This window comes from Thalassophryne amazonica, chromosome 3, assembly GCF_902500255.1.
Source record: "Thalassophryne amazonica chromosome 3, fThaAma1.1, whole genome shotgun sequence".
NCBI lineage: Eukaryota > Metazoa > Chordata > Actinopteri > Batrachoidiformes > Batrachoididae > Thalassophryne > Thalassophryne amazonica.
The window spans coordinates 94,399,874-94,512,935 of NC_047105.1; the positions used below are offsets into that span (position 1 = coordinate 94,399,874).

General features: G+C 41.5%; 2 protein-coding genes across 4 annotated transcripts; both read right to left on the bottom strand.

The window, feature by feature from the left end:
* Positions 1-5,337: 5,337 nt before the first annotated feature.
* On the bottom strand, positions 5,338-60,160 carry ell2 (elongation factor for RNA polymerase II 2). 2 transcript variants are annotated; one of them, XM_034167118.1, is made up of 13 exons: positions 59,916-60,160; positions 39,258-39,305; positions 38,069-38,187; positions 36,405-36,568; positions 25,899-26,158; positions 25,105-25,229; positions 21,913-21,985; positions 21,755-21,836; positions 21,173-21,664; positions 17,617-17,683; positions 16,678-16,849; positions 13,376-13,420; positions 5,338-7,705 (listed from the first exon to the last, which is right to left on the bottom strand). In XM_034167118.1, the coding sequence occupies exons 1-13, from the start codon at positions 60,045-60,047 to the stop codon at positions 7,589-7,591; spliced, it is 1,896 nt and encodes a 631-aa protein (XP_034023009.1). In that variant the 5' UTR covers positions 60,048-60,160; the 3' UTR covers positions 5,338-7,588. The 2 variants fall into 2 exon arrangements, with proteins under 2 accessions (XP_034023009.1, XP_034023008.1); XM_034167117.1 differs by having other exon boundaries at positions 21,173-21,836; positions 59,916-60,158.
* Positions 60,161-92,506: 32,346 nt separating this feature from the next.
* Positions 92,507-105,181, bottom strand: LOC117507284 (globoside alpha-1,3-N-acetylgalactosaminyltransferase 1-like). Of its 2 annotated transcripts, XM_034167121.1 has the most exons (4): positions 104,947-105,181; positions 100,507-100,526; positions 98,266-98,330; positions 92,507-93,624 (listed from the first exon to the last, which is right to left on the bottom strand). In XM_034167121.1, the coding sequence occupies exon 4, from the start codon at positions 93,590-93,592 to the stop codon at positions 92,672-92,674; it is 921 nt and encodes a 306-aa protein (XP_034023012.1). In that variant the 5' UTR covers positions 93,593-93,624; positions 98,266-98,330; positions 100,507-100,526; positions 104,947-105,181; the 3' UTR covers positions 92,507-92,671. The 2 variants fall into 2 exon arrangements, with proteins under 2 accessions (XP_034023012.1, XP_034023011.1); XM_034167120.1 differs by lacking the exon at positions 100,507-100,526 and having other exon boundaries at positions 98,266-98,328.
* Positions 105,182-113,062: the final 7,881 nt, after the last annotated feature.

Consider the following 113,062-nt stretch of genomic DNA (forward strand, 5'->3'; position numbering starts at 1 on the left):
TCCCACTCCGTGGGAAGTCCTTAAAGCGACAGTATCACCTCAAAATCTCTCATCAGCTGTTAAAATTTTCACCGAAAACCAGCTTAATTTTTCGAACCGTGTCCACTTCGATGTGCCTCACAGGTTTAGAAAAAATTTTGATCAAACAAAGCGCCAGTCTCTCAGCAACTTCTCAGACAAAGGAATTCCGACGAGGGGCTGGACGACTCCTCCCACAAGGAGTGCTCACAGGCGGATGACGTCACCGACAGGCGTGGAAAAACTCACGCATGCGCACGAGGGTTCAAGCATGTCTGACGTAAAAACATATGAATGAAATCCATATAGTTTTTGGAAAAAAATAAAAAGGACCTATACTTTATTGACAGCCCTCGTACACACACACACACACACACACACATATATATATATATATATATATATATATATATATATATATATATATATATATATATATATATATATATATATATATATATATATATATATACGTAAATATGCCAGTTTTAGCATAATACTAATTTCCATCTGTAGTCTCCAGACATAAAATATAAAACACAGAGCATTTAACAAGCATAAAAACATTGATAATTTACAATATAATACACTGTCATATTTTAATATAACCCAGAGCCATATAAAGGAGGAGTTAATCTGTTCCTGTCAAGATGGAGGTTAAAATGCTGTTGTCTCAATATAAAGTGCAGGAAAGTACTGAGGTAGAATTCAGTTGTAGGTGTGTACAGGTACAGTCAGTTTTATTATAAGATGCTGAATTAAAGTGCTTTGTCGCGATAGTAAAGTGCTCGATACAGCTGCAGTATCTCTTTAAAGTGCTGGTGTGCATAAGCTCACCTATGTGTTGTTGTGTGCGTGTATATGAAAGTATATTGCTTTCGCATGTCTTTAACTCGTAATGATTACAGGTTTGGTTATCTTTCAGCCATGTTTTAAGCTGTGTCTTGAATAAAGCAAATGTGGGGCTGAACCTAATTGTCGTTGGCAGAGTATTCCATGTGCTGTTGCCCCTAATAGAGAGTACATTTTGAGCAAAGACAGGTTTTCAGAATTTGATCTCGCAAGATATTTGAATTGGTTCATAAGCACAGTTCTTCCCCTTCCAAGAAAACATGGGATCTGGCTAACTTAATTGGTCTTTTGGTGAACATCATACATACAGTTTTTTGGTGTTCAGCAGAAGACAATTTTTATGTACTCATTTGTGTATTTTACATAGTGCATTTGTGAGGTCTACAGATATTTTGTCACTCTTTCCCTGGGTCAAGATTACTGCGTCATCTGCATGCATTTGCATATTTAGTTCAGAGCACACATCGGGGAGATCATTTCTATACAGAAAGAATCATAGAGGGGCTAATATTGAGCCTTGTGGAAGACCAACATAACTAGGGAGATACGAGGATGTGGCACCATCCACAACAACACGCTGCTTTCTGTTCGAAAGATAGGATTGAAACCATTGAATAGTATCCTCTGAAAAATTAAAATATGAATTGTAAAAATTGAGATATTGAATTAAGGATTCTGCATATTAATACATGGACTGGTTGAGCGCCCTTGAACTTCACTGTGTTGAGGGGACTGGCACTATAGAAGTTATTGTATAGTATTTTTATGAATGGTTTTCTTTGTTTTTTAGGCAAAGGAGGATGAAAGAATTGGTACTGGTGTTAATGCTGACTCAGATGCTGGGGTGGATGAAGCCCTGGGCGACGATGTGGATGCCGATGCCATGGACCATTGTGTAGTGAATGATGACGCCATGGACGGCAGTGCCATGAGTGATGATGCCACAATTAGTCATGGGTCAGATGAGAAGTGATTCATTTTATACTGAGAACTTATGCCTCCCCCTCTGTAAGGTGCGGGGGAGACATGAAATAAGTGCCCAATTTTCCTTGCACAACTTTTTTCCTGGATGCCATGATCATCAACTCGACTGGACTGACGCTATGTTCGTTTTGATCCACCTTTGTGATCCACCCACCATTGTGGGAACAAATCAAAAGCTGTGTTCAGCACGGGGACACGTTCGGCACTATTCAGGATTATTTTAGTTTTTTTGTTTGTTTTTTTTTACCGATGACGAACAATGCGTAAAAAAATCTGACCGATGCAACTACATCGGTCCAAACCGGTCTGGATCTGGGACTGATGTTGCTGCTTTAAAGGGTGGGCGGTGGAGACATCTTCAGTTTTTGTTTAACGTTGACCCTTCTAGTTCATTTTATACTGAGAACTTATCCATGGCTTAATGCTATTGTAACTGTAATAATACTGGATGATGTCACCTGGCTTAGTACCTGAGAGATTGGAGTGTATTTTACCTGTTTCTATGACTGTATTATTTTATGTGTTTATTTATTTATGTAAGGTAAATTATTCTATTGAAGTTTTATTGCACTGAAGTCACTGAGAAAAGAAATTTCATTTTCTAGTATATACAATTGCACAGTGAAAATAATCTTTGAACCTTAGTCATGGGTCACATCACGGATGAGAACTGATCCCTGGCTTAATGCTATTGTAATTGTAATAATACTGGAGGGCGGATGAGAACTAATCAAGTTACTGAGAACTTGTCCATGGCTTAATGCATTGCTATTGTAATAATACTTCTAAAGTAATAAACTTGCAATTTACAGACTCATGCAATGTTCACAGTGTTCCTAAGTGTTGGGGGACATTGCAACAACGTTGCAGCAGTGTTGTGTCACAACCTCCTGAGAACGTTCTAGGTTGGTTGGTTGGCAACGTTCTTGGCAACATCCCTGGAACGTTCTGGAGAGTCTACAACTGAACGTTCCTACAACGTTGTGATGCAACGTTACTGCCACTTTGATGCAACGTTCAGGCAACGTTCCATTGTTAGCTGGGATGCCACTGCTTGAAGCCCCCCTCTTTAACGTAGATACCCTTGTCTGATTATCAGTGATGCCGGTCTAATCTGACCACTTTTTTTTAGTAACGAGTAGTCTAACGCGTTAATCTTTCCAAATCAGTAATCAGATTAATGTTACTTCTCCAAGTCACTGTGCGTTACTATTATTTTTGCATTGTGGGTGCACCGCTGGACTGATAGTATTGCACACCGGGCATTTGCCCGCTGGCCTGATGGCCTACTGGCCTGCGGATTTTTTTTTTTTTTTTTTTAACGAAATAAAGCGAGCTGAGCTTTTCATCCGCGTTTTTTTTCTTTTTTTTTGTAGCAGCTACGACTCGTCACCTCTTAAAGCGCGGTGATAACAGCACACCTGCACTGAGTTTACAAATACATTTTTATGCTTTTTTTTTCCTCCTTTATTTAGAGCTGAGCCGCTCCATATCTGCACGTTAAAACAGCTGATCCTCCGCGACGCGTCAACAATTAACACTATTTTCCACTCAAATGCACCTAAACTCTGGGAAGCGCATGATGTGAAAACGCAATAGAACTTTCTGACCTGTAAATCTGCTCATGTTTTCTGCATAAATAAATGTTATCCATTCTTTGTGCTCAAACGCCAAAGCAGGGGCGAATCCAGATGGAATGGGGGCGTGGGGCAGGGATGTCCCCCCCCCCCCCTCCACAACACCCCTAGATTAAAGGTCCAGTTTTGAAGCCTTTTTTTTTTTTTTTTTTTTTACAACTACTAGTTAAAATAATTTCGACAAGTAAAATGTTTAGAGAAAATTGAAATGTTAGAAAAATGTTAGAATTTAATAGTTACATTTATTAACAATGTAGGTTAGAAATTAGAAGTTTTACTGTTACAGTGCTGTCAACAGTTAAATATGAGGTCAAGAAAGAGGTCTTTATTTTACTTTTTATAAAACAAGTATATATTTTCATTGAAGTCAAGAAAGGGTAACTATAAAGTGAGACGGGGACCACTACGGCCATGATGGTAAATGAAGGTTAACTTAAGCTATTAATTGATGAACAGCAACCTAACTTGTTCATAAATCAGACATCTGTGTGTGAGAGAGACATTCTGATGTTCTGGTCCGAAGTAAAGTGCTGTCTAACTTGGTCACTCAGATATGAATTAAGGTTGGATATTATTTTTGTTCGCGCTAACTCTCCCAGTCACGTAACCTAGCCTAGCAATGTAACCTGTGCAAATAGTGTGCATGGCTAGCTACCATGCTGTCGCCACCAGGTTGTTTCTTTATTCTATTTGTGTGACGGTCGTGCGTTGGTCATACGAAGTATGCCGTTTTGCAGTCTGCAGTGCGGTGGCGTGGTATAACGGCGTCCCTGTCTAAAATGTATTTTCCCAAGTCCTGGCATAATTTCACATACCTAACATTTTACTTTGAGTCATTCTCTAAGTTGATTAGCAACACAAATTGGTAATAAAAGAAATCCTTGATGTTACTTGTAGCTTGTAGTGAGACAACTGTCTCCATCTTGTGGCCTTTTTGTGTATTGCAGTTTCAAAAGTTCAACCTTTGTATCGTCATTGGTCCAGTCATCCAGCCATTTCTTGCTTTATATGATGAATTGCATCACACAAGTAATATTATTTATAGTATAGCCTACAGTATTTCTATAACAAATGTTTTTATATAATTTCTATTTCTAAATTTAAGTAAGAAGGCTGAATGAAATGACGGCTTATGTCTAAAAAGTAATGTGACCTGTCAATAGATCGTACTTTTGATAAGCCTATGATAACTGTATTTCGGGAGAACTTTTCATAATGCTTCTTATAGTGTTAAAATGTATGTGTCTGATCGGTTGATTGATGTGATTGATTGTTGATTGATTGATCGGTTAAGGGACCAAAAAAACAAAACCAAAAAAAAAAAAAAAAGAAACTGTCACAGCAGGTGGCCTGGTCTTGGATAAAATGCCCGGCCTGAAAAATTTCCCCAGTCCAGCCCTACTTGACTGCTACCAAAGCTTTCATGACTTTCCAAAAAGATCTTGCCACAGCTCATTCTGGCAGACATTGATGAAGCTTTGGACAACAATGTCCAAGTTGACTGAATCCTATTGGACTTCTCCAAAGCACATGACAAAGTGCCACAACGCTCACTTGCACTGACATTAGACCACAATGAGATCCGAGGCAACGCAGATGGATCGAGTCCGTCCAAACTGGCAGAACACAATGCTGTTTTCAAAGGGTAAGTTTGAAATCATCCCAGTCACCTCTGGAGTGCCACAAGGCACAGTCCTAAGACCAACCAGTTCCCCAATGCAACTCAAACTGTAATTTTAGCTTTAAATTCATTTTTTTTAATAAATGATATGGTTTGTTCTGTCTCCACAAACTGCAAAACATTTTCTGTATTTTCAAAAATCTGAGGAAAAACATAACAGCAACATTTTCCAGATAAAACCTTTTATTGAAATGACATTTTCATCTGGGCAGGATTAGATTTCACTAGTTTCACATTTCAAAACTGACATTGGGCCAATTTTAAATGTCATCTCTTCACAAAGAGTAATTCAAATGCCGCCTCATGTCACTTTACCATCTAATCTGTGTTGACACACCCTTGAAGAAATGACCATTGCAGTAGAAACAAAGAAAACTAAACTAAAATATGAAGCCTACATTGTCTGCAATGGTAATCCAGATTAAGCCTGACCTCTTGTGGATGTGTTGTGACCTTAGGACACAAAGGCACAAGTGCTGATTTTGTCTATACAATAACTTAAAGTAACTCAGAACAGAGCTTCTCGCTGACTAAAGCAGTATGATGACTGAATGGAGAAGCTTGTGCAAGTATGTTGATTTTGACAGACAAACAAAACAGCCAGTCCACTGCAGAGACGGGCTGTTTGAGAGAACGACAACTGCTCAATCATCACTAAAAAAAGAAATGTTTCAATACAGAACACACTTTTGTGTGTGCACAAAAATGAAGGTCAGGCTGCTGACAAAGTGCTGACTAGGTTCATTTTCCAGGGACACAGTAGATCTTCCCAAAATATTTTATTAAATCTTAAGGAATTAAACATATTCCAGTCTCAATGTTTCATACTCACTGGGCTAGCAATAAATTTTATTGGAAAACTTTCAACATTTCGCTTGTTGAAAATATAGACTCAATTCTCAATTTTCATATAACCAATTCATCCATCAACATGATTTGTTGATAACGAGAGAAAAAAAACAAAAAAACAAACAAAGAGGCTCTACTGAAATCTTCAACTCAAAACAGAAAAAAATTAAAATGACATCGTAATACAGTCATCCTCTTATGCATGATTTTTTTTTTTCCTCCTACTTTTGTGCCTCTTCCAAAAGCAAGGTGTGTGGGGGGGGGGGGGGGGGGGGGTGTCCATTGGATAAAGCTAAAGGGGAAGGTGCACTCTGTTCCAGAGCCTAGAGATGAATTCTGGAAACTAAACACCCACTCCCCCTTTTAAGATCATGTTCCGTTACTCCAGCCAGCAGCATTCTTGCATACTGTCACTGGTCAAACACAGTAGCAGCTTTTTTGTTTTTTCTTAAGTTTTTCACATTTATCACTTTTTTTTTTTAATAAACACTTTACTGTTTTATTCCTCCTCTTACTCTCATTAACCATACGTGTGCACATACATTTTTGTTTAGCACTTAGATCACACACAACATTCCCATCCTATTGCGCTACCACGCACACACGCGCACACACAGCCTGTTTCCAGGCAGTTATAGTTCTTTGTGTAGTCTGTAGACTGGCCTAGCTCATCTTTTTTCGTGTGTAAGCACCTTAAGGCACCTATAATGCACCGTAGCCCTGAAACACTGTTTGTGTAGGAATACTGGCCCCATGACAGGGGCCACGATAAAGGACTATTCTCCTCAGCTCATGGAACAAACAAATTTTACAATCTGAGCACACATACTGTTGCTGCATCACAGTTGATTTTTACTGTGCATTTTTTTTCCCTTTGTTTCAGTATCAGCATCAGCGTGACCGCAATGTGTCCATGCAAAGTTATCTTCTAGTTTTGCAGCAAATGTGGAAAAATAAAGGAACTGAGACAAAAGAGCCACTGGTGCTGATGACACAATGCCTGCCAGTCGCACACATAAGGCCCACGGTACTTTGTTTTTGCATGAACAGGAGTTGAACCATAAATCATCTGTGGACTCTTCTTTTTTGCACTATGAGCCCTAAAATAAATAGATTTCCCTCTTTTTTTCTTAAATACATGTTAATATTTCCTCTGGTGCTCAAATATACTTTTGTTCTGTTTTTGCCTCAAGATAAAAGTTTTTCAAAAGTTAACTCAGAAGAATAAGTTTTTCCCTAAATCCATGCATGTTGCACTTTCCGCTGGTCCAGTGGAATGGAAATCTGCTGGAGCTCATTCAGGGGGAAAAAAAAAGGGGTGGAAGAAAAAACAAAAAAAAAAAACACGAGGTTAAAGTAAGTGTGAGGCTTTAAAGAGTGCAGGCAAGAACAGAGCCTGTGGAATCAAAGGTTAGAAAAGAAGCTACGAAGAAGGATGCCTGAGAAAAGGAAAGCAGGAGTGGGGTTGCTGTGGAGAAGAAGCAACAACAAATGAGATCCAGTTAGGCATCTCCTCCTGGTTTGAGACTTCTCAATACTGATTTGTGAGGTGGGCGGCACTGCACCCTCAGGACCAAGCCTTTGCTCTGCGCAGGTCAAAATCAGCTATCAGCCGCTTGATGTGGGCCAACTTGTTGTGCAGGTACTCGCAGCGCTGCTTGGCCTCATGGTAGTTGGGGGTATGCTGCAAAACACACACAGATGGTATCAGGCTCCACGTTTACACAGACTGTCACAATAAATGACAACCCCAAAAAATGTACACCACTTTCAAGCATTTGACCATTTTAGTCTTCAAAATGCATCAGTATCCATGAAACAGCATCTCATCTTAATGGAAAAACATATTTTTGGGACAAATAGAAAAGCTGTTCCAATAACAGAGGTGCTCTCATCACCTTCTCTGCAACAAAACACAAATTTGTAGTTTAACATGGTCACTTTCTTTTCTCTGTATAATTAGCAAGAAACTCAGTTCTATACACAACACTACTTTAGTTTTCAAGTTTATGCCAGTCTAACCAGTTTGGGTATTCATGCAATATCTGAAATTATGCAAATTAGCATATTCCTGTAATTTTGCTTTAAAAACACCTAAATAAATAAAAATAATAAGCATTTTCCTGAAAATAATTCCCAGTATCAAAATTCGCTGCACTTTTAGCAGCACCGGGGCTTGGAGAGCAAAAATGTAGACATGTGAGGAAGTAGGTTTGTCAATCCCAGCCAGATTTGTGTCATTAATAACAGAAACATATTCTGTCATCCTGTAACTCATCAGATGAAAAAGAGATAATCATGAGGGTTAAACTGTTCAATTTGTGATGCACTAGAGCAATCAAAAAAGCAACTTTTCTTTGCCTATGTAATATTCTATAGGTGTATCTGCCACCTGCTGGATGATTAATGGATGGACAATAGAAAACTATGAACACTGTGGGTCAACTTATGATTGGCTGCCACCTGGTGAAACACTGTGTATGTCATGTTGTCATTGGTGCACGCCGCCAACTGATGTTTACAGTCACGTCCGTGACACCTAGCAACGGTGGAGAACAGCAGAGCCCTGCACACACCCAAATTAATGGCGATCCTCCCCAAAATTTAAATTTACACACACACACACACGCACACGTATATATTTTGTGTGTGTACACAAAAAAAGATACACATTCTGTTTGGGGTATCCCAAAAAAATGATAGTTTTAATTAGCTATGATTCCTATTCTTAGTTCTGAGTATGTTAACTGTGGAAACCTTAGAGCAGGGAAAATCTCAGGACCCCTATGATCTTTGGTACCCCCCAAAGGGGATCTCTGACCCAAAGCTGGGAACTAGGGGTCCAAGATAAATACTGACTCGTTTGGGTTTAATGTGCATGGTGAAATGCTACTCCGAAATATCACTCAACCACAAATGCAAGTGCACAAATGCTAGACTGCACGAAATCCCAGAATACCACAAATTTTAAAACGCTTTTAAATTCGATACCTTGAGCATACATTTCAAAACAACTGCGTTCAGCTTTTTTGTTGGGACAGTCTTCCATTAACTAAGGAGAAAACAAAACTCAGTGGTGCACTTACATCACCGATTGAGCAAGTACTCATGGCATCTGTCAGAAGATTGAATTTGGGCCAAATATTTCATACTGAACATTATGTGATGAAAAATAGAGAGTACCAATTCCACAATTCAATAAACCTCTCAAACAATCACATCAGAAAATTCTTTACTTGCAGCTTAATTAAACAGCTCATGAGAGACTGCTGACATCTGCTGGTCAAATCATGTATAACACTATAGTACAAGCCGGAAGGCCACGCAACCGCAAGAGATGTCAGTCATTATTGACTGGGTGGATGGGTAGCTAGACAAAACAAGCATTTATTTTTGTATATTAAAATTAGAATTTTTTTATTTTTCTGTAAACAAGATGGTAGTAATGCTGTCCCATTTGTCAATCAACAAAGTCGTAAAGACAAAACTTCATCTGAATTGTACACTGTGGTCGCAGGAATGCTGAGGCATTATAATTGCATGAAAACTGGCACAAGTAGTTTAAAAAGAGTGCTCTAAAAGCAGGGCTTAATTTGAGGGGGAGCAAGCCGGAGCGCGCTCCAGAACCTCTGACGTTGGCTCCGCCAGCTATTTATACTGGATCCGTGATCCGCTACCTCTCTTGACTAACAAAATATATAGATAGATATCTATATATAGATATCTATATATAGATATTAAAAAAAAAAAAAAAAATCACCGCGATTGCTCTCACTGCCACTCATACCGCCCCCCTGTCTGCTGTGCGGAATTGCGCCAAATCTGGCAACAGGTCCAGAGGCTACGCTCGCTGTTTTGATCCGGATGTTGACCGTAGCCGCAGAGCTCCGTGGCCACCGAGAGAGGACTTGGATTCTTTGCGGGTCCCGCATCCGTACCCCCGGAGGCAGTGAGTGAAGGGAGAGCCGCACATTGTGTTCTGCGTGTGTCTGTTTATAATCTTCTCGCACAGAAGAAAAAAAAAAAAAAAAAAAGTGTTTACACAAGAGAGAAAAGTGAGAAAACGTTAATGCCTGTTTGAGAAAAGTGTGTAGTGAGGGGTTTTACAGCCTTAAAACATCTATAATAAGTGTAAAAAATAGCGCTGACTACGTCGCGGATTTCGTTTATCGCGGGTTATTTTTAGAACGTAATTCCCGCGATAAACGAGGGACGACTGTACGTCATTAAACAGGAATTTGTACTCTATCCGGATTTGGTGTGATTAGTGTTATTAGGCCTACAATACATGCCCAGTTTATTTTCGGTGTGGCGCACAGCGTTGTTCGCAAGCCCCCCCGCCCTTCTTTTTTTTTCTGCACCGGAGCCACCCATCCTCTGCGCTCCGGGACCTCCCACTTTACAAATTAAGCACTGTCTAAAAGCACAATATCCCCTGCTGGCAAATGCTGCTTTAGTACATTCTGATAACATTTCAAGGTAATGGATAACATTTGTTTTGTCAACATACTTCAGCTATTTGTACTTCTAGCAAAAACTGTAAAATTAGCTAGTTTTAGTGAAGAATTTCTTTCTTAATTCAAGAGAAACAGCTAAAGAATCACAGGATAGAATAATAAATATCAATTGATAGCATAATATGCTTATAATCAACATATGTATATGTTGTATAAACATGTACGAGGTCTATTAGAAAAGTATCCGACATTATTTTTTTCAAAAACCATATGGATTTGAATCACGTGTGATTACATCAGACATACTTGAACCCTCGTGGGCATGCGAGAGTTTTTTCACGCCTGTCGGTTACGTCATTCGCCTGTGGGCAGTCTTTGAGTGAGGAGTCGCCCACCCTCTCGTCGATTTTTTCATTGTTTAGGAATGGCTCAGAGACTGCTGCTTTGTTTGATCAAAATTTTTTCAAAACTGTAAGGCACAACTGAGTGGACACCATTCGATAAATTCAGCTGGTTTTCGGTAAAAATTTTAACGGCTGATGAGAGATTTTGGTCTGGTAGTGTCGCCGTAAGGATGGCCCACGGTGCCTGACAGCAATCTGCGCTTCAAGGCGGCAGCGTCTCGCTGTTTCAAGTTGAAAACTTCCACATTTCAGGCTCTGTTGACCCAGTAAGTCGTCAGAGAACAGAGAACTTTCAGAAGAAGTCGGCATGAGGAGTTTATTCGGACATTCCATTGTTAACGGACATTTTGTAATGAAAGAACGTGCGGGCAGTCGCATGTCGGGCCGGACCCGACCGCGGGGGGTCGCGACAGGAAAAACACCTCCGTTGGAAACCTTAACGGGCAAGTTGGAACATGCCCAAGCTGTTAAACAAGTTCTCAGTTACTCACTTGTTGAAAGCCATCAAAAGCCGCCTGAATTTTACAAATGGTTTTCAACACGGAGGTGTTTTTCCTGTCGCGGCGCAAACAGATTCGCCAAGTCGTCACAGAAACGACTCGGCGAATTTGCGCGCACGTCTTTCATTGAAAAATGTCAAACAGTGGAATGTCCGCATAAAGTCCTCATGCCAGCCTCTTCTGAATCTTCTCTGTTCTCTCACGACGTCCTGGGTGAATTAAGCCTTAAATTAGGATGTTTTCAGCTCGAAACAGCCAGACGACGGCGCCTGGAAGCGCTGCGCGACATCCCTCTCTGTGGGAAGTCCTTACACCGACAAACACCCCATAATCTCTCATCAGCCGTTAAACTTTTCACCGAAAACCAGCTTAATTTCTCGAATAGTGTCCACTTGGATATTCCTCACAGGTCCACAAAAAATTTTGATAAAGCAACGCGCGCCATCTCGAGCAGCGTGTGAAACAAAGGAATTCAGCCGAGAGGGCGGGACCACATCTCACTCAAGGCCTGCCCACAGGGAAATGACGTCACCGACACGCGTGAAAAAACTCACGCATGCGCACGAGGGTTCAAGCATGTGGAAGTGAGATTTCTCCCGAATTAAAAAGTAAAAGCCCCCACATTCATGTCCATTCGTGATGTTGAGATGACCCCCAAAGTCCACATGACTCAAGTACAGACATGAGGCTGCTGCTTCAGTGATCCGCAACCGGCAAATTTTCGCGTCAGAGATAAATGCGCGCAGCAATTAAACAGCAAGACATAACACACTGACATTTTCTACCCAAGTAAGTATTTTCCCCCTCTAGAACCAAAAACACCGAACGGCTAACTCACCTTTGCTACGTTTTAGAGATCATTACTTTAAAACTTGCAAGAATGAGTGGGTCAGAAAAAGTGAGCACACCGGATGTTTTGATTCCTCTGCTGGTCACAAGGATGGCTGGATCCGGTCGAGCTTGTGGTCGTTTGTAGACAAAACATCAATCTTTCCATTGGTACCAAGTATTAGCTTATTCGTGCTGATTACGAGAAACGGCGGCACAAAAACTACAGCAGTGATCTGGAACTGGGCAAGTGACTGTACCTAGTTTGAGGTTTCCATTTGATAGCATATAAGTTATACATTTTATCGTCCTATAGTAAGCTAGCAGGGTTCCATTTGATAGCATATAAGTTATACATTTTATCGTCCTATAGTAAGCTAGCAGGGTTTACTTTAGATAGATACCAATACATATTACATCATAGCTTCTGTTTCTATCATATAATAACCATAAGCTAGCTATAATTTAATTGTACTACTTTGTCTACAAACTAAGTATACATGTACTACAATCTTCTCCTATATTAATATTTAGGTTTTGGAAGCTAACTCCTATAATATTATATATAAACCACATTTTTTGTATATACTGTTTATTTCCCTTATTTAAATATCACTTATATACATGATGTCTATTTTCTTATGATATGTCCATTTTCTTGAGCCGCTTGGGTGGGTAGGGAGAGTTCCCATGGGATAAAAAAAGCTTTTCAACCGACATCCCTGGTTCTCAAGACCAGGCACTTAAGTGACTCTACTCTTCCTTTTTTTTTTTAGATATACACTAGAACTGGAATATATTATAGATGACATACCTTGCTGAATTTTCAAATAACAAGGGGTTGTACCAAGTTTTGCAAAAATCCTCCTAAAAATATGAGAGGAGTTGATTTCAAAATGCAGGCACCCACTCATGAAACTGATGGAGTCTAAATTTGTTAATCAAGGGCCATAACGCTGGTAAAATGGCCCCAACTCGAATAATACAATATCCATACAACCAACCTATAACAAGAACTTGTACCAAGTTTCTTGAAATTCCTCATACAAATGTGAGAGGAGTTGACTGAGACAGACAGATGGAAATCGCTACGACAAACCCCTTCAGGCCTTTGGCCAGCAGGGGATAAAAATGTAGTTGCACAAAAACCTGTGTATATACTCACTTGATTCATCATGTTGTACTCTTTCAAGACTTCCTCTTGTGCTTTCTGAAAAATAAAAATATAACTAAAAACAGAGCACTCATAATAAAAATGTGTTTCATTAAAATAAAAATTCAGATATGATAGTCACTAAATTGTGTAAGAGGGGTTGGTTAACATACATAGTTTAGAGCACAGTGTATTAATTTAGTACAAAAACAGCACACTGGACAGAAGCTTTGATAGTATGAGATTCAGGCCCACTTCACAGAATGTAGAACACAGAAATGTCATTGGGAAATTTTAAAATAAGCAAATCTTCCAAAGTGAGGGAGCAAACTGACTGGGGTGGGGGTGCAGCTCCTCACCAAATATTTTTTTTTCCTATACATCTAGTCAATAATGAGTGTAATATTTCTTGCATAAGTAAAAAAAAGACTTAACATTACAATATTGTGCTACAATTTATTTGGGCTGTAGGCGTCAATATGACAATGAGCTGCTGTGGTGACAGAAAACGAAGAGCTAAGAAGAACTTAGTATGACCCTTCCAAACAATGATCTTACATCGCAGTGAGCCATCCCTGCTTCAGCAGTAACAAAGTGATGCTTGATAAACAGACTCCACGTCAACTAATGCATGCTTCAAACATTATTGTACAGATTTCGGGTTGCAAGCCTGTTCTTGCTGCAGACGTTTTACATTCTTAAAACTGCATCTGGAGTACTGAAGAAAAAGAAACCTACAAAAAGGGTAAGAAAAACTAGTGGGTGAGGAGCACAATTTACAAAGGGTGTGAAAACAGATTAAACATGAAATTTCTCAGAAATGGGGCTGAATGACATGCCTGAGAACCAGTATGTGGTGCTTCACAAACAAAAGCTGTATTGTTATTTCAGGATTTTCCCCCTCATCCATAAGTACAACCCCTGGCAAAAATTATGGAATCACCGGCCTCAGAGGATGTTCATTCAGTTGTTTAATTTTGTAGAAAAAAAAAAAAGCAGATCACAGACATGACACAAAACTAAAGTCATTTCAAATGGCAACTTTCTGGCTTTAAGAAACACTATAAGAAATCAAGAAAAAAAGATTGTGGCAGTCAGTAACGGTTACTTTTTTAGACCAAGCAGAGGAAAAAAAAAATATGGAATCACTCAATTCTGAGGAAAAAATTATGGAATCACCCTGTAAATTTTCATCCCCCAAATTAACACCTGCATCAAATCAGATCTGCTCATTGACACTGACCCTATGCCATGACATTGACTCTATGTGTCTTTTTGCAAGGAATGTTTTTGCAGTTTTTGCTCTATGGCAAGATGCATTATCATCTTGAAAAATGATATCCCCAAACATCCTTTCAATTGTCCAAAATATCAACATAAACTTGTGCATTTATTGATGATGTAATGACAGCCATCTCCCCAGTGCCTTTACCTGACATGCAGCCCCATATCATCAATGACTGTGGAAATTTACATGTTCTCTTCAGGCAGTCATCTTTATAAATCTCATTGGAAAGGCACCAAACAAAAGTTCCAGCATCATCACCTTGTCCAATGCGGATTCGAGATTCATCACTGAATATGACTTTCATCCAGTCATCCACAGTCCACAATTGCTTTTCCTTAGCCCACTGTAACCTTGTTTTTTTCTGTTTAGGTGTTAATGATGCCTTTCGTTTAGCTTTTCTGTATGTAAATCCCATTTCCTTTAGCCGGTTTCTTACAGTTCGGTCACAGACATTGACTCCAGTTTCCTCCCATTCGTTCCTCATTTGTTTTGTTGTACATTTTTCGATTTTTGAGACATATTGCTTTAAGTTTTCTGTCTTGACGCTTTGATGTCTTCCTTGGTCTACCAGTATGTTTGCCTTTAACAACCTTCCCATGTTGTTTGTATTTGGTCCAGAGTTTAGACACAGCTGACTGTGAACAACCAACATCTTTTGCAACATTGCGTGATGATTTACTCTCTTTTAAGAATTTGATAATCCTCTCCTTTGTTTCAATTGACATCTCTCATGTTGGAGCCATGATTCACATCAGTCCACTTGGTGCAACAGCTCTCCAAGGTGTGTTCACTCCTTTTTAGATGCAGACTAACGAGCAGATCTGATATGATGCAGGTGTTAGTTTTGGGGATGAAAATTTACAGGGTGATTCCATAATCTTTCCTCAGAATTGAGTGATTCCATATTTATTTCCTCTGCTTGGACTAAAAAAGTAACCGTTACTGACTGCCACAATCTTTTTTTCTTGATTTCTTATAGTGTTTCTTAAAGCCAGAAAGTTGCCATTTGAAATGACTTTAGTTTTGTGTCATGTCTGTGATCTGCTTTTTTTTCTACAAAATTAAACAACTGAATGAACATCCTCCGAGGCCGGTGATTCCATAATTTTTGTCAGGGGTTGTAGTCAATTTTGACCTGATCAGTACCATTTAAGGGGACTAAACCACACTTACAAACCAGACTAAGTATACCATGACCTACACAACTGTCTGCCGGCCATACCAGGGTGGTAGCTATAGCCAGGTAGGGGTCAATGAAGGATTACAGAGGTCAAAAAAAAAAAAAAAATGCTCCAATCGTTTTGAAATGTGAAACATTATTTGTTGGATCCTGTTAATGCAACCAAAAAATCTGCATCACTTTTTACCAAAATTGGAGCAACTTTAACTTTTTACAACTGTACAAACTGAAACTGACGTGTCGTCACAATTTTTGCTGTATTTACCCCATAAATCCATAACATTCATTCATAGATAGTCCACACTATACCTTTTTGGAATCTTTATAGTCAGACAAATAATGTGGTATACCTTTCAGCATGACTGGAGCATTTCAAAATTTGGACCCCTGTGTAATCCTTCACTGCCCCCTACCTGATGTTAGCTACCACCCTGGGATGGCCAGCATACATGTTTGTGTAGGTCATGGTATACTGAAGCTGGACTGTTGTTTAGTCCCTTTAAGTGGTACCAAAAACCATCTTGGGCCATGGACTATTGTCGGTCAGGAAGCATGTGCTGGTGCTGTGTACATTGGGTTCTGAATGGCAGCCATCTATCTGGGTTCACTAGGCTTCACTAGCTGCTCAACACGGAGGCACCTGTGTGTCAGACTATGCCTCGAGTGTGCCACAATTCCCTATGAAGTCAAAGTGCAACTATTCAGCTCTCACAGTTCTTGACCTATGAATTTTAAAAAAGTTAAAGTTTTCAAACAAGAACACAGTGGGTTTAGTGAAAACTGGCAATGACTATTCAAAACAGAAATATATCTTGAGTATATTCAAGCAATCTACTAAGATTCAACCTGGTGCTCTTTTGTGCCAGGTGTCAGTTTGCGGCACTGTGCATCAAGCTGGGTAAAGCGGCGGGTGATGCTCTCTATGCGGGCATGCAGCTGGCGGTATTCCTCATACTCTGCATTGAAGTCATTCTTGTAGCATTGTCGCTGGTCCATGGACACCAAAGGCGTGTACTTCCTGATAAAGAGGGAAGGGGAACAGAAAGAGAAAATTAAACTGAATAATGACTTTCTTCAGTTGAAATATGCCTCCCTAAAAGGTCAAGACCAGGGGCCACAAGCTCTGAAGCGTGCTGGTTTTGGCCTTCAGTTTAAAGCCCACTGCCTAAATGCATCATTTACAATTAAATATGGTCCGCATAAATAACAAAAACCCTTAAGTTGTTTAATTTCAAAGCTTTTAGAGTATCAGAAACAGTTATTCACAGTATTGCTTTCTAAAGATGGTCAGAGGCTGATTGTTGTGACTCTTTTCTAGAAAGAGAAAATATCAGTTTTTTTAATAAGCTGAAGCAGCATTACTGCACGAAAACATACTGAGCAGTTTGTACAGTGTTACAGTGAAAACAGACAAACTGAACTTCAGCACAGCCTCGCTGCACAACAAGATCTCAACTCGGGCTGCGTACCGCCTCTCAACTCCCAATTTACTTTGAAGCGTCACCTATGCATGAATACTTACTACAAATTTACACTGGTGCATTAATTTTAAAATTACACAAAAAATATCTTTTTGAACCTAAAATTTTCTCAAGTGCAAAACATTAACTATGAATACATTTAACCTGTTGTACACCTGTTGCCAAACTTAGACACTAGAAGAAACTGACCCCTTTTTGCCAAACTATGGAAATAATGAAAGAAAATTTAAACTACCTCAAATAAGCAAAGGTTCAGAACACAGGACTTGTTTTTGGAAATCTTTCAGACATTAAAGTTACTCACGATACATAGTCAGGCAAGTCCATGGTGATAGGTAAGTCTGAAGACTGGACTGGTTTGTCTGAAGAGTCTATGACCAAAAAGCAAAGTTTTAGAACATTTAAATTTAAAATATAAAGAATCAGCAACTACTGTGAAGTCATGTCTTTAGAACTGACAGAATCTTCTACAAACAGTGAATCAATTTCTATGACATTTTAAAAGCCATAAAAGTGAACTCATATCAGTACAACTATATTTTCTTCGAAGTGTTTCAAGAGTTAGCTAAAAAAGCAACAGCTGCGCACATATACACACACACACACTACACAGCTGCAGTCAGACATTTACATCCATATCACAGGCTTTTTAAAAGTAATTTCCTTAAACTTCTTTTTCTGAGGCAAAATGACTATATAACATGCATCTTTAATACAGCAAAATATTTTCCAGAGTAAGTTTTCTTTTTTTTTTCTTTTTACTATTCTGGGAGGTCCTGTGACTTAGTGCAAAGCAGGGCTCTGTATTGTTTCTTGAAACCGATACGATACACTGGACATTGAATACTCAATAGAATCACAATATCAATACATCTATGTGCTCAAGACTGCCTACATAAGTTTTTTTTTCAAATGCATTCATAAATAAGTGTGATGTTTGTGTGTAACCCAGCTTCCTAATTCTTCAGTTATACTGCTTAATGTGTGGTATATTAGCATTTTCTTTTGCACACTTACATTTTCCTTGCCTTTACCCTATCCCAAATTTACATCACACCCTGCATGTTTGTTTGATAAGCTTACCAACCCCAAGTGCCTTAACCATTTTTATATTTATGGCTTTCCTCACCTTAACTGACCAGAGTTGAAAGCTGGAACCCCAAACAGACCCACTCTATCTTAAACATTGCTTTGAAAAGAAAACAAAAAGGCTACTGCATCACATACCACTTTTGGTATGCAGAAAAGTTAAATTAAGCAAACATATACTTATATGAATGAAATATAAAGCAGTTGTGGTTACTTCTTGGTTGGGCTCAAAACTTTTCAATCACTCACCATATGAAAAAATATTTTCAAAAGTGGACTTTTACTCTAATGGTGGTGTCTTTCAGTCTGGATAAGACCCTGGTGTACAGTCTGTGAGCATGAAGAATAGAGAACTTGTGTATTTAACCTGATTGACAACTAAGAGTGTTTTATCCATACTTTTATCTCACACTGCCACTGCTCTATGAGACACAGCAAGATGGCACAAACTGTTTTTTTTTGTTCATTTGTTTGGTTGTTTTTTTTTTTTTTTTTTGGAAAATCTGAACTGCTGCAAAAACAGAGGACTAACTGCTCACCACGTTCAGTGCTGATATAGCAAAAATATGGGGATAGGATTATCAGTACATGTACCAAAAGTCTTATACCACTACTTTGATAATACTGTGATTCAGTATAGACCCGCCTAAACCAAAGTGACTTATATATATGGGGGGAGGAGGGAATACTGCATTATCATCCATAGCCACAAGTTGGCACAGTGTACTGACTGAATGAGGTACTGCGATTCACACTCTGGAGCAGAAGGTTGTAGTAATGCACTATTAAGCCAGATGCCAATAACTGCAAAACAAGCAGCAACAGCAGCTCTGAATGAAAAAAATGTTCTTTGTCTGAAAGAACAATTGAGAGTTTAATAATCATGCTCTCAAACTGCATGCTCTTTAATAAATGACATGAATATAACCTTCATACTACTTGGAACAAGATGTGCTTGGGCTGTGTGAGACAACAAGAACAGTGACAGCAGGTCAGCTAGGCTAATCTATGGTAAGGTTTAGCAAAATTGTTTGTGCCACTTACAATAACAGCCCATTAGCTTCTGCTCACTAACACAGTGTAACGCAAAAGTTAATTACATAACTTCCATATGACTGGCATAGTGTTTGTGCTATAAATAAATAATGCACCAATTAAATTAAATTTGCTTCTTGTTGCACGAAGCGATAGCACCATGTTTAAGAAATAAATGTGACTTGTCAACCGGTGTGACATATGTGGTTTTTTTTTTTTTCCCCCTTTCTTCATGATGCGTTTTTTGAAAGGTCCGTCTCATACTCCAGGGCAACTTATTCTGGAAAATACAGTAATTTATTTTGGGTTGTCTGATGTCAACATGGGGTCACAATTTTAGAAACACTGCCAAAAATACACATTTACTTTCTTGTAAAATTCAGTGGTGCTGAAATTTCCAACATGTCTTTGCTTGTCAAGCCCTATTAGTGATCATTATGGACTGCAGCCGGTAGCTGGTATGCACTAAACGTAACACTCATTATGTTACGCTGTTTGACAGGACTCACTGGATTGATGCAAACATAATAAATGGACTGCATTTATATAGCGCTTTTCCATCTGCATCAGATGCTCAAAGAGTTTTACAATTATGCCTCACATTCACCCAGTCACTCAAACAAACTCATACACTGATGTCAGGGTGCTGCCATTCAAGGCGCTCACTACACTCCAGGAGCAACTATGGGATTAAGGACCTTGCCCAAGGGCCCCAAGTGATTTTCCGGTCAGGCTGGGGTTTGAACCGAGCATCCTCTAGTCTCAAACCCAATGCTTAACCACTAGACCGATCACCTCCCAAATACCCATAATACAATCGTAAGGATCTCAGAGCTCCATGTAGATAGGGGATAGATATGGTTATGGTTAGAGGAGTCAAGCTGAAGTATTCAACCCAAGAATACAGTACCACCACACTGTTGCCCACAGAGGCTGGCACTCTGGATACACTAAATAATTCTTACTAAATCAATGAACTGGCATTTACTGTTCATTTTTCCCCCCAACTCTATCCTGGTATGTGCTGATACTTTATAGCACTAACCCTGATCAAACATTTTTGGTATACCAAGAAGGCGGCTTCACAACACAATTTAATTAAATAAATAATTCACTACATATCTAGTCATGCCAAACAAAGAATTGGTAGTAGTCAATTTGAACTTAAAAAAAAAAAAAAAAACTGCATTAGATGACCTTCCACACAATCTCTGCTGTTTTATTCGCTGTTCCTTTCATATGAATCTAATAATTTTATTCATTGACCAGAAGGTCAGAAGCACGGGTTTATCATAACACAATCAAACCAGATTCTATGATAAATACAAAGTGTAAAAATAATAAATCCTTATTGCTGTCACCCTGTCAGAAGAGTCATTTTAGCAGAAGGCTGATTTTTGAGGATGGAGTCTTTTGTTGTGATTTTTTGTAATCAACAATCTGTCACAATACATTCAGTTTTGTTCCCCAAAATGTACACGAGTCATTAGTCATTGGGATTCCTCAAAACAAAATAGATATTTTGGGTGCATCTGAAAGTAAGCTGAATTATGGAGACTTTTAATGTAAGAGCTAAAGCTGACCTGCATCCACAATCATTGCCCACAGACCTGCTAATAAATAATTAGTTTAGGTCAACTGATAAAATGGACAGGAGCTAACAGTGAATGAAAGTAAGCATGCAGATGAGGGCTGTTTAAGATTAGCACTAGAACCAGTTAGGAAAACAAACGCACCTTGATCTGTGTGAGCGTTCTTGCCAGTATCCTCTGCATGGTCTTCCACAGCACAGCTTTTTTTTTGGTGAATGTGACTCTTTCCTTCCTGCTTTGCTACACTGGAAGAAGTACTGCAGCCATCCTTAGTCTCTTTCTCTCTATCCTTTTCTTTATGCTTCTTGGTTTTCTTCTTGAACTTCTTGTTAGTAGAGCTAGTTACGGAAGAACTGGTTCTTTTGACAGTTGAAGTAACAATGACTGAGGCGTTCGGTGGAGGGCTGTTACAAGTGACTGGCCTGGGAACTGAATGGCGAACATGGCTCTGCAAGGACCCGTTGGACCTGAAAGGGCTGGGTGAAGGATCCATGCAAGAGGATCCCTGGTCCATGGGCAGGTCCTGGGTGCCACAGCCCTCTGGGGTGCTGGGTGAATTGGAGCTGGAGGCTGGGCTGGGCTGCTGGTGAGAAGGTGCTGGAGCGTGGGAAGAGACAGGGGGGTGAGAGAGAGGACCTGAAGTGATGGAGGGTAAGGATGAACGTTTATCACTGGTACTGCCTTCATCATCACGGCGATCAGATGAGGACGATGACAAAGATGCACCTGGCCCTCGGCTGCTAAGATGGGAGATGCGGGTTTTCTTGGGTGCCAAAGGGTCAATAAAGTCAAACTCCAGCTGGTGCTTCTACGAGGGCACAGATATTAACATTTAAAGTGAACACTTTCACTGCATGCTTGTGAGATTATACTTTAGTAGATACCTGAGGAGAAGCAGGGACACTGTCTTTGGGAGAGCTGCTGGATGAGACAGACCCTGCAGAGGGACCTAATTTCCTGGTGAAGATAGCAAAAAGTAGCATCAGTGGATAATTATGTGGCAACAACTAGCTGCTAATCATTATTACTTTATAGTCTGCTCCTGGAGTATACACAGTTATTATTTTGACTATTATTTACCGTTAAAAAACACTAAATGGTAGATGGACTGCATTTATATAGCACTTTTCCATCTGAACATACATAACTACATAAATGGTATGATATTATGGTAGTCTCCAGAAACTAAATGAACTCCTGGTGTCATGTAAGGTAACAGAATCTGAAAGTCGAATCTGTTAGAGCAAACTGATCAGTTTCAACACTTGTCAGTTACCACACATGCATATAAATCTTTCCTGTGGCATATGGCACAAAGTTCAAGTTATTGCTCAAATATATAAACAACCAAAGGGGAAGACACTGCCTGCCAAGAATTGGTCATATTTTTATTTCAATATTCAACTTCGAAAGAGTAGATTTCTGTCAGACAAAGCTGCAAACAAAAAATACGCATTTATCCCCATTATTCAAACAAACATCACTGAGTGATGACAGGGTGATGAGGATGAAACCAAATTGATGGGGTGATAGTGAATGTCATCAGTGCATATGCTCCACAAGTGGGTTTTGAGATGTAGAGAAACAAGACTTTTGGAGTGATTAAGGTTGTCAAGAGTGTAGCCAAAGAAGAGAGCAATGTCTGGAGTTGTCTTCAATGGGTGTGTTAATGAAAGGAACAGTGGTGATGAGGTGGTGATAAGAAGATACTCTATGAACCAGAGGAATGTGGAAGGGCACAGTGTTGGATTTTGCAAAAACAATGGAAATAGCTATGGTGAACACTCATTTTAAGAAGAAGGAGCAGCACAGGGTGACGCATACGAGTGGAAAAAGGTGCACACAGATGGTTTATGTACAGTGCAACAGTTGCAACATGACAGAAATTGGGAGACTATAGACTAGTGGCAGGGGAAGTGTAGCTAGACAGCACCAGACAGTGGTTTGTTGGATGACTTTGGAAGTAAAAAACAGGAAGCGTGAGATATAAAAACAAAGGTTAGCTGTTGGAAGCTGAAGAAAGAAGACTGCCATGTCTAATTTACAGAGAAGGTGAGGCAGGAACTGGATGGTGGTGAGGTGAAGCTGGACAACTACTGCTGAAGTAGTTAATGAGACAGATAAGGAGGTAGGTGTTGTTGCCTCTGGACAGGGGAAGAAAGTCGAGGACACTTTTTCACAGAATGGGAACATATAGGTAAAGTCGGAAGGTGATGGCAAAAACCAAATGGGATAATCGTAAAGATGAAGTAGAGGAGGTGTGGCATATCATGAGGAGAAAGGTGGCAAAAGGCCAAGGAAAAGATGTATAGTCAGCAGTACATGAAGTTTAACACTAATGAAGGAGATAAGGACTTGTACTGATTGGCCAGACAAAGGGACTGAGCTGGAAAGGTTGTGCAACAGGTTCAGGTGATAATAGATGCAGAAGGAAATGTGCTGACAAGCAAGAAAAGTGTGTTAAGAAGGTGGAGAGAGTACAATAGGAATGACAGATTCTTTCAAGAAGGGATTTCATAAAGTATTAGCTCTAAGCCCATTCCTTTTTCAATGGTGATGGTCATATTGACATATGCAAAGCACAAGGTGAGATGGAGATGGCTTATCTCCCCAACAGGAGTAGCCAAAAGAAGAATGTAAAACTTGTATGATTCCAAGTTATCTTTCTGAGAAGTAAGACTTTGGGCATGGTTTACTTAACTAGGTTTGTATCTGGGCTATCACGTGACTATACACTGGGCTGGCCATCGTTAATTGGAGATGTGTTTCCTCTAGTGCACAATAGAAGAATGTTCACAGAAGACTTTCAGCAAGCATAACAAACTTGTGAGAAATGCTTCTTTAGAATCTTTTTTTTTTTTCCTTAACTTACTCTCTCCACAGTAGGCATCAAAAGGCATGGGCATCACCAATCCTAACAAGATCATGACTCCATAAAGAATTCCAAGCCACCTCTCTACCTCAAAGGCTGAAGATCCAGTCTCTATAGGTATGACACTTTCCGGCATGCATACCCTTCAAGGTTATAATTAATCTTATAACAGTCTAACCATAAAACTTACAAACCCTATAACTAAAACTAACTATATAACGGACTAACCATAAAACCATTTCTAACCCTCAAATTAAATGAGCAGAGTAGGTGGCTCAATGGGAGAGTTGGACTCACAATGTTTATCTGGGTTTGTTTCCCAGTCATACTACTACCTCTTTGTATCCTTTGACAAGACATCATCTGCATTGTCCCAGTCTACCCAGCTATAAATGGGTACCAGCCTTGGCTGGGCAATTAACCTGCAATGGACTGACATCACATCCAAGGGGAGCCATAGACTCATCTGCTTCATGCCACAGAATCCAAGAATAGAACCAAGGGTCTCAGGGCCTATATGGGCTGTTTTACAATCAGGGTACATAAGTTGATTTTAAAGGTTTGGTTTAATAACAAGGTGGAAATGACTAACAAAGTTTAGTTTACCATACATGGATAACTACTACTGGTCTATCAGCAATAATGGTTATTTGATTTGACATCCCTAATTGCTTACCAGCAGAACTCCAATTATATCAGTTTTTACAAATTATCTGTGTCATTTCCATGATGTCTTATTTGGGCTGATGGGCTGCCAGAGCTATAATTTACTAAATAGGTAATGGGCTGCCAGAACTATTATTTATTTAGTTAGGTAACCACTAAATGGACAAATTCCCCTACCAAAACCTACTGTATAACAATCTAACTCCCAGGATCATTGCCCAGTGGGGAAATGACTTGAAACAGGCATTCAAAAATAAAATGTTGTGTCTGTCAAAAATGTCTGGAAATAGAGTGCATTGCAAACTCAAGCATCAGTGTTATGTGAATTGTTTTTTTTTTTTGTTTGAAAGAGGTAATCACTATCTGTGACGCCACAAAAGGATGTGCACCTAATTCACTCAAATCTCTTTAATATAAGTGTAAAAACATTCTTAATACATAGTACATGTGACAGTCTGCAGAGAATATTTCATGTTGATTTTGTGTTTCACTAGTTTATGCAAGTATGCCTTTGAAGTCATATTAATCAATTCTGTACCGAATGAGGATCCGATCAACTTGGACCTTCTCATCTTCAGAGTAGCCAGGCCAGTCTCGCTGTACATCACGGTAAATGAAGTCCTTCAACATAAATGTGTTATCTTTGGGGTTCAGATTTGCCACCTGTCATATGCACACACACAGTTTCAAAGTTAAGACAACAGCATGAGAAACACAGCGAATGTACAGAAATCTCCCTTTTGCTTAGCTGACAGAACATCTGTGTATGCAAATTGTCTTTAGCTACCAAGTCTGTTTCTTGGCAGAGCCAAACTAAACAGAAACCTTTACAGTGTGAACAGGATTTCCTCAGGCATGTTTGTAATCATTCCTCTAATATATTTACAAAGGGCAAGAAGGAGTGCTTGATCAGGTTAAAAACAGACTTAACACCACTAAAGCACAAGACTAATTCATCTTTGGATAGAATATGAAGAAAATCAAAAAATGAATAATGGTTCAAAAGAATCATTTATTCTAGATTAAGTAATTTCAAAAATTCATGTTAGTGGACTAACACTTTACTGTGTGGTCAAATGATGTCAGTGGCTATGGTAGTAAGGCATTTTACTTCTCTGAACTGGTCTTGCAGCTTAAAGATGTGTTATTTATGAAAAAATAAAATCAAATATTATCATACTGATGGTAAGTCTTTTTTTTTTTTTTTTTTTTAATTGTACAGAATAAATGCTACAAGTAGAGTGACTTTTCCTAACACTAACAAGGCAAATAAGCAATGATTCCCTTCCACAGACTCATCCCATCCTTCAAAGGTCAGACCCATTCTAGTACCTGTTGTAGAGTTGTCCCCAAAGAGCTACGGTCTTTTTGATTGATCCCATCCCGCTGCAAACGGGCAAGCACTTCCAGCTTTTTGTAGGACCTGAGTGCCAGCAGGTGGATAATGCGGTCTCGCAATGGTCGCTGGGACACAGGGTTGCTGGCAAGGCACTTGCGTATAGTGTTGGCTGGGTTGATTGGTGTGGAGCGCTTACGTTCTGGGACCACCTCCATAGCTGATAGTGACGGCTTACGGACATGGACTTGTTTTCCTACAGAAATAAAAAAGAAGTAAAAGCAATATTAAACACATCTTCTCAACTATAAAGTATGGCTAGCAGTCTTGCCCATTACTGTAATATCCAGCCTGTCATAGTCGTATAATCCCTTAGCAGTTTTAAAAGGATCATTTATTTTCATTACAACAGCTGTGATTTCAAGAGTAACACAACTGCAGTCTTTCACAAAAGGTAGACTACAAGCTTTTCAGAGCCACTTTTTAAGTTACAAGATCACTTTTGGAGTTTGCAGTTTTAGTCAAAAATTTCTTTAACAGACAATAATTGAGTCATGTTGGTGGTTGGGGGGGGGTCTACTTAGGTTATTAATCTTAATGACTATATGAGCCAACAATATAAGAGTCACATACTCAAATTTAACAAGTTACAAGCCTTTGCAGAGCCAATATTTAGACAACCAGCAGCGGCCTTGGTAGCCTCCAGACCTAGGATTTGTAAATGGGGGAGGACTGACAAACAACCTCATTTTAAGCGACATGTAACTTCAACACCTGCTCCTAATTTCATCAAATATGTTTTTATTTCATTACCCATCAGAGTAGATCAGAAAGTTTTGCGGGTTTTTTTGTTTGTTTGTTTTTTGCTTTTTAAAAGAGCGAGTTAGCTTTGATCTAAGTCAGTGGTGTATAGACATTCCAGAAAGGGCCAAGAAAGTGCAGGTTTTCTTTCCAGCCACTGACTCCAGCAAGTGATTTCACTTTGAGCAGATGGGATAAATTAGACAGTGAAATCAACTGGCGGTGTCAGCAGATGCAAAAACCTACACCCTGTTGGCCCTTTCTGGACACCACTGACGTAGGTGTTTAAAACTATACACACCTGTAGTTTGTGTTGTTGAATTATGGAAATTTGCCTGCACCTGGTCATAACAACATCCTAAAGCTCTTAAGAGATGGTGGAAGTACTCCATGTCCCCTAAAAAGGACACAATCTAAAAGTAATTTAAAAGCCTTCCAAGCTCACACTTTTTATTGACCAATATGTTGATGATGACATGCTGCTACAGTTGAACAGCTTGTCTCAGCCAGCGCCAACTTTATTCCACATGCTGGAAATATGTGTCCAAATAAATTCACATCTAAAAAGAACTGCATTCACAAGTGCTGCACATCTGCCAGTAATAATGCAGCAAATACAAGTTACAAAGTGTGACCTGAAATAAATGTACAGAAAATTTACAAGGGCTTTATTCATTGGTAAATACGATTGTCACTCGAAACCAGCTGCTGCGAGCGTCTGTTCCACCCTCAATTTTTTCTACTATTGCTCTCATTTCACCGTTTCTCAGGATATGCAAATGCATCCCTGGGGGTGAGAAAACAGACCGCAGGAAGTTTCACATCACTTGACTTTTTTTTTTTTTTTTTTTTTGCTGAGCTGCAGCTCTGAACATGGTGATTACACACACACACACCACATCTTCAAACGTAGAACTGAAACAAAATTGAACGGCTGCTCAAAGTTGTCTCAGTGTACACTATAAAAGAATGAGGCCTCGATCACATCCATCAGAAAATCTTAACCTCTAAGAATAATTCAAGAACAATTAAAAATGTAATTAGTTAAGCAATGGAGGAAATTTTAAAAACTATAATTAAATTAAATAATAACAACAACAACTTGTTGTTAGCTCTACAGCAGTGAACAAACATTTTTTGTATGTAAGAAAATGGCTGTTTATGTTTAACATTTCTACTAATTGTTAACTATGCACAAGCGTAACAATGTGGAAGATTTTAACAAAACTTTGGGACACAACCACAATGGTTATATGTACCGTATTTTTCAGACTATAAGTCGCACTCTTTTTTTTTTTTTTTTTTTTTTACATGTTTTGGCTGGGGGTGCGCTATACTCCAGAGTGACTTATAAATGAAAAATATACCGGTAGATTCTCAGTTAATTTACCGTAATAAAACAATTTTATGTGACAGAGTCACTCTGTTTTAAAATAGCCACTGGAAACGGAAATGCAATGAAACATGGGCACTGTAGTATGGCGGCTGCCCTATAGGTCACGCTGGTCATGATAACCAATCAGAGACCAGAACATTGGACGCGTATTCCTCACCTCACCCAGACAATGATTGTGAAACAGCATGTGAAGCAGACGAACACAGTGCTTGCTGTTATTCCGGGAGGGCTAACAAAACAGCTTCAACCCTTGGATATCAATGTGAGCAGAGTGTTTAAGTTGACGCTGAGAGCTGCGTGGGAGCACTGGGTGAGCGACGGCGGAGGATTAGCATCTGCACTTGGAAGGAGCTGGGGTCAACACCACGGGGAGGTCATGAGCTGTGCAGGTAGGTGCTGCACGAACATCGGCAGCTGACACCTGGTGTGTACTATGGTCCACAGCGGGTAATATGTTAGAAAAGAACCGTTCAGCGATGGTGCGGGTTATGGTTCGGCTCGCAATGTGGTCCGCAAAATACAAACATATCCGTAGGTAAAATGCAGCTCACGAGAGGGCACTCAAGGCTTGTGTGACTGTTCCTGTGACTTCTGACTACCATAGAAAAATAAAAATTTCAACATTACTGATAACACAACACAATAACACAATATTATCATCTGAACTTTTCATGTTAAGTTAACATACCTGTATGTCGATGCGACTTATAGTCCAGTGTGACTTATTTATGGTTTATTTTTCTTTATAATGGATAAAGTGGCTGGTGTGACATACTCCGGTGCGACTTACGGTACACACAATCCTCTTTTGAAGTTGGTAGTTGTTTATGTTATGTGTACAAGTACATAAAATCAATATGAACAGTCATACAGCACTGCAAAAAAAAAAACAAAAAGACGAAGAAAACAAAAAACCCAAATCTTTGAGAAGACTGCATGCTGTGAGAAAGTGACAAAAATGAAATATTAAAAATTACAGGATGAAAATGCATGTGAATTGAAACATGGACAAGATGAAAAATAGAGTGAGAAATACTTTCAAATATATCCAACTAAGTAAGTCCCTTCGGCTGCTCCCTTGTTTGCACTCGGGGTCGCCACAGCAAATCCAAGGTGGATCTGCATGTTGAATTGGCACAGGTTTTACGCCGGATGCCCTTCCTGACGCAACTCCACATTACATGGAGAAATGTGGCAGGGGTGGGATTTGAACCCGGAACCTTCTGCACTGAAACCAAGTGCATTAACCACTTGGCCACCACCCCTGCTCTTTCAAATATATCCAACTAATTTTTATAAATTACATCAGTTTATTTTTACTTCTACATCAACACTGAATTACAATTTCAGGAAGGTGTCCTCGAGGGAGGAAATAAAACTTGTAAAAAAAAAAAAATAATAATAATTGGTGCAAGGAAAAAACTTGAATCAAAAAAGGTAACATTTGAAAATACCCAACTATTTACAGCAAGCGATTTTTTGTAAATTTATTTTTACTTCAGTCTTGTATTAAAAACAAAAACAATGGAGGACAATAACTATCCAACAGTGCGCTATTATGCCTTTGCACTTTGGCACAAAAGACTACACTCTAGGCAGGCAGTTTGGCTGTGGTTGTGTGTGTCTCTCAAAATGGCAACGTTCACAGCAGACAGAAAAGAGTGTGCATGTTTTGTTTGATTTTCCTCAAGAAACAAGCAAATGATAAATATCAGTTGGGAATACTCAATGATAAATCATTACAGACAGGAAAAAAACATATGCGCTGCATCTTGCACCAAAGCACTACCAATGTAACTGTCATTCAGGTTCATTTGTACATTTGCAAGAACTGTATAAGTCAGAGCTTTTGATAGTATCCATTTTGAAACATGACGAACTATATTTTATTAACCCTTTTATCTCCCGTCATATTAAAGCTCCAAAGGAATGGATCACCTTACCGTCTTCTTAAATAAGAACACTTGAGCAGGTCCAATAAAGTAGGGTTTCAGTTTTCCGTTCTACCAATTGTGGCATCAGGCATATATCCTGATAGTTTAGCACCTTATTCTAAAGCAGCTGTCACACTGTGACAGACTAAGGATATGTAGGAGTAACAGAAACAAAATTCTGATCTTCGTTTGTGTCAGATTGAGAATAAGTACCAGAAATAAAATTTAGATATTTGTTTGTGTCCATTTTTGTTCTGTATAAATCCTTTTCTCAATTGTTCAAAGTAAACAGTAGTTCACTGTGTGTCGGGACACTTGGCACAGTTAAAAAGTTTTGTTTTTTCTTTTTGCCTTCATTGGGATTTTTGACATCACAGACGTGTTGTTTGGCATTTTACAAAACAAAATTTTGGATGTGCAATTCATTCTAGCCAGAATTGATTAATTTTGCCAAAGTGTTAAGAGAGAGAGAGAGAGAAAGCAAAATTCGGTGACAATTTGGAGACCACGCAAGCCCCAGGTGTGCTGAGCACGCCCTGTGGGAAGGCTGAAGCGTGGGCACACTACAGCTTCACTTCACTTCACAGCTTCACATGATTGATAACACTCTCACACAAATCAGGAACAGATTTTAAAGATCACAATAAAGTGAGGTTTGCTGGACTTTTGGATGCAGAGCGGTTTTACGCATTTAAGCAGACATTTTCTGAGGCAGAGCTCTGAACTTTGACAGACAGTTATGGTCCTCATTTTGATCTGAATAGACTGAAAGCTGAGCTCAAAGTCGTGAATAACATGTCAAACTTTCATGGCAGAAGTATCAGCGACCTCCTGGCTTTTCTGAAAAGGACGGGCCTTTCGGACAGTATGACAGAACTGCATGCGCTTACAAGTCTGATCCTGACCGTTCCAGCATCTACAGCATCTGTGGAGTGTTCGTTCTCAGCTCAAACGGATAAAAACATATGCAAGGAACACAACTGGAGAAGACTCTCTTCTTTGCCATTTCTGTCAATTGAGAAGGAACTACTCAGCCAGCTGAAGCAGCAAGGACGCCTGCACTACTTATTTTGTCAAAAAGGACAGAACCATGGATTTTATTTGCAAGTAATCGGTGAGTGTTACTTTTTTATCACATTCTCATGAAGGCAATCATGAGCAATTTTTCTTTTAATTGTTCACGTGTGCTCTTTCAGCATATTGACTGACGTTGAGCTTAACTGCGGTGCATGGAAAAGTTTTGCTGCATTGTAGTAGTGGCTGTTCAATTATGTGCACAGTGACGTGTATATTGGCAAACTATGCATTGATATACTGATTAATAATTGAATGATATACTTATTGGGATGGGTTGTTACTATACTTGGCGTATTTTAATTATTTGCATATTGTTGGATGCCTGTGGCGTGGTGTGAAGCATGGTCGTTACGTTGTCCTGCACAACACGCGTTTTGTTACATAGGTTGTATTTGACGTCTACTGAAGGCCTCGAGTGAAACCCCACGGCACGCCACTGACTGGAAGTCTACAAATTCCACTCAGCCTTCTTTAGTGTTTGCATCATAAGCACCAATAATAAAAATATCTACTTTTATTATATGTGCCATCAATATCTGATCTCCATTTCATTGTTATTTATGTCACAAATTCATCATTTTCCACCTCTGTGTTATACACCACGACATAACAGCAGAACTGGCTGCATTTTGTGTTGCAATTAACCATAGAATTGCAATTTGCATAGTTTTCTGCTCAGTGGTTTGCTAGACCTTTGACAGTCATATGAGTTCTATGACCATATTTGTCTTGTTTGTGTAATTTTAAGTATTTGAGAACTAAACAACAAAAATTAAAATCTATAAATTTGGTATTTATGGAACGTTTTGGATCTTTGGAAATCTGAAATAAAATGTTATTTGTATAAAATGGGGTTCAACCGTTTTTATGCTTGTTGATCAACACAAAAGCTGTCCTGAGTACATTTATAATTTACAGTAGCACCCTCTCGAGGACTTCTATTGAAATGAATGGGGGGGGAAAAAATTTTCCCGCGTGAAATCACTGTTTTTTGTGGACTTACATCAAAATGGTTAAAATATGTGTTTTATGAGTCTGCACTAAAATGAAATGTATATATTATAATAGCCAAGTGGCCTCTGTGTGCGTGCGTGTATATGCTTCAGTTATGCAGAAACTGGGGAGAGCTGATATTTACCATTTGGGATGCGTATGTGTTTTGAGTCAAGGATGAACGCTGTGAAAATGGAACGTTGACAGGAATAATATTTTTGAAGAATTTAGCAATTGTAGCTAATCAGTACACAATGGACACTGTACTGCAATGCAACATGGGAGTTTTGGGTTTTAAATGTTGCTTTTGTGGTTCATGTTAGTTTAACAGTGTTGTGTTATTGATTTATTGTGTTTTCGTAGTTCAATTGGTTTAGTCAGTTAAGTGTCATGTTGTTGTTACCATGAGTGAAAAGAGTATTGCTTTTGATGTCTTCCACCACCGTCCCTGTGCGTGTGTAAAAATTAAAAGCACCTGCTTGCAGCACAATGCAGAAAAAACAAAAAGCTCTGTGTGCGTGCAAATGGGGACAGCTGAACTTTGCCGTTTGGTCTGCTTATATATTTTGGATCAAGGATCAACGCCACAAAACATAACACTGATAGGACTAATATTTTCAGAGAAACTGTGGATATTAGCCAACATTGCAAATTACACTCTGGACTAACATACATTCCAGCAGAAGGCGGTAAATCATCTTTATATTAAAAGCGTGAGTGTGTGATTTTATTTAGTAAGTTAAATTTAAGTACATATAATTGTAAATACGTAAAAAAAAAAATACATGGATAAGAAGAACATTACATTTATTTCCATTGTGGTACAAAAATGTCAAAATAGAAGTAAAAATAAAATTGAATAATAATAATAATAATAGTGTGTATATGATAACAGGAACCTAAACAATTTATAAATACATTAAGACAGTAAATGAACATTTTAAAAAATTACATACTTAACAGGAAATAAAAGGGTTGAGTTCCTGTTCTAAAAATCGCTACGGTCTAAGGTGCTAAAAACATTCTGGATTCACGCACCATTACAAGTCATTATACAAGCTTTCCTTAATTTATTACCATATATACACCATTATAAATACTGCCCTATCTGGAGCCCATGGATACCCACAGGCAACACGCTAGTGTTGCTTATTAGGTGGACAGATTTTCCAAACATAATATTTTGAGGAGGAAAGTGAGAGGTTTTTGTTTTGTTTTTGTTTTTTTTGAGTGCCTCTATAGACTGCATAAATGAAGCCCATCCCAGCGTGAGAATGGTCTTCAAAGCATGGATCTAACCAAGGGTTTGATTCTTTCCATTCCTATGGCCAGGAGAACAAAGCACATTTCCTCTCCTGAGAGCACAGAATTGGCCACGTTTGCAGTTTGTGTTGCAGCGTCACACTAAGTTAAGATGCTACGTGTGGGACGTCTGCGAGTCTCACTGAGAAAGCCGCTTCTGTGATCACGGAATTGAACAGAACGCAACGATGAGTGGCCGCTGTTAACAGGACAGTCATGACATGGACCAGCTTCAGCGTATGCATTAGTGGCCAAGCTGAGCTAAACCGATAGCCATGTTAAGCTGACAGAGGAACGCAGTTTCTCTGTGAACAAAAGAGAGTACCACACAGTGGAACAATAATTCTGCTTGGCTCTATGTGTGAACTCAACAGGAGTGAAATCAGCGACGCCACTTTCACGGTATGTAATTGCATTTATTTTTGAAATGCGGTGCTACCACTTCAAAAAGTGGTAGCACCACAAAAAGTGAAATTCACTTAATGGCACATTATTAATTTGTAATGCAAACACCACGTTAGAGAACAGAAGCTAACGAGCTAATTAGTGTTATTGTATGAGGAATAAGGTGCCTTGAAACTTGCACGAATTTGATCTGTGCACTGGTAAGCAATCTGCCGTGGTAGAGAATAAACTCACTGCAAGCAGTTGTAAACTGTGCGCAGCGTCGTACAAATGTGCAAAGAAAATTTTGAAATGTTCAAAATCTCTGGCACGCATTAATTATGTCAACTTCACATGAACATTGCACAAACAATTAAAAAACACTGACAGGGCTGCGAAATGAAAATTACGAAATCCGAGGAAAATTTGCAGGGGGTCTGGGGGGCATAGGTCCCCAGGAGCCAGGGTCTCGGGCCCCGTGGGATCTTAAAAACCAAATTAATTTTTTTTTATCTAATGATACATTTTCAGCATCTCCTGGAACAAAAAAAATCTCAAAATTAGTGCATATTTAAATGACCCTGTATTCAACCTTTCATTTGAACCATCAATCATGTTGAAATAACAGAATATGATGTGGAAGTAGGACCTGGAATGATTTTCCTTTTAACTGAAAACCAAATAATGCATTAACTCAGAACAACTAAACTACATGAAATTCATGAAGACTGAAAAGACTGTTACAGCATTTCAAAAAACACAGCTAAAGCTTGGAGAATATTTTGAAAATGGTGGTAAAATATCAATAACACACATTATAGTAAAAAAGCCACATATTCTTGTGTAAATTCCTGTAAATCCATTCAAAAAAATCCATGAAAGAAAGTCTAGATTAATGAAAAAGTCACATAATCTTGTCTATAATCCTATTTGAACAGCACAATGTTTATTTTCCAGAGAGAGCAAAATGCTTACCGTGTTTCCTGAGTGCACAGTTCGCTTTTCACATTTCTTTTATCTTTCAGGTGTGTTCATGAAGCCAGCGACAATTCCACGGATTCTTGTTTTATCAGACTTTTTCAAACAGTCTTTCTCGCCATCTTCTCTCTGTCCGGCATCGGTCCGTGACACAGACATGCTGCACAATTCTTCTCTTAACTTTAGAGCTCTCAAGGTTTACGATGTCCACATGCTACGTTTAGTTTAAGCTTTGCGCAGGAGCAACACAGTGTCACTGCAGCAACCAACCAGTACCGCTTTATGACAACTGTACCAACAGCCAGGCTTTGAGAGAGGGATTTTTCTCCTCGAAACTCCACAGATCGGAGGACACTTATTTCTATCTGTAACACACAGTTCAGTGTCCGCGGACTGCCGCTGACTTATAAGTTTTCAAAACTTAGTGACGATCACAGAGTAAAACACTAACACCCCCCCCCCATGATGAATTTCGCAGACTTGCGGCATTTTCATAGCCCTGCACTGAGTCAGTGCAGCGCATTACAGCGCAGCTCATCTGAACAATTATGACAATATGTTAAAATCCATCATAAACAGAATTTTATAGCTACTCATAAGAAGAAATGAAAATGCAACTGTTTTACCAAGTCATTACAATATAAATATTACAAATAATTACCTTTCAGACAATTGCAAATGCATTCTCCATGTCATGAAGCACACAAGAGAGGAGAAAAAAAAAGAAAAAAAAAGCTGTAGCTGTAGAAAATTCCTCTGTGATTCCGGAAGTGATTACAGGTGGTTTCATCAGTCACTCAGAGCAAATGATTTATCTGCTACAAAATGATTATTTTATATAATAGCGGCACAAAGTGCGGCGTCCAGCAGAACACAGCGGGGCACACTGGCATGACAAATTGCGCGGCAGTACGGGGGTTAAATGCGTGCAAGTGTTAAGGTGCGTATACAATGTGAGTAAACCGCTTTTTGTTGTCACTGAACAAATTAACACAGGTGAGGTAAATGTCCAATGAAATGAAACATTTCCGTTATAAATAAATGTGCCGAATTTTCAAACACTGCATTAGCGATCAGAAGATAAACAGCTAATTAATGTTATTGTACAAAGCACAAAGAATTCAAGTAAACTGCTTCTTTTGTCTAGTGAACAGCTGATCATAGGTGAGGTAAACATGCAATGTAATTAAATGTTTGAAAACTTGGCACATTTACTAATAACGTCAGCAGGGGTGTTCAAGAAGCGTTAGCGCACCTGTTCTGTATGCGGAAGGTTCCAGGTTCAAGACCACCCCTGCCCATTCTCCATGTAATGTGGAATTGCTCCAGGAAGGGCATCCGGTGTAAAATGTGCCAAATCAACATGCATTGCTACTTCGGATCCGATGTGGTGACCCCGAGTGAAAACAAGGGAGAAGCTGCAGGACTTACTGAGGCATATAAAAGGTTTATGAGGTAAGATACTTTTTTAAATGTTTACACTTCAAAATAAGTTTTATTTTTAATCACTGACATACAGCAAGAGCTTTCTGAAAAAGACAATATCATGATGTGTGACAAGATTCAGCATCTGTGGGAGGAAGCTGCAGATCATATGCTTTATTTCTTCAGACAGCGAGGTTGTGAAGGGGAATTACCTCTGTACTGGCTACCAGGCTTTATGACTTTGGTCCCACGTTCACGGGTGTCCTCCACAGCCTGGGTCATACGCTCCCGGGTGACCTGGTAGGAATCACTAGTGGCACACACTGTGACTTTGTCCTGTACAGTTGCCAGCAATGACAGGCATGAAGCCCCTGAACTGGAGACAAAAAGGCAGGAAGAAACAGAAATATGAGGTAAAGTGGGGTTAGTGTCGAGCAATGTATGAAAACATAAGCCCCGTTTCCACCGCAAGAACTCAACCTACTCCCCAGATTTCAAGAACAGCCAGGAAAATTGGCGTATTCAGCCATTACTGTGGTGAAGACCCACCGAGCTTGCAATGACGGCAAGCATCTAATGCTAGCAAAATCTAACAAGCAAACTTTAACATTAGATGCTGGGGGGAGGTTGCTTGCTAGTCATTGTAGCATTCAACATTAATGCACTAGTCAGAAATAGAGCCCGACCGATATATCGGCCAACCTCTCCAAAAACCAACCTCTGCTTGCACTAACGTTGTTTGAAAGTTTTTTGTTCTTGAAAGTTGCAGAATAGAAAAAGGAGTGTTGTGATAATAATAATGTTTCCTTAGTGTTTGTGTTTCTTTCCTCTCACAATTACTTGTCTGCAACTGAACAAGTTTTTCTACCTGTAATATAACCTATATCTAAGTTGCAGCAACAAGAGGTACAAGATCAGATGTATTTCGCAACTCTTTTTAAGGATATGTATTTGCTAATTTCACAAAGGTTTAATTCTTGATTGCATTTTTTGAACTTGAAAATTCTTCTGTTATAAAGTTAATCAATATGAGGACTAAGCTTCAGCTTTTAGCTTGTACCTTTTTTGTTAAGGGTCCAAAAAAGAACATTTTATTTATTTAAAAAAATAAATAATAATAATAATATCGGCTGATTTATCGGCTATCGGCAAATCAGCCGATTTATCGATTATCTGCATTTTTTCCATCCAAATATCGTTATCGACATCGGCCTCAAAAAAGTCTTATCGGTCAGGCTCTAGTCAGAAAGCAAAAGCAGGAGCACTTTTGTATTCATTTATCTGGCTTCTTGCTAACAAAGTGCTAGGAAATGCAAACTCTTAAAACACCTGTATTTCGCTCATTATTTACTAGACACCAGACTTCTCGATTGCAATGTCCTTTCTGATGCAAAGTCCGCTATCTAACAAGAAAGCAGGAATTCAATGTTTAATTTTAATTTAATCTTTATTTAACCAGGTTACTTCCATTGAGATCGAGATCTCTTTTGCAAGGGTAACCTGAACAATTATAAAGTTTCCAATTCACTTAACCTGCATGGCTTTAAATGTGGAAGGAAGTCATTTGTCAGGTGCATTAAGGTCTGTGGTGCAGCATTCTACTCGTCTTGCGGTCTGAGTCACTTTTGTCATGGCAGTTGTTCAAAAGCTTGTGGTCCTTCAACATTTCTCTCAGCACTGTTTCGCGGTGTGTTTAATACCATGGATTTCCAAGTACACCAACTTAATTTTTTTCCCCACCCACTCTCCCTTGAGGATTCAAATAGTCACCTGTACATCCTTTTCGATCCATATATCCCTTGCATTTCATTTTCTTGCATTCAATGGTGAGGTGGAAACGGGTCTGTAGTAACAGATGATCAGTAACACCTCTTACCTTGATTCATACTGGTGGATGCATTCAAAGCTTCCTTGAGGGTTGTCCTTACCCACATTAGACAGGTAGAAATCAAAATGGTGACAGTTGGAGGAATCAGTCTTGGGAATTTTAATGCGCTGTAGGAATTCAAAGAATAATAACCTATAATACAGGAATATTGTATCCAAAGAAATAAGCGCATCAATTACAACATACAGAAAGCCCAATTTGTGAATTACAAATCTTCCACCAAAGGTATGCAAATTTCTATCATTTTATTAGCACCAACAGACCAGTGGAGGGACATCTAACATAATGTGTATTACATTAAACATACTTGTATTTATGACAAACAGATGTGTTGGTTTAAATGTGCTAAATAAGCATCATTTTTGTCAATAAATTAAAAATATACAAAAATAATCTAAGGGGGATTATTTTCATTATGATAACAAATATGACAATGCACAAAAGTACGATATGCGTTAAACAACCTAAGCAAACAAATAAAACAAAGCATCTGGTATCATGCTGTAAGTCAGTCCCTCTGACTCCTCCCTTGTTTTCACTCAGAGTCGCCGCAGCATGTTGGTTCGGCACAAGTTTTACACCAGATGATTCCTGATGCAACTCCACATTACATGGAGAAATGTGGCAAGGGTGGGGTTTGAACCGGGAACCTTCCACAGTGAAACCAAGCGCACCAACCACTTCGCCACCACCCCTGCTGTCATAACAATTTTTCCTTACCGCTGTCGCCTGTGTGCTTGTTCTAGGGCTTGGTAAGGTTAGACTTTACTTGTGTGAAGTGTCTTGAGGCAGCTTTAATGTGATTTGGTGCTACATAAACTAAATAAATTGAAACTGATAGGATAAAATTGCAGTAAACTATGGGTTTAACTTGCCATTGCCAGCAGCTATATAGACTAAGGCACTGGTATAACACTGGCACCTCTATAAAACAGACAACTCAGCATGAGTGCAAACAACTAAATGATCATTAACATATCCAATCATCATTGTCATTCAACCTCATAGTAGTTCATAACTTAGAATGTGATTACCATTTCCTGACACCCAAACAAACTTATAAACTTATACCAATTTAACATGCAGGACCACCTCGGATTTGCTGTGGTGACCCCGAGTGAAAAAAAACAAGGGCGCAGGCGAAGGGACTTCCTATGCCAAGATAACAGCAACTTACCCCTTGGAGTCCATTGAATTGTATTGTTGGCTGCAAAGAAGGTACAGTCTGAAAGTGAACCAAACATATAACAAAAAAAATTGTAACAATTTATCAATAAATGACAGCATAGAACCTGAACGACATAACATGGTACTCACTGACACCTCAAAATTTCAAGGATTAAGCTGAAAAAAGCCTAAAGGTTTTGAGGCATCAAATGAACCTCGCTGGGGGGAGGGGTGCATGACCAAAGCTTTGGAATGTTAAAAATAAATAAATACATCAATAAATAAAATTGAGATAATAGGTAATTGGGATGGATTTGGAAGGTCAGTCAATCAGGTAGGAGTTATCTGGGTGTTTACAGCAACTCGACTTCTTGTTGTCTTCAAGAAATTTTGCCACTCATTCAAGTTTGCATATAATTTTTTTTTTTCTTTGTAGTTTGTTACTGGATCCATTTAACTTTGTCCGTGGTCTAGTCTTGCAAGAAGGAAAACAAATTACAAAAATACCAGAACCACCACCTTTACTGTCATTGTACATACATCCATTTTCTACACCTGCTTACTCCACTCAAGGGTCAGGGGGGTGTTGGAGCCTATCCCATCATCCACAGGGCGTGAGGCAGAGTACACCCTGAACAGGATGCCAGTCTGCCGCAGGGCACTGAATGTACACACACACACACACATATAAACTTGTCCTCTGCAGGTAACCTGCTGTAACTATACAATACAATCCAAACACTAGGAGGAGTGGGTAGCTACAGTCATAGTCAGAGAAAGAAGGAGACCCTAGATAAGCAATAGGCAGCACGGTGGCTTAGTAGGACACATGGTGTCTTAGTGGTTAGCACTGTTGCCTCACAGCAAGAAGGTCATGGGATCGATTCCCACCTGTGGCCTTTCTGTGTGGAGTTTGCATGTTATCCTCATGTTTGCGTGGGTTCCCTTCGGGTGCTCCGGCTTCCTCCCACATCTAAAGGCATGCAGGTTAGGGGAACTGGACACTAAGAATTGTCCAGGTCTCCCTTGTAAAAACGATCTCGCTCTCAATGGGGCTAACCTGGTGCCCGTTCCATAAAATAGGATTACCAAATAAACCTGCCTTTTTTTTTTTTGATAATCCTGTTTTATGAAACAGAAACACTGGTTAAATAAATAAATAATAAGCTTGTTTTTGATTATGGACAGAAGCTGGAGTGCCCAGAGGAAACCCATGCAGACACAGAGAGAACATGCAAACTTTACACAGAAAGGACCAGGTGGGATACATTCCACGACCTTCTTGCTGTGTGGCATCAGTGTTAACCACTAATCCTCTGTGTCACCTATATACCGGAAAGTCAAATTGCAATACTTGTGGAATCACATTCCTCAACTACTGCAATACATACATCAGGTCTAATGTATCATATCTGGAGTTAAGTGTATTGTCCCAGGCCTATGTACAGCCTACAGGTAGCAGAGGCAGTCAAAAAAAAGGCTGCCGTCACATGAACACACAAATGCTTTTACTCACAAGAGGTATTCAAAAAGTATCTGTCCTTATTTTATCCCACAGAAACAAATTAAGGGTGTGAGTTGCCGTTTGGTGGGGAGGTGTAAGGAACCTTCTCACACATATGTGAATTTTTCCTTCCGCCCTCAGAGCACATCAGTCGCTACCAGTCAGCTTTAGAGTGAACAGATGTACTGAGCACCCATCGGACTCTCATTTATTATAACATGATGGAACAACTTCAGCAAAAAGGTACTACATCAAATTTTGCCAAAAGCTTGGTGATACCCAAGCAGAAACCATTCATAAGGCTCTGCAGGCTTTTGGCAATGATGCCATGAGCATAAGACAAACAGAAGAGTGGTATAACCGCCTCAAAAATGGGTGGATAGCAGTGGAGAGCGAATCACGTTCCCGTAGACCATCCACAAGCCGAAATGACCAAGTGATTGACAGAATATGGACTTTGGTCATGATGACCATGGTGTCACCAACCAAGAACTTGCAGACAAGGTGGGGATAAACACAGGTTCAATACATTCCATTGCAACAGAGGATTTGGGCGTGCAAAGAGAGTCAACAAAACTTGTATCAAATGTAACACTGGAGCAGAAGCAAATGTATCTGGAAGCCTTGCAGAACATGCTGGAAAGGGCAAACAGGGACCCCACTCCCTGAACACAGTCATCACTGGTGATGAGACATGGGTTAACCGGTACAACCTGGAAACCCAATTTCAGTCATCGCAATGGAAACATCAACAGCCAAACATCACCAAGGCCAAAGAAAGCACGTCAGGAGCGCAAGCAATGTCAAAGTCATGTTGACCGTTTTCTGTGACTCCCGTGGAGTGCACCGATCCACAACTTTTCACTTTGGATCCGATCCCGATACCTGAATTTGGATATCTGCCGATACTGATACTTTTCCGATCTGATACCAGAGCTCTGTTTGCTTTAATATTATTATTATTGATGATTTTATGAGGATTTTCTTAAAAAGGAGACGTGAAAGTTCAGCTACAATTTGACTGAAGGTGCATCTAGGATGAAAGCCTAGATTTGATGCTTTGGTGAAAGAATTAATATATGTTTACAGTGTTAAAGCAAGAGTCTCTCTCTCTTGACAGAATCTCTGTTCGCAAAAAACACACACCTTAACTCGCATGCAGTGCACACTGGCCTGTACGGATTCTAATTCAAGTCCACCCTCTCCAGCCGCTACTACGTAGTACGTAAAGTGTGATGCTTGCTACCTGACCTGAATACCATATGAACTGTGAAAATAAGGGCTGCAGTGAGTGGGTCATGATATAAGGCTGACCGTGTGTGTGTGTGTGTGTGTGTTTGCGCATGTGCGCTTTCAACCTAAGGGTCCCAGAGACCTCCCTCTTGGTTCCCTCAGTCACCATACCACGTTTGGTGTTGATTGCTTAATTACTGTGGCAGTTCACCCCGAACACAAACCGCGCCATATATTATATATATATAGACTAGCTGAGTTACCCGAGTCTGCCAATCCGGATCCAAAATTCAGTGGAGTCTTCCATGCCCTAATACCTATCTGATCTCATCAGTTTTTTGTTACTGTTGAGTCTGTGTGCCGAATAAATTAATTCAATTCATTCATTCATTCTATCTGTGATGCAAGTTGGGTGAGAATCTGTCAAGTAGTTTTGAAGTAATCCTTCAAATCCTATACAAAGTGAAATCGTGATCCATAATCTGGAGTCGGATCGCCTCCAAAATTCTGGGGAGTTTTCCGTGTCCCAATATGTATCTGTTGTGCAAATTTGGTGAGAATCTGTGAAGTCGTTTTGACATAATCCTTCAAAATGTATATAAAGTGAAATCTTGATCCAGAATCCGGATCACATACAAAATTTATTGGAGTCTTCTATGCCCTAATATCTATATGTGGTGCAAATTTGGTGAGAATCTGTGAAGTAGGTTTGAAGTAATCGTTCAAAGTCTAAACAAAGTGAAATCGTGATACAGAATCCGGATTCAGATCACCTCCAAAATTTATTGGAGTCTTCCCTGGCGTAATATTACAACCCCAATGTCAATGAAGTTGAGACGTTGTGTAAAATGTAAATAAAAACAGAATACAATGATTTCCAAATCCTCTTCAACCTATATTGAATTGAATACACCACAAAGACAAGATATTTAATGTTAAAACTGATAAACTTTATTGTTTTTGTGCAGATATTTGCTCATTTGGAAATGGATGCCTGCAACACATTTCATAAAAGCTGGGACAGTGGTATGTTTACCACTGTGTTACATCACCTTTCCTTCTAACAACACTTAAGTGTTTGGGAACTGAGGACACTAATTGTTGAAGCTTTGTAGGTGGAATTCTTTCCCATTCTTGCTTGATGTGACTTCAGTTGTTCAACAGTCCGGAGTCTCTGTTGTCATACTTTGAGCTTCATAATGTGCCACACATTTTCAATGGGCAACAGGTCTGGACTGCAGACAGGTCAGTCTAGTACCCGCACTCTTTTACTACGAAGCCACGCTGTTGTAACACGTGCAGAATGTGGCTTGGCATTGTCTTGCTGAAATAAGCAGGGATGTCCCTGAAAACAACGTTGCTTGGATGGCAGCATGTGTTGCTCCAAAACCTGGATGTACCTTTCAGCACTGATGATGCCATCACAGATGCTGGCTTTTGAACTTTGCGCTGGTAACAATCTGGATGGTCTTATTCCTCTTTTGTCCGGAGGACACAATGTCCAGGATCTCCAAAAACAATTTGAAATGTGGACTCATCAGACCACAGCACACTTTTCCACTTTGCGTCTGTCCATTTCAAATGAGTTTGGGCCCAGAGAAGGCAGAGGCATTTTTGGATGTTGTTGATTTATGGCTTTCGCTTTGCATGGTAGAGTTTTAACTTGCACTTGTAGATGTAGCGAAAAACTGTTAACTGACAACGGTTATCTGAAGTGTTCCTGAGCCCACACGGTAAGCTCCTTTACAGAATGTCGGTTTTTAATATAGTGCCCCTGAGGGATCGAAGGTCAGGGGCATTCAATGTTGGTTTTCGGCCTTGCCGCTTACGTGTAGAAAGTTCTCCAGATTCTCTGAATCTAATGATTATATTATGGACTCTAGATGATGGAATCCCTAAATTCCTTGCAACTGAAGCATTGTTCTTAAACTGTTGGACTATTTTTTCACGCAGTTGTTCACAAAGTGGTGATCCTCGCCCCATCTTTGCTTGTGACGGCAGAGCCTTTTGGGGATGCTCCTTTTATACTCAATCATGACATTCACCTGTTTCCAATTAGGTGTTCTTTGTAGGGCTGCAACAAATGATTATATGGATCATCGATGAATCTGATGGGGTTTCGACACAATTAACGGGATTAGCAGGGAATTTTTTTTAAATGTGACAGGGAAACAATTTTTCTCTCCTTCCATCACTTTAACAACAGAATATTATTTGAAAACTTAAAATACTTGAAAATCAACAAATCGTCAAATGTCCCTTGACTGTTGAAATATAATAAAGAATAAAACAGTTTATAATGAACAAAAATAATTATTTCAAATGGCATTGCTTTATCAAAGTGCTGAGTTGCCATAAAACAACATTGAAACATATAAATGTTATAAAATATATGGTGAAAAAAATAGGTATTTTTGTTGCTGCAAATGAGCAATTAGCACAGTGGTCTCCAAACTATTCCAGAAAGGGCTGAGAGGGTGCAGGTTTTCTTTGCAGCCACTGACTTCAGCAGGTGATTTTACTGATTAACATCACTTGGAGCAGGTGGGATGAGTTCATCAGTGAAATCACCTGCTGGAGTCAGTGGCTGCTAAGAAAACCTGCACCCTCTCGGCCCTTTCAGGAATAGTTTGGAGACCACTGAATTAGCATAACCAGTTAACCATAAAACCTAAATCAAAAACTGTAGCCTGACTCATTATAGGTGCAACATTCTCTGTATAACTTGTAAACTATGTGGTCATTTCACAATGACACATGTGACTCATGTCTCTTTCTCTAAAATTGTATTGTAGCATTATTAGTTATTACTATTATTATTGTTGCTATTATTATTAATATATAAATAAAAATAAATTTAAAAATATTATAATTTGTAATACATTTGACTCTTATCTCTTACAACAAACGCTGAGCCATTACTTATACAGAAAACAAATGCACAAACATGCTGAAATGCCAGCAGCTTAATGCTAACTTTAACATTGAAAACGCCATAGACATGCTAACACGTTAGCATAAAATACATCTATCAACTGTTACAGAAGACCATAAAAGGTCAGTTTAACATAAAAAGGTAAATATTCCTCACAGACATATGCTCTTTTGGGTCTTAGTGGGGAAAAATTAAGATAAAGCGAAATAAAACAAATGAAACCAACGAAGCAGCAGCTCGAAGCACTCCTTCATTGGTTCCAGATTCAAAGCAAAGCTCAGTTGATTATATGGAAGAAACGAAACATTTGCGGTAAAACAAAGTTATTTAGCAACTAATCAATGACTAAATTAGTTGACAACTATTTTAAATCGATTAACTCGATTAGTTGTTTCAGTTGTAGTTCTTTGAACATTCATCAACTTTTCCAGTCTTTTGTTGCCCCGTCTCAACTTTTTTGAAATGTGTTGCAGGCATCCATTTCAAAATGAGCAAATATTTGCACAAAAACAAAGTCTATCAGTTTGAACATTATTTACATTTTACACAACATCCCAATTTCATTGCAATTGGGGTTGTATATCTGTGTTGAAAGTTTGATGAGAATCCATGAAGGAGTTTTGATGGAATCCTTCAAAGCCTATATAAGGCTGACCGTGTGTGTGTGTGTGTGTGTGTGTTTGCGCATGTGCGCTTTCAACCTAAGGGCCCTACTGACCTCCACCATGGTGCCCCCAGTCACCATTCCAAGTTTGGTGTCGATTGCTTAATTACTGTGGCTGTGCAGGCCATGACCTAATTCAAATATGAGGTCTGTTAGAAAACTATCCGACCTTTTTATTTTTTGCAAAAACTATATGGATCTGAATCATGTGCGCTTGCATCAGCCAAGCTTGAACCTTCGTGCGCATGCATGAGTTTTTTCACGCCTGTCGGTTGCGTCATTCGCCTGTGAGCACGCTTTGAGTGAGCAGTGGTCCACCCCCCTCGTCGGATTTTCATTGCGAGGAAAATGTCTGAACGATTTGGAGCTTTGCTGCATCAAATTTTTCCAGAAACTGTGAGAGACAGCCAGGTGGAAACTATTCGGAAGATTCAGACGGCTTTCAGGGACGATTCTGTGGGGATCACACAGATTAAGGAGTGTTACAACCGGTTTAAACACGGCGCACAATGGCGGAGGGCGCGCTGCGCTCAGAGCGGCGATCGACAGGCTGAAACGACCAGATTATTTCCAAACTGAACGCTGTGTTGATCCGGGACGTCGTCCAACTACTACAGAAATGGCAGAAGAGGTGGACATACCACTTTTTCGGCACATTCCACTGTTACAGGAGTTTTTGTCATGGAAAGAGGAGCGGAGGAATTCGCCACGGAGCCACTAATGGCGCGGGACAAAAGCACCTCAGTGTTTGTCTCACAGGACATGTTCAGCTCTTGCACCATTCGGAAGATTCAGACAGCTTTCGGTGGCTTTTCAGTCGTGTGACTATCCGAGAAATTGTGGACGAGCTGGACATGCCACAGCATGTCCTGTGAGGCTTCACCACGGCGCTGCTTTTTGTTCTCCATTAGCGGCTCCATCCCGACGCGCGAATTCCTCTGCGGCGCGCCCTCTGCCATTGTGCACCGTCTTTAAACCGGTTGTAACACTCCTTAATCTGTGTGATCTCCATAGAATCGTCCCTGAAAACCGTCTGAATCTTCCGAATGGTTTCCACCTGGCTGTCTCTCACAGTTTCTGGAAAAATTTGATGCAGCAAAGCTCCAAATCGTTCAGACATTTTCCTCACAATGAAAATCCGACGAGGGGGGAGGACCACTGCTCACTCAAAGCGTGCTCACAGGCGAATGACGCAACCGACAGGCGTGAAAAAACTCACGCATGTACACGAAGGTTCAAGCTTGGCTGATGCAAGCGCACATAATTCAAATCCATATAGTTTTTGCAAAAAATAAAAAGGATGGATAGTTTTCTAACAGACCTCGTATATAAGGCTGGCCGTGTGTATGTGTACAGGGTGGGCCAATAAAATGTTGCCACTTTTTTTAATTCGTACAATTTCCAAAATAACAAAGATTCCTTTTTCATTTTCAGGAATATCAATTCCTGAAAATGAAAAAAATTCGGAGAATCCCTCGAGATGTGTGGTAATGTCATCACAAATGTCTATTTTCTTTTATTTGTGCAAGTTAAAAACATTTATACATCAGGCACATTCGCTTTTTAGAGTCCGTACATTGCTCAAAGGGAGTAGGATGAAGTAAGACTTATATTTTCTATCCCCTTTCACATGTACTGTTTTCGGCTGTGCAGACAAGAATAAATAATAAATTTTGTGATCATACATACCTATATAAACACACACCTATCTATATACATATCAACATATACGAGGTCTGTTAGAAAAGTATCCGACCTTTTTATTTTTTTCAAAAACCATATGGATTTGAATCACGTGTGATTGCATCAGTCAAGCTTGAACCTTTGTGCGCATGCATGAGTTTTTTCACGCCTGTAGGTTGCATCATTCGCTGTGAGCAGGCTTTGTGTGAGCAGTGGTCCACCCTCTCGTCGTTTTTTTTATTGCAAATAAATGTCTGAACGATTTGGAGCTTTGCTGCATCAATTTTTTTCCAGAAACTGTGAGAGACCTCCAGGTGGACACCGTTCGGAAAATTAATATGGCTTTCACGGATGATTTTGTGGGGATTACACAGATTAAGGAGTGTTACTGCCGCTTTAAGGACGGCCCACAGCGTCTGAGAGCGCGCCGCGCTCCGAGCGCCGATCGACAGGCTCACACCCCGCTGAAACAACCAGATCATTTCCAACGTGAAGGCTTTGTTGATCCGGGACGTCATCTGACTTTCACAAAAAGGCAGGAGATGTGGACATCATCACGGCGTTGCTTTGCGCCATGCGGCTCCACCGCGATGCGCGGAACTACTCCGCTTTTTTTCCATGAAAAAAAACTCCTGTAACAGTGGAATGTGCCGTTCATTTCTAAACTGGACACTGTCTTGATCCGGTATGTTATCTGACTAGCACAGGAACTGCGGAAGACGTGGACTTCAGCACTTTTTCGGCACATTGAGACAGACGTGCGGAGGAGTTCCACGCGTCGCGGTGGAGCCGCATGGTGCAAAGCAACGGCGTGATGAAGCCTCACAAGACATGTTCTGGCATGTCTAGGCTCATCCACAATTTCTCGGTTAGTCACATGACTGAAAACCCACCGACAGCCGTCTGAAAGCCATCTCAGAGCCGTCCTGTGAGACCAACACGGAGGTGGTTTTGTCCCGCGCCATGAACGGCACGGTGGCGCAATCCTCCGCTTTTCTTTCCATGAAAAAAACTCCTGTAACAGTGGAATGTGTCGAAAAAGTGCTGATGTCCACGCCTTCTGCCTTTTTTGTGAAAGTCAGACGACGTCCCGGATCAACAAAGCCTTCACGTTAGAAATGATCTGGCTGTTTCAGCGGGGTGTGAGCCTGTCGATCGGCGCTCGGAGCGCGGCGTGCTCTCAGACGCTGTGGGCCGTCCTTAAAGTGGCAGTAACACTCCTTAATCTGTGTAATCCCCACAAAACTGTCCCTGAAAGCCATATTAATTTTCCGAACGGTGTCCACCTGGAGGTCTCTCACAGTTTCTGGAAAAAAATTGATGCAGCAAAGCTCCAAATCGTTCAGACATTTATTCACAATAAAAAAACGACGAGAAGGGTGGACCAGTGCTCACACAAAGCCTGCTCACAGGCAAATGATGCAACCGACAGGCGTGAAAACCTCACGCATGCGCATGAAGGTTCAAGCTTGGCTGATGCAATCACACGCGATTCAAATCCATATAGTTTTTGAAAAAAATAAAAAGGTCAGATACTTTTCTAACAGACCTCGTATTTGCATAAATACATTACCTCTATACACATATACACAAATACCTTTACATATACCAATACACACACTAGATTCGATATGAGCTGATAATATAACAGTTTTAACCCACATACATGCACCCATGGGCACCCGCGTCCATGCATGCATGTTTCCCTGCATTCAATATGACTTGACAATACGAGGTCTGCCAATAAAGTAACGGTCCTTTTTATTTTTTTTCAAAAACTATATGGATTTCATTCATATGTTTTTACGTCAGACATGCTTGAACCCTCGTGCGCATGCGTGAGTTTTTCCACGCCTGTCGGTGACGTCATTCGCCTGTGAGCACGCCTTGGGAAGGAGTGGTCCTGCCCCCCTCGTCGGATTTTCATTGTCTGGAAATGGCGGAATGAAAAGGAACACCTCCGTTTCGGCGTGTCAGAGGACAAGTTTGGACATGTCCAGCTCTCCACAATTTCACTGATACTAACTGGACTGGTAAGCATTGAAAGCCGAGATAGACATGTTCCGGTCTTGTGCGGCGTTGTCGCAGCTCGGAGCGCGGCGCGCCGAGCGTCCTTAAAGGGGTCCTTAAAGCTGTAGTAACAGACCTTATTCTCTGTGAAGCCCGTAAAATTTTCACCGAAAGCCAGATAAATTTTTCGAATGGTTTCCAGGTGCCAGTCTCTAACAGCTTCTGAAAAAATTCTGATGGAAAAAAAGTCCTTTTCATACAAAATAGTTGCTGTTGAAAGAGCCTTTTATTTAGAAGCAGGTGATGTTATGCTGAATTCTCGGGACCAGATGAAGGTCTCTTCTGCAGCTTTGAACTCTGGTGGTGTTGCTGAAAAGCAGAGATGTTTTCTTTCAACAGGACGTGGTGTTCAGCTCATCAATGGAAGTTTGGTTGTCTGCACAGCAAATGTTCCTGATTAGGACAAAAATATTTCTTTAAATATAAAGAAACACTAAACAGTTTATATATAAAAAAGGGGAAAAAACGGGGAGAAACAATGGAAAAAAAAATGCCCAAAAAAATAAGTTATTTAAAGTTAAGCTTTTGTGGTGTCTGAAAAAAGCTGTAGCTTTATTTGGTAAAAATAAAAAAGACTGAACCATTTACAAATTAAAGCGTTCACTCAGATCAACTCTGCTAAAAGGCTAAGCTAATGTTAACCGATCATTAAACCTTCACAGCAGTTCAGTAAACGTCACGTTTTATTTTTACATTATTCTCACCTTGATAAAGCTGCAGAACTAAACTCCGTTGGGCAAACTGGGACTTCGCATATATCCAAAAAGTGGGAGATTTCGGACTGAGTGGGTTTGCTTCATCACCCCGGCTGCCTGCCTCGCTCTGCCCAGGAATGATGCCTGAAGGCTGGCTTCTCCGTGCGGATTGACTCGCTGTCGCGGTTCGATCGATATCCCAGCAAGTTGTCAGTCCTTCCTCGGTCGGCGTCACTCCAAAAAGTAGCTGAAAAAAAGCTTCTCCCAGCAAGGTGATGGGAGAATCGTTCTGCTGTTTTTAAAGCTTTTTTTGTGGTTCAGGCGACGCAAATTCAAGAAGGCGATCGCAGAACTTTTTTCAGGTTGTGGAAACAGCCAGAGTGTGACGTTGCAATCCCGCCCCCTTGCCGCTTCCGAAGCGACGCGTCTGACGTCATGCGTCTTGGGACACGTTGACGGATTGGCCTGGTGAAAGGCCCTTAAATCGTTTCACTCAATTATAGGAGTTTGGAGATCGTTTGATACAAATATCGATATCGCGATCGAAATTCGGTTAACTGCACAGCCCTATCCACACGTGCATGCACGTTCCCTGTATCTTATGACTTGACAATATAACAGTTTTAATCCACATACATGCACCCATGGGCAACCCGTGTCCATGCGTGCATGCATGTTTCCCTGTATTCGATATGACTTAATAATAGAACAGTTTTTATCCACATACATGCACCCATGGGCAACCTGTATCCACGCGTGCGTGCACGTTTCCCATACATTCGATATGACCTAATAATATAACAGTTTAGATTCATAAACATGCACACCCGTGTATATACATAAGATTACGTTATTCAGTTTCATATTTTTTTAAATATTTTAAGTTTTAAATTTCTTTTAAATTGATGTAATTTAGTACATACTTTGATGTCCTCGGTTACGTTATTCCATAAATCCACCCCATGTCTCGTAAGACATTTGTTTCATTGTTGTACGGGCACAATGTTTTCTTAAATTATAATTCCTTCTTAAATTGTAACCTCCCTCTCTTTCACTAAACAATTTTTGGAGGTTATCTGGTAGTAGATTGTGTCTCACTTTGTAAAGTTTTAAATTCAGCAAGCTCTCTAAATTTTAGGATTTTGGATTGTAAAAACAATGTACTTGTGTGATCTCTGAAGCCTGCATTATGGATGATTTTTATTGCCCTTTTCTGCAGCTTAAAAAGTGTGTCTACATTACTTCTGTATGTATTACCCCATACCTCAACGCCATGACTAATATATGATAGAATTAATGTGCAGTAAATAATGTCAATGTGCATGTTGCAGCTGTAATCCAAAGAAGAGGAGCATGGATTGAACAATTATTGAACTGTACAGAAAACAAGAGACAAAGTGGGAAACCTTGGGTATCAAATGTTAATTTAATGCTTCTGTTACAAGTCTGTAAATAAAATTTTCGAATAAGTTCTCATTTCAAAAACTTGTGTAAGATCAAAAAGTGGTAACATTTATTGGCCCACCGTGTATGTGTGTTCATGCACATGCGCTTTCAGCTTAAGACGTCCCCCTTGCTGCCCCCTGTCACCATACCAAGTTTGGTGTTGATTGCTTAATTACTGTGTCAGTTAATTCCAAACACAAACCGTGCCGCATTCATACATACATTGCTTTTTATATATGTAGATGAATACAAAAGTATTATTGGGAGGTCCACCGTCACCTTCGTGATGCTGTGCGGTGCAAATGACCGTGAGCGGCAAAAAGTTGACAGCTCCATCACGACAATGCACTTGCCCACTCTGCTCAGGTGAGTCAGGCTATCCTGGACAAACGGAACACTTCTGTGATTCGTCAGGCTCTCTACTCTCCTGACATGGCTCCCTCTGATTTTTTGCTGTTTATCAAGATAAAAACAATACTAATAAAATGACTTGATCATGCAGAATGTGACAGCCCAACTGGACACCATTTGAAAAGAGGCTTTCCAGACATGCTTCCAACAATGGCAGAAAAGCTGGAAGAAGTGTGTGCAGTGCAAAGAACACTACTTTGAAGAAGATTATGATTTCAGACCCCCAGCTTAGTAATTAGATTTTTTTGATATTTTTTTGAATGCACCTCATACGCGGATTACAGCGCACAAGGTGCTTACACTGATGTCAATCCAACTTTGCATCATGATTTATGCATTTATTACTTTAACAATAAGTCACCATGACAATAAGCCTGTATTTCACACTACTATATAAACTTTCCTCTGTCTGAAGGTTTTAAAAAAAAATGTTCTGCCCCAGACAAACAATACAGCACACCATCAGCACGTTTGTGCCATGTTCAAATCCAGCTTGGATGCATGTCACTCTTCTTGCCAGCTAAAACTAGTCAGTTTAACTGGGGGCGGAGCAGAGTTACATATTATGCACACACTACAGAGCATGTTTGCTGTGGAGGAGGATCTGGCACACTCAAAAGAGTCAGCTTGGACAGTGAGTGGGTTTTATAGCCTTTCAGCGCTTGCAGTGCTGAAGGCTTTGTCATGATAACGTCCCTTTAAAAAAGAGCTCCCCTACCCCCCACACCCAAAAAAACTGCAAGAGTGGACATCTACACCAATCCACTCATTCTTTACAAAGATGAAGATCAACTGTACTGGCTTGCGAGGAATGTGTGTTTGATTAATAACAGCTTCTCTGGACATCTGGAAAGTTCCACTGCTAAAACAAAATCCTGAGATAACACAGATTGCTTTTGTAACACATAAAGAGAAGGATGAGTCCCTTTGCATCAGACATGCACACATAATTCTGATCACATTTCACAACAAAAAGACAAAGCTGAATAACTAGTTCAACCACAACACGCAACTTTGAATGCACAGTCAGCAAGACATGGAAAGCTGCTACTCAATGTAGAGTGCAGCCCAACAATAGCACAGACTGCATTTGACTACACATGGCAACTGTGAGGTACTCTAACTGTGCATTATGTATGTGGTGATATCTGGAAAATTTGTCATGACAATTTTTTTTTCATTTCAGTTGCTAAATTATAATTTTTAATAGAGAATACAAGAAAATGATTAGCAAAATAAATCATCACTTGGGTTGTAACAATTCATCAATATGAATCAGAAACTGCTCCAGCTCCATTCTGCAGGAGGAGGGGTCAACTTGCTGTGTGTTTGAGCCATGGAGCTGTATATGAGTACTAGAGAGCGCACTCCCAATGCTGCACACTAAACAAAAACGTCCCTTCATGGACGACGACATGACATCTAACTGGGCTTAATATTGACGAAGTCCCCGGATGTTAAACCATTTTCAATGGAGATTCGCGACTGAACACACTCAGAAAAATGCTCGCAAAATACGTGTTAAAAAATGCCATTTTGACCAGGATATCGAGCCAGTAAAATTAAATTATGTCAGGAAAGTATTAAACTTACTCTGACACTCACACATTCCCAAATATTAGTGTTGAAAGTTACACGGATCTGTGCTGTTAAGCTACGCTGCTAGGCTGAGCTGCTGCTGTTCAACGCAGCGCAGCTCCTACAACCAATACATTTATATATATTGTATTTTTACACAATTGTCCTTTATTGACCAAGTTTCATTAATGAAGTCAGTGGTGTGGGTACACATCTCTATGTGTGGGTGTGACTGCGAGCGGTACAGCACGGGTCATTATAATCTCATTATTTTAAAGGTGCAAATAAAAAAAAAAAATCCCCAGTCTTGTCGAACAATTTTAATCACTAACAACAAGTATTTTAACTAGACATTAGTCTAGCAGTGGAAAATATCAACTAGACATAAGTGAAGAGTTAATGGTCCATGTCATCGGGCGACAAGTACGGCAGGAGACATACAGCTGTTTATCATCCAAATATCACGGACAAAGTGACAAGAATAACCAAAACCACTTATGGAAGGAATTATTGCCTTTAAAATCACTATGTGAAACTCAATCATGTGTGCTTAGAATGTTCAGCGAAACACAGAGGCAGCCTCAGTCTGCTGGCAATTGGCTTTAAGATGTATACCTACTTTTACATGTAGATAATGCATGTAATGAACATTCAGTCATACACATACATGTAGGCCTTGCTAAATAACAGCTCTTTGTTTACCTTAATTTTCTTAACTTTTGTGCAAATTAAATGTCTACAGTTTCTCAGTATTCAAAAGTCAAATGATAATGTAAAATACATTTTTTTAACTTACCTGATTTTCAAGATTAAGTCAGATGAAAATTTCTTTTGTTTATGAGGTGTGGCATCAGCACAAACAGGAAAGTGAAATGAATTGTGGGTAAAAGAAAATGCTTCCATCTGTACTTAATCTTAGAAACTACCAAAGAGATGAAATTTAAACAATTTAAAAAGAAATCATGAAGTTTAAACATTGTGACTCACGTTACTTGATCCCATTTTTGTGACTCGCGTTACATGTGACTCACATTACACATATTCAGTGCTCAATAATTTATCTTAAAAGGAAACACCAGGCCTGCTACTGGTTTCCCAATAACCATTGAGGGCTAGAGATGCAAATATATCATTGTCAGTTTACTGCTAGTATAGAATTCTTTTTTTTGTGAGAAAAATTGTACTTTTTTGTGATTTGCGTTACATAACATTTAATACCAAGTGAGGAAGGCCGTCAAAGAAAAAGTAGATGCTAGAACAAAACTTCACCACTGAAAATATTTAGAAGACCTACTTAAATAGACATAACAGTGAAACTTTGGAGATTTCTTTAAAAATAATCCTTCAGAAGAGAAAAAAAATCCTATCTAAAATTCTAAAAAAAAAATAATAATCAAAACAAATGCAGTTATTCAATTCTTGAAATTTACATGAAGAAAACACCTAACAACCAAAAGTATTGTTTCCTGAAAGAACAACTTATTTTATATTAAAAATACTGAAAATTAAAGGGAAACACTATAAAAAAAACTTTTGCCTAATTTTCCCATTCAGCATGGAAATGCCCGAGAGATAGAACCTAAAAATAAATAAATAAATAAATAAATACAGGAAATCTCATTGTATGGTAAAAATAAGTAAATGGACTGCATTTATATAGCGCTCTTCCATCTGCATCAGATGCTCAAAGCACTTTACAAATGATGTCTCACATTCACCCTGATTTTAGGGTGCTGCCATACAAGGCGTTCACTACACAGCGGGAGCAATAGGGGATTAACGACCTTCTCCAAGGGCTCTTAGTGATTTTCCAGTCAGGCTGGGATTTGAACTGAGGATCTTCTGGTCTCAAGCCCAATGCCTTAACCACTAGACCACCACCGCAATGTTGTGTAGGCTTGCTTAAAAAACTGCAAGCTTTCTGCGTCAAGTGCTCTACACAGAAAAAAATTAAACATGATTCATTTTTTGCGTCCGTCTTGTGTTGGCATCTCACATGCTGCCATGTAGAGCAGCATAAACTCAGCGTAGAGCTGGTTAAGATCAGTGTGGAGCTGTCTAGTCTGTACGCTGCATTACACAACTCTACAGGCCTGGTGTGAAAGGGACTTTAGAATGCAGGAAAACGACTAAAGTTTTAAAAATTCCCCAGGGTGAGCAAAGTCACAACCCGCCCTCCCCTGAAGCTAGATCAGCCCTTGGACTTTCACGAGCTGTGCATCGGTGCATAGACCCTTTGTACTGTGTTGCACACAAGCTATCCAAGCACGTTAAAATGCTTGTCATAACAACAACAACAAAACAACAAATTCAGTTATTGTTCTCACGATACATAAAGCAAAAGTGAATGCTGCACTCTGCCAATGGAAGAAATACACAGAAGCTTAATCATCACAATGAGGCATGCATGCATGTTTCTGCTTGCACACGTGTGCTTTTATATATGAATGTCTGTCTTTGTGGGTGCATGTGTGTATTTTTGCTGTGAGAAAAGCATGACACGCGGCACACACAAAAGTTTAACTGAACGTTTGTGTCGGGTTACCAGCCTCCAACTACACAAAACTGACCTAGTTCAAAATAAAGAAATATGTAGTTTTACAGAATTTTTCATTAAACTTATTTCTGCCTAAACATAAAAATGACCATCTTAAATAACAGATAGCAATTCATCAGTATACAGTCTCCACACTCAGGGCAAAAAAGCAAAGAATTGTGGTTCACCTTTTATGCATGGAGCTTGAGACATTTTACCGTTCTTCACCAACTTTTAACTGATTTAATATGGGCAATGATTTACAATGACTAACGCATCAAACAGTGGCATCTGAATTAAGTCTCTTTTTATAAAGAAGCTGCAGCGCGATGTGTTACGAATTTGAAAATAGAACTTTAATGGGAATGCTTCTTTCGTTCAACAACAAAAAATAAACTAGAGAACTACGTTCATACAGCGCAAACCTCCGCCAATACTTGTTTCAAATTCCACACATTTTTACCTTGGGAGAAAATTTTCAAGGTCAAAGTCCTGTTAGAAGTGGCTTTTCATAAGTTAAAATATAATAGATCAAAATGGCTTTGAAATGTTAAAATCAAATACCCACTAAATCCGCAATACGGATCAAATGCAGATCAAACTTGGTCAGTCCATTGAGAGTGCCAGTTTGCATCTTAAATTCAAATGCCCACAAAATCCACAATCCAGATCAAACTTTGCCAGGCAATAGTGAGTGCCAGTCTGCACCTCACTTTCAAATATGAGATGACTGAGGCACGCTTGGTTAAAATATACATTAAATTGGGGTTTTAATGTTAAATTTAAAAGGACAAAAAATTATGTAATCCAAATCAGACCTGGATCAAACTTTGTCAGTCAATAAAGGATACCATCCTACATAATGCTCTCCAATACGAAAGAAATTCAAGCTTTTTTTTTGACCGAGTTATGCATTTTTGATAATTAGATCAATGTTAAGGATAGGAATTTTTCCAGTTTTCCAAGATTTTTCCTGACTTTGACCTATGAACTTGAAAATGTAATACATTCTTGCCTATCCAGATATGAATCCTCTGTAAAAATGTCATAATGATATATGGAAAAATTGTGGGTTACAGGCTGTTCAAACAGACAAACTTACAGGGGTGAAAACATAACCATAAGGTAATAAATGTAAAAAACATTCATTTATTCATCCATTCTCTGCCACTTATCCAACCAAGCAGCTCATCCCACACTACCCTATCCTTGGCCAAATTCTCTAACTCTTCCCACTGGATCCAGAGGCATTCCCAAGCCATCTGGGAGATATAATCCCTCCAGCATGTCCTGGGTCTTCCCGGGGCCTCCTCCAAGTTGAACATACCTGGAAAACCTCCCAAGGGAGTCAACCAGGGGGTATCCTCATCAGATAACCCTAACCCTAAGTAATCTAACTCAGTTACTTTTAAAATTGAGTAATCAGTACAGTAACTAAGTTACTTTTCAAGGAGTAATCAGTAATCGGCAAGGGCGCAATTTAGAACTAGAAATTGGGGGGGGGGGACAAAGTGTGAAGCCCGCAGGGCCGAAGCCCATAGGCCGGGGTCTGGGGGCCGCTTTAAGACCCCAGAAGCCAATGGTTTCTAGATAACCTCAGATGCATTCTGAGCATCAGGAACAGTAATTTTAATGTTTTAAGAAGACCATAAAGTGGACACCATTTGACTTATATAATTTGAAACTGTGGATATAAGTACTTTATTCTGAGAATAGCCAGCATTGATTTTATTAACATCCTGGTGTAAATAAGGTATCACCACATGTGTAGAACTCAAAAAGAACGATAGGTTGAGTTTTCATTAAAAAAAAACAACTGCAATGTGGTAAAATGTATTCATAAATATGAACGAGCAGGCTCTTAATAATTATTAACTATCGCATACTGTATTTTTTTTTTCCTCAAGATTTGTTTTTGCATAAGTTTGAAAAAACAACAGATCATAAGTTTAGGATACATTACTTATCACGAATTAAATTTTCGATGTAGCACTAATGACAATACTCGTACTGAACATAATTTCGCTTGCATAGACTGATTTTGGAGATGAAGCAATAATTGCAGATGGGCTTTCTGAGGTCCCAGATAGCTTTTCTGATTTCCTTTTCTAACTTTCAGAATTTAGTAAATTAGCATATGGTCCATTGATACTTATGTGTAGACACTAGTCCCTAGAGGCAACTATTTTTGGTTTCAAATCTGGGCAAATACAGTCCTACAAAATTCAGAATGTGACAAACAAGAAACAGGTGTTGTAAACAAGTCAATGCTGCTAAAAATACAAACTTGCAGAAACAAAGTTACTATTCTGACATGGTTTTGCACATAAGACTGGTATAGCATGTTTCAAGTACACACATATATGTCATAAGGTGGGGGGAACATACCATATTCTGTCCTCCCTGGTTGAAAAGGTGGGGGGGACATGTCCCCCCTATCCCCCACCAAACTGCATCCATGGTAATCGGATAACTTTTTCAAAGTAACTGTGGCAACACTGTTCACGCCAGCATTCACCACAGTCAACTGCTGCATCTCCAGCATTCTGCTAGCAGCGAAAATAAATTCAAAATATCCACCAACCAAAAAAAAAAAGTCTGTTAAATTACCCTGTTAACCACCTCCACTAGTGAGGTTGAACTCCACTGAGGAACAAAATCTTCCATAGTAGATTCCATGTGTTGCATTTTTCATGTGGGTTCTTGTCCATATGTTCAAAAATCAGTTTGACACTAATTCCATTTTTTTGCCAAAAGAGCAGTGGTGTCTAATGCCATTTTTTTATAGTTACTTCTACAACTCCTCATCTTTCTGCAGTTAAGAGACTGCATACAGAGCAAGCATCACAAATGTTAATCCAATTCATGTCATTTTAAATGTTTTCTGTAGGTTGATAATAGTGGTAGGTTTTGTGTATGTCATTTTGGCAGAAAATGCTCCAAAACACCAAGGTCATTAAGAGTTAAATATTTAATCTATAAAATGCCCGAATGCACAGAATGATCATTACAATTACCAAAAGTGCAAAGTCTTCACAATACTTGTTTTGACCAACAGCCAACCCCCTCCCCCCAAAAAACTATTACAGACTAGAGTCACTATGCAAATTATCATACTCAAAAAGTGGCAAATTAAAGTTTCTGATTTGCCCTTGAAAAAATAATTAAACTGTTAACACATTTGAGAATTGTTTCTTCTCAATCATATAACAGAGGAGTTTCAAGCTCGAGTGCAAAAAGATGGATTTCGTAGATGCCAAGCTGTGCTAAATACTTGCTCAGCCATATGTTAAAGTGAAAAGTCACCGATACACTTAAAAGTACGCTGACTGACAGAAAACATGAACCTGATATAGTTTTTAAATGGTCCTTACATTAACAGAACATCAAAATACGCTCAGTTAAACATTTGTCTTCCATTTATGTAAAACCCTGTAGAATCAATATCAAAATCGTTAACTTCCGACGTTCAAAAAAAAAAAAAAACCTCACATATTTGTCACTCAGGTTTATTCGTGGATATGAAATAAACACTTTCCTAATATGGTCAAAGTTTAGTTAAAAAAATGGACTTGCTTGGCCAGCACAGCACATAACAGAGTGCTAACATTAGCCAAGCACAACGTCCAACTTTTTAAAAGGCTTTTCTGGCTTTATATATGTTTGTCAGTTCACAAAACCGGGTTACATCGTCAACCTAAAACCGCCTTTGTCGTTTCCTGTTGATAAGACTCACACACATAAATAATATAATTAAAAAAATAAGGCGTTCATCAGAAAAAAAAATCGCCCTGCCAACAGTTTAGCTAATTTAGCAGCTTTAGCAGTGCGTGGCAGTTCTCTGCTCAGCCGTCGCAGCACACAGTGGAGTTAATTTTAGTCTATATAAAAAAAACAATAATGTTTCACTCACCTTACAGTTTTGGTAGCTCTCTATGGATCTCAGTGCCGTCTCCGTTAGTTTTACATGTAATACGGTGACACCCTCGGCGCTCTCTGTGCTACAGTTTAATCCGTACCTCCCATCCGCGGAGAGCACCGCCATGTTTACCAGCCCTCCACCATCGTCCCTCTGGCTGCCGGAGCCTTTAGCAGCCTGGCCGCCCTGCGCTCACCGCCACCCGGGGAGGGACTTCAGCCCCCGCCCGCTGGCCACCACAAGCTGCACATCAGGTTGTTTGCTCCAAACTCAGCAAACAAACAACCATTCAGTTTTCTAAAATATATTTACTATAAACATTTCATACTTTTTTTTTTTTTTGGGAAATTTGCTGATAAACTTTTACTCACATGTTCTTTGGCAAAGTTTTAGTCAAGTTTTTGTGAGCGTGACTGCCAGAATAAATTTTGACTTTCTTTTTTTTCTTTTTCTTTCCTGTTGATAACATAATTTTCCTGTTTAATTAACGTCTACACTCTCCAAAATACAAAAATAACAGATTCTTGGATGATTGTAAACTAGTGGTAGTAGTGGTTGGTTTTTCCAATTTTAATTTTTTACTTATGTTTATACAATTTATAACTGTTGAAGGCAAAACTATGTATTTTTAGGTTGATCCGTCTGACGTTATGTTTTTAATTTTATTTATTACATATATATAAATTGGCAGTTATTTTTAACCTGACATGCACATACAGTAAGGTCCACAAGTATTTGGACAGTGACAGTTTTTGAAATTTTGCCTCTGTAAACCACCACAATGGAGTGGAAATGAAGCAATCAAGATGTGCTTGTAGTGTAGACATTCAGCTTTAATTCAAGGGGCTTTACAACAACAACAACAAAAGGAATTATAGCCGTTTTTGTCCACAGTCCCTCCATTTTCAGTGGCTGCACACTAAAAAAAACTCATTAGATAAAGTGAATTAAATGTTGGGCAGGATTTCCATCAAATAAATATGTATATCCCCAAATCAGTTAAACTAAACTGTGTTGCATTTATGTACTTTGTTTGATTTGGGGCCTCACATACGTATTGGATTGAAATCAATCATGTACAAAATTGAGTTCATTCAATGAGTATCTGTTTAGTGTAATTGGACAAACTAAATATAAGTATTATTCTTAATACAAATCATCACTTTTACAGCCACTTTTCTTTATTTTCCAAGTCATTGAATCTATCTGGAATATGCAAGCAAACTTCAAGAAAGGAGGAGACAAGCCAGGGAAGCCACCAAGGCAGAATCTATGCATTGTGCACCTTTTAAGATGCTATTCAGATTTGTGTACACCATATCCCATCAGATCTCAAGTGGAGTAATGAAGTGAAGTGGAGTAGGTCCTAATAATCAGTACTTGGCTGGGAAACACCAGGAGCTGTGTGTAAAATTGGAGTTGTGACAGGAAATGTAAGTGGTATAAAACTTGTGCTTAATACCAGTGCAGATCTGTACTAGATCTACTGTGGCGACCCTGAACATAGTGCAACTTTTGTCTGCTGCACCACCGGTTACAGAAGTAGAAGTGGGTGTCTTCTGCAATGGTCATGAAATAGACAGGATCTGTGGACCCCCCCCCCCCAAACTCGCCTCTCCTCTCCCGTCCTGGACACAAATGTATTTTTCCTGAACCTTTCAGGCTGTATGGTAGACTCTTGTCCGGTCAGAGATCGGCACATGAACATGACGTCATGCATATATTAAAATATCCGACGTCACATGGTGGTAGGACTAAATCTTGCTGATTTGGGAACAAAACTCATAATTTGAAATTTAAAAAATCTTCAGTTGAGCGAACTTAGTTGAAATAGAAAAAAAAAACACTCACTTGATTGGAATTTAGAGAATATAATTTTGATCCATGTTAATGGATCTCAAATTCAAACAATTAAATTGGGGCTATGCAACCTCGAAAATGAACTAAGTCCAAAATGTCAACAAATGCACGTGCTAATATTTCTAAGTCAGCCACGTGTGTAATGTTTACCCTTGGTGACGTCATTCAACATCGATCTCTGGCCGTAGAGCTATTTTTCAGGTTTTGACAAAGGTGGCAATAAGCGAAAAGAAAGCTGTCATGTTGGACAAGAGTCTACCATACTGCCTGAAAGGTTCAGGAAAAATAAATTTGCTGTTGTGTGGGCCGCCAGAAGAGGAGGTACTGCTGGCCCACCACCAGAGGGCGCCCTGCCTGAAGTGCGGGCTTCAGGCACGAGAGGGCGCTGCCGCCACGGACACAGCCGGGAGTGACAGCTGTCACTCATTATTTCCTGACAGCTGTCACTCATTCTTCATCATCTCACTCCATAAAACCCAGACGTCATCTCCACCTCATCGCCGAGATATCGTACTTCTATGGAGGTAACTTTCTCTGCCTGTATTGATTGATTGTGTTGCAGCTGTCTAACCAGAGGACCGGCGTGGGTCGCGACTGTTTCGTCCTACTTCCCGTCAGATAAGTGGTTACACAGACGCTGCACGAGTGTGTATTAGAGGTGGAGGTGGCATTCCCACCGTTGTTGTTACGGGGTGTACACACACCCACACTTGACTGTCTTTGCTCTTCGCCAGCAGTACCAGATCCGACAGTCGGGGACGGTGATCACCTGGGAATTCGGGACTTGGCGGCTCCAGTATTCACCAGGTTCGGTGGCGGCGGAAATCGTGTGGTTCCGGCTCTTCTCAGGACAGACGTCTTCTATCCTCGAGCCTGCCCACACGTCACCTTTGTGGATTGACTGTTATCAGATTCTGAGATTGTTTGTATATTCGTTGTGCACCTTCACAACATTAAATTGTTACTTTTTGGCTCATCTATTGACCGTTCATTTGCGCCCCCTGTTGTGGGTCCGTGTCACTACACTTTCACAACAGGATATCTCGGCCAGCGTCATGGATCCCGAGGGGCGTCACCCATCTGTTGGACAGCCAATGGAAGAGCAGGGTGCACAGGCGTCTGCAGGAGGCGTGCTCGGTGAGTTGCAGCAAATCCTCACCGCCTTTACCGCTTGGCTGGATTTGATGTCCGAGCAAAACGTCATCCTTAATTGCAGGATGGAGGCTCTCACCGCACAGGTGGAAGCGCGCGATCAGAGCGCTGCTGCGGCTCCTCCTCCTGCCGACCCGGTGCCGGATATTAACATTCCACTGGTCATTCAACGAACCCCCCCACCATCCCCTGAAGCATACATAAGTCCCCCAGAGCCGTACGGGGGTTGTGTGGAGACGTGCGCGGACTTTCTGATGCAGTGTTCGCTCGTCTTTGCACAACGACCCGTGATGTACGCGTCTGATGCCAGCAAGGTGGCTTATGTTATTAACTTGCTTCGGGGTAAGGCACGCGCCTGGGCTACGGCGCTCTGGGAACAGAACTCACGGTTGTTATCAGCATACACTGGGTTTGTGGGGGAGTTCAGAACTGTGTTTGATCACCCTAACAGAGGAGAGACCGCTTCAACAATGCTGCTGTCAATGTGACAGGGGCGCCGGTGCGCAGCCGAATATGCAGTCGACTTCCGCATCGCGGCTGCGAGGTCCGGCTGGAATAACGTTGCGCTCCGCGCCGCCTTCATAAACGGACTGTCATCGGCCCTGAAGGAGCATCTGGTAGCTAAGGAAGAACCGCGGGATTTAGATGGGCTTATCGATCTCGTTATACGGTTAGACAATCGGTTGGAGGAACGCCGTCGGGAGCGAGGCGAAGGACGTGGCTGGGTACGCGCCATCCCTCTCCCTTCCGTGTTCAAAAAGGGGCCGCCCTCCTCACGCTCCACAGCCGCAGCGCTCCGTGAGGCAACAGCTCCCCCTGCTGACGTTGCTAGGGAAACACGCAGGGCCAAACCGAGAACAGATGACAGAATGAGGAGGCTGGTCCGTGGGGAGTGTTTTCTCTGCAGCTCAAAGGAGCACATACAGAAAAACTGCCCCAAACGGCCACAACGACAACAACCGCCCTTAGAGACTGGGCTAAGGGGGGGTCATAACATTCACGTGGGACACACACAGATTGCCACACGACTCCCAGTTACAATCCTGAGCGGGGATTTAACCCTTCAAGCCCCAGCACTGGTGGACACGGGGTCAGAAGGGAATTTGCTAGACAGCCGATGGGCAAGGGAGGTAGGGCTCCCTCTGGTGGCGCTTCCTTCGCCATTGCAGGTGCGGGCACTAGATGGCACCCTCCTCCCTTTAATCACACACACGACACAACCAGTAACTCTGGTGGAGTCTGGAAACCATCGGGAGGAGATTGAGTTTTTTGTAACTCCTTCTACCTCCCGCGTGATTTTAGGCTTCCCATGGATGTTGAAGCACAATCCCCGGATTGATTGGCCATCTGGGGTAGTGGTTCAGTGGAGCAAAACCTGCCATCGGGTATGTTTAGGATCCTCGGTTCCTCCCGGTTTACATGCTAAGGAGGAGGTCAAAGTCCCTCCCAATCTGACGGCAGTGCCGGTTGAGTACCACGATCTTGCTGACGTCTTCAGCAAGGATCTGGCACTCACCCTTCCCCCGCACCATCCGTACGATTGTGCCATTGATTTGGTTCCAGGTGTGGAGTTCCCGTCCAGCAGGCTGTACAACCTCTCACGACCTGAGTGCGAATCAATGGAGACCTACATCCGGGACTCATTAGCTGCCGGGCTGATCCGGAACTCCACCTCCCCGATGGGTGCAGGTTTCTTTTTTGTGGGCAAGAAAGATGGCGGACTCTGTCCATGCATTGATTACAGGGGGTTGAATGAGATTACGGTTCGCAACCGATACCCGTTGCCATTGTTGGATTCCGTGTTCACCCCCCTGCATGGAGCCAAAATCTTTACTAAGCTGGATCTTAGAAATGCGTATCACCTGGTTCGGATCCGGAAGGGAGACGAATGGAAGACGGCATTTAAAACCCCGTTAGGTCACTTTGAGTACCTGGTCATGCCGTTCGGCCTCACCAACGCCCCCGCGACGTTCCAAGCCTTGGTTAACGACATCTTGCAGGACTTCCTGCACCGATTTGTCTTCGTATATCTGAACGATATTCTCATCTTTTCTCCAGATCCTGAGACCCATGTCCAGCATGTACGTCAGGTCCTGCAGCGGTTGTTAGAGAACCGACTGTTTGTGAAGGGCGAGAAGTGCAAGTTTCACCGCACGTCTTTGTCCTTCCTGGGGTTTATCATCTCCTCTAACTCCGTCGCCCCTGATCTGGCCAAGGTTGCGGCGGTGAGAGATTGGCCCCAACCAACAAGCCGTAGGAAGCTGCAACAGTTCCTCGGCTTCGCTAATTTCTATAGGAGGTTCATTAAGGGCTACAGTCAGGTAGTTAGCCCCCTGACAGCCCTGACCTCTCCAAAAGTCCCCTTCACCTGGTCGGATCGGTGCGAAGCCGCGTTCAAGGAGTTGAAATGACGGTTCTCTACTGCGCCAGTTTTGGTGCAGCCCGACCCTAGCCGCCAGTTCGTGGTTGAAGTGGACCCCTCTGACTCAGGGATAGGAGCCGTGCTATCCCAGAGCGGAGAGACCGATAAGGTTCTTCACCCGTGTGCCTACTTTTCTCGCAGGTTGACCCCGGCTGAACGGAACTATGACGTCGGCAGTCGAGAACTCCTTGCGGTGAAAGAGGCTCTTGAGGAGTGGAGACACCTGTTGGAGGGAGCGTCTGTGCCATTCACGGTTTTCACTGACCATCGGAACCTGGAGTATATCAGGACCGCCAAGCGGCTGAACCCCAGGCAAGCCCACTGGTCACTGTTCTTCGGGCGTTTTGACTTCCGGATCACCTATCGCCCCGGGACCAAGAACCAGAGGTCGGATGCCTTGTCCCGGGTACACGAAGAGGAGGTCAAGACTGCACTGTCGGATCCACCAGAGCCCATCCTGCCTAAGTCCACTATCGTGGCCACCCTCACCTGGGACGTGGAGTAGATCGTCCAGGAGGCCCTGGCACGAAGCCCGGACCCGGGAACTGGACCAAGAAACAAACTATACGTCCCACCAGAGGCCAGGGCTGCGGTCCTTGACTTCTGTCATGGTTCCAAGCTCTCCTGTCATCCAGGGGTGCGAAGGACCGTGGCAGTTGTCCGGCAGCACTTCTGGTGGGCGTCTATGGAGGCCGACGTCCGGGAGTACATCCAGGCCTGCACCACCTGTGCCAGGGGCAAGGCTGACCACAGGAAGTCCCAAGGTCTGCTCCAACCGCTTCCTTTGCCTCATCGCCCCTGGTCCCACATCGGCCTGGATTTTGTCACGGGTCTCCCACCGTCCCAGGGCAACACCACCATCCTCACGATAGTGGACCGATTCTCCAAGGCGGCCCACTTCGTGGCCCTCCCGAAGCTCCCTACGGCCCAGGAGACAGCGGACCTCTTGGTCCACCATGTCGTCCGTCTGCATGGGATTCCCACTGACGTAGTCTCGGATCATGGTCCCCAGTTTTCCTCTCATGTCTGGAGGAGTTTCTGCAGGGAACTGGGGGCCACCGTGAGCCTCTCGTCCGGGTACCATCCACAGACGAACGGACAGGCAGAGCGGGCCAACCAGGAGCTGGAACAGACCCTCCACTGTGTGACATCCGCGCACCCGACGGCCTGGAGTAACCATCTGGCCTGGATCGAGTATGCGCATAACAGCCAGGTGTTTTCTGCTACCGGCCTCTCCCCATTTGAGGTGTGTTTGGGGTACCAGCCCCCATTATTTCCCGTGGTGAAGGGAGAGGTCGGTGTGCCCTCGGTCCGGGCCCACCTTCGGAGGTGCCGTCGGGTGTGGCGCACCGCCCGTTCTGCCTTGTTGAAGGCCCAGACGAGGGCCAAGACCCATGCAGACCGCCGGCGGTCCCCGGCCCCTGCATACCAGCCCGGGCAGGAGGTGTGGTTGTCGACGAAGGACATCCCACTTCAGGTACAGTCACCGAAACTGATGGACAGGTTCATCGGCCCATTTCGCATCCTCAAGGTCCTTAGCCCTGCCGCAGTGAAGCTCCAGCTCCCAGCTTCACTGCGGATCCACCCGGTGTTCCACATCTCCAAACTCAAACCGTACCACACCTCACCCCTCTGTGCTCCCAGTCCGGCGCCGCCTCCTGCCCGGATCATTGACGGGGAGCCGGCTTGGACAGTGCGCCGGCTCCTGGACGTCCGTCGAATGGGTCGGGGGTTCCAATATCTGGTGGACTGGGAGGGGTATGGACCCGAAGAACGCTCCTGGGTGAAGAGGAGCTTCATCCTGGATCCGGCCCTCCTGGCCGATTTCTACCGTCGACACCCCGATAAGCCTGGTCGGGCGCCAGGAGGCGCACGTTGAGGGGGCGGTCCTGTTGTGTGGGCCGCCAGAAGAGGAGGTACTGCTGGCCCACCACCAGAGGGCGCCCTGCCTGAAGTGCTGGCTTCAGGCACGAGAGGGCGCTGCCGCCACGGACACAGCCGGGAGTGACAGCTGTCACTCATTATTTCCTGACAGCTGTCACTCATTCTTCATCATCTCACTCCATAAAACCCAGACGTCATCTCCACCTCATTGCCGAGATATCGTACTTCTATGGAGGTAACGTTCTCTGCCTGTATTGATTGATTGTGTTGCAGCTGTCTAACCAGAGGACCGGCGTGGGTCGCGACTGTTTCGTCCTACTTCCCGTCAGATAAGTGGTTACACAGACGCTGCACGAGTGTGTATTAGAGGTGGAGGTGGCATTCCCACCGTTGTTGTTACGGGGTGTACACACACCCACACTTGACTGTCTTTGCTCTTCGCCAGCAGTACCAGATCCGACAGTCGGGGACGGTGATCACCTGGGAATTTCTCGACTTGGCGGCTCCAGTATTCACCAGGTTCAGTGGCGGCGGAAATCGTGTGGTTCCGGCTCTTCTCAGGACAGACGTCTTCTATCCTCGAGCCTGCCCACACGTCACCTTTGTGGTTTGACTGTTATCAGATTCTGAGATTGTTTGTATATTCGTTGTGCACCTTCACAACATTAAATTGTTACTTTTTGGCTCATCTATTGACCGTTCATTTGCGCCCCCTGTTGTGGGTCCGTGTCACTACACTTTCACAACATTTGCGTCTTGGACACTAGCATGGACTACCAAAATTTCCTGTATATTTGTGTTGTCGTGTGTTTGGTAGAATGGCCTAAGCAGTGGGTCACCCCTTTGAGTCTTGTCTCCTTGAGGTTCCTTCCTCAAATCATCAGAGGGAGTTTTTCCTTACCACTGTCGCCTGTTTGGTAAGGTTAGACCTTACTTGTGTGAAGCACCTTGAGGCAACTTTGTTGTGATTTGGTGCTGTATAAATGAAATAAATTGAATTAAATTGAAATTGAATTACAGCAGCAACAACAACAAAAATCATGGAATTTATGTCCAAATGCTAACAGGCCTAATATATTACATGCTGGGATTATTCACAACAGCACAATCTTGACATTTGTCATATAAGATTTTCAGATGTTTGGCCCAAATGTTTTCCACTGATTCCTGTATTGACGTGTGGTAATCTGACAGCATCTATGACACAACTGCTTCCCCCACGAGTTCCACCTCCACTATCTCCTAGTGGCAGTCCCCTTGACCTGATGATTAGGGCAGCATGTTTTGGTGTGGCTTAACCTCAGGAAGGGTGTGGAAAAGCTTGTGTGAGTCCAGAAGATTACCAAAGCTTTTGTCCCCCACCCATTCCTCTGACAGGGCTTTCTCTGCACCTTAATCCATCAACAAATTATTCATTTCCTATTTCATGAACAAAAACGCAACCACAAAAATATACACAAGTACAATGTGAGACTGAAAGTTGAATGAAATTTAATTTAAAAAATGGATGTTTACTGTAAAATGCTGAAAATCTGAATTTAAATAAAAATCAGATCTATTCGTTTTGATGTTTGTCCACTCAACATTTCATGATCTGTGTAGTGTTTATTTGCATGCTAATTGTAAACACTAATCTAACTGCAGAGGTGCCACAGTTTGTCTGACAGGCTGCTTGCTGTGCAAACACACAGAAACACTTTGGGCTGAATGGGACGCGAGTTTAGCATTTATTAGTTTGTGTCCTGAAGGCATCACCTGAAGGAGGCTTAAAAGTGGAGTGTGAAGAACAAGTTAAAGGCACATGCCCTTTCTTTAAGGTTTAATTCAGCAGTAGCAGCAGGCAAACTGCAAAGTCTTGCTTAATTGCATGTTAGTCATGAAAAGCAGCAGTAACTAACTTAATTTTCCTCTTTTTCGAGTTAATTTCACTCTCTCTGCATCTCTTTGAAGTTGCGTTCCTTGTCTTTCTTTCTAAATTGCTCTGAATGAGCAATATGCACTTTTTTGACGGTGTATTCCTGCAGCTTCTTCAGTCTAAAGTGATAAACACACTGCTGATAAGATCAATTACATGTTAGGTTTCATATGTCATATCAATCAGCAACATGTTTGCAGCCAACATTGCTCTTTTCTTAATATTTAGAATTTTGTTCTTTCGGTTGATCGATTGCTCCACTGCTAAAAAGGTGATAATTTTTAGTTCTGACTGCCATAGGCTTTTGAATGGCATCCATTGTGTGCTAATGTTATATTTATTAAACAAGTTCACTTTAAAAAAAAAACCCTCAGGTCTCAAGTTCTTTATTACTTTTGATAATTGTGTCATATGAGAGAAAGCCTGTTTTCCACCAGTTGCTGAAGTGCAATCCTATGGCAACGGAATAATAATCTGAGCGAATCTGTTGTGGTTAGATGCCATATGTCCAGATTTTGCTGCTGTTGTAATCCCGTTACCATAGAATTGCCCTGAAGTGAAAAGGAAAGAATCCAATAGGCCCCTGGATTAGAGCTGTTAGTGAACTCAAACTGTATTTTTTCAACATTTCAATTACATAACACTGTTATTAATGCAGTCTTACATTTTATCATTACTTGCAATACGAGGTCTATTAGAAAAGTATCCGACCTTATTATTTTTTCAAAAACCATATGGATTTGAATCACGTGTGATTGCGTCAGACATGCTTGAACCTTCGTGCGCATGCGTGAGTTTTTTCACGCCTGTCGGTTGCGTCATTTGCCTGTGAGCAGGCTTTGAGTGAGGAGTGGTCCACCCCTCTCGTAGTTTTTTCATTGTTTAGGAATGACTCAGAGACTGCTGCTTTGCTTGATCAAAATTTTTTCAGAAACTGTGAGGGACATCAAAGTGGACACCATTCGAGAAATTCAGATGGTTTTTGGTGAAAATTTTATGGGCTTCAAAGAGATTACGGAGTGTTACTGTCGCTTTAAGGACGGCCCAGAGCGACTGGTGGTGCGCCGCGCTCCGAAGCTGCCATCGACAGGCTGAGCGACCATTTCATTTCTAAACGGATGGCTGTATGGATCCGTGACCATCGTGTGCAATTTCTCTGGTTATCACAAGAGCTGGACATCAACCATTTTCCGGCAAATTTCACTTTTAACAACAGATTTTGTCATGGAAAGCCGAACGGAGGCTTCGCGCGTCATGATGGATTCACTACTGGAACGAGACAAAACCACCGAGAAATTGTGGATGTGGATGTGCCTGGACATGCCAGAACATGTCCTGTGAGGCTTCATCACGGCGTTGCTTTGCGCCATGCGGCACCGCCGCGACGCGCGAAGCCTCCTCTCCTCTTTCCATGACAAAAACTCCTGTAACAGTGGAATGTGCTGTTCATTTCCAAACTGGACGCTGTGTTTTATCCGGGATGTCATCTGACTAGCACAGGAATTGTGAAAAGATGTGGACATCAGCACTTTTTCGGCACATTGAGACAGACGTGCGGAGGAATTCTGTGCATCGCGGCGGTGCCGCATGGCGCAAAGCAACGTTGTGATGAAGCCTCACGGGACATGTTCCAGGCACATCCACAATTTCTCGGATAATCACTCGATGGAAAAACCACCGACACCGTCTGAACGCCATCTCAAAGCCGTCCTGTGAGACCAAAACGGAGGTGGTTTTGTCTTGTTCCAGTAGCGAATCCATCGTGACGCGCGAAGCCTCCGCTCGGCTTTCCATGACAAAATCTCTTGTTAAAAGTGAAATCTGCCAGAAAATGGTTGATGTCCAGCTCTTGTGATAACCAGAGAAATTGCACACGATGGTCATGGATCCATACAGCCATCCATGTTGTGTGGGCCACTGAAGAGGAGGTACTGCTGGCCCACCACCACAAGATGGCGCCCTGCTTGAAGTGCGGGCTTCAAGCACGAGAGGGCGTCGGAGCAACCAGGAGTGACAGCTGTCACTCATCATCCGTACCAGCTGTCACTCATCCACTACTCATCACCACCACCATAAAGGCCGGACTGCAACTCCACCTTCTCGCCAAGAAATCAGCTACCATTCAGGTAATTTCTCTGTTGACTCAAACCGTTGAGTGATAATCTGAACTTCTTTTGTTATCCTGTGGTGTTCTGCCTTATCTGTGGGATTGGCGTTTGGTGTGACAGCGACGGCTTCGCCTCACACCCCAAACCAGATAAGTGGTTTAAACAGGAGCTGCACGAGTGTGTGATTGGAGGTGGAGGTTCTCCCTCCTTTACTGAACACTGACTGTGGGATTACTGAGTGTGCGAACTCACACTCATCAGGACTGTCTCTGTTTTCTGCCAGCAGTACCGGGTCTGACTTCTCTCACCAGGTGTCTTCTATCGTTGAGCCTGCCCACACGTCACCTGGTGTATGATTGACAGTCCACCATATTGTTATTGTCTGTACGTCGTTGTGCGATTCACAACATTAAATTGTTACTTTTGGCTTATCCATTGTCCGTTCATTAACGCCCCCTGTTGTGGGTCCGTGTCACGTCACTTTCACAACAATCCGTTTAGAAATGAAATGGTCACTCAGCCTGTCGATGGCGGCTTCGGAGCGCGGCGCATCACCAGTCGCTCTGGGCCGTCCTTAAAGCGACAGTAACACTCTGTAATCTCTTTGAAGCCCATAAAATTTTCACCAAAAACCATCTGAATTTCTCGAATGGTATCCACTTTGATGTCCCTCACAGTTTCTGAAAAAAGTTTGATCAAGCAAAGCGGCAGTCTCTGAGCCATTCCTAAACAATGAAAAAAACGACGAGAGGGGTGGACCACTCCTCACTCAAAGCCTGCTCACAGGCGAATGACGCAACCGACAGGCATGAAAAAACTCACGCATGCGCATGAAGGTTCAAGCTTGTCTGACGCAATCACACGTGATTCAAATCCATATGGTTTTTGAAAAAAATAATAAGGTCGGATACTTTTCTAATAGACCTCGTATATCGAAATGGTGATAATATAAAATTTTTATAAGTTCTATTTGCAGAGTCACGATATCCATGTTAAACTGACAGGCCTTGTTCACATGAAGGTGTGTGTCATGCATAGTGTCATGCAGAGGTGGGACGAAGTCACTGTCAAGTCATTCTCAAGTCAGGTCAAGTCTCAAGTCAGCTTGCAAACAATTGGTGATCATTATGACTTGAGAGTGACTTGATGGTGACTTCGTCCCATGTCTGTTTACATTAATGATGGTTACATGTCAGGTGACAGTAACAACAAGGTGCATAGCGTTTTGTATTTTTACACCATCAATGTCTGGTGCCACACTGATGGCAGGGGGTTCCAACAGTGCCTCTATTGACTGTATTTTGCAGTAGGTTCATACAGCACTATTTACCATACTGCTACATATTGTTTTTTTTTCTTTCTTTCATATATTTCAGGCTTTTCCTTGACAGTACTCAGTGCATTTGGAATGTATGTGCGACAGACAATAGTAATTTGTTTCAACTTAGATAAGACAGCTGTAAACTAGGTTGACTTGTGTTTCACTATTGAAATTTTTAATAGCCCACAAGTCACCTGACAAAAAATTGTTAGGCGCTCCACAGTATAGATTATAGCCCTGATATTGTCATCCATCTCAGACATAACAGCAAAATTATATGTAATATTTGCCAATGTTATATCAACTATGTTAACACGATACAGTGTACGGGATACCATTGTTCTTCTGTTATGTTTTTCTTCTCTGTTTCTGTTTTCAGTTTCTTCTGTTTGTTAAGAAATTCTTGTAAAATTTGTAAAAAAAAAAAAAAAAAAAAAGCAAACAAACAACAAAAAAAAACCCTTGTAACCGTTAGAATGGCCTAAGCAGTGGGTCACCCCTCTGAGTCTGGTCTGCTTGAGGTTTCTTCCTCATTATCATCAGAGGGAGTTTTTTCTTTACCACTGTCACCTGTGTGCTTACTCAGGGGGGTTGATAAAGTTAGACCTTACTTGTATGAAGCGTGTGTGAGGCCACATTGCTGTGATTTGGCGCTATACAAATAAAATTAATTGAATTGAAATGGAATGTCCTTGCAGTTGTTTCTGTCTGTACTTTCCCTGTGTTCTCTTTGTGAAGTCTCTCCTCCCCATTCTATATGAAGTGGTTACATCCTAACATTTAGCTGAGACTTTTACTCCCAGGAATAGTGAGTCCAGATAACTGCACAATGCACAATTCATAGAATATCATTTTGACCGTGATGACAAATGGCAATGATAAAAAAATAATGAATTCTTCTTGACATGATATTCTTCTTCTGAAACTATAATGTTTGTCAAGTAGCATATTTTCAATGTACATTATTCAATACTACAAACATTTAAGAGTCATTTGGGTAGAAGCCTGAGGAAAAACCTCCCTGATCAACATGAACTATATTGCAGTGATTCATATAGAGCAACTTCATGGACTCTATATTGACAATCTTTGGTGCATGTTACAATGTTCGTAGTGCAGGTGCATTTAGAGACAGTCCAATTCATTTTTCCTATTTGCCCGGCATAACCTGAGAACAAAATAGGGTGCAGGCTGCAAAGGGGTTTTATATATTGTCTTAATTACATAGCCTGTTTGGGCATAATATGAAATAAACCAATCAGATTGTCGCAGTGTGTACCAATTTAGATGACGGACTCAAGTGAGACGATTTCTGTTTAGTTAACAGATATGCGCCAATGCATCAGTGCATCCCAGCTGACAGAGCCCACCAAAGCTCCCTGAGCTGAACCAATAAACCCTTAAGTTTAAGAATTTGTACTTGTCCATTAGTGTTTACTTTTATTTTCTAAATGATGGTGTTCTGTTCAATTCAATTTTATTGTATATACAAGCAGAGTTTGCATCGTGGACCTGCTTGTGTAAGGCACATGGGAATACTGCACCCTTAAACAAACATAACAGACTAACTGTATACTCAATATACCAGGTCTGTTAGAAAAGTATCCGACCTTTTTATTTTTTTCAAAAACCTGATGGATTTGAATCACATGTGCTTGCATGAGCCAACCTTGAACCTTCGTGCGCATGCGTGAATTTTTTCACGCCTGTCGATTGCATCATTTGCTGGTAAGCAGCCTTTGTGTGAGGATGGGTGGAGTCTCTCGTCATTTTTTCTTTGCAAGGAAAATGGCGGAATGACTGGAGCAGCGCGACTGCATCAAATTTTGCCAGAAACTGGGCGACAGCCAGGTGGAAACCATTCAGATTATTCAGACGGCTTTCGTTGACGATGCTATGGGCATCATACAGATTAAGGAGCGGTACAACCGGTTTAAAGACATCTACACATTGGTGGAGAGCGAGCCGCGCTCCGGGCGGCCATCCACATGCTGAAATGACCAAATCATTTCCAAAGTGAACGCTGTGGTGATGCGGGACCGTCATGTGACTATCCGAGAAACTGTGGAAGAGGTGGACATCAGCACTTTTTTGGCACATTCCACTGTGACAGAAGATTTTGCCATGAAAAGAGTTGCAGCGAAATTCATGCCGATGGCTTTGGCACGAAGCTGATGGCGGAACAAAAGCACCACCGTGTTGAAATCTCACAGGACATGTTGTGACATGCCCAGCTCTTACACCATTCGGAAGATTCAGACAGCTTTCGGTGGCTTTTCAGTCGTGTGACTATCTGAGAAATTGTGGAAGAGCTGGGCATGTCACAACATGTCCTGTGAGACTTCAACACGGTGGCGCTTTTGCTCCGCCATCAGCTTCGTGCCAAAGCCATCGGCATGAATTTCGCTGCAACTCTTTTCATGGCAAAATCTTCTGTCACAGTGGAATGTGCCAAAAAAGTGCTGATGTCCACCTCTTCCACAGTTTCTCGGATAGTCACACAACGGTTCCGCATCACCACAGCGTTCACTTTGGAAATGATTTGGTCATTTCAGCATGTGGATGGCCGCCCGGAGCGCGGTGCACTCTCCACCGTTGTGCGGTCGTCTTTAAACTGGTTGTACCGCTCCTTAATTTGTGTGATGCCCATAGCATCATCACCAAAAGCCGTCTGAATAATCCGAATGGTTTCCACCTGGCTGTCGCCCAGTTTCTGGCAAAATTTGATGCAGTCGCGCTGCTCCAGTCGTTCCGCCATTTCCTTGCAAAGAAAAAATGATGAGAGACTACACCCATCCTAACACAAAGGCTGCTTACCAGCAAATGACGCAATCGACAGACATGAAAAAATTCACGCATGCGCATGAAGGTTCAAGTAGCAGAGAAGCTTGAATCTTCGACTGGACTGGGTTGCTTGACGCGAGGACGTTTTGCTTCAAATCGCAGAAGCTTCCTCAGCTAAAATTCTTGCTCTGGTAGACTTCTGTCTTGACTCTTGTAGAGAAGAATAAACAGAAGCCAACAAAAGCTGGAGTTTTTTAAACCTAACCAGACCCCTCCTACCGAGAGGCCGACTGCTATAGGCTAGTGACTAAACAATAGCTCTAATTAGCACCTATTATGCTCTAGTTAGCACCCTCCTAATGACAGGGCAGCTGTCCCTCGTAATGATGGGATGGAAGCCTCTCCTGATGGCTCCCTTGACGACTCTCCTGATGACGTGAATGACACATTACCATGAACAAAAGACTGAAACTGCTTTGACCTGAGTACCCCATTGTAAACAGGGGACAAAGCGTGTCTCAGACCCCCTCCCCGGTTAAGGCTGGGTTTCAACTGTTTCACATAGAATGCTTCCTTGACACCTCTCTCAAACCATTTCTTCTCTCTGGCTAAGATTTTAACTTCCTTGTCCTCAAACGTGTGGTTAGTGTCTTTCAGGTGGAGATGAACTGCAGACTGAGGTCCATTTGCACCCTCTCTGCGGTGCTGGTAAGCAGTCGGCCTCTCGGTAGGAGGGGTCTGGTTAGGTTTACAAAAACTCCAGCTTTTGTTGGCTTCTGTTTATTCTTCTCTACAAGAGTCAAGACAGAAGTCAGACTACCAGAGCAAGAATTTTAGCTGAGGAAGCTTCTGCGATTTGAAGCGAAACATCCTCGCGTCAAGCAACCCAGTCCAGTCGACGATTCAAGCTTCTCTACAACTGAGAGCCTACACAGAAACATGAAGGTTCAAGGTTTGCTCATGCAAGCACATGTGATTCAAATCCATCAGGTTTTTGAAAAAAATAAAAAGGTCGGATACTTTTCTAACAGACCTTGTACTCAATGTTTTTCACCATCACTGCCTGACCACACCTCATTTTAAGACGTGCTGCTGATATTCATGCTTGCTTCAAATTCAATTAAATTCATTTGTATGAAATCACAAAGTCACCCCAAGGTGCTTCACATAGTTAAGGTCTAAATTTCTCTCCAAATAACTTTGTTCTCTGTGTCTGTATTGTAAGTGGGATACTTGTGACATTTGCGTAGTAATGGCTTACTTCTGGCAACTCGACTATGCAGCCCATTTTTCTTAAAGTGCCTCCTTATTTTGCATCTTGAAACAGCCACACCACTTTTTTTAGAGAGTCCTATATTTCAGCTGAAGTTATTTGTGGTTTTTCTCTGCATCCCAAACAATTTTCCTGGTAGTTATTGCTGAAATTTCTGTTGGTCTACCTGACCGTGGTTTGGTTTTCCTCATTTTCCGCTTCTTGATTAGAGTTTGAACACTGCTGATTGGCATTCTTAGGTCCTTGGATATCTTTTTATATCCCTTTCCTGTTTAAATACAGTTCAATTACCTTTTTCTTGCAGATCCTTTGACAATTCTTTTACTTTCCCCATGACTCAGAAATTAGAAATGTCATGGCGCACTGGATGAAAGATGCAAGGGTCTGTCAGGAGCCCAGAAACTCACTAACCTTTTATACACACACACTGATTACAAGCAAACAGATCACAGGTGACGATGGTTACTTTTAGTAGCCATTCAAATCTGTTTGTGTCAACTTGTGTGCATATTATCAGGCCAAAATCACCAGGGTATGTAAACATTCTTTCAGGGTATTTTGGTTAGTTTCTGTTGTGATTATGATTTAAAAAGAGTAAATACAGTTGTTTGACAGTAAATGGCTTCACACAACCACTAACCATGAGTGAATTGTTTTTGTGTGTGTTATCATCTGTATTTTCTGAAACATGTCCAAAAAAATCAAAAATTCTGCCAGGGTATGTAAACATATGAGCACAAATGTAGGTGACAGTGGTAAAGAAATCTCCCTCTAGCATTTTTTTTTTTTTTTTTTTTGAGGAAGAAACCTAAAGCAGACTAGACTCAGACAGGTGATCCACTGCTTAGACCATTCTAACAATAACAGAGAGCAAAACAAAGTGCAAGAGAACAAAAGGCAAACAAAAAAGTTATCAGCATGCAAAACAAAGTCCAGAACAGATCTGAGTCTAAAAAGTCCCACTTTTTGGTTACTGCTATATGTCAGCATATGCTTTTGACAAGTTCAGTGAGTACTGGCAAAGCTAGGATGTGGTCGATAATTAACTTCTTGAGTGTGAAACTTGACTATTCTCATCTCTGAGCAGCAGTTGACTGGAAGTGAATCCTGTGTTAACAATAATCCCTGCAAGCGCCTTTGCAGACACATAGAGCAATATAGAGCTACCACACATAGAGCTACCCTATGTAGGTACTGCAATCCAAGTGATCACCAGTCTTTCCTTTTAAACTGCACTGCACAAAGTGCAGTTTGCTGTTATGTTGAAGACGCGGACTCAAGTGAAAATATATTTCATGCATTAACATATTAACATCAACCTTTCATAGTGCACATTGTGCAGCAGCCACCAAAGCTTCCTGAGGAGAAGCAATGGAGCAACAAGGTGAGGTTTTGTAATTTTCCATGTTTACTATATTGCTTAATTTTTTGTACAATTACTTTTGTTCTGTATTTTAGCATATCACGTCACCCGTGTCTGAGAGAGAAAGTGTGAGAAACATCTGTCCTACAATATGAGATTTTTTTCCCTTTCACCACTTCATTTGTTTCTTCTTCTTTTCTAAATGTGATCATAATATAGTATCATTTATTACGTAGTGGTAAGGTATATGTGCAGGCAAGCAGCAGTACACGTCTTATGTTACCATTTTTACAGAATAACTACAAAACTCTTTTGCATGAACTTTGACACACCAGATGAATAAAAAAAAGCTGTCGATGGTTATTGGATGTTAGATTTATTATGGAATGAAAACACTGGACAACAAGTCTTATTGAGCACGAAGAATATGAAGTAAGGCAATGATGCTTCACTAAATGGAGCTTCAGATAAAAACAAAAAGCACATCACTTCCTCTTATACGAATCCTATTTGTTCAGGTTTTATTGTGACATTTCACATCAGGTTTTCATCTGTGGAAGGAATTTTTTTGCAATTGCAATGCTTTAGTATAACCTGTTTATAGTCATATAAACAGAGGTTTCATTTATTAAAAAGACTTTTATACTTTCTAGCTGACTGATATACTGTATTCACACTTCGGAGTGCTCAGACGGTCCATGCGAAATTATGCCTGAAGAGGGGGCAGGCCAATACATGAACATTTTCAATATTACTTTTGTTGGAATGCCCATTTCAATGAAACGGCTGATTTCACGACAAATAAAAAAATAAATCACAAATAACTCACTCATTTGCATCTGTTTTTGTCTTGTACAAATATTTTGCTCATTCATTAAATGTCTGGCAAGTCTGTCAGAAAGTTTTGTACATGTTCAAAATTTTGAGCGGACATCAGACAGAGAACTTTTGCCTTGTACTTGTTCATAGTTTGCCAGTGGTTATCCACTTAATGTTAAGTTGCTTTCTCATGTCGGCAGCAAAAAAAAAAAAACCATCACAGCAGAATTTTGTCTGTAGCTGCAGAGTGCAGGAGGTGACGTGACGTACGGTACACACCAACAGTTGGTGTTTGTCCACTCATTCCATCAGAGCCTGAAATCCACTGATGGCTAGCTTTGTGAAGGTTAAGCTGCTAGAACACTTCCTGTTTTGTTGCTCAAGAGTCTTTCAAAAATCAGAGCACATTAAAACATAAACTTCGATTTCACCACAGCCAGTGCACACTGATGACGTTGTCACAGGTGAGACAAGGAAAACCATGAAAACTTTTTTTTTTTTTTTTTTTTGCTTTTTACAAAGTGTTGGCATCACAAATTTATTTCATTTTGAGTGGGTGTGTAATCAAGTTTAATAAAAATAAACTTTAGGGTGGGTGTTTAACCAACTTTCTTCAAAAAAAGGGGTGGGCTGTTGCTCGGCTCTGGGCACTCTGATGCACAGATATGGTAGATTATGATTCTACTTTGCATAATGCAGGAGTAGGAGTGCACAACATAAATCGGACATATAGAATGAAGATGATCGATATAAAATAACCCCTGCTGCCACAGTATTATGCAAATGTCTTAAGGGGCTGTCACACCGGAAGTGTCAGCCGCTGCAGAAGCATTGCGCATCGGTCTAAAAAGCATTATTTTCAATGAGACATGATGCCAAGCGTCGCCTCAAAAACCGAGCTAAAGCGACACTTTGCCAGGAGCGCGCATTGCCGCTTGTCATCAGGCTGCTGCGGTCAAAGTTCAACCCAGTCCAACTTTTGCTGCTGGGCACTGTGACGTAGGTTCACACTGTACAATAGAAACGAGGCATCAGGCCATACCACGGAATACTGCAGTGCAGAAACCACTGATCTGTATAAAACACGGAGTTATATACAGATTAGTGGCAGAAATGTGTCACAGAACGGCTCATTTATACACAGCAGTTTTCTGAAGAAAATCCTTGCAAATTTTTTTTACTTCAAAATTAATTTCTGATTACTGTAAAAAAAAGAATTTAGAACACTTATAATTAAAATAGTAAAAAAAAAAGATTCTTTAAAAACTTTTCTTAATCTGTAAATTAAAACCATAATTTACCTGTTATTTCAGATGATTTCTTGTTTAACATAAGGAACCTTGGACATTTATTTTTAGACAAATAGAATAGCATGGAAATGTGTACATATTTAAGTCTGGTAGATTATTCATATTTCAGTTCAACCAGAGAAACAGACACTGTAAATAAATACAAGTGTTTATTATAAATGCAACAGGAGATAATTTAACAATGACTGCAGTATGATTGTAAAGTAGGATTTCTGTGACATAAACCTCATGATGAAATCAGTTTTTGAATTGAGTCATTTCAGCTTTTAATTACGTCCACAGAGTATGATTGCCTTTAATGTTGCAATAAGGACAGAGTAATTTCTAAAATATGAATTTGACTAGTGATTGTGAATGTTTTAAAATTGTACACAACAGGGGCGTGGCTTCTACCTGTGCAAATGTCTTTTGACTTAACTTTGATTTTGTGGACATTTTTAATGATCCATTCATTTATTGTTAAAATATAAAATGAAACAGCTTTTAAAAAAAAAATAAAATAGTTGCTGTTTAAAGAGCCTTTTATTTAGAAGCAGGTGTTGGTTTGCTGGATTCTCGGGACATTTGACCAGATCAGGGGTGGCAAGTTCGGTCCTCGAGAGCCACATTCCTGACACTCTTAGTTGTCTCCCTGCTCCAACACACCTGAATCCAATGAAAGGCTCACGAGCCTTTCATTGGACCAAACTTGGCCACCCCTGGACCAGATGAAGGTCCCTTCTGCAGCTTTTACCTCTGGTGTTGTTGTTGAAGACACTTTTCTCCCATTTTGAAGAGCAGAGATGTTGTCTTCCGACTAGACTTCATGGTGTTCAGCTCATCACTGGAAGTTTTTGAAGTGCGTCTGAATTTAGGTTGCCTGCACAGCAAGTGTGTTGGGGTCTGCGTTGTCACTGTGTTTTGGGTGGTTTAGGTACTGTTCCTCATGTCCTGTGTGAGAATATGCATGCTTCTTCCGCTTGGGTCCTGTTGTATGTGTAGGTGTATTTTCTGTTTCCTCTGATCCTCACATGCTTTGGTTCTTCCTGATTACTCACACCTGAGTTCAATCAACCCAAATGTATTTAATCACATTTGTTTGCTCTCTCACTGCGGACTGTTTGTTTTTTGTGAAGCTTTGACATGTTTGCCAGTCACCTCATCTCCAATGATTTGTAAGTGTCCTTGCTGTCTTTTTTTGGACAGTAGTTTTATGTTATGGACTTTTTGCACTCTGTCTAATTTTGTTTTTGGTCACTTGGATGTTTTTAGTTTTTGTCATTGAAGACACTTGTTTTTGGTGCTGAAATTTTGGAGCCTCTGTTTGTTACCTCATTTTGAGAAGAATAAAAGTTTTTGTTTTTCACTTACCTTTTGTGTCTCAGCTACACTGCATTTTGAGGTCCAACTCAGTTCCTGGGGTTTAATACCATAACACGGGTTGGGAACCTATGGCTCATGAGCCACATGTGGCTCTTTTGGGAACTGCATCTGGCTCGCGGACAAACCTGACATTTGTTTGCACAATAAGTCATGAATAATTTTGGTACTGTAACAAAGTAAAAATAGACCTACTGAAATCAAAATATTAATATAATGTTCAAAATATAAAATATGATCACATATTTTAATCCATCCCAAATCTGTTCTCTACCGCTAAAGTTCTGACGCAATGCGTCAGATCAACCAATCACAGCCCTTCGTTGTACTGTACAGAAGGGTGACACCAGGTCAGACATGAAAAACGCAGTTTTTATTGGACAATGCCGTGCCCGCGGGGTCGTGTGAGGTAACATTCCATCCGCTAACGCTTTACTTAAAAATTTCAGCTAGCTAGCTGTTGTATGCAGAACAAAGAAAATGGCGAAGAGAAAAAAAGATGACGAGTACAGATCCTTTCAGCATGAATGGACCGAAGAGTTCGCATTTGTGGAGAGAGGAGGCTCTGCTGTGTGTCTCATATGCAATGACAAAATCTCATCGATGAAACGGTCGAATATAAAGCGCCACTTTGAGACATGACACACTGCGTTTGCAACCAAATATCCAGCGGGGGACAGCAGAAAGAAAGCGTGCGAAGAGCTCCAGAGGAAAGTCCAGGCTAGTCAGCAGCAACTACGTGTATGGACCAGACAAGGTGCGTTCTACATCAGGAGGCGCTTTGTGAGCAAATGTGTGGCGAGCAACTTGGTGAGGTGATGTCGCTGGTCATTCGGGTGGCCAACTTCATTGTTGCTAGAGCTTTACATGATTGCTAGTTCAAAACACTGCTGGATGAAGTTGGGAATACTTACCCTGGTCTGGTTCTGCACAGCAATGTCCGGTGGTTGTCAAGAGGGAAGGTGCTCAGCCGGTTCGCGGCTTGCCTGAGCGAAATCCGGACTTTTCTGGAAATGTGTTGAGCATCCTGAGCTAGCCAACACTGAGTGGCTTCTGATGTTTTACTACCTTGTAGACAACAAGCAGTGTTCGTATTTGAGAACAAGCTGGAGCTCTTCATTGCGGATAGTGAAACGGGCCGTTTACTGCACTTTGAAAAACTGAGGGAGTTTAAAGATGCCTGCACAGCAAGTGACCCCGCTCGACATGTTGATATTCAGCAGCTAGCTGGCATGACATCTAATCTCCTGCAGTCGTTCAAAGCACATTTTGGAGATTTTCGTGAGCACAGTCCTCTTTTTCAATTCATCACTCATCCACACGAGTGCGTACTGGACGCAGCGGAGCTGAGTTACATTCCTGGTGTGTCTATCAGAGAGTTTGAGCTTGAGGTTGCTGATCTGAAGGCCTCAGACATGTGGGTGAATAAGTTCAAGTCACTGACAGAAGATTTGGAAAGACTTGCACGACAACAAGCAGAGCTGGCCAGCCAACACAAGTGGACAGAAATGAAAAAACTTCCACACGCAGACGAGCTGATTGTCAAAACGCGCTTCCACTCACATACCGCACACTGCAGCGAGTGAGAATTGCTGTATTGACCATGTTTGGATCTACGTATACATGTGAGCAGTCCTTCTCTCATCTAAAACACATCAAGGCCAACCTAGGATCACGTTTGACTGATGAAAGCCTCAACACCTGCATGAAGCTTAACCTCACCGCGTATCAACCAGACTACAAAGCCATCAGCAAAACGGTGCAGCACCAGAAGTCTCATTAATGGTGAGAAGTGTTTGTTTTTTTTGTAAGCTTCAAAATAACAATGTGGGAGGGTGGGAGAGGTGAGGCCTCCACAGAGACTTGTGACTTTATGAGGCACTTATTTGACTCTTTAAAAAAAAAAAAGAAAAAAAAAGAAAAGACCTGCTGAGACAAAGACAGTCCACCCTTTGTCTCAAAGAAAGGGAGATGAGTGAGGTCAAATAATGTTAGACACCATTAGAGCCGTTTAGCTCTTTAACTTCTTACTTACCTGTTATCAATAAAAGTAATAACTTGACAGTACACTCTAAAATTGTTGGTCTTAATTAAAATACATGCTTTTAATTGTATTCAGTGTTTTTAAAAATGGTATGGCTCTCACAAAAATTTCTTTTAAAAAAATTGGCTTTTATGGCTCTCTCCACCAAAAAGGTTCCTGACCCCTGCCATAACAGAACAGCCTGCCAGAATGGACCTCGCAGGTAGCTCCCCCGTCCTCCCTGACCTTTCTGTTGAGAAAGGATTTTTGTGAACAATTACGTTTATTGTATACGTGTGTGCACTGTTGCTCTGATGAGAGCAAGAAAAAAGACTTTATGCAGAAGGCGTGGGACCTTGTTACCGCCCACCACTGGGTGTTTGATTTTCACCCTGAACTTTTTTCATTAGAGGACCTGTTTGCCCAGGATCACCTCCCTGAGTGGGTATATCACCCCGCAGAGCAGCGGCCTCTACCCGACTCAGACATTACGACACCTGTTCTGTCTGAACCGGCCCCTTCTAATGACCACTCCCTCCTGCAGCTCTTGACCACCGCTGATGTCGTGCTCTCGCTGGATTTGGCGCCCCTAGTCTCCAATTCCATCAAGCTTAAGCAGCTGGTGGAGATACTTCGGGCTCCTTCCTGTCCGCTGGATCCTGCTGTCGTCTCTTCCTGCATAGCCATGATCAGCGCAGTATTCCAACTCCTCCAGTCAGTCCTGTCTCAGCCAGGAAAAAGGGTCGTGCAAAGGCTTGGAGCACCGGGTTGCTGCTGCCGCCATGACTCTTCCCAGTTCTACCTGGGTGCCAGACCAAGAGGAGACCTCTGGCTGTTCGGATGTGACGTCTTTCGGCTCTGGGGTGGGTGTGGGAGGTTTTAATGAATGTGATCTATCTTGCAGGTCCGAAGGGGAGTGTGGCTACATACCGACAAAGGTGGGTGAAGATGTCCCCATCTCCGCCCTCAAAGACGTTATTGAGGGGTTTCCTGACTCCACCTCTGAAGTCTCGAGGAGGTTTCCTGTCTCTGTTCACAAAGACGTCGTGGAGGAGTCGCTGAAGTCCTGTGGGATGCCACCTCTGAGCTCTGGGGTGGGGTCGTGGTTCTTTAATGATTATGATATGTGTTCCAGTACAGAGAGCGGGGCTGTTGAACAGTTGGGAGAAGTCGCGTTGATCTGTCCAGCTCCTGGCGGCACAGAAAGAGAGTTCTTTGATCTTCCAGTCGACATTATTGACACGGAGCCAGCAGTCGGCGCAGACGCGGCCGCCTCTGTTGAAGCGGTCAGCACGGAGCCAGCAGTCGGCTCGCACATGCCCGCCTCTGTTGAAGCAGTCAGCACGGAGCCAGCAGTCGGCGCAGACACAGATGCCAGTCCTCAGCACGCCCTTGACCGCTTCCGCTGAAGCAGGCAGTACGCACTCCACTGCACCTACCATGGACACATGTCAGCCAACAGGCCAGCCATCTAGTGCCTTGTGGAACTCCTGTTGTCCTATGGGCCAGCCTCGGTATGCTCCTGCTGCTCCAGGGACTTCCTGCCGGCTCTTCATCCCACCATCGGTCCCCACAGTTGGTAGAGGTCGGTTCTTGAACTCTTTTGTGTCTGTTTGGTTTAATGACTCTGTATTTGCAAGGTTCTGGGGTTGTGCACCCTGGTTGGGGGGTGTACCCTTCAGTCCCATCCCCTCCGCCCGCCCTGTGGGTGTTTTGGGGGGCTGTGGGCTGTTTGTTGGTTATTTCGTTGGTCTCCCTGTCCTTGTTCCGTGTCCATTGTATTTTTTCTGATTCGTGTTTTTTTTTTTGGGGGGGGGGGGGGTTGGCTGTCGGGTACCAGCCTTGGGAAAGGGGTCCTGTTGGGGTCTGCGTTGTTGCTGTGTTTTGGGTGCTTTTTCTTTTCCTCATGTCCTGTGTGAGAATATGCATGCTTCTTCCGCTTGGGTCCTGTTGTATGTGTAGGTGTATTTTCTGTTTCCTCTGATCCTCACATGGTTTGGTTCTTCCTGATTACTCAAACCTGAGTTCAATCAACCCAAATGTATTTAATCACATTTGTTTGCTCTCTCACTGCGGACTGTTTGTTTTTTGTGAAGCTTTGACACGTTTGCCAGTCACCTCATCTCCAACGATTTGTAAGTGTCCTTGCTGTCTTTTTTGGACAGTAGTTTTATGTTATGGACTTTTTGCACTCTGTCTAATTTTGTTTTTGGTCACTTGGATGTTTTTAGTTTTTGTCATTGAAGACACTTGTTTTTGGTGCTGAAATTTTGGAGCCTCTGTTTGTTACCTCATTTTGAGAAGAATAAAAGTTTTTGTTTTTCACTTACCTTTTGTGTCTCAGCTACACTGCATTTTGAGGTCCAACTCAGTTCCTGGGGTTTAATACCATAAGTGTCCCTGATTGGGATAAGTAAATAAATAAACACTAAACAGTTAATTGAAAAAAAAAACAGAACACAGAACACTTGGAATAAAAACATTCAAAAAAAAAATCTAAGTTATTTAAAGTTGAGCTTTTTGTAGTCTCAGAAATAACAAAAAAGTTGTAGCTTTATTTGCTAATTAAAGTGTTCACTCAGCTTAACTGTGCTAAAAGGCTAAGCTAACGTTAGCCGAGCATTACTTCAGCAGTGCAGTAAACGTCATGTTTTATTTTTAAATACCCCACCAAGCAGTGCTTAATTTGTAAAGTGGGAGGTCCCGGAGCACAGAGGATGGGTGGCTCCGGTGCAGGAAAAAAAAAGAAGGGCGGGGGGGCTTGCGAACAATGCTGTGCCCCACACCGAAAATAAACTGGGCATGTATTGTAGGCCTAATAACACTAGTCACACCAAATCCAGATAGAGTACAAATTCCTGTTTAATGATGTACAGTGGTCCCTCGTTTATTGCGGGAGTTACATTCTAAAAATAACCCGCGATAAACGAAATCCGCGAAGTAGCCAGCACTATTTTTTTACAATTATTATAGATGTTTTAAGGCTGTAACCCCTCACTACACACTTTTCTCAAACAGGCATTAACATTTTCTCACTTTTCTGTCTTGTGTAAACACGCTCTTTTTTCTTCTGTGCGAGAATATTATAAACAGACACATGCAGAACACAATGCGCGGCTCTCCCTTCGCTCACTGCCTCCAGAGGTACGGATGCGGGACCCGCAAAGAATCCAAGTCCTCTCTCGGTGGCCACGGAGCTCTGCGGCTACGGTCAACATCCGGATCAAAACAGCGAGCTTAGCCTCTGGACCTGTTGCCAGATTTGGCGCAATTCCGCACAGCAGACAGGAGGGCGGTATGAGTGGCAGTGAGAGCAATCGCGGTGATTTTTTAAAAATATTTTGTTAGTCAAGAGAGGTGGCGGATCACCGGATCCAGTATGAATAGCTGGCGGAGCCAACGTCAGAGGTTCCGGAGCGCGCGTCCGAGGTTCCGGAGCGCGCTCCGGCTTGCTCCCCCTCAAATTAAGCCCTGCTACCAAGTCATCAGTCCTCCCTCAGCTCGGCGTCACACTGAAAAGTAGGTGAAACAAAGCTTCTCCTAGCAGGGTGATGGGGGAATCGTTCTGCTGTTTTTTAAAGCTTTTTTGTGGTTCCACAGACACAAATCCAAGATGGTGATCCCTCTTTTTTTCTTTTTTCAAGTTGTGGAAACAGCCAGAGTGTGACGTAACAACCTCCGCCCCCCTTGCCTCTTCCGACGCAATGCATCTAACATCACTAACGCGTCGGGAGGCTTTAGCTGCCACATCTGACGCCTTCAACCTTAAAGGCCCATTTAAAGCAGCCTTGTGTTGAACAGTATAAATGTGCACTTTATAAACATTAGCATGCTTGTGAAAGACTAAAATTGAAATTTCCAAATGTTTATCTCCAACCCCCACTAAATAAATGTCAGAATTTGGTATCAGATCTGCTATGGTGACCCCAAGTGTAACAAGAAGCTGAAACAACTTTTAATAAAGAAAATAGTATAGTGCAAAAAAAAAAATAAATAAATAAAAGATTCATAAAAGGAGAATTTGTAATGTATGATTCCACAAAGATAACAAAAAGGGTAATAGTAATGTAATGTTTATGTAATGTTTTTCAATCCTGTCTGACATTTTTTGATCAGACTTTTGATGAAAATGCAGTTTGTTTTATTCTTCATCACTGTGCCAAACAAAGATAAATAGTCGTCCATTCTTTTTCCAACAAAACAAATCTGTGATTTTCTTTTTGTTTGTTTCTTTAAAGATGCAATAATCAACTGTCAATATACAAACCCAGCTCAATGTCTAAATAATACTTTATTTTCCTGCACTGTTGGAAAAATAGGGGAGGTGATGGAGTAGTGGTTAAGCGTTGGGCTTGAGACCAGAGGATCCTCGGTTCAAATCCCAGCCTGACCGGAAAATCACTAAGTGTTGTGTGGGCCGCCAGAAGAGGAGGTACTGCTGGCCCACCACCAGAGGGCGCCCTGCCTGAAGTGCGGGCTTCAGGCACAAGAGGGCGCTGCCGCCTCAGGAACAAGCGTGGTGACAGCTGTCACCCATCATCCATGACAGCTGTCACTAATCATCCAATCCACATCTGGAATAAAAGCAGGAAGACACCTCCACCACACTGCCGCGATATCATCTTCTACTAGAGGTAATATCCTCAGCCTTTTTGTGGTATTTTGTAAACAGTTTATTGTGAGTGTTTGCAGGAGTACCGGTCCTTTTTGTGGAGGCTGTGCAAGACGGCACTCTTTTTCCTCTGAGGGATCGCTGCAACGTATTGAGTGAGAGGTGGAGGTGGAATTCCCACCAGGATTGTTACTGGGTGTTCACACACCCACCCTTAACTGTCTTTGCTTTCTGCCAGCAGTACCAGATCCGACACGCCGTGACGGTGGCCACCTGGGGACTTCGGGACTTGGCGGCTCTAGTATTCCTCGGGTTCGGTGGCAGTGGAAATCGTGTGGTTCCGGTTCGTTTCCAGACGGGCGTCTCCTATCGTCGAGCCTGCCCACACGACACCTTATTGATTGACTTTTGCACATTCTGTAATCTGCTGTGTTTGGTTGTGTCATTCACAACAGTAAAGTGTTATAATTTGACTCCTTCCATTGTCCGTTCATTTACGCCCCCTGTTGTGGGTCTGTGTCACTACACTTTCCCAACACTAAGGGCCCTTGAGCCAGGTCCTTAATCCCCTAGTTGCTCCCGGTGTGTAGTGAGCGCCTTGTATGGCAGCACTCTGATACTGAGGTGAATGTGAGACATTATTGTAAAGCGCTTTGAGCGTCTGATGCAGATGAAAAGGCGCTACATAAATGCAGTCCATTTGCAGTACATTTACTGTAACCGTGAGAATGGTGGTGATCTACTGTAGAATGTGGAAGGAAAATATTTTTTCAGTGGACAGTTTTGCCATTTTATTGGCTTTAATGCAAAAAAGGAAATTCCAATACATGACCTTCGACCCTGATGCATGTATGGCACGTTGTAATTGTTTGAAGCTCATCAGCACAAAAGCCCTAAATCCAGTGTGGTATGAATATTAAAATTTCCCCTCTAACTTCGCTCCACGTGGCGATGGCTCTGTAAAATCTGCTGGCAGTGAGAAAAACCCATCTGCTTTTATTTAGCGCCCCCATTAAAACACAGCACACAGAAACCAGTGGGAACAGGCTCCTTTATGTGACAGAACAGAGTCAAAGCACAACACAGTAAGTAACATTACATTGTCTTAATTCATCTTTATTCCACTGAATAAGAAAAATGTTAAATACAAAACTGCACATTCTGCACCAGGTACAGCAGTTTTGAAACATGTTGTAGCATCTCTCCATATGTAACCTGGAAACCAAGAAAGTGTCATATTCATTTTCCACAACCTGCTATTTAAAGACTTTGAAACAGCCAGCAGCTGTTCCAGTTAATGATTAGCCACTGCAGGGAAAGTGTGTACTTCCAGTGTGGGCTCTTATCACTGCTGCCCACAAAGCCACTGGACCAGGATCTCAAAGCCCAGTATTAATGGAGAGAATGGTGAGACAGGTCAATTTAGTTTTGATCTGGTCTGGAAGAGATAGTGAGAGCAAATGGACCTTTAATTGAGAGCAGATTGTGCAGTTGGTCTCTGCTTGATTGCAAGCTGCATTTTTATTGGCTCGTACAACTGTGCATGAAATGGAACGAAATTTCCCCTTCGTTAGCTTTTATTACACTAACATCTGTATTATAATTTACTGGGACTCCTACTGTAGAGGGAAGTGGGGGGGGGGGGGGGTCTGAAAAGTTGAAACATCAGAAGGAAGTGCCTATATTTATGATATAAAGGTTGATTAATCAGTTATTGTTTTGATAATGGAAAAGTCTCAATATTTTGGTTTGAGTCTTCTTTCTTTGGCAGTCAGGTCTCAGGAGACCACAGCTGTTACGTGTCTGGAGTGTTGTGTGCTATGGCTGTACAGTCCAATGCATGACTTGCAGTCCGTCTTGCATATGTTGAACATGCATTGTATAGCTTGGGCTGCACTCCACACTGCTTGATTCCGGCACCAGGCAGCTCTGGCTTCAATTCTGCACCTGCCATGCTTCTAAGGAAATGTTGCAGGCATTCAGGTCCTTCTTGCAGTTGTCTTTGAAGCTGAGTGCAGGACAACCGGCTCATCTGGATCCAGTTGGCCATACGGTATGTCCTTAGGAACCCTTCCATCCTTCATGCACCTCACGTCTTAGCCAGAAAAGTCTGGCTTGTTAAAAAATGTGACTGTTTGGGGTGTGATCTTTCCACATGATTCTTAAAACAGGCCTAAGACATCATATATTTAAGGCGTTTCGGCAACGGTCTTACTGCATGTACGAGGTCTGTCCAAAAACTAACGGACATTTAATTTTTTTCAAAAACTATATGGATTTGAATCACGTGTGATTGCATCAGCCAAGCTTGAACCTTCGTGCGCATGCGTGAGTTTTTCCACACCTGTCAGTTGCGTCATTCGCGTGTGGGCAGGCTTTGAGTGAGCACTGGTCCACCCCTCCCGTCGGATTTCTTTTGTCTGAGAACTTGCTGAGAGACTGCCGCTTTGCTCCATGAAATTTTTTTCAGAAACTGTTAGAGACAGGCAGTTGGAAACCATCTGATAGATTCAGTTGGATATCGCTGAAGATTCTGACGGCGATTATGGACTGTTAAAACCTTTTTAAAGATGGCCCACAGTGGCAGAGGGCGCGTGGCACGCGGAGTGGCCATTCGACAGGCTGGATCGACCAGATCATTTCTAAACTGAATGCTGTGTTGATCTGGACAATCATGTGACTACCACAGAAATGGCAACAGAGCTGGACATAGCACTTTTGCAGCACATTCCACTGTTACAGGAGATTTTGTAATGAAAGACGTGCGGAGGATTGCGTGCGTCGGCACGAAGCAGCTCAGGACGCACAGCAAAAAAAAAAAAAAAAAAACACCTCCGTGTTGGAAACCATTCAGAAGATTCAGACGGCTTTCGATGGCTTTCAGTCGAGTGAGTATCCGAGAAATTGTGTAACAGCTGGACATGCCCCAACATGTCCTGTGACACTTCCAAGATGGAGGTGTATTTTTGCTGCGCGTCAGACAGAATCTTCACCAATATCCAACTGAATCTATCGAATGGTTTCCAACTGCCTGTCTCTAACAGTTTCCGAAAAAATTTCATTGGGCAAAGTGGCAGCCTCTCAGCAAGTTCTCAGACAAAAGAAATCCGACGGGAGGGGTGGACCAGTGCTCACTCAAAGCCTCCCCACAGGCGAATGACGCAACCGACACGCGTGGAAAAACTCACGCATGCGCACGAAGGTTTAAGCTTGGTTGATGTAATCACACGTGATTCAAATCCATATAGTTTTTGAAAAAAATAAAAAGGTACGATACTTTTTGGACAGACCTCGTATGTTTTCCATGTCTCGCTCTCATATAATAAGACATTAAGAACGCGGGCTTGGTATACTTGGATTTTCATGTTTATTGACAGAATTCCTTTTTCCCAGGCTGGGTCAGTCTGGCCATCATGGTGTTAGACTTCCCGAACCAATTTGTCAATTTCAGCATGAGTGTATTGGTGATTGTAGACCTGAAGTAGGTGAAGTTGTCCAATACTTTTAGAGTTAACTTTTCCAAATTGATTGAGGGTGTGCTTACTCCTGGAGTGCACAAGCCTGGAGAGTACCCATGTACTTGCTTGCATGCTTTGTTGAAGCCATTGCTCAGTCTCTGGAGGGTTTCCACTGTGTCAGCTGCAAGCACCACATTAGCATCTCTGTGATGAGTACTGTACTCACCTTGGTTTGAGTATGTGACATGGCATTGCATGGGATATTATGGTATGGTATGATATGGTATGTTACAATGTGACATGGCATTATAAGGTATGGTATTGTGTATTATGGAATGTTATGGTACGGTGTGGTACACAGTGGTGTTACTCAAAGGCACATGGGCGCTATACATGCATTGCACTGTAACAAATTTGTCACCCCCCCACACACACACACAAAAAGGATCTATTAACATTCTACAAATGGCTAGTCATTTGTGTTTTGGCACATTTCCACTGTCACACAGGAATAGAGGCAGAGCACTCTTGTGCTGACTTGGGTACCTTGGCACAGTATGTATTATGGTTTGATTTCAGAGGCCTGGCACAGCGTGGACATTGCTCTTTCTGTGGTGTGGGCAGGATAATTTTGATGTGTTTCTGTTGTTGCTGAAAAATTCCAACCAGTCTGAAGGTTGCTTTGCCCCATTATGGACACACCAACCTCCTTGTGTCATTTGGCCTGAGGTTGAAACAGAGTTCTCTAACCCTGCTATGGCCATGGTGTTAATCGATTTTATGGCTAGTGGGATTGCTGATAGAAGGTGCAATGTGATATGAATGCACTGGAGGAAATGCACCATTTGAAGAAGGTTAGGAAACATAATAACATATTTCAGATGTTTAGACCTAAGAAATGTTAGCTGTGTCTTATGTCCGCTTTCTTCTTTGAGCAGTTGCTTTAATATAAACATGTTTTTCTACGTCTTTTTCTTCTGTTTCTTGTCTTATTCATAATGTTTAAACAGAAGCCATCTTCAAAATAAATTGGCGCCAATGCCCTTCTTGTAGGAAACAGTGCTGCTAGAGAGAATTATTCCTTTCTTTAACACTTGCGTTGTTCTCGTTTCTTCTCATCCAGGGCCCCACATTGCCTCCCCAATGAGATTAACCTCTGTACAGGTACGTCAGCAGTCAGAGCCGAGTCCCACCAGCTGTACTCTGGTGACAACACACAGGTTGGCCTGTGATCGATCAGGTAATGGTTGAGGTAGCTCTCTTCGAGGCCCCTGGCTACTACCCCATTGGCTTGGTCTTGTAGAATGAGCAAAGAGCAAGCACGAGTCAAGCTGTACATTTTTGTGACTGAACCTCCATATAACTCTGAGGTATAATAGTAGTCTCCTTCATCTTCACCCACAAAGGCTGATGAGACTTCTTCAATTTCATAAGGGTATGCCTTCCGTGGCATTCCATACAGCTCTGGGTGCAGTGTGGCCACCAGATCACACAGAATTTCTTCTCCTACAGGGGCCACAAACTCCTGATCAATATCAGCACAGAAGATGTATTCAACTTCCCTGTGGATAGGATTTCTGATGGCATCGGCGAGCAGAGCCATGCGGCGGTGGGCCAACCTGTCCCACCCAGGCAACTCTGCAACAGGAACCACCTTCAGCTTTCGTTCATGCCCCAATGCAATGTGAGGCTCCACAGAATGAGGATTGTCTGTGAGAATGTAGTAAGTGACCTTTCGACCAGGAAGAAAGTACATTTCAGCAGAGGACAGAAAACGTCTCAGGAACTGGGCATAGGTTCCAATGACAAGTACCACGAGACCTGTATGGATTCCTTCTTGTGCAAATTTAGCTCTACGCCAAGCTGAGTTGCTGGTGTCACCCCACACTAAAGGAGCACCCCATGGTGTCTCAAGAGGGAATTTCTGTCCAAAAGCCTGAGCAGCTGCAACATCTGTTATTCCTTCCCCACTCTCATATCCATGAATGATTGGATGAAGTGGTTCCATCCTGACAGTAGACTTTCGACCATGGAGATAATCTGTTGAGGAAAAACATACTTTGTTTTTTTTTTTTCAACAAAAACAATATAATCTGTGGGAGAAACTAGAAACAGTCAGTCCCAGTTTATGATCTGGCATTAGTTTTATTGTCTCCTATGTGTTATAATTCTAGTGTTTATACTATGGGTGGTAATCCTAGTGTCATTCTGCTTGGGACTCCAGTGAGGGCGGTCACATCTCCTCCTCTCTCCTCTATCTCTGCTCCAACCTTGAAGTCCCCTACTTCACCAGACTGTGAATTCTTCAAACTATATTGGATTAACCATGGAACTGATCAGCTGGTCTCTGAACGCTATTGACACCATTTTTTCAACAAGGGAATCAGGGCTGGGGCACCCTGCGTGCCCAGAGGGAACCTACCCTGCGGGCTATGTTCTTGACTCCTGGGAGACTTGGCGTGTCGCATGCTTTGCGCCATTCTCTGTGGAGGATGTCAAGGATTTATTTATATTTGGTTTCATTGTAGGAGGGCTGGTACTTATTAGTTTATGTGCTGCCCTGACCTGCCGGAAAATTGGCAAGACGGCTGCCACCAGAACCACGACCCATCACTTGTCTGTCATGATTAATGAGTTGGGCAAAGCGATACATTCTCAGACTGCGTTTACCCTTGAACTCAGATGCAAAATGGATAACATCTCGGAGCAAATGCACACCTTGCAAAGGAAGATGTCGGAGACCAGGGAATATCCATAAATGGTTGGGTTGTTCATGTGAAGCTGTAAAGGTGTTTTTCACTGCTCAGCCATAAACATGGCAGGCTTATCAGCCTCTGAAGGACAAAATGCCCCGTTGTTTTCCTCCAGAAGAATTTCTAAGGCCTTGGTGAACATTTGGCTGCCTTCTTATCTTCTCCAACTCCAGCACACATGGACAGAAACTGACTCACACATGGACAGAGACTGAAAGCATGCTCCCCCCTCCTGTCCTCATCCCGCACCCCATCCCAGCCCCGCTCCCACCACTCCCTTCCCTCTCCGGGGTGCTGCACAGTTTTAGCTGCTGTAGGTCCCCGTTCCCCCCCCAAGCTGGCGGCGGTGCGACTACATGTTACTGCGGCTCCCCCACACTCACATCGTCTCAATTTGGAAAACGGACTGTTTGAAGTTTAGTGCACATAAACAATGTCAAATGTATATGTGTTGTCTTAATTCTGATGTGTGCCATTATTGCGGTAAACAAGTAATAATTGTGGCTTAATTGCTGTATCTTGTCTGTGGTAATTTGAGTGTGGACGTAATCTCGTTGTTGTTGCACTCGTGTAATGACAATGACAATAAATCTCATCTATCAATCTATCCATCCATGTGGTGGAAGATAACTGATTTTCTTTTTTTGAGCATATGTGTTTTTAGTCAATTTTCATGCATGATTTTATTTATGACTTGCATATTATTGTGCTTTTTATTGTTGTTTTTATTGCTTTGGTTTTACAGCACACTTTGAAGTTTAAAAATAATCATACTTCTGCCTGTGTGATTGACAAGATTGCTGACACCTATGTAGATTTGCGGGAGTGTAGGGCAGGTTTATCCATAATACCCCCATTACGTTTTTGAAATTTTTGCAAATTTATTAAAAATAAAAACTAAGAAATCACATGTACATAAGTATTCACACCCTTTGCTCAATACTTTGTTGATACACCTTTGGCAGCAATTGCAGCCTCAAGTCTTCTTGAATATGACGCCACAAACTCCATCAAGTTGGATGGGGAGTGTTGGTGTACAACCCTAATTCTAATGAAGTTGGGACGTTGTGTAAAATGTGAATAAAACAGAATACAATGATTTGCAAATCCTCTTCAACCTATATTCAATTGAATACACCACAAAGACAAGATATTGTCTATCCCAGCACTTATGAGGCACGAGGCAGGGTACACGCTGGACAGGACGCCTGTCTATCATAGGGCCACATATAGACAGAGAAACGCATTCACACCCGCACACACACCTACAATCAATTTAAAGTATCCACTACACTAACCTGTATGTCTTTGGATATAGGAGGAAGCCAGAGAACCCAGAGGGAACCCACACAAGCACGAGAATAACATGCAAACTCTACACAGAAAGGCCTCAAGTGGGATGTGATCCCACGACCTTGTTGCTGTGAAACAACAGTGCTAACCACTAAGTCATGACTTAGTGGTTAGCACTGTTGTTAGTGATGTAGATGTAGCGACAAACTGTGTTAGCTGACAATGGTTTTCTGAAGTGTTCCTGAGCTCACATGGTAAGAACCTTTACACAATGATGTCAGTTTTTAATGCAATACCGCCTGAGGGATCGAAGGTCAGGGGCATTCGATGTTGGTTTTCGGCCTTGCCGCTTATGAATAGAAAGCTCTCCAGATTCTCTGAATCTTCTGATTATATTATGGACTGTGGATGATGGAATCCCTAAATTCCTTGCAATTGAACGTTGAGAAACATTGTTCTTAAAGTGTTGGACTATTTTTTTCATGCAGTTGTTCACAAAGTGGTGATCCTTGCCCCATCTTTGCTTGTGAACAGCTGAGCCTTTTTGGGATGCTCCTTTTATACCCAATCATGACACTCACCTGTTTCCAATTAACCTGTTCACCTGTGGAATGTTCCAAACAGATGTTCTTTGAGCATTCATCAACATTCCCAGCCACTGTACCAGAGGCTTCCAGTGGATTGTTTGCTGTTGTGACGCTCTTCCAAGCTTTACACGGTTGTATACGTTTCTTTTATTTCTGTTTAGCACTCTTCTGGTTGTTAAGTGTATCTACACTGAATCTTATTTAACTACAGTCCTGTTGTGAATCACTAGCAGTTAGCATTCGCTAGCTAGGTCGACTCACCCCCCCCCCCTTACTTTTATAGCTGTTTCTTTTTTACCTGCTTGATACTTCTGTTAGTTTTTGAGTGTAACTGCTGTGAATTTTAGGTCATTATTTTACTCCTGTGTAAATCTTAGGAGTGGTTTTGCTAGCGGTTTGCTTGCGTTAGCTAGTTTGACCCCCGTTTCTTGAATACTTCTGTTAGTTTTTTAGTGTAACTGTTGTGAATTTTAGCTTGGTACTTTACTCTCGTGTTAATCTTAGGAGCCCTATGGGACGCCCCTGCGAGGCGCGTGTCACTGCGGGATTTCCCCACATTGTTATAATTATCGCAGGCGATTATCACATATCACATTTGCAGCGGATCACTGCTGATGTGTTCACGATGCGAGACCCAGCTCTTCATGACACGGGAGCCAGCTGATGTCTTCATGAGACGAGTGCATCAGGTAATTCATGTAAAACATAAAAGGGAGAACAGTAATCCACACCATTTCCTTACTTCCTGGTGTACGTCTAGGTGGAGGCTAAATCCACTCTTTATAACAGGAATTAAGTATTATCAATTGTGGGGTTTTTTTTCCTCCGCTGCTGTGTGCATAACTTTCCATGTGCTCGCACTGCATTCATGCATGTGAACACGAGCGCGCACAAAACCATTGCCGCAGTTTCATGCACGACTGTCCAACCGTGCGTTCCTCCAAACAGCAGGTGGAATGTTTCGTGGTTCCCCATTTCGTTTCTGGTTTGCGGATTGTCTTCTGGTTGTCAGTCTGTTTACACCGGACTGAGACCTATATAAAACCTACAAGATCATGACATTTTGTCAGTTCTCACAAATCTTGGCTGGTCTCTGTTGTGATCTGTTATTTACACCAAGTTTGCATTGCAACAGAATTGGGCAAGTGAAAAATATGTTAATATCCACGATCATTGATGCAACCCCATGTAGAGTCAATTGAGAGTCTATTACGACCCATAAGATCAAGTTGGGAGTGAGTTGAGACGTGAGAGTTTATCAAGGCCGATTATGAGACCCATGTATCTGTTAACTGGTCGCACAACTTCTGCGAGTCTTCTAAACATTTCAATACACTCGCACACCTGTTGAAAACCAATGGGGAGTGATGGAAAGTGATGGCGACCAAGAGAGGTCTTTTTCGGATGATGGAGACCCCATTGTGACCAGCCTGCAACTCCAGTGGGAGTCAGTGAGAGTGACGGTGAGCAGAGGGCCATTTTTCGCAACTCAGCCATGGACTCGGTGTAAATGGGGTGTTAGCTCTCAGTTGATATGGTCCTTCCAGCAGTATCCAAGAATCATCCTGTTGTGTTTTGATTACAAATGTGTGTGTTGATTTGGTTAAATAACAAATATTAAACTAAGTTAATTGTGAGATGCATTTCAAAATAAAGGCACATACTGTGTCTTGCATTAAGGGCTTTGCATCTCGGGAAATTCTGGTGTGGATGTGTAGTGAGGGTACTCGATTTAACTGATGCCTCTGTGAAACCCACTGGGAGTCCATGTGTGGATCAGGACTAATGCATGTGCATAGTAGTGTGAAAATATGTTTTTAATAGAATGTTTTTTTTAACATGTATGGTGGGGGGACATGACCCCCCCCCCCCAGTTTCCTTGCTTGTTATCTCACACCACCAAACCAGAATCGAAAGAGATCTTTCTGAAAAGGACTAAAAAGAGAAATAAAAGGTTGTATTTCCCACATTACTGTAATTTACTTTATAAGTGCTACAAACAGCGTCCTAGCAGAAAGTGTTACCTCAGAATTACTCAGTACACTTACATATGATGAGAATCAGGATAAAGAAGTACAGGAACAGTTTTATTCTTGTTACTCTGGCAGGTCCTGTTTGAGGGACAAACACAAACACATGCAAAGAAATATGTGATGTGGAGTTAAAAAACCAAACAAGCTGGTGAAATGTCAAGCTATATAGAAATGCTTTGATCCTTAGACTCATGTTGAAGTATGCATGATGGTGAGACTTCAATGATCAAAGAAATAAAAATAATAAATGGTGATGAGCAAATTTAAAATATATCAGGCCCCGATTCATTTCATTTATATAGCACCAAATCACAACAAAGTTGCCTCAAGGTGCGTCACACAAGTAAGGTCTAACTTTACTAAGCCCCAGAGCAGAGGTCTCAAACTTGTTCCAGAAAGGGCAGAGAGGATGCAGGTTCTCTTTGCAACAACCCACTCCATCAGGTGATTTTACTGATTAACATCACTTTGACCAGGTGGAATCAGTTAATCAGTGAAATCACCTGGTGGAGTGGGTGGTTGCAAAGAGAACCTGCACCGTCTCTGCCCTTTCTGGCATGAGTTTGAGACCTCTGCCCCAGAGCAAGCACACAGGCAACAGGGGTAAGGAACAACTCCCTCTGATGATTTGAGGAAGAAACCTCAAGCAGACCGGAATCAAAGGGGCGACCCTCTGCCTGGGCCATGGTACTGACACGCTTGACAACAGGAAATTTTTGGAGTCCATGCTGGTGTCCAGGACGGGTGAGCTGGCTGGGGAGGGGAGGGGTGGGGGTTTGGGTTCATACACTCAACAAAAATATAAACGCAACACTTTTGGTTTTGCTCCCATTTTGTATGAGATGAACTCAAAGATCTAAAACTTTTTCCACATACACAATATCACCATTTCCCTCAAATATTGTTCACAAACCAGTCTAAATCTGTGATAGTGAGCACTTCTCCTTTGCTGAGATAATCCATCCCACCTCACAGGTGTGCCATACCAAGTTGGTCCACTCCTCTTCAATGGCTGTGCGAAGTTGCTGGATATTGGCAGGAACTGGTACACGCTGTCGTATACGCCGGTCCAGAGCATCCCAAACATACTCAATGGGTGACATGTCCGGTGAATATGCCGGCCATGCAAGAACTGGGACATTTTCAGCTTCCAAGAATTGTGTACAGATCCTTGCAACATGGGGCTGTGCATTATCCTGCTGCAACATGAGGTGATGTTCTTGGATGTATGGCACAACAATGGGCCTCAGGATCTCGTCACGGTATCTCTGTGCTTTCAAAATGCCATCAATAAAATGCACCTGTGTTCTTCGTCCATAACAGACGCCTGCCCATACCATAACCCCACCGCCACCATGTGCCACTCGATCCACAACATTGACATCAGAAAACCGCTCACCCACACGACGCCATACACGCTGTCTGCCATCTGCCCTGAACAGTGTGAACCGGGATTCATCCGTGAAGAGAACACCTCTCCAACGTGCCAAACGCCAGCGAATGTGAGCATTTGCCCACTCAAGTCGGTTACGACGACGAACTGGAGTCAGGTCGAGACCCCTATGAGGACGACGAGCATGCAGATGAGCTTCCCTGAGACGGTTTCTGACAGTTTGTGCAGAAATTCTTTGGTTATGCAAACCGATTGTTTCAGCAGCTGTCCGAGTGGCTGGTCTCAGACGATCTTGGAGGTAAACATGCTGGATGTGGAGGTCCTGGGCTGGTGTGGTTACACGTGGTCTGCGGTTGTGAGGCTGGTTGGATGTACTGCCAAATTCTCTGAAACGCCTTTGGAGACGGCTTATGGTAGAGAAATGAACATTCAATACACGAGCAACAGCTCCGGTTGACATTCCTGCTGTCAGCACGCCAATTGCACGCTCCCTCAAATCTTGCGACATCTTTGGCATTGTGCTGTGTGATAAAACTGCACCTTTCAGAGTGGCCTTTTATTGTGGGCAGTCTAAGGCACACCTGTGCACTAATCATGGTGTCTAATCAGCATCTTGATATGGCACACCTGTGAGGTGGGATGGATTATCTCAGCAAAGGAGAAGTGCTCACTATCACAGATTTAGACTGGTTTGTGAACAATATTTGAGGGAAATGGTGATATTGTGTATGTGGAAAAAGTTTTAGATCTTTGAGTTCATCTCATACAAAATGGGAGCAAAACCAAAAGTGTTGCGTTTAGATTTTTGTTGAGTGTAGATCCCGTCTGTTTCATGGCCGTTGCAGAAGAAGACACCCACTGCCACTTCTGGATGGAGCCGCACCTCAGACAGAGAGAAAATAGCAAAATCAAGCAGCAGAAAGACAACAAATACAGTATGATTTGTCAGCATTAAGCAACAAGAAAACAGAAGAAATACTAAGGTGATCACTGGCCACTAGCCCTAAGGTTCACTAAAAGACCCAGAATTTAGATAAAGTTGAGGCCGCAGCCCACTCAGTTTCCTAATAAAATGAATTTAAAAGGGTATGAAGCATAGTAACATACTATGCCAGTATGTTAGCCATACGAAAGGGAAAGTAAGTGCGTCTTAAATCTGGAGTTGAAAGTCTCTACAGAATCTGACTGTTTTATTGATGCAGGCAGATCATTCCACAGAACAGGGGCACGATAAGAGAAAGCTCTGTGACCCACAGACTTTTTATTCACCCTAGGGACACAAAGTAGTCCTGCACCCTGAGAACGCAGAACCCAGGGCCCAATCTCCTATTTAATATAACAAAGCTTCTGTGATTGTAAGTTTTTTCTACAAAATGATCCAAAGATTCATCAAATCAAATGCAGTGTTTCATTTATCACATATTTAGAAGTCAGTTTGGACACAGGCCACCACAGTAACAGAGTTCAGTCCACTTGAGGGATTTATTTCTACACCCTTCTGCAAGATATCTATAACCTGCTCCCTTATCAGATCCATCTGATCTTGCAGGACATTGCAACTTGTCTGTCCTCTTTTCCTGACACAGTACTGTACATACATAATGTCCAATTAATGTTAGCTTTTTATCCATTCTGGGAGAATACTGTTCACACAAACACAAGAAAATTAATCATGAAAGAATAGCCTAGAATGAGATCCAGCTAATCACCTACAGTGATTTTCAGGACCCACACCCATCACCACAGAATGAACTAATACAACCCCAATTCCAATGAAGTTGGGACGTTATGAAAAATGTAAATTAAAAACAGAATACAATGATTTGCAAATCCTTTTCAACCTATATTCAATTGATTACACCACAAAGACAAGATATTTAATTTTCAAACTGATAAACTTTATTGTTTTTGTGCAAATATTTGCCCATTTTGAAATGGATGCCTGCAACACGTTTCAAAAAAAGCTGGGACAGTGGTATGTTTACCACTGTGTTACATCACTGTTCCTTCTAACAACACTCAATAAGCATTTGGGATCTGAGGACACTAATTGTTGAAGCTTTGTAGGTGGAATTCTTTCCCATTCTTGCTTGATGTACAGCTTCAGTTGTTCAACAGTCCGGGGTCTCTGTTGTCGCATTTTGCGCTTCATAATGCGCCACACATTTTCAATGGGCGACAGGTCTGGACTACAGGCAGGCCAGTCTAGTACCCACACTCTTTTACTACGAAGCCACACTGTTGTAACATGTGCAGAATGTGGCTTGGCATTGTCTTGCTGAAATAAGCAGGGACGTCCCTGAAATAGACGTTGCTTGGATGGCAGCATGTGTTGCTCCAAAACCTGGATGTACCTTTCAGCATTGATGATGCCATCATAGATGTGTAAGTTGCCCATGCCGTGGGCACTAACACACCCCCATACCATCACAGATGCTGGCTTTTGAACTTTGCGCTGGTAACAATCTGGATGGTCTTTTTCCTCTTTTGTCCGGAGGGCACGATGTCCATGATTTCCAAAAACAATTTGAAATGAGGACTCATCAGACCACATTTCAAATGAGCTCGGGCCCAGAGAAGGCGGCGGCATTTCTGGATGTTGTTGATGTATGGCTTTCACTTTGCATGGTAGAGTTTTAACTTGCACTTGTAGATGTAGCAACAAACTGTGTTAACTGACAATGGTTTTCTGAAGTGTTCCTGAGCCCACGCAGTAAGATCCTTTACACAGTGATGTCAGTTTTTAATGCAGTGCTGCCTGAGGGATCAAAGGTCATGGGCATTCAATGTTGGTTTTTGGCCTTGCTGCTTACGTGTAGAAAATTCAGATTCTCTGAATCTTCTGATTATGTTATGGACTGTAGATGATGGAATCCCTGAATTCCTTGCAAATGAACATTGAGAAACATTGTTCTTAAACTGTTGGACTATTTTTCACTCAGTTGTTCACAAAGTGGTGATCCTTGCCCCATCTTTGCTTGTGAACAGCTGAGAATTTTGGGGATGCTCCTTTTATACCCAATTATGACACTCACCTGTTTCCCATTAGGTGTTCTTTGAGCATTCATCAACTTTCCCGGTCTTTTGTTGCACCGTCCCAACTTTTTTGAAATGTGTTGCAGGCATCCATTTCAAAATGAGCAAATATTGACACAAAAACAAAAAAAGTCTATCAGTTTGAACATTAAATATCTTGTCTTTGTGGTGTATTCAATTGAATATAGGTTAAAGAGGATTTTCAAATCATTGTATTCTGTTTTTAGTTACATTTTACACAACGTCCCAACTTCATTGGAACTGGGGTTGTATTTCTGCTGGTTTCCCACAGATAATTACAATGGGCACCTCTTTCTGCATGAGTCTGTGCTTGAACACAATGTTTGAAACGTAGCACAGGATTTGACAAAGAGGATTCGTGTAATGTCCTCTAAGTACACAGCTTTTGTAGTTTCTTGTGCGCAAGTAAAACAATAGTAAGGCTTATGTTTATTGACACATGATGAAGAGTGGCGTGGGCCATAAAGTAATGGTTCTACAGATTAGAGACACTAGTCTGCCACTAGTTTACTTGTGACCTTTGAAAGAATATCCATCTATAATTATTAAGGGCCCCTTCACACACTGCGCATTAAGTGCGCATGAAGCAGGAGTTGTGTGCAAACCGTGTACTGTCATCCCTGCCTTGAACACCTTGCACACATGTTGCTACAACTATTTGTGCAGACCAGCGGCTGAAAGACAGAGTGTACGCTATGCAAAATCATTAAACCCTCTCGTGGGAGGTGCTGGCCAAATTTTGACACCTTTCGTTTGGCACTTAGAAAATGTGTAACCAGTTGCACTCTTGACACAACAACAGACTGCAGACAACCACTGTCATACTCGCAGTGAAATTTGTCTAAGTTCCCCACGTGTGTGGCTTTGGTCTGTGCACTGAACTGACAGGAGGTGCGGCTATGACAGAAGCAGCTGTGGTGATCTGTGGATCTGGACATTCCAGCTGGACAACACGTACTGTGTTTGGACGGACGTGGACTAACAACTGTCCACTGTGAGGTGCATGTGTCTGTTTGCTGTTATCACGTGGACATAAATAAAAACATATATCACTGTGGCGATAAGCTGCATTGAGCAACAAGCTGCAGCAAGCGAGGTGTGCACGGAGTGGACATTGACAGCCTGCCAGGTTGAAATGGACCGTCAGATCAGAACATGCAGCAGGCGATCTGACTGTCACATCACCCACGTGAGCTCTGTTCCACATGATGTGGTGTCTGTGCTGTGGTGCACCATCCACAAGACATGCGTGTCGGGTTGACGAGACGCACCTGACCAGTAGATGTGGACAGTAGAGCACACTGCTTCTCATTCATGTCATTTCCTGACTGTATGTCTGTGACCATGGGTCATCACCAGAGGAACAGACGGATCATATTTGTATTGCTCGCTTGATAAATGCAGTGTTTTTACATGGTGTGTGATTTAATTTTTTTTTGTAATACTCGCACGTCCTTCCTGATATGAGGCCTATTCCCGCAGCCTTCAAAGGACAGCTCCGTAGCTCAGTGGTAAAGTTTCTGACTGGCAATCAGAGCTTTTGTAAGGCGTGGGTTTGCGTCCTGTGGGTGCAATGTTTTTTGTTTTTTTTGTTTTTTTTATTCCACATAAGCGGCAAGATGTGGTTCCACAGGTACCGGCTGGTTTTTATTTTGTATTTTTTCCACATGATGCGTGATGTGGTGCACCACGCACTGTTTTGCTGCTCAAAAGACACCAATGTGTGCATGAACTCTCGTGCACACCTGCCCGTTGGCGCAATGTTTCGTGGTGTGCAAATTCGAACTGCTTTGCGCTGTTTCACCGTTTTTGACCAAACTTCGCACTATGTGTGAAGGGGCCTTAAGATTAGAGTGGAAGAGGGGCTGATGGGTGGTTTAGCAACAAGAGCAACATGATGGCACCCCGGATAAGGAAACCAAGCCTCAGTGACGCATTTAAGCTACTGTTTTATCAGCACACTCTCCACTCATCTGTCATCTTTGGTGTGCACACTCTTCCACCACTGTAGAGATTTAGGGGAGACGTGTGCAAGTGATCTTGAGTTATTTATGCACTAAAATTGTGTTCTTGGCCATAGTTTCAGGCCTGGATTTCTTGAAGACAGCGAGAAAAGTGTTTTGGAAGTCCAAATCATGCGTCTTAACCGCAGCAGAGGTTCAACTGAACATAAACGAGCACACAGACACAAATCAAGTGAGGGGAAAAGAGAGACGAGATGGAGCAGCTACATGGTGTGTACTGACCTGTGGGCGTTTTGCAGAACGGGAATGGTGCCATTCTGTGCCCCGCTGGTGAATCAACACACAAACTGTGTCTGAGGCCCAAAAATCACTGTGCTGATCTCACCGTCTTCCTCTGTAGCTTCCACTCTTGTCTCTTCCCGGGAAAATGTGTCGTTGAATCAAAGATCATTTTCTTACCTCTTCCTCCCTTTCAAAATGTTTTCCACCCCCCCTCTTTGCATAGTTTCTTTCTCTCCCCCCACCCCTGTTTCCCTCGCAGGCTTTCAGAGTATTCCGTTTTGGAGGAAAACCAAGGCAACCAGATGTCTGGGGAATTTGGGCAGATGGGCGGAGTTGAGTAGGGAAGGATAAAATAGACAAGGAAAGAAAAGAATTTCAAGATAATGTTTGTTCTTCCCTTTTTCTTATAGAGATAAAAAAAAGGGACATTGCATTATTGTGGATTATTGTTCTTCCAAAAGTGTTGAACATGTAATAGACCGTGTATTGTTACTCAAAGCCCCAGAAGACTTTAGCTGGAGTATAGTGACACAGTAGTCCACAGATATAAATAGCAAGTAAAAACAAGATTTTAAACCAGACTCCTGGTCACATGAATATAAAGTGCAATTTCTGTCCACCAGGTGGCGGCACTAAGTAGGAAATGCAGTGGAAGTGGAGCAAGATGTTAGAGAAAAGATCATGTGCTTGGAATGATTACAATTAGAGAATTTGTGCAGTGACCATGAAGTGACATTTCACTGATTGTCTTACTGTTTATCAGAGCATTTGGTCATTTGTTGTCGTTACACCTGCAGGCAGCAGTAGGTTGTAGTAGTAGTAGTAATAATAATAAATTATATAGCACTTTCAAGTCGAACACACTTAAAAGTACTTTACATCAAGTGCAAATATAAAACTATAAACCTAATTCTAGACAGGAGGAAATAAATAGGTTTTAAGAGCCATAAATAAATGGTAAATGGACTGCGTTTATATAGAGCTTTCCCATCTGCAGACACTTCAAAGCGCTTTACAAGTATGACTCACATTCACCCATTCACACATACACACTCACACACCCATGTCATGCAGGGTGCACACTACACACCGGGAGCAACTTGGGGATTCAGTAGCCTTAGTTAAAGCATTGGGCTTGAGACCAGAGGATCCTCGGTTCAAATCCCAGCCTGACCAGAAAATCACTAAGGGCCCTTGGGCATGGTCCTTAATCACCTATTGCTCCCGGTGTGTAGTGAGCGCCTTGTATGGCAGCACCCTCACATCGGGGTGAATGTGAGGCATTATTGTAAAATGCTTTGAACGTCTGATGCAGTTAGAAAAGCGCTATATAAATTCAGTCCATTTACCATTTATTTTCTGGTCATGTTAGGTTTGAACTGAGGATCCTCTGGTCTCAAGCCCAACACTTAACCACTAGACCATCACCTCCGCAACCAGAGCACCCAGAGGGAACCTACTTGAACACAGGGAGAACATGCAAACTCCACACAGAATGGTCCAGGTGGGAATCGATCCCATGACCTTCTTGCTGTGAGGCAACAGCGCTAACCACTAATCCGCCATGCTGCCTCACACATGTGCATGTGTGAGTGAATTTGTATTATTATATATTGTGTTACACTTGAGTGAAAATGATGACTGATTGGTTTCAGAACAGTTGCTACTTCAGTTAAGCAGAATTTGTAACGTCAGATAGCGACTTAATATCATCACCACAGCCAGTCAGATATTAATTCCTTCATCCCACTCGCATTCAATCTGATTGATAATATTAAAGAACATGTGAAATTCATGTAACAGCAGACCAAATCATAAAAACCTTCACCGCATTTTTGTGTTTTGCCACAAACTCAAGCAGACTCAATAGGTCACTTTGCAGTTTATTAAGATAAATATTAATTTATTTTTTTTATCATACATCCTGACAGAAATTGCAACATAGTATCACTTTGTGTAAACAACTTTGGACTGAAGCTTCAGTCAAAAACATAAAGAAAACAACACTAGCTCCACTAAAGAATGGATAAATTACAGCGTACATGTAAAGCGCATCTTTTTCCTTGTCACCTTTTTGGCAGAGAAAGTGGGGCAGGCAGTTCAAAGCTGGAGGATAGAGACTCTGCATAGAGGCTTTATAACTCTGTCACTTACACCAGCATCTGTAAATGGGTCTACCACGTGGAGGTGAGTATGCAAATTTATTACAGCATATATTAAGGCATTCCAGATGAATGTGCTTAAACGTAGTGGTGCAGAGCCTCTATCCTACAGAGTGGTGTTCAGCTTCTGATAATAATGCCAAATAGTTCATGAAAATGTGACATTTCGTTTTGCACAATCAATGAAACACATAGAAGCTTTTTAACAGCAAAGAAATTGGCAGTGTTCATTGAGTGAGATGGCAGCTACACTGAATTTCTAATTATTGAGTGAATTATGAACATGAATAAAGAAAGTGTCCAAGGGATTGATATTGTAAATATCACTTCCATAAAGTATAAGGATCCTTAGAAAAATATTTCATTTAATGCAGCATTGTACTTATACAAAACTAAACAAATTGCACAAGTATAGGTTTTTTTTTTTCAGTTTTTTTCCACTTCGTTGTATTTGTAGATTATATTTGCTCCACAAGCTGAAAAATATCCCAGTGCTATTTATCTTACCCATTATTATCAGACTAAAGGACCATTTCTTTTTTAAATGTATATGTTGAACCACAGCAGCATATAGTTAAAATGTCAGACCAAATATTCAGTGCTGTCTTTTTCTTTCAGCATCTCACTTTTTGTCTGCCACAGCAGATCATACCTAATACCTGTGCCAGATCAACATGCAGATCATTTTAGTCTAAAAAGCACGAAATTTGGCACAGATGTAGATCAATATACTATTCTAAGCAAATATGGATAATGAGCCTTCTCTAATTTAGCCATGACAGCCATGGCAGGCATTTTTGTAAATGGCCACCATTCAGTATTAGTGTTAAAAGGGATGCATCATTATCTAGATATTTGTCTTGCTGACACGAGTGACTTACTTCAAATCATTGGGCTAGGATTGATAACTGATTGTTCAGTGTAGCTATTTTTATTGTTGCCATTTTAGTAGCCATTTTGAAAAATTACTCAGATTTACAGGAGACCTACAAATGGTCTACCAGTAATGTATTGATCATGGTACACTAAAAAAATTAAATTTTGTACAATTTTGTACAAGTGCAAGTTTTTCCACTCAGAAATTCCAAGTAAATTTTACAAGGGGAATTCTTAAGTAAATTTTACTTGCATATATTAGTTTATCTAAAAGAATAACAAGTAAAATTTACTAGCAATTATCAACTGAATATTTTCATTGAATTTTACTCTGTCTTTATTCATAAAAAGTAAAACTTTTCAGCTGTTCCCCTTATTTTCAGCTGTTCCCCCTAGTTTGGATCTGCATGTTGATTTGGCACAAATTCTACACTGGATGCCCTTCCTGATGGATCTCCACATTACATAGAGAAATGCGGCAGGGGTTGGGTTTGAACCGGGAACCTTTTGCACTGAAACCAAGTGCACTAACCACTTGGCCACACCTCTGCCTGCTATGGATTATTTAAAAAAAAAAAACTTAAATTTGTCAGACAGTGAGACAAAAGAAATTCTGTTTAGAAAAAAGATGCATCAAGATGCATCGATAGTGGTTTTATAATGAACACATTCATGAACTAATGATCCAAGATCTGCTGTGGCGACTCTGAGTGAAAACAAGGGCAGCCAAAGGGGCTTAAAACTCAGTGCAGAGGTGGAGGACAAGCGGTTAGTGCACTTGGTTTCAGTGCAGATGGTTCCCGGTTCAAACCCCACCCCTGCTACATTTCATGTAATGTGGTGGTGCGTGAGGAAAGGCATCCAGTGTAGAATTTGTGCCGGATCAACATGCAGATCCAAATTGGATCTGCTGTGGCAACCTTGAGTGAAAACAAGGGGAATAGCTGAAAAGTTTTACTTTTTAGGAATAAAGACAGTAAAATTCAATGAAAATATTCAATTGATAATTGCTAGTAAATGTACTTGAGTTATTCTTTTAGATAAACTTATGTATGCAAGTAAAATTTACTTAAGAATTCTCCTTGTAAAATTTACTTGGAATTTCTGAGTGGAAAAACTTGCCGAGGTTTTTTTTAAGTAAATATCACTCCAAATTTTTTTCAGTGTATCAAGCTTACTTGTTGAAATGGTATATATTGGGAACAGAGCAGTAAATGATATTCATTTCATCATTTTACTAAAACATTGCCATTTAACCGCTTTTTTCATTGGCAGTATATAGAATGTTGTACCAATTCAACTGTCTGATTATAGCCTGAAATGGTTTGCAAACTGAAGTGTAAAATAATACTTTAGTGAGAAAATAATCTTGGGAAACTGTCTTATTTTACTTATTCTCATGTTACTAAAACCCCCTGTCCACATGCGTGCCGTTGGGTTGTGGTTGGCTTCCTGATAAAAAAATTTGCAAACTCATGGAATAATCACGAATCCTACTGCAATCCATCTGCTAGCATACATGGTAATCCTGGAGCGTGCTGCCCACCATCTACAACAGTGATGACCAAAGTATTCCAGAAAGGGCAGAGAGGGTGCAGGTTTTCCTGGCCATCACTGACTCAGCAGATGATTTCACTGATGAACTCATCACATCTGGCCAAAGTGATGATAATCGGTGAAATCACCTGCTGAAGTTTTGGATGCCGTTTGCTTCCCAGTTTCTATCTGGAGCCCACCTGGAAACTAACAGCAACATGTGGACACGAGGCTTTATTCAGGAAGACTACGTATGGCCTATAGAGGCCCTGAGGACCATTGGTGCCGCAGTGCTTATTACCATTTTCAGCAGCATTAAGTCTACAGAACAAATGAGTGTCTACAACTCCCCTTGGAAGGGACAGGTGTCCAACACAGGTTAGTTAGCCAAAGGCAAGACCCATTTACAACTGGGGGATTGGTACATGGACAGGTAGTGACTGGGAATTGAATCCATCTACATACTGTTAGCAGAGCTGTAACGATTAATCAACTATTAAATTTATAAACAATTACTTTAATAACTGACTAATCATTTTGAGTCATTTAAAAAATCCAAATTCTTTGATTTCAGTTTCTGAAATGTGTATATTTTCTGGTTTATTTTACTTGCTCCTTTACTCTTATCTTGCAGTAAACTGAATTTGTTTTGGCTGTGGACAAAAACAAGACATTTGAAGCCATTTGAAGTCTTGGGCACTGGATAACAATGATCAACCATGACAGTTTTTGGACCTAACAGCTAATCATCTACATGAGAAACTAACTGACTGATCAATTAATTATGAAAATAATCATTAGATACAACTCTATTTGGTAGCACAAATCCTTATCCCACTGAGCTCCCTGCTCTGCATTATTTGAGCTTATTCAGGTAACTAATTCTGTTTCTCTTTTCAGTTATTATTCTTGAACATTTTCTATGTATGAAAAGGTCAGCTTAGTCGAATGACTCTCCCAGGCAAAATCTGTGCAGGTTTAATATTCAGACTTGTGGAGAATATATCATTCTACATATGTGCCAACGTTGGTGCTTTTTGAGAAGACTGCAATTTTTTCTTTATGTGACTATAGTGACTCTTCTGCATATTTTTACAGGATTCTCTCTATATGCTTAAATACTTTGGAGAAAATGGAATACAGTTCTTTCACTTTCTTTTAGCTTTGTCAACACCCTGAGAATGAATAATTTGTTGCCACTCAGTCCTTTCAAAGAGGTGGTCAGTTTACCTTTGTTTCACTCTAATTTAGATTCCTTGCTGTCTTTTATTTTTGAATGACTTTGTGTCAGATTTGCAGACATCAGTTTGTCTTCTAAAGGGATTAAAATAAGTAGGAGTCCCATCAATGTTTGAAATAAATTAGCATATGACATATGATAAGTGAAAAAATAGGACAATATAAATAGCAACCAGGGCCCTCATTTATCAGCCTGTGTGTAGAAAATGTTCTAAATGCTGTTGTACAAACCAAATTTACTGTGTAAGTGAAAAAAAAAAAATCCATATATAACAAACGGGAGCATGCCGGTGGTACGCACATCAGTATCAGCTGTTGACAAATCACAGTTCTTCTAAAACACAGGCTCGTACACGTTCATGGTTATTTGCATTCACATATAAAAAAGAAATGTTTGTTGCTTGTGTTCCTCGTGGGAATAATGGAACAAGAGTGCAAAGAAAAGAAGCTTTTGTGAAATGGAGATCAAGATGCTTGTATGTGGTTACAGCAGTGAGATGAACAATATAAAAAATAAATAAATGCAGCAAGTCGCACGCAAGTCATCCAATGGTAGATTTGAACCATTTATAATGACCATTTCACTCATGGTATGTCGTGATTCAGCAGCATGAAATATACAACCCCTGGCAAAAATTATGGAATCACCGGCCTCGGTGGATGTTCATTTATTTGTTTAATTTTGTAGAAAAGCAGATCACAGACATGACACAAAACTAAAGTCATTTCAAATGGCAACTTTCTGGCTTTAAGAAACACTACAAGAAATCAAGAAAAAAAATTGTGGCAGTCAGTAACGGTTACTTTTTTAGACCAAGCAGAGGGAAAAAAATATGGACTCACTCAATTCTGAGGAATAAATTATGGACTCACCCTGTAAATTTTCATCCCCAAAACTAACACCTGCATCAAATCAGATCTGCTCGTTAGTCTGCATCTAAAAAGGAGTGATCACACCTTGGAGAGCTGTTGCACCAAGTGGACTGACATGAATCATGGCTCCAACACGAGAGATGTCAATTGAAACAAAGGAGAGGATTATCAAACTCTTAAAAGAGGGTAAATCATCACGCAATGTTGCAAAAGATGTCAGTTGTTCACAGTCAGCTGTGTCTAAACTCTGGACCAAATACAAACAACATGGGAAGGTTGTTAAAGGCAAACATACTGGCAGACCAAGGAAGACATCAAAGCGTCAAGACAGAAAACTTAAAGCAATATGTCTCAAAAATCGAAAATGCACAACAAAACAAATGAGGAACGAATGGGAGGAAACTAGAGTCAACGTCTGTGACCAAACTGTAAGAAACTGCCTAAAGGAAATGGGATTTACATACAGAAAAGCTAAACGAAAGCCATCATTAACACCTAAACAGAAAAAAACAAGGTTACAATGGGCTAAGGAAAAGCAATCGTGGACTGTGGATGACTGGATGAAAGTCATATTCAGTGATGAATCTCGAATCTGCATTGGGCAGGGTGATGATGCTGGAACTTTTGTTTGGTGCCGTTCCAATGAGATTTATAAAGATGACTGCCTGAAGAGAACATGTAAATTTCCACAGTCATTGATGATATGGGGCTGCATGTCAGGTAAAGGCACTGGGGAGATGGCTGTCATTACATCATCAATAAATGCACAAGTTTACGTTGATATTTTGGACACTTTTCTTATCCCATCAATTGAAAGGATGTTTGGGGATGATGAAAACATTCCTTGCAAAAAGACACATAGGGTCAATGTCATGGCCTGCAAATAGTCCGGATCTTAATCCAATTGAAAATCTTTGGTGGAAGTTGAAGAAAATGGGGCATGACAAGGCTCCAACCTACAAAGCTGATCTGGCAACAGCAATCAGAGAAAGTTGGAGCCAGATTGATGAAGAGTACTGTTTGTCACTCATTAAGTCCATGCCTCAGAGACTGCAAGCTGTTATAAAAGCCAGAGGTGGTGCAACAAAATACTAGTGGTGTGTTGGAGCGTTCTTTTGTTTTTCATGATTCCATAATTTTTTCCTCAGAATTGAGTGATTCCATATTTTTTTCCCTCTGCTTGGTTTTAAAAAAGTAACCGTTACTGACTTCCACAATTTTTTTTTCCTGATTTCTTATAGTGTTTCTTAAAGCCAGAAAGTTGCCATTTGAAATGACTAGTTTTGTGTCATGTCTGTGATCTGCTTTTTTTCTACAAAATTAAACAACTGAATGAACATCCTCCGAGGCCGGTGATTCCATAATTTTTGCCAGGGGTTGTACATCAATCTATTGATTTGTGATATTGTCACGAAAAGTGCAAAATGTTC

What these genes read in the sequence shown, in the direction of transcription:
- ell2 (XM_034167117.1), bottom strand. Translation starts at nt 60,047, where the DNA reads ATGGCGGTGCTCTCCGCGGATGGGAGGTACGGATTAAACTGTAGCACA. An exon ending in GTGTCCCTGCTTCTCCTCAG is followed by an intron (nt 21,837 to 21,912) that starts GTATCTACTAAA and finishes GTGCCCTCGTAG; the next exon opens with AAGCACCAGCTGGAGTTTGA. An exon ending in AGTACAACATGATGAATCAA is followed by an intron (nt 7,706 to 13,375) that starts GTGAGTATATAC and finishes TGTGTTTTGCAG; the next exon opens with CATACCCCCAACTACCATGA.
- LOC117507284 (XM_034167120.1), bottom strand. Translation starts at nt 104,980, where the DNA reads ATGGCACCATTCCCGTTCTGCAAAACGCCCACAG. An exon ending in GTTCTGCAAAACGCCCACAG is followed by an intron (nt 98,329 to 104,946) that starts GTCAGTACACAC and finishes TCCCTCAAACAG; the next exon opens with GACCTGCCAGAGTAACAAGA. An exon ending in TATCCTGATTCTCATCATAT is followed by an intron (nt 93,625 to 98,265) that starts GTAAGTGTACTG and finishes TTTCCTCAACAG; the next exon opens with ATTATCTCCATGGTCGAAAG.